Source organism: Homo sapiens, chromosome 13, assembly GCF_000001405.40.
Source record: "Homo sapiens chromosome 13, GRCh38.p14 Primary Assembly".
NCBI classification, from domain to species: Eukaryota; Metazoa; Chordata; class Mammalia; order Primates; family Hominidae; genus Homo; species Homo sapiens.
Genome location: NC_000013.11, coordinates 57,423,831 through 57,568,009, shown reverse-complemented (window position 1 = coordinate 57,568,009; position 144,179 = coordinate 57,423,831). Strand labels below are relative to the sequence as shown.

General features: G+C 34.7%; 1 long non-coding RNA gene across 1 annotated transcript, besides 1 other annotated feature; it reads left to right on the top strand.

Annotated features, from left to right (window-relative positions):
• The first annotated feature begins 47,778 nt into the window (after positions 1-47,778).
• Positions 47,779-110,549, top strand: LOC105370217 (uncharacterized). Its single transcript, XR_941983.1, has 3 exons — positions 47,779-48,124; positions 79,621-79,850; positions 110,220-110,549. It is a non-coding gene; the product is annotated as an uncharacterized LOC105370217 (long non-coding RNA).
• Positions 75,281-75,575: a silencer, noted in NCBI's record as "tiled region #8499; HepG2 Repressive non-DNase unmatched - State 2:TssF, and K562 Repressive DNase unmatched - State 5:Enh". NCBI's record gives its function as "represses a minimal TATA promoter and a strong SV40 promoter by Sharpr-MPRA in HepG2 and K562 cells {active_cell/tissue: HepG2 | K562}" and the evidence as "EXISTENCE:reporter gene assay evidence [ECO:0000049][PMID:27701403]".
• Positions 110,550-144,179: the final 33,630 nt, after the last annotated feature.

Here is a 144,179-nt window from a genome sequence, read left to right as displayed (position 1 = left end):
TGCAGTAACAGAATACGACAGACTGGGTAGTTTATAGAGAAAATAAATTTATTTCTCGCATTTCTAGAGGCTGAGAAGTCCAAGAGCATGGCATCAGCATGTGGTGAGGGTCTTTGTGCTGCATTTTCCCATGGTGGAAGGAATGGTAAATGAGCACATGAGACAGAGAGAAAATGAGGGGCACACTTTTTATTTTTATTTATTTTTTCAAGTTTTATTTTAGATACTGGGGTACATGTGCAGGTTTGTTACATGGATATACTGCACCCTGGTAGTGAGCATAATGCTTAATAGATAGGTTTTTGATCCACATTTTCCTCCTTTCCCCCATCCTCTAATAGTTTACAGTGTCTATTGTTCCCATGTTTATGTCCATGGACACTCAATGTTTAGCTTCCACTTATAAGTGAGAACATGCAGTATTTGGTTTCCTGTTTCTGCATTAATTCGCTTAGGATTATGGCCTCTAGCTTTATCCATGTTGCTGAAAAAGACATTATTTCATTCTTTTTTATGGTTGTGTAGTATTCTGTGGTGCATATGTACCACATTTTCTTTTTCTAATCCACCACTGATAAACATCTAGTTTGATTCCAGGTCTTTGCTATTGTGAAAAGCATGTTGACGAACATACAAGCACATATATCTTTTTGGCATAATAATCTATTTTCCTTGGGGCATATACCCAATTTTGGGATTACTGGGTCAAATGATAGTTCTGTTTTAAATTCTTTGACCTGGTTTTCATAGTAGTGATTATCACATTTGTTTTACTTTTTTCTTTTATAACTAACCTACTCTTGTGATAACTAACCTACTCTAATGATAATGACCTTCACTCATTCATGAGAGTGGAGTCCTCATGGCTTAATTATCTCCTAAAGGCCTGACCTTTTGCAACTGCTTCCGTGACAATTAGTTTCAAAATAAATTTTGGTGGTGACATTTAAAGCATAGCAGTCAGTGGCATCATTCATGGCAACTGCTGGTTAGTCCTTTGCTGATTTATTGCTGAATGAATACATTTGAGCCATAGTAATAAATGTTTTGTTATACAAGTGTAATATTTGATAAAGCCACTTTGAACTCCTTGCCTTGAGTATCTTCCTACATTGTGCTTACTTTCTCTGGGTCCAGCATGCTCTTCCTCCCAAAATCAGAATGGCACACTCCATCACTTGCTTTCAGGTGTTCACTCAACTGTCATCTTCTCAATGAGACTTTTTCTGACCATGCTAATTTCCATAGCTCTCTCTGTTACGATCTATTCCCTTGGTTTTTCTTCATGGCAGTAAATCTAACACCCTTAAGTTTGATGAGATGGGATTAGTAGGCAGATACTAATATCTTTTTAGGCCTGCTGCTCATCCCTGTATAGAGATGATATCTTCTATATGCTTAACTGAGAAAACATTTTCACTTGTCCAATGAGAGTTTCAACTCTGTCCCCTTAAGATTCATAATTACCTTACATAGTCATTTATTATGTTTTGTCAAACGTCATTTCAAGACATTTCTCCACAGTCCTTGCAAACACAACATTGTCCATATTCAGCAGTGCTTCCAAATAATTCATATTTCAACTGTAAGAAAATGACATCTACCAGATGATCAAAAGCATTTTCTCAGCTATTATGACCCTACTGGATAAGGAAAGGCTTGTTACTTCTTATGCTTTTTTATAATGAGGTGCCTACTAGTAATGGTTTTAAAGATCTAACTCTGGCTTTCTACTAGAAAACTGAAAGCCTTCTGAATTTAGAGAAGAGTAATTTGCTATATCTTAGTTTACTATTCTTTAATTGACATGTATTCTAATTTTCCAGATTTTTTTAATACTGCTGCAATCGGCAATGCATACAAACTCTAAGAAGAGGATACAATGCTATTAATTAATAGCTCCTTAATGTTGTTTCTTAAATAATTGATCACAGGCCTGTGGGACTCCTGGATTGTTTACTAAAATGTTTTCTAAGTGTCCCATGCTGCTCAGCTCACTTCCCATTGAAGAAGAGAGAACACTTTGCTCCTAGTGTGTAGCTTTTCCCTTATCTTCCATTTTTGTTCCCCTGGCACCAGCAAATCTGTGAAATCAAAACTCTAACACTTGGAACTTTGGTGCCAATCTACCACTCATTTGGTTGTGACTTTAGTGATATCTTCCTCATGCTTCTTTATTACCATTTAAAGGTATGTTAGTGAACTGTGCATGTGGAGCAATGGGCAGAAAAAACGATTGTCTTGCCTGTTTCAGGTTCGTGGAGGCTCAGACATAGACCTTCAAATTCCTTCAGAGACTCTGGATTTATCACAAGCTTATCAACATACAGATCAAATTAAGGACTAAAACTTATTGTTACCTGAAGCCCACCATCAAGGATGGCTTTTCTCTTTCTCTCTTTATGAATATGTGAACATGCTGTGGTCTCCCTTGCCTTGAAGAGATAGGCCATGAAATGGGCAGTGCTGTTCAATGTGCTTCTGTTTTATTAATCAGAATTAAGTCAATTGTTTTTTAGGGCTTAGCTAAGTTTTGGCAAAATCTGCAGTCATATTTTCTAAAACCAATGTGGAATAAACACATTTTCTCAAAAACAGGGTTAATGTACCATCAAGCAAAATCAATTGTTTCAGCAAACTTGTCACCAACCCCAAAAGGCTTAAGAACTTCCAATTCTATTTGTTATTAATGCCCTAATTAGTAGCTTTTTCATACCTCGCCATATAAGACTTTGGCTCAGAGGCAAGATGCTACTGCAGTCATGCTATTCTGTTGTTATTGCTGAATGTAGTGTGTGTATGTGTATTAAGCAGTTCATGCCTTGCTATAAATAAATACCTGAGACTGGGTAATTTATAAGAAAAGAGGCTTGTCTCATGGTTCTGAAGGCTGTACTCGAAGCATATTGCTGGCATCTGCTTCTGGTGAGGGCCTCAGGAAGCTTCCAAATCATGGTGGAAGCAAAGGAGGAGCCTGTGTATCACATGGTGACAGAAGAAGCAAGGGGGTGGGGAGGTTCCATACACTTCTGAACAACCAGATCTTGCATGAACTCAGAACGAGCAGTCACTCCTTATCATGAGGACAGCACCAAACTACTCATGAAAGATCTGTCCCCGATGACACCAACACCTCCTACCCCACAGCCAACACTGGGGTTTATATCTCAATATGAGATTTGGAGGGGACAAAAATCAAAACCATATCACTCTGTGTGTGTGTGTGTGTGTGTGTGTGAGAGAGAGAGAGAGAGAGAAAGAGAGAGACCCCTTTTCTGTTTTGTAATACTCTTGATTTTTTTCTTCCATGACAATAAATTTTAACAATAGAAAGAATTCCAGGTGGATATGAGAGTTTTCTGTCTCTTGAGTAGCTTCAGTCTTATCAACCCGCAGGAGTCCAATTGGCATTTTTCCCCATACATTGCATGAGTCAAGCCATTCTACACCACCACCACTGGCTGCATAGCCTTCGTTCTATATAACATTTACTTTTATAGGAATATATCTTCCAAAAAAAGCAGGGGAGACAGTTTTTTCATATTTTGATCATCAAGTAGAGATTTGTTTTTCTTTCTCAGAAATACTTGCCTTACCAAATGCTTGTTCAGAGCCAAGGAGCCAAGGAAGCGGAGTCCTCTGTTTTTATCCAGTGTTCTATCTTCCCAACAGGGCCTTTATAACTGCTAAATTAACCTGATCATCACAGTTGCTGATGAATTCCTATCCTGTAAACTTCCTTTTATGGTGACTCCAAATTCTTCCTTTCTGACATTCTTGCTCTTTACTTTCCTAAGTCCTTGCTTTCTATCTTTCCCCCAGTCATAAAAGATCAGTATCTGACTGCATTGGGTACAGCTTCAATGATTGTTCTATCACTTGCCATGCATTTTTTCCAGAGTTCCACCTGAGAAGAGCTGTATTATGATGTCAACTTGGATCTTCCCTGAAGTTCAACTACTGAATTATTTTTAACTAAAGAATATTTTAAATACATAGAAAAAACCCCAGAAAATATAAGATGGGCTGTTGCATACATTTTAAAATTATATGTGTGTCAATGCATGGGCTTCTCTGTGCATCCCCTTCTTTTACTGTTGCCTGAAGAATATTTTCTGATGAGATCACTTTGTTTTCTTCATCCAATTGCTCAGGCAAAGATCACTCTCAAATTTTTTTTTGAATCATCTCTCCTGTACCTTCCAAGCCTCCAAAACAATAATAAGAATGAAATCCCTATAATAATAGCAACTAATCTACTTGATTCACTAATGTATGTCCAGGACATAAACAATGGTGATACTAGATAAATGAATGACAGAATCATGTCTGTTTCTTTCTGGCTTCTCTCACACTTCTCAGTATAATTAAAAATTGTCTAGTTATAAAATATAATCTTTCTGACTGTTTTTGGTAGCTGAATTTTGGATCTGTTAACAAGAAGTGACATTAACTGAGTAGTCATAGTGTCCCAGGCATGGTGCTACCAGTGAACAATTTACCACTATTATCTTACTTAATTATCCCTATTCCATAGGTTAGGTACTGGTTTTATATCCGCCTGCAGAGGTTTAAACTAAATAAATTCCCTTTTTGCCTGGAGACTAGACTGCCTTTGTGGGGCTAACAAATTAACGAAAGGATTAGAAATTATGGTCTAGGAGTCATGCAACTGGAGGCTACAAGGTTCTGACCCATCCCAAATTGCTCCTGGGGATAACATCACTATTGTAAAGCCTAAAATCAGTGCTTGAGATATTTTGCACACCCTGCACTTGAGGGATCTGCTGGCATCACCCAGATTGATAAACTGGCTCATCTGATCCTGTGACGCCCAGCCAGGAAATGATTTATTGCAAAAAGACAGATTTACTCCCTAAAATTTCATCTCTGCTCATCACCTCATCAATTCCTACTCCTATCTAACTGGTCTCCCCCAACACACCAAGGTGTCCTTAAAAACCCTGGTCCCTGAGTACTAAGGAAGGCTGATTTGAGTAATAATAAAGCTCCATTCTTCTGCACACACACACACACACACACACACACACACAAAAAAAAAAAAAAAAAAAAAAGAAAAGAAAAGAGACTTAATGGGTGACTTACCTAAGGTCATAAAGCAGCACACAATTTGAAACTAGCAAGTTCAAATACAATATGATTGACTTTTAGACCTGGGTTCCCACTACACTATTCTACCACCCTAATTTGCATACAGTGTATTATTTTATTTTCATGGAGTCTGTGTGGCATCTTGAGCACTATTTTATAGATAAAGAAATGAAAGTCCAAAAGGTTAAGTAACTTGATAAAATCCAAAACGAATTGATGGTTTGGTTTGTTTTCCTATTTTTTGATTTCTACTCACACTATCTGCTTGGGTTAGTAATGGGACCCTCACAAAGTGGCTAAACATTTTTAGTCACAGGTAAGTGAATTCTGTCAACTCAGTATCACACTTCTGCTCATCTCAGTTCAGGATGATAGGATGATGCAAATTTGCCCTCGTCTGGGTAAGAGGGCACAGAAAAGTAAGACTAGAGGAATTTTACCATTTTGAGTGCAGAACTAATTGCCTAGAAGATAGTTCTTATTTAAGGCTTCACTTAGCGGATAGGAGGTAAGAATACTGATGGAAAGAAGGGCCAAGAAAAAGAAACTGCTGGGATGTGTGCAGAAAATTATTGAAGAGAAGGAGAAACCCCGAGGAACTCAAAGGTAGGTAAGGGAAACTACTCCATCCTAGGGAGCACAGAAATTGCTTTCATTTCAGCTTGATAAAGAATGGTAAGTATATATCAGAATAAAACTCGTCCTAAATAATGGCAAAGTTCCCCTTTCACCCTGCATCACAGAACAAACTTCTCGTTCACTCTATGTTAAAATGATTTTTTTATTGTAAAGTTTTGTACTTTATATGTTTTAAGATCTCTGTTAGGACTCAGAAATAAGGACTGGGTAGATCTTATATCTAAGTAGAAAATCTGGGCTGTAGATCTCTGTGGATACTGAAAAAATGCTAATTGATGGTGGTAATTCAGATTTTGATCATCTTTTGGTGGTTGTAATGTAATCTGGAATTCTATTTCTGATACAGTTCATGCTTCTGGCTGCATATCAAAGGAAGTCTATGAGTAAGAGAGCACTAAATGATTAAAAAGGAAAGAAACTAAGCACTCTAGGCTATAGATAAAATTAAGTATTGCACATACATGAAAAGATTTCCACCCTATAATTTGAGAGTATATTTACCTTTATTTTTTATTTTATGAAATTTAATAAAATAAACTACTTTAAAAAATACTAGTGTTTTGATCAAACTATGTCTACAGAATAAAATATCATGATTCATTAGTAAGTAGATTCCAAATGACTTTTTTATAACAGATTTTTTTTGCACTGCTTGTCATGAAATCAGAAATGATATAGGCAGACAAGAAGATAATGTGCTAAATAATTTTAGTTTATTTTATTTGAATAGAAGATAAGCCTTCTTTAATTCTTTTCAAAATCAAAGAGAAAATAAATATAGATTATGGAGTCCCAGTTTGGTAATACCTCCTCTGTTTGCACATCCTACCAAAAGTATTGGCTAATTATATTTTACATGAAACAACAACATAATTTCCAATGTTTTGACAAGTAGCAAATTGCACATTAGTTAGTTGTAAATAAATTTATTAGAAAGATTTGTCCTTGTTCATAGATTCTCTTTTGAAAGGGTAAATTAATTTAAGGCTCATCATTCTGAAGAAATGTATTATAATATCAAAGGAATAGTTATAAACAACAGACACCAAAGCATACCTACTAAACAGCAGAAGAAATCTGATATTGCAACAAGATGAAAGAAGAAAGTGTATGAGGTCTATGATATCAGCATGGTGCTGTCTGGTAATCAGATTTTCAGTCATGATTCATTTGGCTCGATTATTCTGCTAATAATGTTATCTGTGCTATAATATAAACATAATGCTGGTTTCCACTGAGAAATGTAAATTACAGATTGTTAAGCATTTTTTTTTCTTGAGGATTCTTTCATTGTCAATTAATCGGGGGAAATGTCAGCTTCAAGATGTAGTACTATGGTTTTTGAAGTATATTCACAACAATGAGTAAATGAGGATCCTAATATGTCTACAATGAGATTTGAATAACCTAACTAAAACAGAAAGTTTACCTGGTAGCTGCCAATTTAAGTATGCAATTATTTAGCTTATGCAAAATTCAGTCATAAATATTATCTTCTCTCCGTGAGAGGATGAGTCAAAATTTGTCTGATTTTCCCGAAGGTATTTACTAATTGTTTTCCATTTGCCAGGAATTGAGTTATCTATTTTACATGCATCTTCCCAGTTAATCCTCTAATTACCTTCAGAAGTAGGACTAATGAATCCTATGTTAAGAATGAGGAAACTGTGGCTTTGGGAAGGTAAGTAACTTACCTAACTTCCCAAGAGATAGTACACGTATAAATTTCAAATGGGAAGGAAAGGTGGATAGATGTATTCATTTTCATTGGTTAGGTACCTCAAGAAGGAAACTCTGGCACAGAGATCAGCACATAATAAGTATATTAGGACATACTTGTGAGATCACCACCTATGGAGGAGAAGGGGGAAAAGCAAGACTGTCCAGAAAATAAATTTGGGCTAAAATTCATGCTCAAGAAGGCCTTACTTCACTCCCCAGGGATCTTTGAAGTTAGGGTAGACTTTTAGAACTTCCTAAATTTAGGAGAGGGGATCTGCCCATTATATCCTGGTATTACTTAGCCATTGGATATGGGGTGACCTGGAAAGGGGCATAGCCTGGAGCAAGCAAGGATCTTCAACCGAGGTAATTCCCAAAGAAGACTGGATGTTGAGTGGTCTCTAAAGGCAGAACTCTCCTAGAGGAGGAATAAACTTTCACTCCTGAAAAGGGATTTGAGTCTCATAAAAACTGCTCTTAAGCAGACAGAAATGTCTGCTTAAAACTCTTGTGCTGGTAAAGCTGTAGTTCATATTAGGAATTAATGTGTAAGGATGGGAAAATAATTGTATTAAAATGGACTGATTCTACAGTCATGACTGGAAGATAATTGCCCAGTAGTGTATTCTCTCAAGATTAGACTTTGAAATAAAGACAGTGGCTTTATGTATTAAAAAAGTGAAAGATTGGTATAGGCAGTAAGACCTAATGGAATTCTATCTTTAAAAGTAACCATTGAGCAACTACAACTAACTACAAGTCACTGTATTTCTGCTTTTGTTACTTTCTCATTCACGAAATAATAAATGATAAGAATTGTCTTAGATTACATGTCTGAATGAGTATATATTCATGGATTACATATAACACAAAATATTGACAAATACTTAAATTTAACTTTAATTGCAAACTATTAAAGGAAATAGTATTTTTAAATATGAAGGAAAATTTTTATGATAGTCAAATCATTATTCAATCTAAAGGAAGAAATGTATTTATAATGTATATTATACACACATACACATGCACACCTATATATAACATATATTATATATACAGTAGTTCCTTTTATCCATGGGGGATATGTTCCAAGACCTTCAGCAAATGCCTGAAACAATGGATAGTATTGAATCCTATATATATTATGTTTTTTTAAAACATACTTACCTGTTGTAAAGTTTATAAATTAGGGATAGTAAGAGAGTAATAATAACTAATAATAAAATAGAAAAGCTGTAACAATATACTACAATAAAAATTATGCAAATGTGTTTTCTCTCTCTCAAAATATCTTATTGTAACGTACTAACCTATTTTAAGACAGTGGTTTATCACGGGTGACAAACTGTGGAAGCCAAATTGTGGATTGGGAGAACTATTGTATGTGTGTGTATGGGTGTGTGTGTGTGATTAATTTCAAAGTAATAGTGTGATATTAAGGGATATAAATTTATGTAATATTGATATCTCTGATGTAATCTGTATTCTGGAAATGTCCTTAGATAATAATGACAGGTGACTAACAACAAAAATTATTTTAACTATAATGACTTATAATGGTCACAATAATAAAAAATGGTTCTTCCTGCTTGCTATTTCCAGTTCAAAATATTATATGCCCCCTATAGAAAAACTAAAGAAAACAAATTTACTTATTGTCAAGCGATCATATTTTCAAAGTAGAATACGGGACTTGAAAATTTGAAAATATGTCCAAAAGCAAAGAGGAAATATTGTAAAACAGAGTAATGTTTTATAAATAGAAATTATAGATCACACTCCGGATAATGTAAAGTGTTTAATTTAAAATCTTAATAAATTCTTGCATTAATATATATCATACATATTTTATCTTTGCCCCAGAAACCAGCACAGTGCAATAGAACTTTCTGGCTATTGAAGCTTTAATTTTAATTTAATAATTCACATGTGAATTGTGGCTACTATATTGGAGAACACATTTATAGATCCTTTTCTGTTTAAGATAAATGTAGACACTGTAATTGCAGTGGAAACAGGAGAGTGACTCATGTACTCAAGAAACTATTGACTGAGTAAAGTATTGTGAGTCCTAGATTAGCCATGTTGATCTAAATTACTTCTCTTTTGGTGAGAAGGCTCACCAAGTGCGCTTTACTGTGACAATGCAAGAAATCATGTTATTACTTTTATTGACCACGAGGAGGCACTGATTTGATAACACTCGAGGAACACCGAAAGAAAAACCACTCTGTAAAATAAACATGCCAGGTTAAAGCATCCTGACATTGATCAAGCAAGAATAAAGATAAGTAGAGCTTGTTTGACCATTCACTCTATGTTTCAGTGAATACTGTAAGTGAGCCAGAAATAAAGGCCTTAAATAACATGTGTGTTCAGACAAGCAATCCTCCTACAGTATTTCTGCTTTGAATGCTTCTCATGAACATGATAGGCAGGAAGCCATGGCAACTAGAAAGATGTAAAAGGCATCAGACAGCAAAGCTAAGCCACTCCTCGGCTATGACAATTACTATATTTGCATTTTCCTCATTTACCGAAATTAAAGCCTTTCAAATTCATTTGTGTAGCCTTTTTTTTATTAGTACCTTTAAAAAAAAAAAAAAGAGCACAACCCTGGAACACCGGGGGAAAGAAAAAAGAAAAAAAAAGGCATATACCAATTTGGTCTTACTTTATATTCTGTTTTCACAAATAATTCCTAAAGGAAAAGAAAGCCATTGAACAAATACTATTTTAGTTGATACTAGTTTCTAAAAGTAATGCATATTTTGCACAAAATGCTATTCATAATAATAAACATCAAAATGTCTGTTAACTATAGTTTGGAATTGTTTTAATTCTTTCTTCACATAATTTAACAAATGCTTGAGTGGCCATAAACTCAGACTTATAAAACTAAACCTAGCAAAGAAAATAAATCAAAGATGTAGAATATTATAGAAACGTTTATCTTCTATCTCCAGTCTTTACTTTTCCCCACTCAATTCATAATTCAAAGCAACATATTGACCTACTCAACCCCTATTTTAGATAAGGCTGATTTCTGACACAGTAGAAGCCCAAATTAATTTATTTTGGAAAGATTTTGTTCTATATTATATATTATATTTGAAGATTACTACTATAGTATTCTCAGTTTAGAACAGAAATAAACTAATGGCATACAAATTAAAAACTACAATCTTTGCTCCAAATGTGAAAGGAGCCAGCTGCTGGTGTGAAGATTGTTGACCCTAGCCTTTTCATTCTTCCTTAACTGAAGGAACATTTACCATTGCCCATTGTTAATTAATTATAATTTCCTGTTCTCATCAGAAATAATAGAAATGTGTCTTTGATGAAGAACTTTAATATATGATCCAATACCCTGAAAGTTTTTACCTGAGGAAGAACCCAGATTTTGTCTGTTTCAAGGGTAAATATAGTAGAGTAATTAAAATATGATCTTTGAATTCAGTTTGCCGAGGTCTGCTACCAGCACACTTTGTTTAGTTATACTAGCTTTCCCTGTACATAATGAAGGCTCTAATCTCATCCACTTTATAAGTTTCTAGATGAGAATTCACCTGGATTGTCTGGCACACAGTAAGCCCTTGAGAAGTGTTAGCTGCTGTCTGCATCGTATCCCTGTCATTATATTGTCATCATCCTCATCTTCATCAAAGTAATTTTCAGTCACTTTAGTTCATAAAAAGGGTCTCATTGACTATCTCAGTTATTTTCAGTAAGTTGGCAGTAGAACAATAGAAAGAAATTGATATAAGTACTTTTACAAAAAAGTAACAAAAATTGCGTACTTAAGTTTTCTAAAACATTGTGTTTATTTTTTAATGGAGTAGCATCATGTTAACAACAGAGGTCCTATGAATAGCCTGTGGTACAAACATCTTTCTTATTTTTCTCAGTTAGTTTTGCGTAAGTATTTTTCTCACTCAAATAGATTTTTTCACTCAGTGTTTGAGTTTATCTCAAACACCAAAACAGCCTTTTGGGGAAGTTTGACAAGCTTATATCTAACATTGTTGTCTGCAAACTAGCACCATGCAGGATAAAATGTCCCCTCATAAGAACGATAAAATGTTTTTCCAGAAAATTTGAGAGGTTAATTAAAGAATGTACATTAAAAATATCATTCGGGCTGGGCGTGGAGGCTAAGCCTGTAATCTCAGCACTTTGGGAGGCTGAGGAGGGCGGATCACCTGAGGTCAGGAGTTCGAGACCAGCCTGGCCAACATGGAGAAACCCCGTCTCTACTAGAAATAATAATTAAAAAAAGCCAGGAGTGGTGGTGCGTGATTGTAATTCCAGCTACTCGGGAGGCTTAGGCATGAGAATCACTTGAACCTGGGAGGTGGAGGTTGCAGTGAGCTGAGATGGTGCCACTGCACTCCAGTCTGGGGGACACAGTGAGACTCCCTCTCAAAAAAAAAAAAAAAAAATGCATCATTTGTAAAATCAAGAAAGGCAGTACAGCACCGTAGCTACAAACTCAGGCTCAGGAGCTAGACTGGCTTGGCTCTATTAGCTCTCTTACTTACTGTACCAGTTAGGATAGGGTAAATTTTGCTGTACTAACAAACACATTTCAAATTTTTGTTGGATTATGATAATTCAGTTTCTTCCTCATTCATGCCTCACTTATCTTTTTGTGTTTACAAAGGGCCTCTACTCTACATATTCTTTATTCCTGACCCAGGCTGACGAAAGTTCTGCTTAACACAACAATCATGATCACAGAAGCACGTAAAACAAAGCATGATCATCAACCATGATCACAGAAGCAGGTAAAAGACAACACGATGAATTTTAAACTGGTTCTGAAAGCTTATGCACAGAAGTGACAGATACTTCTTATACTTCATTGGCTAAACAAACATTGCCATATCTGAATTCAAGAAGAAGTTGTGTAATTCTTCTGAAGGAAGATGTCTCAAATATTTATAAAGTAAAATGCAGTCTACCAGTTTGGGTTCTATCTAGCAACAACTAGAATTCTAACAGGTGAATTTTTATCCTTTAATAATCTTATGAGTAATGTGGAAATCATTATAAAACCCAGCTCATAGTTTTGCTGTGAAGACAAAAATAAGACGATGCTTTAAAAAAATTTAAGAGATTTAGGCCGGGTGCGGTGGCTCAGGCCTACAATCCCAGCACTTTGGGAGGCCAAGGCGGGCGGATTATGAGGTCAGGAGATTGAGACCATCCTGGCTAACATGGTGAAACCCTGTCTCAACTAAAAATACAAAAAAATTAGCCGGGCGTGGTGGTGGGCGCCTGTAGTCCCAGCTACTCAGGAGGCTGAGGCAGGAGAATGGTGTGAACAAGGGAGGCGGAGCTTGCAGTGAGCCGAGATCACTCCACTGCACTCCAGCCTGGGCGAGACCCCGTCTCAAAAATAACTAACTAACTAACTAACTAAATAATAATAAAAAATTAAGAGATTTATTGGCACATGACAAGTGGTTAATAAGTAGTTACTGTAATTCAGATCCCATGTGAGAAAAATCATAATTTAAAAATAATGGCTTCTAAAAATAACTAATATCTTAATAGTTATTTCACAAGGAATAACTTACATTCAGAGCATTCTTTTTAAGGTAGAATAGACTGTAGTATTGTCCTCATTCAACAATGAGAAAATTGTTTAAGATTGACTAAATCACTTGTTTAAATCATGACTCAAATATAGCTTTCTGATTCTAGACAAATGAGACATAAAATTTTGAAGGATCTCCAAATATATTGTGGACAAAAACTGAGAAAAGAGCTATCTTCTCAGAAAAGATATGTATATTCTCAAAAATTTGCTTACAATTTCAAAAGTTCACTGACGCCCTAGAATTCAGGGAGGTTAGGAAAAGGGGTTGATTAATGGGTACAAATATACAGTTTGAGAGAAGAAATAAGACCTAGTGTTTTATAGATCAATAGGGTGACTATAGTTTACAATAATCTATTGTATACTTAAAAATAGCTAGAAGAGAATGATTGAAATGTTTTTAGCATAAAGAAAAGATAAATGTTTAAAATAATGGATATATTAATTACAGGGATTTGATCTTTACAAATTATATGAATGTATTAAATTATCACATATATCCTGAAAATATTTACATCAATTATGCATCTATAAAAAAAATTAAAAAGAACCTTTTTTCTAGAGTATATTATTTCTTTTTGGTGGAATCTAGTCCTACAGTCAACTTGTATTTTGGACGATGAAGAAAATAATTGCTCAATGCAGTAGTTTATGCCTGTAATCCTAACTGTTTCATAGGTCAAGGTGGGAGGATCTCTTGAGGCCAGGAGTTATGTGGACAGGTCTGTAGAAGAACATTGAGGTGTCAGACCTGTGTGTGAACCTGTCTTGGATCTTTTAATAAAGCCTGGATCCAGAAGAGCCACCCAGCAGAGCACAGTCAATGTGTAAAATGTTAAGAAACACAAATGCATGTTGTTTCAAGCCAAGAAGTTTTAGAGTGTCTTATTATGCAGCAATATATAATTGAAAGATCTATTAAATATATACAACTTATACAGTATAATCTTATTTATAGGGATTTCTTATTTAAAAAATTATGCCAGGAAATAAAAAGCTTATGTTGATTGTTTAATAAGATAGCTGATTTATTTCATATTGTTGCAATATATGTATTATGGGTGGGGCACATTTTTAAACATATATAAATAATTATTTCCTAGTATTTACAGAGTTAAAAGTGTTTTAAAAAGATACTGGCTACTAAAATAAAACCTGAAAACTATGCATATATATATATATATTTTTTTTTAGACCGAGTAAAAGAATGGCTTTTGTATCTCTTTCATCATTCTAATCAAGTCACTCATTTACTTCAAATTCTTCCATGTCACTTTCACACGAATTCTATGGCGATTTCTGCCTACACTTCCTGTCTCATTTCCTTGTATGTATTCATTTTATTCTAGCAATATTGACTACTTCTAGCTCCTTCCACACTTAGACTTTCACACTTCTGTGCCTGCTATAACTCCCTTTCCTTCCGTTCTTGGCTTTCTTACATTTTCCTACTTATTTTCTGCAAATGTTCTTAGATACAGTCTAGTGAGACAGACACTTTCTTAAGTCAAGAAAAGCAGATTCATTATTCATTACTTACAGATAGGCAACAAAAATAATCAGAATTCTAGGATCCATGGCCCTCCATCCCCTTAAGGCTCAGTAAAGCTGCCCAGGGTGGATGAACTCTCCTCTGCATGAGCTTCATGTCACATGGGAGTGGAGGGACCACAAAAGCACTCTACTCTAGGTTTATATAACCTGGAAGACATTTGGATTGCTGAGCTGAAATGTTACAGAATATCCTGTTCTTGGAGGAAGAAGAACATAGCCTAAATTGATCTGGACATTTCCTCCATACCTCAAGATGTTGCAATTTCAATGCATTGTGACTAAAAATTACAAGAGAAGGAAGAGCTGGGTGAGCCAAGGACATCTAGGGACCTCTATTCCTGCAGTCTTGAAATTGTGCTTAGGCTTAATCCTATCTTTGAAGGCTTCCATGAAATCCCCTATCAAAAATTAATCATTTCATCATCCATACTTGTATTATGGACTTATTGCTGTGTAACAACATTACCACAAATAAAGTGGCTTGAAACAACCCACATTTATTGCCTCACAGTTTCTGTAAGTCTGGAGTTTGGTCATGGCTTAGCTGAGTCTCCTACTTCAGGATCACAATGTGCTGCAATCAAGGTGTTGACCAGAGCTGCATTTGTGTCTAATGCTAGCCTGGGGAAAGATCTGCTTCGAAGCACATGTGGTTGTTGGTAACACTCACTTCCTTGTCAGACTGAGAACCTCACTTTCTTTCTTCTCCAGAGATCACCCTTAGTTACTTGCCCTGTGGCCATTTGTATAAGCCAGCTCACAACAACATGGCAGTTTGCTTTGTCAAAGCCACAAAGGGAGTCTTTCAGCAAGAGAGGCATTACAGTGCTATGTTGCGTTACCACTAAAGTGACAACCATCATTGCTATGGACTGAATGTTTTTGTCCTCCTCAAATTCGTGTGTTGAAATTCCAACCCCTAGTGTGGCTATTTTTGGAGACAGAGCATTTCAGAATATAGTTAATGTTAAATAAGGTCAAAAGAGTGGAACCTAATGCAATAGGATTAATGTTTTTGTAAGAACAGATACCAGAAAGTGCTCTCTCCCACCCTTGCATGTTCTTTTTCTCTTTTCTCTCCCTTTCTCCCACCCCTGCCATCCTACCCCAAGTGCATGAGCTGGTATAAGACCATGTGAGGATATAGTAAAAAGTCAGCTGCCTATAAGCCAGGAAAAGAACCCTCACCAGAATTTGTACTGGACTCTTCAGCCTCCAGAATTGTAAAAAATAAATTTATATAACTTAAGCAACTCCATTTATAGTATTTTGTTATAACAGGCCAAGCAGACAAAGATAATCATCATCTTTGTAATATTATTTGGTTAGAAGCAAGTCACAGGTCCCACTCACACTCAAGGGGAGGGGATTTATACAAGGCATGAATACCAGGAGGTGGAAATCATGGGGGCCATCATGGGGGCCACAATAAGGTCTTGCTACTTGCTACTAGTACTCCGGTTTTTTGTTTGTTTGTTTTCCCAAGCTGGAGTGCAGTGACATAATCATAGCTCACTGCAGCCTTCTACTTCTGGGTTCAGCAATCCCCTGGCCTCAGTCTCCCAAGTATCTGGGACTACAGGTATGCTTCTCCATGCCAGGTTGTTTTTAATTTCTTAGACATGATGTTTTGCTATGTTGCCCATGCTTGTCTCAAACTCCTGATCTCAAGTGATCCTTTCAATTCAGCCTCCAGATTAGCTGGGATTATAGGAACAAGCCATTGTATCAGGCCCACTACTCCTTTTTTACTTTGTGTTAATCTAGTATGCATGCATCCCGCTTCAGGGCCTACAGTAATCATTAGAAGTATTCACATATATTTCCCCTGTATTATACTTCTTGAAACCTGGCAAGTTTGTGTCAAACAGAAGGCCCTGTTTGAAGTTGGTTATGGTCATATGACTTGTTTTGAGCAATGAAGTGTCAGTGGAAGGTATTGTGTTATTTCTGAATGAAGCTTTAAAAGCCAATCAGTGTTTTACCTTGTTCTTTCCCTTTGCTGTGGTGATCATGGAATCATTAACACAAAATGGAGCCTCTCTCAGCCTGGGTCCTTGAGCCACGATGTTGAGAAGAACCTCACTCTCAAATTCTATCGGACACATAGCATCAACAAGGAAAGTATTGGGTAAACTTATGGAATGTTAGAGATGTTTTTTAGTGCAGCATAAATCAGGTTATTCTGATACAGGGTTTTGTACATAATTTTTACTCTCGTGTCTACGGTGCTAGATTCTAAGCTCTGTTGGAATAGAAACCATGCCTGCATTGTTTACCGCATAATAACCAGTTTTAGTAAGTATTTGGCATATAGTGGGCTCTTCACTAGTATTTGTTAAATGAATCATGAAAAATGCATCTGACTCAATTTCACTAATTCTTTCACATATTGTCTCTTTTTTCCTGGAATATAGTAGATATTACATAATTTTTATTGAATTATACAATTTATCTTAATGAACTCAGCACTCTGTTAATCCTTTTCAAACATTAGCATATTGTCCCTTGACTTACATTTCAAAGTCATTTACCTTATAGTTTGTTAAGCAACTCCTTTACATGCTCATACCCAGAACACACTCATTGTTTGAATTCTTAAATGTTTAATTTCTCCTGCTGCCCTCTTCTCTTCTTCTGTACTTTAATTGAAAACATCCGATCAGCTTGATCATGACCTCTAGCTATTTAAGCTCTCCTTTGTTTAACAGTCCATTAATAATTCTTGCCACCAAATCCACCATCACCACTGCTGTGGGTTTACTCTCTTTTCTGTCTGTCATGGACATCTCAGCCAAAAAGCATAGTATCCCTCCCCTGGGTCCTTCTGTTTCTAAACTTTTGTGACTTTTATAAATTTATTATAAATGTGTGTTTCTAAAATGGCCAGCTTTTTTTTTCTCTTCTCCTGATTCTGATATGTAGAATTCAATGGAGGTAACTCTTGAGTGGCATGATTAGCTTCTACATAACCTTATAGGACCTATCTTATTATATTGTGATTGGACGTTACTATGTCACCTCTTACTTTAGACGGACCTTATGAAGGAAGTTTATGTTTTTTATTCATCTATAGGATTTTTTTTGCCATAATCTAACATAGCAGGTAAACATAATCAATCAATAATGATCTATAAATAAATATTAAAAACTAAAGTGAAATAATGTTAAATAAAACCACCAATTTTTTTAGTCCTTCTTTTGATGGCTTTACATGTACAAGTTTAAAAGGTAAATCTAAGCACACTTCTTTAAAGATGCATGATATGCTGTTTTCTTTCAGTGAGTGGAACTATGTAGTGAAGAGAGAACTTTGTAATCAAGTATTCGGAACATGCTATTTAAGGGCATTGCTTCACTTTATTTCTAAGGCTTCATTTTGTTTGGCATAAACCTACATAAGTTTATATATGTAGGTGAATAATAAGGTGAATCTAAGTATGCTTCTTTTTAAAATTTTATTATCAATAAATGAATAAAGAAAATGTGGTATAGCTGGGCATGGTGGCTCATGCTTGTAATACCAGCACTTTGGAAGGCTGAGGAGGGCGAACTTCTTTGAGCTCAGGAGTTCGAAACCAGCCTGGGCAACATGGTGAAACCTCATCTCTACAAAAAATACAAAAATTATCCAGGTATTGGTGGCTCACACCTGTATTCCCAGCTACTCATGAGGCTGAGGCAGGAGAATCGCTTGAGCCCAGGAAGCGGAGGTTGCAGTGAGCTGAGATCACACCACTGCACTCCAGCATGGGTGACAGAATAAGACTCTATCTCAAAAAGAAAAAAGAAAATGAAGAAGAAAATAAAATGTGGTACACACATACAATAGAATATTATTCAACCATAAAAAAGAATAAAATTCTGTCATTTGCAACAACATAGATGGAACTGGAGGACGTTAAGTGAAATAAACCAGGCATAGAAAAACAAATATCACATGTTCTCACTCACATGTGGGATCTATAAAAGTCAGTCTTATGATGGCAGAGAGTAATGATAGTTACTAGAGGCAAGGAAAGGTAGTGCCAGAGGAATAAAACGGGGTTGGTTAATGTATACAAAGGTACAATCGAATGGTAGGAATGAAATCTAGTGTTTGGTAACACAATAGGGTGACTATAGTCAACAATAGTTTATGGTGTATTTCAAAATAACTACATGAGTGAATTTAGAATGTTCCAAGACAAATAAATGATAAATGTGAGGCTATGGATATCCCAATTATCCAGATTTGATCATTACACATTATATACATGTATATAAATATCACATGTACCTGATTAAATATGTATAACTATTATGTACCCCCCAAAATACAAAATACAAATAAATTTGTACTGACATGTTAACTACTATGAAAAGACGTATCTTCAGATGCTTATAATAGTTTGCTAAAGCTGGATGCAAATTTAAGCAGCAGAGGGTGAGCTACTTTTTTTTAAACTTAAGAACATATTATGACGACCTAGGTTAATATGCTTAATTAATGTGAAGTTCAGTTTTCTTTTAAATTAAATAGAAGAAAGTAATATTAAATATGCCATTCAGTTGATGTAAGGATTAAATGAGATAATATGTTTGCACATACTGCTTGCACATACTGTTAAGTCCCATGCAAACGTGAAGTAATATAAACCAACTTTTTAACATTCTGCAGAAACCAACTGCCTCCTGAGTTTAGGTATTATTGTTATTGCCATTGTTCTAAAACCTATGTATTTTCTGCCATGTTTTCTTGTTGCTGAAGGGAAGATGCAAATACTAGATACTTAGAGTGTTTTCCCCCAAAGTTTTGAAGACCTGTGGGTAGAATTCTAAGAAAATATATACAGAAAACAAAATATGACAGGATAATTACATGCCTTCTAATACTGGCTTCAAAAATATGTCAGAAAAATAAGCTTAGGAAAATAAGCCTGTAAGTTCAAAGAGGTGGTTATTTTGATACTATATTTTGAAAAATTGTTTAGGAATAGCTCATTCGTGAGACAACGTAATCCCTCTTATGCTACAAAATCTCTGTTATTCTCTAGCAAAGGTTATAGAATTGTTACACAATGTTCTGTCAAAAGCAGTTTTATTTCTTGGAGCTCCAGAGGACTATTTTTATGTTCCTGATTACTCTAAAACCCATAAAATATAATAACATATTCATTTCTAACTATCCTATATTTTCTAAGTTAGCCAGGATGGTCTTGATCTCCTGACCTCGTGATCTGACTGCCTTGACCACCCAAAGTGCTGGGATTACACGCGTGTAAACCTCTTTTCTTTATAAATTATCCAGTCTCATGCAGTTCTTTATAGCAGTGTGAGAGTGGACTAATACAGTATCTATGGAGTTTTATTGAGAAAATATACATATGTGTATTTACATGTGCTAAAGATGTTGCTTCTAAGCATGTACTGTTCTCGTTTTGCTCTATTGCAGCCTAGCAATTAAAAGTTTTAGAATTTTAGTTTGGATATTATGTGATAAAATGTGGTAAATGTAGAAGGAAGGGAGTCATTTTTTATGTCATGAATGCATTAATTTTTATTTTAAAGAAAAATGTTTCTAATACTTTTGTACAAAAATAACTCCTTAAATTATAGAAGTCACATAAGCTGTCCCTAGTAGATTTTTACTGTATTTGAGACTAAAATGTAGTAAGGGTCTCCTAAAGTAGGTTGTTAAATAGCAAGCTACTTCTGGATTAACTATTGAGAGAGTCAGCACCTTAAAGAATGGGATAATTACGGTTGCAAGTGACTTGAGATATGTAGACTCATTGAGCATTAATAATGACCACTGAGATAATTATTATTTCATATACTACTTCATTAGCTATAATTTGACATATAAATGAGGTATTTGAAAGATGAAAGATGGAAGTGAGTCGTGACACTGAGGTTATGTCAAAATTGAGCCTTCATGCCCTTCATTATTCCATCCTTTCAGGCACTGATCACTCTTCAGGGCCGGCATTCCCTATGCAATTTATACACTACTCTATTTTTTAGATTTATTTTTAAAAGGCCTTGCATGAAGCCACATAAATTTGGTCTCCTTAGAAGCCAGTCAGATTGAGGAGGGTAGTTAAAGGGATAAATGTCATGTGGTAAATTTTAGAAGGCATTGTCCCTGAGAACAAATAATTTTTAAATTTATGGTTATAACCATGCTTTCCTCTGAAGGTTAGCTTTTTTCTCCCTCTCACCTTTGTAAACTCAGTCACAGTTTGCAAATATTTGCTAAGAACTGCTGTTTATGTGCAGAGTTTGGAGGGACCTTTCACCTGATCTACCACCTCAAAAACATTTGCCTTCTTGTTTACTTGACTCAAAAATGTTAAGAAAACTGGAAGGTCTACTTAAATTTCAAAAATCAAATACTAGGGTGAGGAGTGGGGCTCAAGACAATCTGTATTGTTTTTATTGACTAGGGCAAGGCATAGCATGTATATAGATTTACATTGACCATTTTCAAAAACTTTATCCATTTTTCCACCAAATCCAAACTGGCCAGTGTGGGGTTTTTAGAAAGAAATGTATAAACAAAAATCAAAGTAAAACGAAAGAGACTTGTAGGAGCAAGAACCAGCATATTTCAGGCTCTGTATCCTTAATGGGATTTTGAATAAAACTTTAAAAAGTATATGTCTGGACAATGCAAAAGGAGGGAATATGGTATCATAAGCATTTTTTTGAAATAAGCTAATTTCTGTAAGTGAAAAGATTTTAATGTTATTTAAAAAATTAATATTCATTTTCCTTTTTTGAATAAGCAAAATTTATTATTTAGTACCTATACACAACCAAATCCAATGTTGTGAGACATTATTGGGCTCTTATTTTCATTATTGTGTGAACTTGTAAATGTTATATATATATATATCTATCTTTATTATAATTCTTGGAGAATATGTGGTTTTATATAATGTTTGTTGTCCATATATTCTCAGAATTGTATATATTGGACAAATGAACAGACTTGGTGTTTTCCTTAAAGCATAATTATTATTCTGGGTAACAGCTAAATGGTAATAGCTTTTTGCTTTTTAAAAATTCATGTTTATGATGGTGGCTTGCTGAAATATAAAAGTTTTTTATAATATTCACATGACTCTTGCTTTATTTACATATTTCTATTAGATTGTTTTATAAACTATAGTAAAAATTATTAGAGAAAGTTCTAACAGACTCATAAAATTAGACAATACATAATCACATGCATCATTGCATTCTGACTCCCACCACTGCATGGATTAGAAAACTTGGAGTCATAGTGTACTAACTGAACTTAAGTGCATAACCATTGCACTATTTCACTAGAATCTAAGAAGAAAAACAAGAAAGAGGAGACATAGTTAAGGTAGAAATACATTTTTTTGTATTCACTGAATACACTGACTACTTTTTCATTTTCTGTATTGACCAAGTTCCTTTCAATCTTAGGAAACTTGGCAAAACCCTGTCTCTACTAAAAATACAAAATTAGCCAGTCATGGTGGTGCATGCCTGTAGTCCCAGCTACTTGGGAGGCTGAGGCAGGAGAATTGCTTGAACCTGGGAGGTGGAGGTTGCAGTGAGCCGAGATTGTGCCACTGCACTCCAGTCTGGGTGACAGAGTGAGACTCCATCTCAAAAAACAAAAAACAAACAAACAAACAAAAATCTTAGGAATCTTGTTTATTCAGTTCACTAGTTGGATGAGTTTAATCTCTTTCCTGGATCCCAACCCTTTCGGTTTGACAATTCCTTCAAGTCTCAACTTAAATATAACTTTATAGGAGAGCTTTGACTGACATGTCAACCTAAATTAGATTTTTTTAAAACTCTGCCCTAATAGGTTTTCGCTACGTATCTTTTATAGCCAGAATCACCCTTATATTTGTTGAATACATAATTATCACTGTAATTATCAATGCTATTGTGCCTTAAATTTTAAGGGTTTTCATGTATCTTTAAAACAGTAAAGAACTCATGAAAGTTCCAAACACAAACAACAAATGCCAGTAAAATTATATTACTCAGTTTTCTGAGAGATAGTATAAAACCATACGTTTCTTTTTTTATCTGAAAATAGTAGTACATATAGAGTTTTAGAGTTAGAGGCACATCTAATCCTAATTAAGTCTATGTTTAAATATAATTATTTTAAGACTTTGTGTTGTGTCTTAGGTTGTGTTCCCTCAAAGCAGACCCTAAGGCAAGGATTCCTGGGCAAATGGTTTATTAGGGAAGTGTTCCTAGGCATATCCAGTGAAGGAGTGGTGGAAGCAGGACAGAGGTGGAGAAGAAATGTAGGAAGAAGACAAGAGTGCAATCTGAGGCCAAATCTCACAGAGTGTAACTTCAGCCTGATATGTCAGGGAAACTCCAGAGTGTAAATTATGATTCACTGGCTGTCTCAAACAAACTAGTGAGCTGGCCTTTCCTATAACTAACCCATCAATTCCTGGCCCAGGACTGCCAGGATTGTGCATGGAGGGGGATAAACTATTATCCCCTAAGCAATTCTGGCTATTGGGTTCTAACAGACCAATGTCAGCACACTAAACAGTTCCAGCTGTGGGTTATTGGAAGCAAAAGCAAAAGAATAGCAAAGTTCCCAGAAGGAAACCAGTGATGCTACAGTGGATCTGAAAATACCTGGGTAGAGCAACAAAAGTATTCTCTCCAACGAGGTTGACGTAACAGTTCCATTTGCAGTTATAGGTAAGAATCTAAACCATGAGAAAATAGTGATGTGCTCAAAATCATAGCCTCATAAGTACTTGAGCAGATATTGAAACATGAGCCTTCTGACTCCTTTTTTTTCATAATACCTAAAATTGTACCTTTTAGGTATTCGACTAGGTGTCATATGTCCATGCATAGGGACAAAGAACTAGGTTTATTAACGAAGCCCACCATTAAGACCAGAAGTTCTCTACATTAGACTCGAAGACTCAGTTCACTATGCTGGCTATTAAAAATGTAGATCCCTGATCTGTATCTATAGTCTTGAATTCCCCAGGCTGAGAAGATAGTTGCAGAAACCACTTACTATCCCTGTGGGTCTGTGGAGGGCTTCAGACTTACATCCACTTTTTTCTTCAGAATTCCTAGTTTTCACATGGTATCCTAATTCCTGTAGTTCATGCTTTCTGGTCATACATATAGGTCAAGTCAAAGAAGTTTTCAATAACTTGTGAGCTGGAAATTTCAGTAACTTTTTTTTTACTAGGCAAAATTGATATGCATTTTACTTATCCAGTGAGTAAGGAAAATCATCATGTTATTACCAAGATTAATCAAGTCTTTATTCGATCTGGCATTTGTACAAATTTACTTGAATATCAACCCTTACCCAAACACATCAACAAGTTTTAAATTGTGAAGTTTTAAAATGGCTACATTTGACATAGAACATTTTCTGATTATACTGACCCTTTTTTTCATCCCCTGCCCCTAGAAACCTGTAATTTTTATATTTACTATTGGTTCCAAGTTTGAAGTTAAATTTACAGGTTTCATACTATCTCTGATATCATTAGGATATACAGTTTGATTTGTATCTTTCCTTCACAAACCTTCCTGAGTTTGGCTACGACTCATTCATTTCAGTCCTATTATCATCTGCAGAATGAAGCAGGAGTGATTTACAGGGTGACTGCCAGGTTTGTGGCCTTCCTCACAGTTTTCTTGTCCCTGCTATGTGTGTATATATAGATCACATTGACACTTTTTACAAGGCTAGACATTTGTTTATTAACACGTTGTTCAGAATCTCTGTGATGCTTCCACAGTAAGATTGAATTAATTAGAATTTTTCTTTTACCATTGGCATAGAAAAAGGGTATTGGAAATTTGCTGCTGCTTTTTAATGTCCTTAAAATTATTCTCTGTTCGTTTTGGAAGGTGAAACAAAAATGAGTAAGCTAATTGTCAGGTAACTAAATTTACTCATTTTGCTTCTGCAAATCTAATAATTCAATATACTTTGGTTTTATTTACATTTGAAGAATAAGGTCTTCTGACATTTGATAGTTGTAAAATACTGTTGTTTCTAAAGTAGGATTTTAGTTATAACCATTCATTATTTAAGAGATTCATGGAAGTCAAAAGTTATTTGAAAACATCTTTATGTGCATAATTTCTTACTCTACAAAGATATAAAATATGAAATCATAACTTTGGTATGATTTAAAATAATGTGAATAGAAATAATGGTTCTTACCACAGACTTCTTAAATTCTTCATTTCAGATCAGAAAGCAACAGTATTGGATTAATACAAAAATTGAAGTGTTATATTCTCCCTAGATGTTCAAATACAGTTTTAATAATTGCTCCAAATGATTACAAAGAGATTTTTAATTCAAAAGAACAAATTAAAAATGATTAGTAATCATTTCACTTTTCTTCATTAATAAAATGTAAGAGTATATATATAAAATATCTTAGTCTATGGTAGACTAGTTCTACCTAATTTCTAAAAATAAAATGTTCAGTAATAGCAATAAGGTAAGAAGAAATAGTTGAAGTTCTTTGTTAGTTTTTGTTTGTCTTTGTCTTTTAGAGACTGAACTAAAAAAAGGAAAGATAATTACTAAATTTAACTGTATATTTATCTTCTATATGTTCTTTCTTTCTCCTGATCTGTTTTATTTAATGACTTTAAAAATTTTTATTTTTAATTTTAATTTTTAATGAATTAATCAACAAATTAATTTTTTATTTAAAAAATATATATGTCATATACCACATACTGTCTTGTAATATGCACATGTTGTTGAATGGCTAAGTTGGGCTAATTAACATGAGGTAATATGTATTACCTCATATTGATTTTTTGGTGTGTGGCAAGAACATTTAAAATCTAAGCTCTTAGCAGCTTTCAATAGTGTAATACATTATTATTAACTATCATCACCATGGTGTACAATAGACCTCTTGAACTTCACCTATGTAGGTGAAATTTTATATCCTTTAACCAACAACTCCCCAAGCTCCTGAACCCCCAGTTCCTGGTAACCCCCATTCCACTCTCTCTGCTTCCCTGAGTTCAACTTTTAGTTTCACAGAGATAATGGGGTACTTGTCTTTCTCTGCCTAGCTTATTTCACTTAATACAAAGTTCTCCAGGTTCATCCAATTTGGTACAAATGACGGGATTTCCTTCTTTTTTAAGGATGAACAGTATTTCATTGCGTATATATTCCATATTTTCTTTATCCATTACTCGTGCACACAGGTTGATTTCATATCATAGCTATTATGAGTAATGCTTCAATAATTATGAAAGTGCAGATATCTCTTTGACATGCTGATTTCATTTTCTTTGAGTAAACACCCAGTAGTGGGATTGCTGGATAACATAGTAGTTAAATTTTAATATTTTTGAGGCTCCTCCTTGCTATTTTCTATAATGGCTGTACTAATTTATATTCCCATCCACAGTGTGCAAGGCTTCCCTTTCTCTACATCCTTGCCAACACTTTTTTTTTGTCTTTATGATAATAGCCATTCTAACAAGCATAAAGTGATAACTCATTGTGATTTTAATTTGCATTTCTTGGATTAGTGATGTTGAACATTTTTTTGACATACCTTTTGGCCATTTGTATGTCTTCTTCTGAGAATGTCTATTCAGGAACTTTGTTCATGTTTTTAATTGGGTTGTTATATTACTATTGAGTTTTTTGAATTCCTTATATATTTTGGACATTAATTAACTCCTTAACAGATATGTGATTTGCAAATATTTCCCCCATTCCACAGTCTGTGTCTCCATTTTGTTGTTTTCTTTGCTGTGCAGAAGCTTTTTAGTCTATGTAATTCCATTTGTCTATTTTTTGCTTTTGTTGCCCCTGCTTTTGGCATTATCCAAAAAATCATTGCCCAGATCTATGTCATGGAGCCTATTCCCTGTGTTTTCTTCAAGTGGTTTTACAGGTTCCGGTCTTACATTTAAGTCTTTAATCCATTTTGAGTTGGTTGTGGTGTAAGATAAGGGTATAATATTATTCTTCTGCATGTGGATATTTAGTTGTTCCAACACCATTTATTAAGGAGATTGTCTTTTTCCTATTTTGGCACCTTTGTCAAAAATAAATTGGCTGTAAAGGAATGAATTTATTTCTGTGCTTTTTATTCTATTCCATTGGTTTGTCTGCTTTTATGCCAGTACCATGCTGTTTTGATTAAAATCACTTCATAAAATGCTTTGAAATCAGGGAATGTGGTGTCTCCAGCCTTGTTCTTTCTATTTAAGATTGCTTTGGTTACTTGGAATTTTTTGTGGTTCCGTATACATTTTAGAGTTGTTTTTTCTATTTTTTAAAAAATGATATTGAAATATTGATAAGGATTGCATTAACTTTGCAGATTCCTTTGAGTAGCTATAACAGAATGCCACATTCTAGGTAATTTAAAAAGAAAATAAATTTGTTTCTCATAGTTCTAGAGGCTAGGAAGCCAAATATAAAAGTGCCAGTATCTGGCAAGAGCAATCTTGCCATATTATCCCATGATGAAAGGCATCACATGGTGAGAAAGCATGAGAGAGAAGGATGGAAGGGCCTGAACTCATCCTTTCATCAGAAACCCACTCCCACAATACTAATCTACTTTTTTGACAACAGATTTAATTCATTCTTGAAGGTGTCCATCTCCCAATCATCTGAACCTCTTAACACTGATCTACAGGAGATTAATTTTCCAACACCTGAACTTTGGGGGACACATTTAAATCACAGCAGGTAGTATGGATGTTTTGGAATGTTGATTCTTACAAGCCATGAAGATGGGATATCTTTTTATTTATTTGACTCTTCTATTTATTTTCAATATTTTATAGTTTTCAGTGTAGCAACCATCTCCTTGGATAAATTTATTTCTTTTTTTATTTGTAGCTATTGTAATTGGGATCGTTGCTTGATTTTATTTTCAGATTGTTGTTAGTGTAGAGAAACAGTATAGATTTTTGTATGTTTTGCATACATGATTCTATGTCCTGCAATTTTATTGAATTTGTTTTTTAGTTCTAATTATATTTGATGAGATTTTAATGGTTTTTTAAATATAAAATTATGTTGTCTGCAGACACAATTTAATTTTATCTTTTCCAATTTGGATGTCTTCTATTTTTTTATCTTGACTAATTTCTCTGGCTAGGACTTTTAGTACAGATTGAATAGAAGGCAAGAGTGGCATATTTGTCTTGTTCCAGATCTTAGAAAAAAAGCTTTCAGCTGTTCCCCATTCAGCATGATGTTAGCTGTGAGTTTATCATATATGACCTTTATGTCCAATGCCTTTTAAAGGCTTCTCAAAAAACCTGACTTCTAAAGTCACCTCTATATAGCAGCAGTTTTCAAATTTTGTGAACAAAAATCACTTTGGAATCTTCCTAAAAATTTACCAGGCAGTATTCCCCAAGTTCTCATTCAACAGGTGGGAAGAGTCCCAGTGACCTATATAATTAACAATCAGTCAAAGCATTTGTATATAAGTGATCAAAAATGATACTTACTGGAATACTAAGATAGAAGCTGATAAAAATTTAGAATTCTGGGTACTATAATCTGAACATTGAGTTTTTAGCTTTTAGATCCTCTAAAGGAGGGGAAGCTAGGAGATCAGTAGGATATAAATAGAGGTGGCTCTGCCAGTCTTTGGTCTCTGAAGCAGATATCTGGGGATTTCTTCACATATCCACCCATCATAATGTTGTGTGAGCCCTTCAGATTTGCAGTGATGTAGGCAATTTTCAAGGCCTCCTCCTAAATTTTGTCTCAGTTATATCTGTTTCCTTTCTTACTCTTTTGTTGACTAATTCTGGGTTGGCATTTTAGCAGATATGGCAACCAGAATAATGTCCCTCTAAAGGTGTCCATGTCCCAGTCACCTGAACCTGTGACCAAGTTACCTTCCATAGCCAAAAAACAAACAAACAAACAGCAGATGTAATTAAGGTTACAGACCTTGAGATGGTGAGATTAACCCTGGTTATCCACAGAGGTACACTCTATCACAGTATTCTGTGATAAAGAAAAAAAAAACTTTTACCAACAGGGATAGAGCAAAGAGACTGAAGAAGAAAGTACTTGCTGCTTTGAAGGTGGAAGAAAGGGACCACAAGCCAAGAAATGTAAGTGGTCTCTAAAGGCTGGGAATGACCCTTATCTAATAGCCATAAGGAATGGAATGCTGTCAACGACCCAAATGAACAGGAAATAGATTCTCCCCTAAAGCCTCCAGAAAGAAACACAATTCTGCGAACCCCTTGATTTTAGTCTAGATCCTTATCAGACTTCTGACCTACAAAAAGTAGGGAATAAATTTATGGTATTTTCAGCCACCTGGTTTGTGGTAATTTGTACTGCAGCAGTAGAAATATGGAAGGCAAACATATCTGTTTTTCCTTGAAATATGTTTGCGTATTTTTTTTTCTGGACAAATTTTCCAGACTAACTTCTCTTTTCATCTGATTTTACTTGATTATTTGAGGATCTAATAGGCTTTTCACAGCTTATTCCAATTCTAATATAGAATACTATGATACACTTATCTTTCAACTATTAAATGCAAGTTATTCAACAAAGATTCTGGCCACTAAACTGGCAGCTAACAATGATTTTCTATGAAGTAATTTCAGCAATGTATTCACTAAGTTTGTTGGTGATTGTTTTTGGTGCAGGGTTCACAGTTCTGACTGCCACATAAATAAACCATGATGACTTAATTGTACAGCTCCTGTTGTCTTTCACCTTAGCGTACAAACCTATCTTCAGTATGTCGACTGTTGATTTAACATATTCCAGGCTTTGACTAGTGTTCTTATTTTGAAGTCCTCTTTGCACACATTATTTCTTCTTGTATTCCTCTAGTTCTTCACAGAAGTCTTATTATTCTTTGCTGTAAATATTTCCCAATAGAAAAGTCAGAAGGTTAATAATCTTACTCGTACTGTTGCTTAAATATGTGACCATAAATCTCTGTTGAAACTTTTATGTCAGGTTTTAGAGCTCAGCATCATTAAGAAGTTACTTTTCTTAGAAGTAAATAAGACTTTACTTGTAAGATGTTGGAATAATACTATCAATTTTCTCCGGAGACAGATATAAAACAGATGGTAAGGAGGCTTTGTTTGTCCTCACTTATCAAAAATACAAGGCCTATTACTCATGCTATTATAATTATTTTCAAAAACAAGTAAGTTAATCTTTCTATGGTTAAAAAAAGAAAAAGACAGTGGCTTATCACAACTTGTCAGTTTCAGGTATCTGTGTCTGTATTACACTTATCTTTCTCACAACCATAACCCAGACTGAAGGACCCAACTTTGTTTTGGATAAGATGTTCTTGTGATGCAGCTCTGGACAGAATGGTAACTTTTGAAATGTAATTCCATTTCATCCACATTTTCCTGGTCAAATCAAGTCACCTGCCAAGCTATAAGAGCAATGGACTGGGAAAGACCCCTCCCACAGAAAGCACTGAAGGTTTCAAGGCAATAGTTTGGATGTTACAAAGAAAGGAATAAATAATTGGGTACAGCAATACAATCTAGTGTCTTCATAATATGTTAAATATATTTCTATATCATGCCTTGTTTTCCCCTGTCATCTACGGGCAAGGAATGAAGCACTTCTTGCTTTCTGAAATGAATAAACCCTGTGGTAACCCAGTTTATTCTTCTCTCAGATAAGGTATAAGCAAATACTTCTAATCCACTTTTCTAAATTTCTTAAAATCTATAGAGTGGGACTTACAAATATGAAATACAGCATTACATTAATGAATGCCGTTCTTAGCTATTATTAATTATTAAGATTTTCACTGTGTCCACTATGTAGATTGTCTTTGCATTTGTTGTTAATAAAATTCAAATCCCAAGTTTCGAGGACTGCTGATGGGAGTGGGGAAGGATAGAGAGAAAGTTATATCTTCATTTTATAGAGGAAGAAAGATGAGCAACTGAGCAGTGTGCAGGAAATTAAGATATATAGACATTTGGAAAAGCAGAAAACTACTATTTTTGGTTTAATAGGTATGAGAAGCTTGGGGTAAAAATACGTCATTTGGCTCTGAAGTTTAGGGTTTATCCTGAAGTCTAGTTCATTTTCTCCATCAGACTGGGAGGTCTGAAAGAGAAATATGTATATATATGTGTATATATATATATATTTGTGTGTGCATTTGTGTGTGTGTGTGTGTGTGTGCATACGTGTGTGTGTATCAGAAAATCAGAAAGCTGGAAATATTTCCTGATAAGGGTTTTATTTTTCCATTTTGTTTTTCTTTATTGGAACCATGAGGACAAGTACTTATGCTCTCAAAATATCCTTCATGTGCAGCCCAACCAAAATTCTTCTAATTACTACCTCACAAATATAAACAAATATATGCTGCTGTTGGGGCTCAGAAAACAGTACCCCCAAAATGAAGGCCTCAGCAGCAGCCTCAGAAGCAAGCTTTTCTCTGACCTTTACCTGCCCTCCCGTCTCTCACTCCCATTCTTCCCTGAGGCTAGCCACAGAAACTAGAATCTCTCTTCTGCAAGGCGAGTCATAGAAAACAGAATTCTTTCTCCCCAAAGCGAGTCATAAAACCTAAACCATTACTCTAATTTTCTCTCCACCTTTCTGTGTAAAAATTTTCTATAAAGAAATTATCTGATGTACCTTGTATGACTGTAGATCAAAAGACCCCCATTCCAGAGAGGGTACTGCCCCATACCCAGAAGGAAGAAACGCTGCTGAAAGAGGCCAAGAAGAATCCAGGTGGACAGGCCTCGCTGGGTTTCTCACTCAGTTCGTTCGCAACAGATCATACCCTTTCAGTCCAATCATATTTCTACATGGCTGCTTGTACTTTGTTGAACCTAAGCATAAACATGGAAAATTCCCTTTGCATTTTTGGGTCTTCTTTCTGAAGGCTCATGTGATTAGAAGTTAAACATATCTGTATGCCTTTTCTATTATTAATTAATCTTCCTCATGTCAGTAACTTGCAGCAAAACACTAGGCCCTTGGCCCCCACACTGCACAGCTCAGAAATACTTACCAACTTCTTAATTTCTTAAATATATTATCTGTGGATTAATAAGACACATAAATAGCATCGCTGTTACATAATAAGATTATATGATGTAGACTTGTTAAGAATAAATATTTAAAATGTTATAACATTGTTCATTTGCTTGTTTTTGTTTGTATAATTTTTTATGGGAGAACAGTACTATATCAGTCTGGTATATGATTACACTATTTTTTAGTGTGAAAAAAAGCATTAAAGCAAGATGACAATCCTGTCACATAATCTAATTATGAGATAGCTCTTTTTTAACCTAATAAACTTAATATTACATTAATACTCTTCAGTTACTTCCTTTACTTTAAAAAAATTCAAGAAAAGAAAAATGAAAGAGAAAAGGAAATTAAAATGAGTAAATCATACTTAAATTCACATCTTGTGATAAATATTGTAAAGAAGATAAAAAATTATTTTTGTATTTTTGGGGGATAATTCACACTCAAGTTTAAATTACATTCTAGTGACTATAAATTTGAAGCCAAAAACTGAAAATAAGTAAATAGACCAAGTGTGGTGGGCTGATTACTTGAACTCAGGAGTTTGAGACCACCCTGGACAACATGGTGAATCCCCATCTCTACCAAAAATATGAAAAAATAGCCAGGCATGATGGTGTGCGCCTGTGTGATCCCAGCTACTCAGGAGGTTGAAATGGGAGGATCGCTTGAGCCTGCAAGGCAGAGGTTGCAGTGAGCCAAAATTGCACCACTGTACTCCAGCCCAGGTGATAGAGTAAGACCCTGTCTCAAATAAATAAATAAAGTTGAAAATAACTCTCTAAGATTTTATACCATACGGATAATATTGTCCAGGTATTCTTCTTCACTCTGAATATTTCTCTCTTCTTTTATCAACCATATATTTAGTGAGTAGTTGACTATGTGTTTTAATGATGTACAGAGGCGAAAGGTCCTGGTTTGTTCAGAAATCATAAGGAGAAGTGGTTTTAGATATTGATGAAACAAGAGTTGCCATGAGTTGTTAATTTTTTAATATAAGTGACAGATGCATAAAGGTTTATAACAATTTCCTTTCTACATTTGTATATGTTTGAAATTCTACATAATAATCTTAAAGTGGTACAGAACTGAAATAGGCTTTGCAAAGATTATGACAACAAAAGAAGTCTAGCATGGCTGAAGCCATATTCCCTCTCACCCAGCAGGTTGCCTGTCCTCACTCATTCCTGGGTATAGGCCAAGCTAACCATGAGAAGAATTTAGTTTATAATTTAACTTTGAAACAAGGATAATCGTGCCTTCCTAAAACTGACCCCCTCCTTGTTCAGGGATGGAAATTGCCTTTGTAAGACTAATGGAAGGCCACAAGATTAGGATTACGAGAAAGGCCTGAATTCTGCTAAAATGTAGACACAGTTAAATGATAAGCAGCCATTGTTCCCTAGCTTGCTTTTCTATAATCCCTTCCTATTCAGGAGTCATGTGGCCAGAGGTCACAAGATTTGTGACTTCCTCAGTGGCTCCTGTAGAAAACATTACTATTGTAGAACCTGATTTGTCTTTTGAGAGGTTTTCAGACTTTTGCATGCTGGTGACTGACTGACTTCAAGCAGATCTGTGACTCATGACTCAGTTGGTCCTCTGGCCTCCATCCACAGGCTGATTTAGTGTATGAAGACCATTTTCCATATGCCTATGATTTCAATCCCAACCATTCAGCAGCACCCACTTCCTAGACCCCTGCTTACCAAATTATCCATAAAAACCTTTGCTTCTGAGTTCTCAGGGAGGCTGATTTGAGTAATAAACTCCTGTCCTTCCAAGTGGCTAGACTTACATTAAACTCTTTCTCTACTGAAATACCGCTGTCTCAGTGAGTTGGTTTACCTGTGTAGTAAGCAAGAAGAACCTGTCAAGTGATTACAAATTTGAGAACTCACCCAGTATTCCCCTTGCAAGGCACCTGCTGGCAGTTCAGCAGTCTCTCACTGGTACAGCAGACTTCGACAGAGTCCTGGTGGCTGCTCATTTCTCTTGAACAGAGGGCCATCTCTAGGGCTGTCTCTGCTTGTAAGGCACTGTCAACCCATAGTGGTTGTGCCCGCTTACAGTAGAGAACGGGTTCAATTGGTCTAGTGAGTATTCTAAGTGTAACCAACATTCCCTTCCTTCTCCTGATCTGGTTGGTCCCTTTTGCAGGTTCTGGTTGGCCCCACTGTTGGTTGTGTTTCCTCCCCTTTGAAGCTTCTGGTTGGCCCCTTTTGTAGCTTCTGGGTGGCTCCTTTGTGGGTTCTGGTTAGCTCTCCCTAGGTTGTGGGAAGAGTCATGGTTTGGGTAGATTTATCCTCCCTTGAAGCGAGAACAGGATTTTTTTTGTTAGTTTGTTTCTGGATTTTTTGTTGTTATTGTTTGTTTGTTTTTTTGGAAGAACATGCTTTCCTTGTTTGGAATCTGGTTCTGGAAGGCCTCTGGCTTGTCTTTGATGTCTGCATTTCATTGTGTGTATTTCACTGTGTCTGATATGAGAAATCTTAATACAGTTCCCCCCATGCAGCTTGTTGGACAGAACCTTGCAAAATTGGGAGTCTGTTGCCTATGGTTTCATGAAATGAAAAAGGATGATTTTTCTTTTGTAACACAGCTTGGCCCCCACAGCTATGATGCAGTGGGCAGGGTCATCAAAAGCTGCTCCATTCTTCTGGAAGCCACAAAGAGAGGAAACCCAGGAACCTGACAAGCCAGCAAAATAGTAAAAATTTCTTACCACCTAGGCTTATGTCCTCTCTCTGTGCACAAACTAGTTGAGTGGACGGTAAAAATCACTGCCTCCTCTGCAAAGTTTTGATTAATGACAGAAAGAATTTGTGTGACTAGTCTTAGGTTGTAGCAACTCTGATGTACTTTCAGTACTTTGTGCTATGAATGTTCATATTCTTTGACCCTCTTTCCTCTCAGAAATAGCCCATATTTGACTATTATCCTTTGTTTTTGTCTTTCTCCATTGTTCTTTCATAAAGAGGGGTACTATAGAATAGAACACAGGCCTAGGATTCCTATAAGCTCACTATTCAAGCCAGCCCTGCAGATTGGTCAGTTAAGAACTTTGCTGTGGGTCCCTGAAACAAAAATCAGATGAGGCTTCCCTCTTATCTTGCTTTATAACCTTGAGAGTTTGACCTTATGACCATGTAAGAGTATGCTATCTTTTATCTGGAGGGCATGAATTTTGGGGTTTATATCAAAGAGACCAGTCTGAAAGGACTGGGAGTCTGAGGACCATCAGCATATTTTTTGTTTCAAATGTCTTAAGCCCTTAAATGAGTTTTGTCTTTCCAATCCCTATAGGGCTTTTGTCATCTTTTTCTATTCTAAGCCCATTCCTGAAAATGAAGTTTTGGGGATCATGAGGATGCCTCCTCTATGCTTGCTCTAGGAATATTTCCTATTTATATGGTGAAAACTTAGAAAATTAGCATTTGGTCTTTAAAAAAGATTTTGGATTGAGTCACTATTTGAACTAAGTACACCATTAGAAGAAAAAGAATTTTAGAGATCTTTTATTCTAAACAACTGGAAAAATGGTTAAGTTAAAGAAGAACACATAATAATGTCTTGGCTAGCTTTAAATATTATCTTGAGAGTTGAAATCCTTTGCAAAGTCAAAAAACTCCTTTAGATTCCTTCTGGGAAGAGAAATGGCAGGCATCCCAAGCTGTAGCTCAGGAGCTAAGTCTTTCACTGTGGTGGCTTGGGTTTGATTCCTGGCTTTGAGAATGAGTCCTTTCTGGTTTGATATTTGTGTGACTTTTGCCACTTACTGATTCTTTTCCCCTTCCTGGACAACTTCCAATGTCCTATCTTGAATTTTCTATTCCCTGAGCCACCTTTGTGGTAATTCTAGATCTTGCAAAAACTGCTTACTTTGGAGACATCTCTTGCAACCATGGTTAAGTCATAACCTTAGGACTTAACTGGTTTCCTGTGGGAGGTTACCTCTGATAAAGAAGTTTAAAAACCAGAAATATTGTTTGTCTTGGCTAAAATTTGGTAATAAAATATCTGGAAAAATTTCCTTTAAGAGCTCCATTGTTAAAATCAATTTAACTGAAAAGGTTATTTAGGCTATGTATGTACGTATATTGTCTTAAAGCCTCTCCTCTCTTTCTCTGTAAAAACCTAGTCAATTGAATTCTGCCTGTTTCTCTGTTTGCTTCTGTCCATCCTTCCTTCATCTTTTCACTATTGATGCCCACATGAAAGGATCTAAAATAATTTCTAACAGACTGGGACCCCCTGGGGAAAACAGAAAAAGCAGTAAAGACTCTGTTTTGGGAGGAATCTCTGTTTTCCTCATGGAACCCCCAGAGTTCTAAGTGGGCAGATTTCTATGAAAATCTAAAACTCTGCTCTCTATTGCATTGCTTTTCCTGATGTTTTTGACTTTGAGGGGGCATTAGAAATTATATTATGAGAAAATTTTAACCTTGGTGTGTAATAAGTAGGTAAGGGATATGCTTTTAGAAATGGCTAATGGCAGTTGCTTACAGTGAGTGATTATTACTACAGGGCAATACTCTCTTCTTTGTGTGTTTATGTAAGAGAAGTGTGCTCTTGGGCACTTAGAAGGTATGGAATGAGGGATAAGACTCCAGTGGGGGATGGGCGGCTGATTGGCTTTCTGTTGTCCACCAGAATGTCCTTGCAATAAAGTGTACTGTAAAGGCATTTTCATGTCTCATCCCATAGTGTTTCCCTCTTTTGTGATCCAGGATTCAGTATAAAAATAGGATCCTTGATTTTGAGGAATTTCTTCTGTCTTCCATCTGTGCCTGCATATTAGGCCCTAAAAATTGCATGTTTTCCTGGTCCTGTTCTTTAAAGGGTTCCACCCTAAAGCCAGTAATCCAATTAAGAAACATATCTTTAAGGAAATCTCCATGTGTAAGACAGTCTGCTTTTCCTGGCTATCTTAACTGAGCTTTTACTCACACCATTTTTCCTTGGTTTGAGTAAAATATAAATTCTCTATTTCATACCACCTAAGAGTTTTCCCTTTAGAAATGCAAACTTGGAGATGCCTACTGGACAATTGTTTAGGGCAGAGAACAGGTGATCAAGAGAATACTAACCAAAAATGAGGAAGAGATACTTTAGGAAATGATACATGAAGACTTTTATAAATCTACAAAATCTGCTTCTGTCTGTGTCTATGTCTATGTGATATTTCACTATAAAATGTATAGAAGAGCTCTAATTGATTGGATTTAATGAAAAGTAAGTGCTTAAACCAAATATTTTATCAGAAAAATAGAAACTCAAATGCTTTTTACTTCATATGACTTTAGTAGTGTTTTGTAAATAAAGGTGGTTTTAAAATTGGTAAAATAAAATAGAAATTTTCAGAATGTAGACATTTAGTCTGAGTTAAGTCTGACACAGTCTGCTGGATGTTTTAAGGTCATAAACTACTTCTATAACATTTTTGATAATTGTATGAATTGTCTGTTTTAGAGTCATTAGATTTTAGATAAGGCCTGGGGATATGTGCTATTAGGCAAGCCCCTTGGCTATGCTGGGAAGATTCAGACATTGTCTGCAGCTCTGTCCTTTTCCTGTGCTCTATAATCTGATATATGATTAAAATGCCTACTTACCAGGTTTTTCATTAAAAATAAAAATTGCTAAGAGTAAATGTTGTAACATATGTAATTTAGACTATGGGAGAAACAGTTTACATGCAAGTTGTATACAGAAAGTAGAATGTGTATTTGGTAAAAGGTTATAAGAAGGTGTGAAAATATGGTTTTTGTTAAAGGGAAAATGATTTTTAGTTTAGAAGTTTTTAAGAATTGTCTTAAGTTAAAAGAATACTAGGACAAGACTGAAGTTGTAGAAGATTTGCAAATGATTGATCTTTTAAAGGAAGTTCTGCGTATGATCGAGTTGATCAAAATTTGAAGATTTTTTAGTTTTTCTATAAATTAAACATTAAGATAAAAAACACAGTGATTCAAGGCCAGAATCTGGGCCCATGTCTCAGAATAACAGGGTTTCCTCGGAGTACTGATCTGCTCATTGACACAAAATTGTAAAGTGTTATAAACGGCTTATGGAAATCTTAACTTATGATTAAATTGATTAAAATTAGATAGATTTGTTTATAAGATTTTTTTAAAAAATTAGTCTTAATGTCAACAATGCACTAATTTATAGGTGGAATTTGGTTTTCTCTTTTGAGCAAGATTTTTGTGTAATATTGAGAGATAATAAAGATTTTTGTTTGCATTTTGAGTAAACTACAGAAAAAATAGGAAATTAAAAAAAGGAGGGAGAAGAGAAAAATTCAGTTGGCTTCATGCTGTCTTTATTGGTCTTGTTTGGAAACCTGTTTTCCCTCTATCACAGAGTAAAAGGTTTTGCTTTTTTGAAATTTTTGAGTTGTTATTTCAGTTAAATAAATGACCTGTGATCCTATTTTCTGATATCAAGTGTTTAAAACCTTTGATATTTGACAAACCTCCCAAAATCAAAATTTCAAGTTCTAAATTTAGTCCTTTTGACCTCATTAACTTTTTTTTAGATATCAGAACCTCTGAAGTCCAAAAGAGACATATTTGGCTTATTTGGTAAGTTACAATTATACAGCAAGCATTGTCAAGTATGAAACAATGTTTGGCTTTCTTTGAGTGGTATTTGCATGAATTTGTTATTGGTATGTATTCCAGAATTGTGTGAGACTCATAATTCTGATGACTGGGTGCATGTTATCATTAAGAATTATGATTGTTATGTTAAATTGTTGTATGCCACAAAGATGAACAGATTTCCTTGTCAATTGTGTGTTTGACCATGGCTATCTTTTGTCATTCACCATTATTATTTTACTTTAATTCTTTCCAAAAGGCAGTTTTGTGATCAGCTATAGGACTCTCATGGGTGTTCGTGAATGCTGGTTTCTGATAACTTTGTAAATGGTGTCATTGGAATAGGGAAAAAAGCTTCAAAGTTACTCTTGGAGAGCTAATGTGTTCATGAGTATTGAATAGAGAAAGCATTTACTGCATGGACTGAATAGAATATTGAAATAATCTTTATAAATTTTTGCCTGAAACACTACTGATTCATTTTATTTTGCTTTTCAGAGTTAAGAAAACTTTTTTTTGTTTTGAGCAATTTAGAGTTTTTAACAATTGAATAAAGTATACTCTTGTAAACAACATTGAAAAGTTTCTCTTTACCTGATTTATCCAGAATTTGAAAACTATTTGTAAGTACTCTAAATTTATAGCAATATCATTATTTGCATAAGTTCAACGAGGCTTTGACTGGAATGGCATGTTTTCAGATATGAGTAGACTGCTTTAAAGAATTGAGGTTGACATATAGAGCTAATAATAACCAACTGGAAAAATTGGCCTCATTTCTTGTCTATGCAGTCTCTTTGCAGAGCTCTAAGTTACTTTCTGACAGGCCCAGGAGCTCCAAGTTATTTTAGAAACTTGAGAGGAGATGAATTCACCTGATTCATACAGGTATTTTCAGGCACAGATGAATTCTTGGCTGGGCTCAAGAGGCTTTTAAAAGGCCTAATCAGATACCTTATGAAAATATTCCAGCAAAGCCAATTTAGAAAAAAGAGCCTATATGGCAAGTGATTATTCTTGCTGTACTTTATGCAAATAATCTGGCCAAAAATAATGAGACTGTAATTTATTTTTCAAAGACATTGGTCCTACTATGATTTCTCTTTGGTAAAATGGGGAACCAGAGAGAGAAAATATGTTTCAGGAAAAAACTATAGTATACCTCTTATTAGATTCTAGCTTTGTTCATTGTTTTTGATTCTCTACTGATGACCCCATATCTGACTGATTCTCAGTGTCATTCACCTGGATGCCTCAAGATTTTAGGTCAGTTCTATAGGGACTCCGGAAGCTAGTGCTTTCACTCCTAATGTTAGTGCCTATTATTTATCTTATGGTTTGCTGTTGACTGAAGTGCTGTGCTAAAGCTGTGAATACGAGAACTAATGTCTTTGCCATACAAACATTGGGATCTTAGCCAGGCACTTGTTAATAAACACAGACAACTCCAAAGTGGTTTTATTCTTCTCTAGATAGGCCCAACTTCAACCCCAACCATGCCCCTGTCATCAGGTAGAAGTTGGAGTGGTCATCAGCCTTCTACTAGCTTTATAGTTTACACTTTGAAGTATGCTCAAGCCAAAGAGGGGTTAAAGAGGGGTGACTGAAGCTGCATTTGCAAAGAATATGTCAACAGAGAAGTTTAGCATGGTAGACTTCATAATGCTTCTATCCCCACAGGCTGGCTATCTTCATTTATTCCTGGGTGTATGCCAAGTTAACCATGGAAAAAAATTTCCTTTGTAGTTTAACTTTGAAACAAGGATAATAATAATTGCCCCCTAAAAATGATCCCCTCCTTGTTCAGGGACCAAAGCTGTCTTTGTAAGATTAATGTAAGACCACAGATTATGATTATGAGAAGGGCCTGGACTCTGCTAAAAGGTAGGCATAGTTTAATGATAAGCAGCCATTGTTTCCTAGCTTGCTTTTCTATAATCCCTTGTTGCTCAGGAATCATGTGGCCAGAGGTCACAAGATTTGTGACTTCCCCAGTTGCTCCTATAGATAACATTACTATTGTAGAACCTTAGATGGGTCCTTGAAGAGGTTTTTCAGACTTTTTTCATTCTGGCAATAGGCTGACCTCACCCAAACCCATGACTCATGATGCAAACAATCCTATATTTCCCACTCAAAGGCTAACTCAGTGCATGAGAACCATTTTCCACATCCCTGTGATTTTATCCCCAACCAATCAGCAGCATCTATTCTCTAGCCCCTGCCCGCCACATTATCTATAAAATCCTAGCCTCTGAGTTATCAGGGAAGCAGATTTGAGTAATAAATTCCTTTCATGGCACTTGGATGGCTCTGTGATTATGAAACTCTTCCTCCACTGCAATATTGCTGTCCCAGTGAATTGGTTTTATCTGTGCAGTGGGCAAGAAGAACCTATTGGTGGTTATAGAATTTATCTGTTAGCTTTTATTCTGTGCAAAGTCCAAAATTTGTTGGTTAAAGAACAACCACCAGTTATTATTGCTCATGGGTGTAGAGTCAGTCATATGAGTAGCTCTGCTGCTCTTTGGTAAGAAATAATTAAGACATCTGCCAATGCAAAAATTCCTCTGCAAAACATACAGAAAAAAACTTCTTTATCAAACCGGCCTTAAACCAGACAAAATTGTGCATCACAGACAATCCACTAAAAGGACTAAAAAGACAGAATAAAATCTTACTCAGTTACATATTCAGGAAGATGAAATCCATCACATACATGTTCTCATAATAAACTATAGTCCTCACATTTGCATATTGAAGTAAGGGGACTATTTGTCATATATAGTTAGTTGTATACTCATCTCCTAATTAAAATGCTAATGACTTGCCTTTATCCAAAAGTAAAATAAACTTTAACATCTTGATGACAAGAGGTAGCTTTAACAACTTGCAAACCTAGAGCAGAAGTTAAGCTAGTTAGGCTCCCGCCCACCAGGCTCCTATTCACGACTGGCAGATAGCTGCACAGTCTTTGTTCATGATTACATTTCAAAGAGATGGCTTCTAGGTCCTTACAAAAATCATTCCTGGGTTTTAAAACTGGCAAGAGGCTTATTTAACATTTTAAAAGAGATATTTATATAAATATATATATTTCAAAGGACAGAGAAATAATTTACAAAGAAAAGTTTTCTAAGAATTGCTCTAAGAAAAGGGAGGGGTGGTTGGTTTTTTTTGTTTTTGTTTTTGTTTTTTGAGATGGAGTCTGGAGTCTTGCTCTGTCACCCAGGCTGGAGTACAGTGGCATGATCTCGGCTCACTGCAACCTCTGTCTCCTGGGTTCAAGTGATTCTTGTGCCTCAGCCTCCCGAGTAGCTGGGATTACAGGTGCCCACCACCATGCCTAGCTAATTTTTGCATTTGTAGTAGAGACAGGGTTTCACCATGTTGGCCAGGCTGGTCTTGAACTCCTGAACTGAGGCTATCCGCCCACCTTGGCCTCCCAAAATGCTGGGATTACAGGTGTCAGCCACTGAGCCCAGCTGGGAGGGGTATTTTCCTCCCCTTTTTGTCTCATGGTGAATGACATGTTTTTACTTTTGATTTGTATGTATCTTTACAGGATTGAGGCCAGGTTCATCTTGATCTGGAATGGGCTGGCACCTGAGTCTGCCATAACCTGACAGTTATGTGGACTTTGGCTCATCTAGAGAGTCTTCACCCATGTTTAGTGCTTAGCTTGATGTGAGATCCTAACCAGGAATGACATGTGTCACTCTTTATTTATTTGTTTAGCCCAAGGTTTCCACATAGCACTGGTGAGTTTTCAAGAACCAGTAGAAGCATTCAAAACTCCTTGAGGCTTATGTTGAGAACCAGCACAAAACATTTCACCAGCATTTTGTTGGTCAAAGCAAATCATAGTGTCAGTCTTTCTACCTTTTGATACAAAGAGTTCATGGATGCTTGAAATTAAAAAAAATACTGTTTCTTTGTGAGAAAAATCCTAACATATAGAAAATATACAATTTTCAAATACATTCATTGTGGTAGAGAGAGTTCTTAACAGTTACTTCATGTGGTTCTCAGATTTCTTACCTTCCCATGTGATGAGATTGAGATCATTTGCCTAATTCTGGCCAATGGACCACAATAAAGTGACATGTGTTTCTTATTCTCTGAGAGAGTCAAGATGAAGATCTGCCTCCTTCATCATTCTCTTTTCTTACTGTGGCAACTTTGGAGACCACATAGTCCAATTAGCATAAAACTCAGGAAGGCACTTTAGTTACTGTTACTGGTTTATTGCAAGGGATACAAATGAACACACAGGTAAAGAGGTACACAGGGTGAGGTCTATAAGGGTTCCAAAGAGAAACATCGGTCCCATAGTATCTCAGTGTGCCACACTCCTGAAATGTGGTATGTTCTTCAACTCAGAAGCTCCCTGAATAGCTTAGCAGTTTTATGGACGTTTCATTAAGTAGACATGATTGACTAAATCATTGGCCATTGCTGGATTGCTGGAGCTCAATCTCCAGCCTGTTTCCCATTCCCAGAAGTTAAGGGAGTGGGGCTGAAAATGTCAAGCTTGTAATGAAGTCTAGGTCTTTCTGGAGACCAGCCCCCATTCTGCAAGTATCTAAGAGCGAGCCTTCCAAGAGTCACCTCATTACAAGAAATGATTCTTCTATCACCCTTATCGATCAGAAAATTTCAATGGCTCCAGGTGTTCTGTACCAGAAGCCTGGACAAAGACTAAAGGTCTTTATTATACCATAGTGCTTTTTTTTTTTTTTAAAGATTTGCATGAAAATGTTTCTCTAGCAATGTGTTTTTATTTTTTTGGAGATATACATAGCAGTGGAATTGTTAGTTGTATTTGATAATTCTATGTTTAACAATTTAAGGAACTACACAACTATTTTCCAAGGCTGCTATACCATTTCATAATCACAGCAGTAATGCACAATGATCCCAATTTCTTCACATCTTAACCAACACTAGTTAGTGTCTGTAGTGTCTGTCTTTTTGATTATACTAACCTAGTGGTTATGAAGTAGAGTCTTGTTTTTATCTGCATTTCTCTAACAGCTAATGATGTTGAGCATCTTTTCATGAGCTTATTGGCCATTTGCATACTTTTTTGAGGAACATCTATTTGTACGTTTTGCCCATTTTGTGTTGAGTTTTTAGATCTTTTGATTATTGAGTTGTAAAGTTCATTATATATTCTGCATATAAGTCTTTTTGCAGGCTTATGATTTGCAAATATTTTATTTCACTTTGTAGGTTGAGATTTTAGTTTCTCATGGGTATAGATTACAGCAAGAAAGTGTTTACTTTTGGTGAAGTACAATTTATTTGTAATTTTCTTTTGCATATTTTTTTCATATAGTATTAATGAAGCATTGCCCAATCCAAGGTTACAAAGATTTATTCTTATGTTTTCTTCTAGAAATTTCATATTTTTAAATATTAAAACTATGTCTATGATCTATTTTTGTATTAATTTTAGGTTATGGTGTCAGAAAGGAGTCTAATTGCATTTTTGGTATGGATGTATCATGTTGTCTCAATAACATTTGTTAGCATTAGCATTCTTATAAAAATCACTTGTAAAGTATTTGGACTCTCATTCCTAGCCTATATATATATACAGGTTATATACATATTATATATATATACACTCATATAATGAGTGCAACACTGTCTTGATTCATTGTGCCCATATACACATCCATATGAGTGCAACACTCTGTTGATTAGTGTAGATTTTTAGTAAGCTTGAAAATGAAAAGTGTGAGTCCTCAAACTCTTTCATTTTTTCAAGATTTTTTTTGATAAATAGCTTTCTTTGAAATTCTAAATTAATTTTAAGGTCAGTTTGGGAGTTTCTGTAATTTGTGAAATGTGTGCATCAATATGGAAAGTATTGCTTTCTTAACAAAATTAAGTCTTCTGGTCCATTAAAATTGGATTATTTGCCTAATTTATTTAGATATTAATTTTCTTCAACTATATTTTGCAGTTTTCAGTGTATAAGTTTTGTGCTTTTTTTGTTAAATTTATTCTTAAGTAGGTTATTCATTTGATGCTACTGCAAATGAATTGTTTTCTTCATTTTACTTTTGGATCATTCATTTTTAGTGTATAGCAATACCACTGATTTATTTATTTTATATTATTTTCAATTATAGATGGACAAATTATAGTTGTATACATTTATGTGGTATTTGGGGATGTAATAATTTATAATTACAATGCAAAATAATTAAGTCAAAGTAATTAACATATTTATCACCTCAAATTCTTGTCTTTTTAATAATAGGAACATTTAAAATCTAAACAATTTTGAAATGTACAAGACACTATTATCTACTATATTCCTGGAACAAATTTAAAAAGCTACTAGAACCAGTAAAATAATTTGTAAAGTAAATACCATGGATTTTTATATACTGTTCTTGCATCCTGCATACTTTATAAATTCTCTTATTGATTCTAGTAGCATTTTTGTATATTCTATCAGGTTTTCTGTATAGATAGAATGTTTTCTGAAAATAGATATCTTTGATGAAAGCTGTCACTCTTTCATTAAGTATTTTGCTGGGTTTTTTTTTTGGTAGATGACTGTTTATCATGTTAAGGAATTTCCTTCTATTTCTTTCTGAAAAAAATATTTTTATCATAATCAACTATTAAATTGTAAGATGGTTTTTTCTGTAACTATTGAGATGATTATGTTTTTGTGTCATTCATTCTGCTAATATGTAATAAATCTGTTTGAATTATCTCATTGTTATTGAGTCATTTTTAGTAGCTTATGCCTTCCTAGGAATTTATTTACTTACAAAGTTACTTAATTTATTAGCATATGTTTTTTTCTTAATAGTACTCCTTTTTAATTCTTTCTTTTTGTCTTGTAAGGTCAATAATAATGCTCTCTCTGTAATTTCTAATTTCAGTAGTATTAAAGTCCTTTTAAATTTTCTAATTTAGTAAAAAATTGTCAATTTTCTTGAACTTTTCAAAGAAGCAGATTTTGGTTTCATTAATTTTCTTGATTGTTCTTTTATTCTCCATTTCATTTGTTTCTTTTGTAATCTTTATTATTTTCATTTTTTAACTTGTTTTAAGTTTTTATTGCTGTTTTTTTTCCCCTGTGTCTCAAGGTGCAAGACTATGATAATGATTGGACATCTATCTTCTTTTTCAACTGAGGTATTTACAGCTATAAATTTTCCTCTAACTGCGGATTTAACTGCATCTCATGAATTTTGCTCATGTTATATTTTCATTTCAATTCAGCTCAAAATAATTTCTCTTTTCTCTTTGATTTCTTCTTTGACCCAGTGGTCAAAGAAGTATGTTTATTTAATTTCTATATATTTGTCCAAATTTCTTTCTGCTACTGATTTCTAATTTCATTGCATACAAAGTACAATTCTTTCAAATTTATTGAGGTTCAATTATGGTCTAGAATATTGTCCATCAGAGAATATTTCATGTGCATTTCCGATGACAATACATTTAGCTTTCTTGAGGTAGAATGTTCTGTGGATGTTTGTTAGGTCTGGTTTTACAGTGTTCCTCAAGGATTCTATTCCCTTGTTTCTCTTCTCCCTAGTTGTTCTAGGCATTATTAAAAGTGAGGCACTGGATGTCTCCACTAGTATAACTGAATTGTTCATTTCTTTCCCCTTTATTTCCTCCAAGTATTTTTGTTACATATTTTAAGCCTCTCTTTTTTGGTGTATTTATATTTATGCTTTTTATGTCTTTCTGATGGATTTATATTTTATTATACAATGCCACTAATTATTTCTCTTAACATTTTTGGTTTTAAAGTCTATTTTGTCTAACATTAGTATAGCTACTTCAGTTTTCTTGTGATTGCTATTTGCATGATCTATCTTTTTTGTTTGTTTTTTATCCTTTTACTTCCGATCTGCCTTTTTTCATCTGACACCTACAACCCAGAGAAAGCATATAGTTGAGTTTTGTTTTTTTTTAATCCAGTCTGATCATTTTTGTTTTTAATCAACTTACTTAATCCAATCACATTTAATTTTATTATTAGTATAGATTTAACTCTACCATTGTCTTTTTGTGTTTTAATTGTCTCATATCTTATTTGTTCCTCTAGTCCTCCTTTATCACTTTCTCTTGCATTAACTAAATGTTTTCTAATGTAACATTTTAATTATTTTAGTATGTTTTCTTTCTGTTGCATTATATCTTTAGTGGTTGCCATAGGACTTACCCTATTGTCTTAATTTATCAGAATTTACTTCAGATTTATACTAAATCTAATGAGATTATAAAAATGTTACTCCTGCATAGTTCTACTTTCTTCTTTTTGTGCTATTATTGTTACACATAGTCCATTTATGTGTGTTATAAACCCTATAATACATTGTTTTAGATATCAGTTTTATAATTTGATGTCTTTTAAAGAAGCTTAGAGAAGAAAGGAGAGCAAGTATATATTTATAGTGTCTGTTACATTAAACTTATAATTTTCCATTTCTGTATCTTTTCCTTTCTTCCTGAGGATTTAGTTACCATCTGGTATCATTTCCTTACTCCAAAACAGCTTTATTTCTGCATGCTTCCTTTGAGCTCTTAGCACTAAATATGTTACATTCCTGCATGTTATAGGCCAAACACTATACTAATGTACACATTGTTTTATAAATTGTATCTTAAATAAAGATAAAGAAGGCAAAGTAATATTCATTTATACAACCTTGTATAATTACATATAATATACATATATAATTCCCTGTAAATACTTTTGCTTGTGTTCTTTGTTTTATTTGATGTAGGTTTGAACTTTTACCAGTGTTTTCATGCATTCTGCTCAAAGAACTTCCTTCAGGATTTTTTATAAGGTGGGTCTTCTAGCAATGAATTCTCTTAGTTTTTGCTTTTGGAAATGTGTTTACTTCACCTTCATTTTTGCAACATACTTCTCCTGGATATAGGATTCTTGACTTCTTGACATTATTGTTTGTAATGAGAGATCAGCTGTTAATCTTATTGTGGGTTCATTGTAAGCGATGAGTTGTTTTCCTTTGCTGCTTTCAATATTTTCTCTTTGTTTTTTAGCTTAGCAATATATTTATCATGATGTGTCTGAATGTGTCTCTTTGATTTTATTCTACTTAAAGTTAATTGAGCATCTGACATGTGTAGTTTAATCTTTTTCATCCATTTTGAAAAGAATTCAGCCATTATGCTTTAAAGTATTTTTGTCTGATTCTTTTCTCTCTTCAGTCCTTCTTACACTCCCATTACAAGTATGTTAATGTCCTAATGGTTTCTTACATTTCTTTGAGGCTGTGTTTATTTTTCCTTATTCATTTTTCTCTTTGTTCTTTAATATGTGATCACTATTGATATCTTCAAGTTTATTAATTTGCAGGACAGTTCTCTGGGTGGCCTTGGACTGACCTAATTTTCTCCTAACCCCTGTCTCCTCCTTGCTTACAATTCTACAAAATAACCATAGAATGTGCTGGGAATGCAATACCCTGAGACAGGGAGGAACTGTTTGAAACAGCCTGGGCCTTGTTCCTGTTCCCTCCTGGAGAACATAACATTTTGAGATAGATAGGAACTACAGGGACACCGGCGGCTTTGTTCCTCTTTCCTCTGGAAGCCAAGATGTTCTTCAAAACTTTTCCCAGTGAGTTTCATGGCCAATGGGATATATATACAACCGCAGGTGGGATGCCTTTTGGGGTCCCTTGGCTGTGATCCAAGTGGAGCATGTGAATCAACATTCTATCTACCCTGGGAAGCCGTCTTGATACTTGAGGGACCAACTCACAGTGGATCTTAGGCTTCTTTGTCCCTTGCTGCATATCTGTAAGTAATGAATCTATTTCATATAACTTTGTATTTGAGCGTGTTCTGTCTCACTCAAATAAGTGGGTAACAAGTCCATGGTGAATCTGCTTCACAAAATACTTTCTTCTGCCATTTCAAGTCTTCTGTTGAGCAACTGTAGTGTATTTCGCCTCAATTATTATACTTTCTAACTCCAGAATTTCCGTTTTTTCAATAATTTTTCATCTCTTTATTATTTTCTATTTGATGAGAAATTGTCATTATGCCTTTCTTTAGTTTTTGAAACATAGTTTTCTCCAGATTTTTTAAACATATATATAGTTACTACTTTGTAGTTTTGGTCTCTAAAGCCAACATTTAGGTTACCTCAAATGCAAACAATATTGTCTGCTCTTTGATTCCTGTCTATGGGCAACACTATCTTGTTTCTTTGCATGTCTCATGTATTTTTATTGAAAAAGAGACACTTTTTATTATGTATTTTAGCAACTCATGATATTGATATCCTTCACTCTATTGGATATCAATATCATGAGTTGGATAATATATTGTAGCAACTCTGGACACTTAGTCCTACTCCATGCTCCAGATCTTGGTGGTGGTAGTGTTATATGTATTTTTGATTGTTTATTTGTTTCAGAACTTGGCTGGACTAAGAACAACCTGGGGTTGTCTGCCTCACTTACACTGGGGACTAGATAGAGAGAAGGCAAGGCAAGTCTTCTCATATGTACCTTCTTGGTATCTTTTGCAACATCAAACTGAGGAGGATGATCACCTCTGATCTTCCCTGCCTGGGGTGAAACTGTACCCGTAGACCGAAAGCTAGAGGAAGAGAAACCTTACTTTCTTGACAGGATCTACACAAAGTAGAGTTTCTTTTATACTCATCTAGTGGGGGAAATGGGACTGGGTGATTGCTCAAATACTATAGATTCACACTGCCCTTCTCAATATTTATTACACCTTCTTAAATACATTTTTATCCATTTCCTGTATGTTATTAGGACACTTCACATAAATTTCGAATGGTTATTTTAATAAAATGTTTATCAGTAAATGGTTGCTCAGCTTGGAAAAGGGCCTGCCAACCTCGTATCAATGCTATTCTGAATGTTCTCCTACTTTACTTTCTTATATATTTATATATTATATATAATATATATGTATACAATTCAAAGGTGTCTATACTATCATTATAATTTCTTTTTCTCACTATTCTAAGTTTGCTAACTGCTATTTAAACTGCTCCTTAAATGTTATTAGTTGCTCCATGGCTTATTTAAGTTTGCTAGTCTCTGGCAAATTAATATTTTAATATAGGAAATATTACTGATTTGTAGAGTTGGTATTTAATCCACTCATTATTCATATGAATTTTAGAAATTTTTATTATAGTCAATATCTTTTGGTCTTTGGCTAGGTTTTCTATACACTTTCTTTCCTTCCTTTTTTTTTTATTTTTATTTTTTGAGACAGAATCTCGCTCTGTTGCTCAGGATGGAATGCAGTGGTGCGGTCTTGGCTTACTGCAACCTCCGCCTCCTGGGTTCAAGCGATTGTCCTGCCTCAGCCCCCTGAGTAGCTAGGACTACAGGCATGCACCATCACACCTGGCTAATTTTTGTATTTTTAGTAGAAAATAAATACAATTTATTTATTGTATTCACCATGCTGGACAGGCTGGTTGCGTACTCTTGACCTCAGGTAATTCACCAGCCTTGGTCTCCCAAAGTGCTGGTATTGCTGGTATTACAGGTGTGAGCCACCGTGCCCAGCCCACTTTCCTTCCTTTTTTGGCTTTCTTTCTTGCTTGCTTGCTTGCTCAAATTATACAAATATATAGAAAAACGATATTGTTATTTATTAAAAATATTTGGTAAAAAGTTTACATTGTCACTTGCAATATATGTCTATTTTATAAGTAATAGAAAACTCAATAAATAGAATATTATCACAACTACATATGTTAATCATTTCTAGATGTGAATGTCATATGGGAAATAAGTTTTTTAAACTTCTTTAAGAGTGTTCATATTTTAATCTATTTGAAATTAAGAAATAAGCTCCTCCAAGTCTACCTTCAGGGATCACTGACCCTCTCAGGATGTGAATGACAATTTTTAAGGAAAAAAACCATAATTTTCCTAAAGAAAAGCAAATTGTAATTAATTAAAATGGCTAAGTTATTTGACAACTTGAAAAAGAATTTCAATTAAATTGACAAATTTTTCAGCAATATTAATTTAAAATTAAATGTAATTACTGATACATAGAAATAGAAATTTTGCCTTTGGTGACATTTTAACACAGACTGTTTATGTACTCATTACAGACATACAATTTAACAAATGAGAATATCTGAAGCATAGAATATTAAAAAACCTAAAGTACAGTAATAAATAAGACTGTGTCCTCAATGGTCACCTCTTTCACAGACTAACCCAGAAATCTCAGTATTCCAACAAAATAGGTGTAATAGGTGTTTGTTCCTTGTTTATTTGAAAGCCTACAAAACTACTGTTTTGTAAGCCTGTGTTCCTCAAAATTACTATTTTATAAGCCTGTGTTTCTACTTGTGGTTATCTTTCCATGTTATTGTTTTAGTTCCTTTGTCTTTCATGACCCTGCTGCCCTATAGATTGGAGCCCTGTCTGTGCATCATAGAAAAAAGCATGAAGAATCATACTGGGCAGGTCTGATATCACACAAAATGTGACATATTCTATTTGTTTGTAGTCATACCTATATTCAAAAGAGGCTGGGATGTGAGTTCTAGCTGTGTGTCCTGCAGGAAAAGAAAACAGATTTGGGGAACAGTCATTCAGTTGACCACAATATGCCACCCAGTGGCCTGACCTGCAGAAGGGAAATTCCTAAGTTATTCAGAAAATATTTCTAATATTTTACTTAGGAATTTGCAATCCACCAGAGACCGAAAGACAATCACAATGTTCCATTTCTGTGTTTTATGTGCTCCTGAATGCTTTACATTAAAATCATTTTCTCATTTTTTTGGTAATTAATAATGAGGGGGACATAAAAATAGACAATGTGATAGCTGGAAGGCATGTTTCCTCATTTTGCAGATGTTAACAAGAAGACTTTGAGAGATAAAGTGACTTGATCACATCACAAAACTAATTAGTGGAAGATTGTAATTTTTGAAAAAATTCCTAACTGATGATAAGCAGTGAAACAATATAAGATAATGAATAGAAAATCAGATTAGTTGAAGGAAACATGGATTTTACACTGGATCTACCATAAACTTGGGGTTTGAGTGAGAATTCTTTAAGTTTCTTTTCAGATCACTCATTTTACAAACTCTGAACATAATAGTTCACTTTATGAACCACAAAAATTAAGGCAGAAAGGATTAACGGAAAGTAAAACGTATTTATGTTCTCAAAAGATACCTTCTCATATCCACCCAGTTTATTCTGAACTTTTTCTCTGTGTTGATGTCTCCTGAAAGTTGAAAGTATGTTTTAAATGTGCTTCATTCCTCAGTTCTTCCATCACATTTCTCATTGTGAGTGGCCCGGATAACTCTATTCATTGCTCCTGTGATTTGGCAATGCTCAGGCTGTTGCTTTATGAAGTTGCTCCTAGAGGTGAACACTATATTGAGCAGAAGTTAATTTTAAAGCTTCTTTCTAAATGTATCAAAGATAAGCTTCTATTAAGTAACTTTTCTATTCTAAAGGTTGAATTTAAAGACAAGAAACATTTAAAATATTACATAGGAAAATATAGGCATTTAAGTTAAAATGAAACACAAGCTAAAAAACGGACACTGAAGGGATTTTACTATAAAATGTATTCAATAATGATATTTTTCTGATAGTTTTTGTACTGTTTCACATTTAGATTTTAGTATTGGCTATTTGTTCTGGCTTTGAGTAAAATCACATGGGATTAATATCTCCCTGATCTCAGGCTTATGCTTTAAAACTTAAAATTGTATTACCTCATTATTCTTGACTGGTATAATTATAAAAGTGGTTAGCAAGATTAAAATATAATCACACAATATCCCAAATAAAGGGATATTAAAATTTGCCTATTGAAGAACTATCTGGCCTCTCATGTTTATTGCAGATATGGGATATGAGTTCTAGCTCATATTCACATATTCACATAAGTAAATGGATCAAGAAAATGTGGTGTGTATACACGATGGAATATTATTTTGCCATCAAAATGAATGAAATTCTGTCATTTGCAATAACATGGATGGAACTGGAGGATATTATGTTAAGTGTAATAAACCAGGCACAGAAAGACAAGTGTTGCATCTTCTCATATGTGGGAACTAAAAAAAGAAATTGATCTCATGGAGGCAGTGAATAGCATGATGGTTACCAGAGGGTTGGAAGGGTAAAGTGGGTTTCACTAATTGGTAGAAAAATACATTTGCATAGCAATAATAAGATCTAGTGTTTGGTAACACAATAGCGCATCTATAGTTAACAATCATTTATTGTAAATTTCAAAATAACTGGAATAATAGGTTTGGAATATTGCCAACACAAAGAAATGATAAGTGTTTGAACTGATGGTTAGTTCAGTTATCAGATTTGATCATTATACATTGTATGCTTGTGTCACACGTACCCCATAAATATGTACAACTGTATTAATAAATGTTTTAATTGTGGAAAATACAATTATACTGTTCATAAAACTATCCAGTGATTTTTCTACATTGGAAATTCACCAGTTGACACTATGAACAAGACATTGCTTATATTTCTTTTAGTTCTATCTCTATATTTTTTCAATTATTCATCCTTTTAAAATCCATTAATCACCTTATCACCTCCCTACTGCAACTTCTCTTTCATATATATCAGATCTTGCAATTTTAAATCAATATTGAAATTGCTGGCTCAGTATTACATTAATTCATTATCATAAATTATGAGTTTCACATATAAACATTTAGGTCCCACATTTTTCTATGCTCTGGTAAAATGTAAGATGAATGAAATATAATTCTTGGTGACTCAGTTTAAGATTAAAATAGACATTTAAACAGATATTTGCAATATAATGTGGTAAGTGCTATGAAAGAAACATTTATCCCTAACTACAAAAATCTGAGGCTGTCACTTGAACAATAGCTTCCCGGATGGATTGTGAGTATCTCCAGGAGAAATTAATTGATCAGGCAGACAGAAAATAAAGTTCTGTATATCAGAGAGAGGGAGCAACTAAAGCACAGGTACTAGCAGTAAATAATACATATGAGTAGGAAACTTACAAGCAATTTAGTAGAAGTGGAATCCCCAAGGTACAGTGATATGTTGGAGCTGGTTCCCACCAGTTCACAAGATCTTATTGTGTGCATCTCTTCCCAACACTGTCTCCAAGGACAGTAACTTATTAGGCTGGATATTGGCCATGATGAGAGTATTTACATCATGGAAATTGGCAAATACTACAAATCAAGGTTTCCCTCCCTCCCTCCCAACCCGCCTCCTTCCTTCCTTCCTTTTTTCTTTCTTTTTTTTCAATTCCTTCTTCTTCTCCTTTCCTTCCTCTTGGAGAATTGGTTTACAAAAACATTTTAAAAAACATCATTGCTTTAGTAGTAAAATATTTCTAATAAAATTATACACTAAAATGTGTGCAAAAACATACGGAACTATAATTAAGCCACTGTGAGGATGGGCCTGAAAATCTCTATTACTCATAAGTATATGTGATATTCCTATGATCTAAGGATTGGAAAACATTGATAAACAGGATGAAAGGCCACTAGGGAATCAGAGTGTAAAATGAATCTGATGGATTTGTAATGGGAATGAAAATGATGACCAGGAAACCAGTTATTCTTCATGGTTTATATTTTTTTTTTAAAAAAAGAAGCTTTCCTCTTTTCTGGGAGCTTTCAAATTAATTGCTTGAAAAGGTTTGGAAAAGAAAAGGAACACTGCAAAATCAGATGCAGTGCCCAGGTGTTCTCATGGAGAATTTTAGAGGTTGACGAAAAGTAAATAATGTGTCTGAAGGAGAGTAACTTTTATTTTTCCCTAGGTCCTGCAAAGGGCTTTGGCATAGCATGGGGAATGGAAGCACTTATCTTCTTTATTGTATTATAATGGCAATTAGTGGATACTATTGTCAAAATCTGCAATGATTATATTTAATAGAAGGAGAATTTAGAAGAGAGGCATAGAACACCTTTAAATTATGGATACAGAAACTATCTGAGTGAACTATACAATGTATTGCTTAGGCAATGGGGCAAGACTATGCTTAAGTCAGGTTGGTAAAGAGTTATCAACACTTTATAAACTATTGAGATAATGTCTATCAGTAGAACATTGCATTGTCTCACCACTTAACTTTCACAACTTTGTCTTCTTTGAACTATTTAATTTCTTATTATGATCTTGAGTGCTTGGCAGCTAGATGTATATAAAATGACATAATGGACTTTTTATGGGCTATTCAACTAGTGATCTTTGAACTCATATTGCTAAGTAGTCTGCAGAAAATAAGCCATTTTAGCACAATTTTTAAAGCAATCTGCATTTCAAACCACCCTGATAGCGTATTTTTTGGTTCTAGTAAGATATTACACATTGTTAAACTTTAAAATATGATATGAGACTCTGTCAAGTTTAGAAAGGAGCAATTATATTCCTTTCAGGTCACCAATCATAAATTTCATGATTGAATTCTGGTATATTACCTTTCCCACACTCATTTTGGTTGTACTCTGGAAGTCTGGAAGATTCAATTTAAGTAAACTGTTAATATAAGTATAGTCTACATGAATTATTTTAAATATTAAAGCCATAGTTTCAAGAACCCTTGTATAGGTAAGCATGAGGATGTGAAGTACCAGCTGACAACTGTATTTGTCCTTAAAAATACCAAGTTTCTGAGTGTCTGTAGTAGTAGAGATGGAGATCCTATGTAGTTTGGAAAACTCTATCTCTTGGTCATCCTCTTTCAGTAAAGGGGGAAAATGAGCCAGAATGATATAACCCTAAACTCCTAGTATCTTGTAAATATCCAGAACTGGACTGGGACAAATCATGTTAAGAGCTGTAAAAGTTCTGAGATCTTCCCTACTTGCAAGCTAACAAATTGTCCTGCCACTTTTTCATAAATGCTGGCAGAAAACACAGGGATCCTGCGTCAGAGACAAAAGACTTTATTACTCAGCACACCCAGCAGTATGAGCTTCAAGTTTTGCATCAGTTCCTATTGCACACTGTGATGAACAGACCTTAAGGTGGCCTCTTCTTTCCACAAAGGTTTCTATTTCCTGATGTTTATGTATTTGTGTAATCCCCTTCATTTGGGTATTGGTGACAATTATGACTTACTTGTAACAAATACGATATGGCAAAAACTATGTGATAGCACTTTTATTGTTAGATTATCATATGCATGAGCAATCAGATGTCACTATTATGATTCTATTTCATTAAGTGACACTCTATCTTAGCAGTTTGGAGATTCTTCCAGTAGGCTTGACCAAAAAACAAAACAAAACAAAACAAAACAAAGCAAAACAAAACAAAGCAAAGCAAAACAAAAGGCTTGTTGGAGAATCCATATTTCAAGGAACTGCTTGTGGCCTTTAGAAACTCTTGGTACCCGCTAAATTCCAGCCAACTGCTTATAAAACCTGAGGTTCTCAGTCATACAACTACAAACAACTGCCAATAACCTGAATGAGCTTGATAACAGATTTTTCCTCAGTTAGGCCTGAGAGGAGTGGGGACAATAAAAGCATGTTGTTTTAAACAACTATATTTATGGTCATTTGTTACATGACATAGAAAACACTCTCAAGTCCCATGGGAGCAATGAAGCGGCAGACCCAAGTAGATGCTGCACACATCCTGGGTTTGTGTTGTGGCTGAAGAACTCAGACTAGGAAATTTTAATTTTATATACAGGACCATTAGAAAAATTTGCCCAAACTTTATCACTGGAGGGAAACATTAGCTTGATTATCCCAGACAGTAAACAAATTTTCTTTCTGGCTGTGAGGAAGATACTATCTTAATCCTCTAAGGCTGTTTACTATGCAAATATTCTTGCAAAAACAGTCTAGAAAAACTGCTGTCACAAGTTGCATAGAAATGCCATGGAGAGTAGTTGCCCATAGGGCAGAATTTCTTCCAGTACTCTAGGAGAATTTCCATACAGTTAGCTTTATACAGTTGGTATGGAAGAGACACTGTTAAATCATATCCATGCCAAAAGTTCCAACTGGGGCTAAAAAAATGGTAGACAAATATCTGAACACATATTAGAAAATCATATGAGGTTACCTATGGTTTATCCTTTATAAAACTTTATTTACAGTCACTGTTACTAATATCATACTTAGGTAATATCATACTTTGGTGTAGAGCAAATCTGGGAGTGTACATGAACTTAAAAAATTCATACAAATACAAAGGAAGAAATAAGCCACACACAGAAAGACAAAAAAATACTTCCTGATCTTACTTATATGTACAATCTAGAAAATGTTAAACTTACAGTAACAGATGATAAAATGGTAGTTACCAAGACCTGAGGAGTGGGAGAAAAGGGGAGATATTGCTCAAAAAGTACAAATTTTTAGTTATAAGATGAATAAGGTCTGGAGATCGAATGGACTGCACGGTCACTAATAATGTATTTTATACTTGAAATTTGCTAAGAGAGTAGATCCCCATATACGCATACACAAAAGGTAGCAATGTGAGGTGATGGTATGTTAACTAGCTCAATCGTGGTAATAATTTCACAATGTATATGTATATCAAAATGTGTTGTATACCTTCCATATATATCATTTTGATTTGTCAATCATACCTCAACAAAGCTGAAAAAAAGATAAAGGACAAATTTTCTGCTTTAACTGCTTTAAATATAAAGAAGACATAAATATCATTTCTTTTTTATTACTCAAAATACTGGTATTTTAGGATAAATAAACTTAAGAATCTGAAAATACTACCTAACATTAATACAATTTAATTGATTAATTTCAAATAATACATTTGATACTATAGTTTTTTTAGTTTTTAATATTTGTAATACAGAGAATAGTGGTTTCATACATGCATGACAGGTGAACTTAAATTCTAGGGTGTTTGATTTTGAAGGCTGAAACATCAGATAAATGAGCATTTGTTGATTGAGGAGTATTAGCTCAAGATACAGCATTTAACATCCCAACAAGGGTCTCAGGAGATGATGTGAATTCTATGTAAATTACTTTTAAAAGGATGAAAAAAGTGATGGTCAAAATAAGTGAGTGCTTAAGAATGATATCACTCAACTTTTACACCAAGAAGACATTTTGAAAACATGATTATCTGGAAACTGAAGGAAGTTGCTTTATTAAAAAGTTAGAATTGTTTTCCTAGTTTCTGAATTTGAGCCACTATTTGATTCAGAACTCACTTGTTAAAGAGGATGGTAGGTCCTTTGGGAGAAAGATTCTGCAACAGCATGGGAAATGTTAAAGATAACGATTCACCTACTTTTTGCCCAGCCATTTTAGTCAAGTTAATGTACACTGGGAAAAGAGAGATATCCAAACATTTTGAGTTCTTGTGAACACTGACATCCAGAGACTAGAAGCATCAGTATGTCTCCTCTTTAAATGTGTTGCATATGTAGGTTAATTAATACCTAGATCACTGGATAATATGCAGCTCATATTAATTCCACAGACCAAACCAAATCTGCTAAGGTAAAGATAGATATACTTGATTGCTAGTGCAACCTTCACAATAAGTTCTTGGTCTATGAGGTAATAACTATTATGGTGGGAAGCCCAAATAGGAGCCCCTGAAACTGCAGTTCCCATCCTAAATAAGATAATCAGCAAAAGTATCACATTCTAGGAGAGGAAGGTAGAAACTTGCATCACTCTTAAACTAGCACCATTTGAAGTGTTGATTTCTTTCAATTGTCCATTTAATTCACCAATATTTCCTTAACAGAAACCTGGAGGGATTCTAGAGGATGACCTCGCACTACCACAAACTCAGTTAGTAGCACCCCCAGTGCAGTTGCAATGGTCAGACATGGTACTTGTGCTAGAGCTGAGTTACATGGCCAAAATTCATGACAGCCATCAATAATAGCAAATATGCTATTTTTATCCATATTAAAAAGAGGCTTATAAACAGTGTTTATTAATTTGAGTGGATGTGGTATTTATTTACAGTTTTTTTCAGGTCTATGTTCACTCTTGTGTTCTTTAATATGACACTTCCAAATATTTGGAATTTTGCTATTTTTGGTATATTGGTATTTGCCCACATATGTAGATTGCCCAAAAAATAAAAGGTAAAAAATGCCATCCATTGCATAGAGGACATCTTGCTAATGGAATGGGATGAACAAAAGTACCTAACAATTTGAAGGCTTTGGTAAGACACATATTCCAGGGAGTGGAAGACAAATTCTATGAATTTTTAGGGACTATGTTATCAGTAAAATTTTTAAGGGCCTATTGACCAGAGGTTTTCCAGGATATCCACCCCATCTAAAGTAAAAGCATTCTGCATTTCTTTGCAAGCAATCCTGCAACTTGGACCAAAGAACCTGACAATTCTTATCTTATTAGGTCTATTAGTGAAGTTTATGGCAAGTGTCTGTGGGAAAAATCACAAAGCAATTACTGAGGAATCTAAATCAAGGTCATTTGATTTGTAGCAGAAATATACACCTATTGAAAAACAACTCTAGTGAGCCCAGGAAAGAAGTAGCTGAATATGGAAAACGTGATATGTGTCTGGAACTGTCCATAATAAGCTGGGTTCTAAAAGATGCTCTAACTGATATAATTGGTCAAGTTCAGCAAAAATCCACCATCAGTGTGAAGTAGTATAACCAGAATTAAGTATGACCAGGAAAAAGGATGCAAACAAACTTATTGAATGGGTAGCACAGAACCCATGCCATCAACAACTTAAGCATCATTGCCGCTTGCTCAGCACACATCTAAGGCTGTATTTGGAATTCCATACATTGAGCTGATGAAGCAGAAAAAAAGCCTGAGCTGGATTCCTGGATAGTTTCTCTCAGCAAGTTAATATAAGCCAAAAATGGATAGCAGCTACACTAAAAAGCCTAATTCAAGGGTGGCCTTGAAAAACTTTATAAGAGAAGTTCTCCCAGTGGGTAGACTTTCAGGCAGTACACGTGGTCTTCCAATTTGTTTGGGAGTAGTTTGAAGTTAGAATATATACTGCCTTGTGAACATGAATAATCACCTGATCTACTACTCAGGGACCTAGGTTGAGAAAAATTGGAAGCCTGGGGACAAAGAAGCTTTACATAGAAGCCTGTGAATGGACACATAGGAGTGGGGAGAAAGTGTAAAGGTTTTTGTATCATATTAACACCCACCAGAAAGCATTCATCACAAAAGGTGACACTAAACCACCAATTAAGCAAAACTATTTTGTCACCTGTTTATTTCAGCAAGTCTCTTTCATCAGCCACCCAGTCCTGGAACCTTAGGTCTGCCACCATGACCACTCCATTAATATGGTCAGGGTGGCAGAGATGTCATTTCAATGGCCTGATAATATGGGCTCCCACTTAAAGCTAATCAAGCTATTGCAGTGCTGAGTGCTCAACCTGTCAGCAGTAGAAATGCTAAGTCTGCAACGTGGCACAAACCACTGAGGAGACAAACAAGCCACTCTGCTAAGTTGACAACATAAATCTCCTTCCACCCTTCAGGCTAGAGTTCACTCAGACAAGAATAGAGACATATTATGGACATGGATTTGGTTTATCTGCCCACAGGACCTCAACCAACACCACTGCAGGAGAGGGCTTATAGCGTATTTGATCTAATGGTATGGGATGACAAAAAATATTGCTTCCAACAATGATATGATTTTGTCTGAAAGGATATATGTGAATGAGCCATGACTCCAGGTCAACTTATTAAGTCACGTGACCTAGAAGCTGTTGTTCTGATAGAAAATTGGAATGGTATTCTGATGGCAAAGCTGAACTGGCAACTCAGAAGTGAGACCTTAAGAGGACTGGAAACCATCTTCCAAGATGCAATATACACTTTGAAGTGAAGATATTTATATGAGTCTATGTCATCTTTAGGGGAAATTTATAGAGAAGACATCCACATGGAAAAAGACAAGCCAAAGTGACCATAATTTCCAATAGTCTCTGGAAGAATACAGACAGATGTTGCTTAAAGATGGGGATGCATTCTGATAAATATATCTTAAGACAATTTTGTCATCATGCAAACATTATAGAGTACACTCACACAAACTTAGGTGGTGTAGTCTCCTACACACATAAGCTATTTAGTATAGCTTCTTACTTCTGAACTACAAACTTGTACAGCATGTTACTGTGCTGAATACTGTAGGTAACTGTAACACAATGGTAAGCATTTGCATATCTAATCATATCTAGGTATAAAAAATGTTCATAAACATACAGTATGCACATATAATCCCATAAGATTATAATCTTATGGGACCACCGTTGTATATGCAGTTTGTCGTTGACCAAAACATCATTATGTAGCACATGAATGTATTTACTTCCTATCCCGGAACATCTAGGCTCTACGGGATTAGAAATTTTAGTTCTCAATGGGGGAAACACTCCAGCAAGGGAAACAGCAAGTCATATTGAAATCTAGGAGACTAATCCTGTTTGGTGAGGAATTCAGCTTCAGGCTAAAATCTGGTATGATTTTTCAGACAGGCAATTAAATAGTCTGCCTATTAGGTGTCATGTGAGAAATCTGTCCCATCCACTGTAGATGTAGTGCAAGGCCACAGCCTTCCAGTGTTCTGGAGGGAGTGCTGCCAAGGACCCAGACCCCCTCCCCAGGCCAGTCATGCTTATATACATATCTGCATACCTAGGCCAGGCACCACCATTGTAAGGGCTCTTTATTAGGTGGCCTGAGCTGAGGCTTTTTTGCTTTACCTCCTCATCAGGAGCTCTTGACTAAGATATTTCTCCACTCTGACTCAATTCCCCTATCTGTGCTGATCCACCTGACTCTCACTGGGTTCTGTTCCATAGGGGAAAATGGAACATTGAGAAGCCAGTGCTTATTTTGTCTCTTGCTTACACAGTCAGAGCAAGTAACCAAATACTTGATGGTTACTTTAGTTTGACTCATTGTTCTAATTGAGCATCCTGACTCTTGGGTCAAGACTTCATATAAGGGACCAGAAGGCAATAAAAGGAGTCACCAATCTGTCATGGATAATTGACCCAGATCATCAGCAGGAGGTGGGCCTACTGGGCACCTAGATAACTCACTGCATGTCTTTTCATACACCTTTGCCCAATTCTGAAATTGGGCAAACTGAAATTCTGAAATTGATAAGTGAATTAATCCTCCAAGGTGACCCCTTGGAGATGAAGGTCTGTGTCATGCTAACAGGAAATACTACAAGACTGGCAATAGGTGCTAGCTGATGGGGAGCAGACTCCGGAATAGATAAGAGTGAAAGAAGACAAATATCTGTTGCCACATCGAGGCATTGGGGACTGTACTTTTCTTACTAACCTCCCACTTCTAAGATTCTCTTAGCTCCCCTGGGGTGAAGGAAAAAAAAAGATTCTCCATGAAGACAGGCCAATCTGATACCTGGAAGAACTGCCATCAAAATGCATATGAAATGGATCCAACATTACAAAGGGTGAACTGTAGTGGACACTATCATGTACCCTAAATTCCAGTTAAAGGAAGGAGTGAGAGTCCTGATGGGATTGGTGTTGGAAGGTGGTCCTCTACTCTCAGCTCCTTTAGGGAGTGCCTCTCCTATGGAGAGTTGGCTCTTTCAAGTCACACTGACACCACAACAGCCCATATTCAGTGATTGATCTAGGAACAATATAAGCGTCTGACTGTTTTGGTCCCAAATAGGAAAATTCTGATGGTTCATTCTAGATCTGAAGATGACTATAGATTTGCTCTCAAGACTTATCCCTCTGCATAATCCAGCTTCTTTCCCCTACATTCTGTAGTCATTGATTCCAAGCACACTCACTGAGTCTGCACAGCAAACTCCAATGTGTGCCTGATACCTGACTACCCACCTGTGCCATTACTTATTTAGAAATATGAAAAGTCTGATGACTCATAGGCTGAGAGTGTAATCTACCTTAGTCTAGTTATATTTTCCAAATTCACTTAAATGTCAAATATTGAAATACTTAGATATAAGATTGATAGTGGAATTGCATTTACACTTAATACTATAACAAAATGTTTCATGTGTTTGCTTCTGAAAAAATTTGCGCTATGACTATATGAGAACATATATGAACCAATCTGAAAATAGAATTAAATATATTTCCTTGGATTATATATTTGTATAATACTCAAAGTTTCTAGTTTATCTTTTCATAAATGGCAGTTATACTTGTTTATTGAAATGATGAGTTCCAGAAATTTGCTGCAGAACAAATTAATTGCAAATGAAACATGCTTTTGCATTATTAAAATGTTATTCCACTCGGGACCAAGTTTTGCCTGTGGAAAAAAATAAACTTATACTTTACATTTTTTGGTAAATCAAATAAATACAAATTTTAGGAGATGCCGGCATGGCAACACACTTGTATTGTCACACACACAAACAACAGTGAAAATGAAAACACTTATAACTGCCTTATTTGTGTCATTTTAATGATGAAACAGCCTGCAGTTCAGATATTCACAAAATAATCATAATTATATGTAATATATAACATATTTATGTATTAAATATAATTAATCATATAAATATAATTATATTATAATTAGAAAGTATAATTATAATCATGTTATAATTACAATTCATCATAATATGAGTCTTGGCTAATATACAAATTCCCAGGTCTCAAGTTATAGACCTACTGGGAATCTGTGTCTTTAATAAGAAACCAAGGTAATTCTTACGTGGAGAAGAGGTTTCTCATTTCCCCATGGCTCCTTGCTATGACAGTCTAGAATTCCACTACTTCCATTCTCCCTTAAGATGATGTTAGTCCCAGTGCTGGGGCCTGAGTAGAAAGGTGACTCAAGGATAATGCCAAATTGTTCTTTTTTCTGTCCCCAAACTGAATTACCCACCATAGTTCACCAGTGTAAATGTGCTATATGTGCAGTAGCCTTTCCTGAAATTGGAGAATTAAAAAGAGAATTATAATTTAGGGGGAAAAGTCTTCAAAATATGTTCCAAACAGACTGCTAAAAATTGGTTCCTCACTATTACCCTTTATTCCTCAGGGTAAACTTATCAGAGGTGAGGTGAAGGAATGTGTAAATAAAACTTGTACATTTGCCTACTAATAATAGTGCCTTATTTAAGAATTTGCTTTCCAAATGCAACAAAAGCAAAGATAAATAGATGTGACTTAACTAAACTAAAAAGCTTCTGCACAGCAAAAGAAACAATCAGCAGAGTTAACAGACAAGCCACAGAATGGGAGAAAACCTTCACAATCTAGAAATTCGACAAAGGACTAATATCTAGAATCTACAAGGAACTCAAACAAATTAGAAAGAAAAAAAAACAATTCCATCAAAAATTGGGCTAAGGACATAAATAGACAATTCTCAAAAAAAGATATACAAATGGCCAAAAATCATACAGAAAAATGCTCAACATCACTAATTGTCAGGGGCAAGTCAAAACCACAATGCCATACCACCTCACTCCTGTAAGAATGACCATAATCAAAAAAAAAATTAAAAATAGATGTTGGTGTGCATGTGGAGAAAAGGGAACACTTTTACATTGTTGGTGGGAATGTAAACTAGTACAACCACCATGGAATCTCCATGTGGAGATTCCTTAAAGAACTAAAAGTAGATCTACCATTTGATCCAGCAATCCCACTACTAGGTATCTACCCAGAGGAAAAGATGTTACTGTGTGAAAAAGATACTTGCATACACATGTTTATAGCAGCACAATTTGCAATTGCAAAAATATGGAACCAGCCCAAATGCCCATTAATCAATGAGTGGATAAAGAAAATGTGATATATATATATATATATATATATATATATATATATATATATATATATATATTCCATTATATATATATTCCATTATATATATATTCCATTTTATATATATTCCATTTTTTATATATATTCCATTTTATATAGATATCTTCCATTTATATATATATATATATAAAATGGAATAATAGGCATAAAAAGGAATGAAATAATGGCATTCGCAGCAACCTGGATGGAATTGGAGACCATTATTCTAATTATTCTAAGTTAACTAACTCAGGAATGGAAATCCAAACATCGTATGGTCTCACTCATAACAGGGACCTAAGGTATGAAGACGCAAGGGTATAAGAATGATACGATGGACTTTGGGGACTTGGGGGAAAGGGTGGGAGGGGAGTGAGAGATAAAAGACTACACACTGTGTACAATGTACACTGCTTGGGTGATGGGTACATCAAATCTCAGAAATCACTGCTAAAGAACTTATTCATGTAACCAAACATCACCTGTTCCTGCAAAACCAACTGAAATAAAAAATGCATTAAAAAAAAGTTCAAAGTATTTGACATAAAGGTTATATGTCATAAATATTTCAGGATAAAAATATCATTTTAAATAGAATTATATTTAGTAAATTTTTATATATTCAAATTTAAAAACAACTACTCAATTTAAAGCAGCTCTATTTATTTTGAATATTAATCACCTCATTACACATATGTAAACCAGTTTTTAAGATACACATGCTAATGAAACCACACAGGCAAGAAATACTTAGGAAATTATAAATATGTATAAAATGAACAATTACTTATTTTTTGCCTCTAGCATGGTTTGATACGGCCTCTTCAGATTAAGGAAGTACAGATTTCCAATAACTAGCAAAGGCCTGGGTCCTGGAGGAGAGTTACTTGGAAGCTTTAGTCATAAATTTTTTAATATTTAAAATAAAAATAAGAATCAGGACCAGAATTGGAAGTATAGCAGAAGCATCCAACTCATTCATTACCTTTAAGTTGAATTATTAAAACAATAGATATCATTGTGATTGCAATTAAACAAAATTAGCAGCTTCCAATGCAAGTCACAGACATGAAGATGTTGCTAATAGTCTCTTTGCTGTACTCTATAGTCTATCATCTGTTTTATAATTAAAGTGAATTAAACCTTAAAAAAATAAAAAATGTGCTCTCCCATCTTTTCATTGCTTTCTGTCTCTACTTGCTAGAGAAACTCCCCTCTTCAATCTTCCATATTTTGATTTTTTCTCCCTAAGTTGAAAAACTTTAGGAGTTTGTCTGGACATCTACTTCATTCACTTTTGCCTACCAAGATTATTAACATACACTACAGTCTATAACAGTATGTGACTCCATCTCTGTGCTATTCAAAGCTTGTAGTGTGTAGAGTAGAAAGGTACTTACACATAGACAGAGAATGTTTATCCAATTGACTAATCATTATCTTACATGCAGCTTGTATATTTGAAGTCCTACATAAGGGTTGCAAACTAAATTTAGCTTTTTGTTTTGTTTTGTTTAGTTATGACCATACAATTAAAACAAACACATGAATAATAGTTGTCAATCTTTTTCAGCAATAAAACGATGGAAAATTTTCTAAGAAAATGGAAATATCTTCACTCTCATTGTACAGCCATAGTGTTTGGCACACTGATGGGCACCTATTAGGAATTTGGCTGGTGAAGAAAATAATGCAGACTACACAATAAATAAGATGAATGGAGCAAAGAGATTAGAGAAGTAGAGAACAACTTCAAAAAGTCAATTTGAAGACATAATCAAGTATAGAAAATAAGAAATTTTCCTAGATGAGGGCATTTATAATCTGCAGATAGAAAGAACACGCTGTAATTATGACAAAGAATCAACATAGGCATGCTTCCAGGTGAAATTCACAATTAAGAAATAATCTTATGGCCAGTAAGACATAAATTGCAGGTCACCACTAAGGGGAATAAATCAAGTTAATTTAATTCTTCCACAACAATATTCAAAGGCTTTGTAACATCTACCAATATCTGAGGAGAAATATAAGTGTTACTCTAGAAATTTACACCCATCCAAGTTTAATGAAAGCAGAAAAACAATGAAAATGCAAGGTATACACAAAAGGACTCCAAAGTTATAACAGCTAAGAGCTCTTCTTGAGGATGGAGGAAAGAAAATACTACTTGATAATCAAATATATACAACATAAAATTTAAAAAGTAAACAAAGAAGTTGGAATAAAGGAAGATATTACATGAAAGAATAGTGGGAACCATTTGTTTAGTTAAACATAGATGTAAAGCTAAACATCTGCAGACTGAAAGAACACACTGTTATTATGACAAAGAATAATCATATTCTCTGTGGTGCCTTGTAATTATTTAATTGAATGAAAGTGTTCTAAGTTTAAAAGAAAAAATACATTAAGAAAAAAATTATAGCAAAAACATAATGCACCAGAAAAGTGCAAGAACATTTTAGTAAAAATAAGGGATTAGAGATAGATTTCATGGCAGTAGGAAAGAGAATGCTTTTATCATTTTTTATTGGGTGTTAAAAGGTATGATTTCATCTTTAAAGAAATATATCAGTAAGAATAGTCAATATATTTTCTTATTTTAAATAAAGAACTTTGTTTCACCTAAACATATTTAGCTGAATAGTTGAGTATCATACTTAATGATGAACCCCTCGAAATAGTTTGATTACTGTCGGGAAAAATCCAAGCATATTGATGATCTTGAATAGTACTTAACATTGTTCTGGAAGTACTGACAAACACAATAAGACGTTTTTTAAAAAAAGAAAACACACCTTAAAGGAGGAAGAAAAAATATTATTTAAGGGTATTATACCTTGAGACACCAATAGACTCAGCTGAGAAACTACTAAAAAGAGGAACAAAATTCAGAAATTTGATCGATTTTTAACATGAACTTACAAAAAATTAACACCAGTTAAAATCAAGTAAAATAAAATATAAGAAAACATCATTCAGAATAAAAATTTAAAAAAAAATGGAATATAAAGATAAAACCTAATAAGAAACATATAGTATCTAAAGGAAAAAAATCAACTGAGAGGTAAAAAGTGCTTTAATAAATAAAGCCGTATCTTTTCTTAAGTGAAAAATAACCAAAATGTTAAGGACTCCAATGGTTGCTAATAGTGTTTCCAGTTCTCCCCAAATTAACAAATAAAAGCAATAAGTGAAGCTAACTGACAAAATATATATTATTCTTACTATGCACAAAAATTCTGATGTTAATTTAGAAGAATAATCGTGATTTTTTAGCCAATAAAAGTGGAACACTGGTACATTAGTTTCTCATTGCTGCTGCAAAAAATTACCACTAAGTTAGGGGCTAAAACAATACAAACTTATTAGCTCACCATTCTGCAGGTCACAAGATCAACATATATCTCTCTGGAATGGCTATGTTCTGAAGTTTGTGTCTTTCCCCAATTCATATGTTGAAAACCCAGTCACCAATGTGGTGGTAGGAGGAGGTGGGGCCTTAGGGGTGATAATTAGATTGTAAAGACCAAACTCTCACAAATGGGCTTAGTGCCCTTATAAAATAGGTCCCAAGAGTTGTTAGTCCCACTTACCATGTGAAATGCAATGAGAAGTTACCTATGAATCAGGAAACAGGCCCTCACCAGAGACCAAATCTGCTAGTACCTTGATCGTGTACTTCCCAATCTCTAGAACTATAGGAATAAATTTCTATTGTGTACAAGCCAACCAGTTTATGGTACTTTGTTATTGAAGCACAAATGGACAAAAAACAAGGCTTAAAGTCAAGGTATCAGCTTGGGTACATTCCTTTCTGAAGGCTCTAGATGGAAATCTGTTTTCTTGCCTTTTCCAGTTTCCAGAGGCTCTCTGCTTTCCTTGGATTATGGTCCCTTCCCTCCATCTTTAAAAAGCCAGCAATAGCTGGTTGGCTCTTCTAACATCACATTATGCTGAACCTCTCCTCTGTCCCCTTCTTCCACATTTAAGGACCCTGGTGCTTACACTGACCCAACTAGAAAGTTCAGGAAAATCTCTCTTTTTAAAATCCAGCTGATCTGCAATATTAATTTTAGGTTCAAGCTTAATTCCCCTTTGCCATGTAGCCTAACATATTTACAAGTTCCATGAATTAAAGCATGCATATCCTTGGGAGCACATTATTCTATTTTCCATAACTAAGTAATTTCATTCACTGTTTCTTCATGTTTCCCCTCTATTAACTTCCCCACCCCTGCCCCCAGTTTTCCTTAGTAAGGTCAAAAAGATCATGTGTAAAACTTCATAAACTATGAAGCACTAAGATAACATATAATCAATATTCTGATTGTAGAATTGACATATTCATTTATTCCACATCAGTGATAATCACTTCCATTTGCATTACTCCTGTAGCATATGCCAACAAGTGTATCAAGCATAGCAGCCAGAAAATAAACAACTAAATATGTTTATTTTGTGGTCAGATGAATAAAAAGCGGTGTCCTAATTTGCTAGGACAATATCTCATTAAACTATACTAAACTTCCTTTCAATCAAATGAGTTACAGAAAATAAATTCAAAGTTTTTTCAAATGTAATACCATGCAACTCTATCCCATTAAATAAATACACTGATCTTTGGTATATAACTGATCAATATTAATATGCAGAAATCATATTTCTCAATATATTAAGCATACCTTCTTAAAAATTAACACAGTGCAATTATTTGTAAAATAGTAAGTCAATTGGATAAATAAGTCAATAAAAATTAAGATCCAACACATGTTAAAGCTTAAAGTTAAGAAATTTTGCATTTATGCACTTTTTATCAATAATGTGTGATAGAGAATCTTACCTAACTATATTTACATATGTCCCACAGAGATTGGTTTAATGCCTTTACATTTTAAATAAAATGATTTCAATGGTTTAATTTCACTTCAATTCTGTTGTGTGAAAGTTATCATCTGCACATTACTCTGAAATTGATATCCTTTTCCAAAGTTAGAATGCCAGAAATATACAGACTGACTAAAGTCCTTTCTTTTTTCCAAAGAATATGTAGAAAGATGTAATCACCCTGATTGTTCATCTAGCCTGCTGTTTTGACCTGCTGTCAGGTTATTCAGTAATATTAACTTACTGACACAAAGCAAGCATTTTGAAAAACAGTATGTCATATTTCTGAATGAACTCATAAAATTACATTTCTCAATTCCCCCCCCACAGAAAACAGTGAAGTTATGTTGACGATAAAATGAAAAACTGCCTGAAGATCAATTTCATATTTTAGTCACTGCTTATCAAAATTCTTTTTATAACCATATAATTAGTTTTGAAGATTCCCTTGTTACATATTTCATCACTGAAGTAAAATATTGCAAAAGAGTAAAGTCTTAAAGAAAAATATTAAGAAAGAATGCAAGGAAATAAAGGAGGAAGAAAGGAAGGACAGAAGGAAGTGATGAAGGAGAGAGAAAGAAAGGGAGGAAGAAAGACGCAAACTTTTAAACTTCCTATTGCTCTAATGCTTCGTGATAAGAGTACAAGTCTCTCAAGTTTTAGAGCAGGCAATATTTCTCAAATCTCTAAAATCAAATTTTAGAAATTATTTCCTTTGGTGTGCTAAATGTTACCCAATTCCCTCAAAAAAATCAACGAGTGGAACACATACTTGTGTATCTCTATCTCTGGTTGATTTAAAAGTACTAAAAGAAATAATCCTTTTTTAAAAAACTACTTTCTTTATGGTCAGACAAAATTAACTTACATAAAACCATTGAAAAATCAATGGGATTTTAAAAGAATTCCAAGCACCAAATTGTGTGTTTCATGCTTTAACTGCTACCAAATTCAGAAAAGAGATAAATTCCTTTAGAATGGTTTATTCAAATACATTTTTTACACAAAAAAGTGAGGTTTGTCTGACATTTCTAAAAATTTGGTAGCACTTGAGTTGGTAAAGAGGAGACAGAAATGTTTTCCATGTATATGAAATGAGAAAGGCCATTCCCCTCTGGCAAAATGACAGTACAGCGCTAAACTAATTTCTTTATGATGTACCCCAATATCTTAAAATTAAATAACTGATTGAGTTTCTGGTAGGAATTGGAAGCTTTGTGTGTGTGTGTGTGTGTGTGTGTGTGTGTGTGTGTGTGTGTGTGTGTGTGTGTGTGTGTGATGGAGATCTGCAGCCATTCTCACCTTTAGTATGCCTTATGGCATCTTTCATTCAAATTCAGGTAGAATTTCATTATAGTAAATGTCCCTTAAGGGGACAGAGGTTATATAAGATCTATTGTTTTGGTTCTATATGGAATTATTTCTGTGACTTGTTGTAATATTGCTTTTTGATTCTGTGCAATAAATAATAATATATAACAAATATTTTCTTAGCCTTTTTCCATGCCACAATATCTGTGAGGAAAAAGGATCCGACTTATGCTGCTTAGGATGTAATTTTAAAATAATGTATCAGCAACTGCAAATGTATTAAATCAGCAACAATAAAATTAACATAGATAATTAGAAAATTACTTGGGTTTGCGTTCATCCTTGCTCATCTCAAAGGCAAAGCATCTAAAGCAAAAGAAAATTAATTTATTTTAATAATTGCCCCAGGAGGGACAGAGTCCTGCTGCCATTTACTGAAGAAAATGTATGGAAGAGGAAGGCTAAATGGCATCTATTCCCCTTTCTATAGTATAAGAAAGGAAATTTTCAATGAAGATGAATCAAATAAAAATAAGCTCTTAAATTTGTCTATTGTCCTTTGTAAATCATTTTTATTCAAGTACCTGCTTAAAAACTTGAAATTACAATAGTATATGACAAGAAGATTTTCTTCTTGGCTATAAACCTCATTTTGCAGTTTGCTTTTGCACTTTTAACAAAAGTTCTACAAACATAAAATAAACCTCAGTACCACTGATTAGATAAAATACCATTATGATGAGTATATACAAAAACAAACTAAGTCAAGTCAAAAAATAGAAATATGTTTGAACTTAGTGAAATTTTACAAAATTAATAGAGCTAGTATTAATAGTATTACTCTGGGGCAGTATTACTACCAGAGTACTACTCTAGCTAGTGTTAACCTATCCAAAAATTATATTTACAGTAAAATAATTTTCAAGAATCTTGGTCTCAGCTTTAAAACTGGAATTATGATATACACAATGCATTGTTAGAAAAAAGAAATTACTTTCTCTCTATTTAACCTGTTCACAAAAGTTACCCTTGAAGAAATAGTTTTAATTCACATTTTTTTAAAGTAAAGGGTAAATAAATGTCAGTGTAAAAGAAACCTCTTTGCAAAGCTTAATGAAGAAAAATAGGGATTTTTATGGCTGCAAAGTGTTCTATGGTGTATATGTATCACATTTTCTTTTTCCAGTCTACCAGTGAGGGGCAATTAGGTTGACTGCATGTCTTTGCTATTGTGAATAGTGCTGCAATGAACATACAGATGCATGTGTCTATGACAGAACCGAACATACAGATGCATGTGTCTATGACAGAACCATTTATATTCCTTCGGGGTGTATACCCAGTACTGGGACTGCTGGGTCACAAGGTATTTCTGTTTTTAGGTTTTCGAGGAATCGCCACACCTCTTTTTGTTGTTGTCAGGAACTGTTCTAGGAATATAGTGGTCAGTAGGGCAGACAAAGCCCCTACCCTCAAAGAGCTTTCAGAATGTAATGCAATGAGCCAGGCTCAGTGGCTCTCCTGTAATCCCAGCACTTTGGGAGGCCGAGGTGGGCAGATCACCTGAGGTCAGGAGTTCGAGAACAGCCTGGCTAACATGGCAAAACCCTGTCTCTACTAAAAATACAAAAAAAATTAGACGGGCATGGTGGCATGTGCCTGTAGTCCCAGCTACTCGGGAGGCTGAGGCAGGAGAATTGCTTGAACCTGGGAGGCGGAGGTTGCAGTGAGCCGAGATTGTGCCACTGCACTCCAGCTTGGGGGACAGAGCAAGACTCTGTCTCAGAAAAAAAAAAAAAATGTCATGCAATGAGAAATGTAGGCAGAAACCTGTGCTCACATTTTGCTTCTTTAGGTTACGCTGTTAATGGAATTAATGGATCAAAGGATATAGGATCATGTCACTAAATTGTTCCCCAGTAAGGATATAGCAATTTACATTCCCAGCAGCAGTCTGTGTTTTATCATTTTCTTAAATCTTTGAAAATTATTTTACTTTGTTTTAATCACTGAATTAAACATTTTTCTCTTGTCTTGCTAAAAAAAAAATAAATAAAAAAAATAAAATTCTCAATAAGCTAGGTATTGAAGAAACATACCTCAAGATAATAAGAGCCATCTAGACAAACCCACAGCCAACATCCTCCTGAATGGGGAAAAGCTGGCAGCATTCCCCTTGGAAACTGACACAAGACAAAGATGCCCACTCTCACCACTCCTATTCAAAGTAGTATTGGAAGTCCTGGCCAGAGCATTCCGGCAAGAAAAAGAAATAAAGGGCATCCAAATAAGAAGAGAGGAAGTTAAACTATTCCTGTTTGCAGATGACATAATTCTGTATCTAGAAAATCCCACAGTCTTGGCTCAAGAGCTTCTTAAGCTGATAAACCACTTCAGCAAAGTCTCAGGAAGAAAATCTAGAACTTAAAGTATATTAAAAAAAATTTGAATGGTTACCTATGGAAAGACATCTGGTAAGTGGCAAAGCCAGGACTCCAAAGCAAGAATTCTCAATATATAGCAGCCGTGTATTTACTTATGTGTTAATTTTGTGATAAGTTCAGTTCTGTAACCTGCTAAATAAGAGATGAAAGTAAAATTGTTCTAATTTCTGCCAATAAAATATTAAGACTTTTATAATGTGTTATTTATCTCTAAGGGGCTGTGCATAGAATGTATCTTTATTGTTTACTATTCTAATTTACAAATTCGATGAATTTTTTTGGGGGGGCGGGGAAGGGAGTCTCGCTCTGTCGCCCAGGATGGAGTGCAGTAGCGCCATCTCGGCTCACTGCAAGCTCTCCCGCCCGGGTTCACGCCATTTTCCTGCCTCAGCCTCTCTGAGTAGCTGGGGCTACAAGCGCCCGCCACCACTCCCAGCTAATTTTTTGTATTTTTAGTAGAGACGGGGTTTCACTGTGTTAGCCAGGATGGTCTGGATCTCCTGACCTCGTGATCCGCCCGCCTCGGCCTCCCAAAGTGCTGGGATTACAAGCGTGAGCCACAGGGCCTGGACACAAATTGGATGAATTTAAAGTAATTTTTGATTATCACATTCAAATATACTGTTATTATAAGAAAAAACAAGTAAAACCTCAAAATAATTAATGCCATTAAATACTCATCAGTTGATAAACGATTTCAAAATATTCTCTTATTGCTTTACTAAATTTACTTTTCTGACCCAGTATCAAACACGTTTAAAAGAAAAATTATATTTTCCTGTCTTTTTCCCAAACAGTAATGGGATCAGACAAAAATAACTTAGCTACACATACCAATAAATATATTACTGAAATTCAAGATGATGAGCAAACTAAACAGTTGTCTTTTTATTTTATTTTATTTTATTATACTTTAAGTTCTAGGGTACATGTGCACAACGTGCAGGCTTGTTACATATATATACATGTGCCACGTTGGTGTGCTGCACCCATTAACTCATCATTTACATGAGGTATGTCTCCTAATGCTTTCCCTCCCCACTTCCCCCACCCCACAACAGGCCCCAGTGTGTGATATTCCCCTTCCTGTGTCCAAGTGTTCTCATTGTTCAATTCCCACCTATGAGTGAGAACATGCAGTGTTTGGTTTTTTGTTCTTGAGATAGTTTGCTGAGAATGATGGTTTCCAGCTTCATCCATGTCCCTACAAAGGACATGAATTCATCCTTTTTTATGGCTGCATAGTATTCCATGGTGTATATGTGCCACATTTTCTTAATCCAGTCTATCATTGATGGACATTTGTGTTGGTTTCAAGTTTTTGCTATTGTGAACAGTGCCGCAATAAACATATGTGTGCATGTGCCTTTAGAGCAGCATGATTTATAATTCTTTGGGTATATACCCAGTAATGGGATGGCTGGGTCAAATGGTATTTCTAGTTCTAGATCCCTAAGGAATCGTCACACTGTCTTCCACAATGTTGAACTAGTTTACAGTCCCACCAACAGTGTAAAGTGTTCCTATTTCTCCACATCCTCTCTAGCACCTGTTGGTTCCTGACTTATTAATGATCGCCATTCTAACTGGTGTGAGATGGTATCTCATTGTGGTTTTGATTTGCATTTCTCTGATGGCCAGTGATGATGAGCATTTTTTCACGTGTCTGTTGGCTGCATAAATGTCTTCTTTTGAGAAGTGTCTGATCATATCCTTCACCCACTTGTTGATGGGGTTGTTTGTTTTTTTCTTGTAAATTTGTTTGAGTTCATTGTAGATTCTGGATATTAGCCCTTTGTCAGATGAGTAGATTGCAAAAATTTTCTCCCATTCTGTAGGTTGCCTGTTCACTCTGATGGTAGTTTCTTTTGCTGTGCAGAAGCTCTTTAGTTTAATTAGATCCCATTTGTCAATTTTGGCTTTTGTTGCCATTGCTTTTGGTGTTTTAGACATGAAGTCCTTGCCCATGCCTATGTCCTGAATGGTACTGCCTGGGTTTTCTTCTAGGGTTTTTATGGTTTTAGGTCTAACATTTAAGTCTTTAATCCATTTTGAATTAATTTTTGTATAAGGTGTAAGGAAGGGATCCAGTTTCAGCTTTCTACATATGACTAGCCAGTTTTCCCAGCACCATTTATTAAATAGGGAATCCTTTCCTCATTTCTTGTTTTTGTCAGGTTTGTCAAAGATCAGATGGTTGTAGATGTGTGGTATTATTTCTGAGGGCTCTGTTCTGTTCCATTGGTCTATATCTCTGTTTTGGTACCAGTACCATGCTGTTTCGGTTACTGTAGCCTTGTAGTATAGTTTGAAGTTAGGTAGCATGATGCCTCCAGCTTTGTTCTTTTGGCTTAGGATTGTCTTGGCAATGCAGGCTCTTTTTTGGTTCCATATGAACTTTAAAGTAGTTTAAAGTTCCGCATTTCCAAGACAATCCTAAGCCAAAAGAACAAGCCCATCAGGGCCCGGTGTGCGATGTTCCCCTCTCTGTGTCCATGTATTCTCACAGTTCAACTCCCACTTAGGAGTGAGAACATACGGTGTTTGGTTTTCGGTTCCTGTGTCAGTTTGCTGAGAATGATGCCTTCCAAGTTCATCCACGTTCCTGCAAAGGACAGGAACTCATCCTTTTTTATGGCTGCCTAGTAATTCCATGGTGTATACGTTCCACAGTTTTCTTATCAATACTCTGCTTCAATATTTAGGCTTTGTTGGAGCCACCAAACCAAAGCTATAAACTCTGTCATAACCTGCCCAATTTCAACCACTTCTCCACCTTATAAGACCCATGAAAAGATGTTCAACATCGTTAGCCTTCAGGTACATGAACATAAAAACCACAATGAGATTTCAAAGCACATTCATTAGGACACTTAAAATATAAAATAGTTATAATACTAAATGCTGATAAGGATGTGGAGAAACTTCAAATCTTTTAAAAATTGCTGATGGAATGATATAGCCATTGCTGAAAATATTTTGAAAGTTTCTTATAAAACTAACCATACTACCCAGAAATGGCACTCATGGCATTTATCTCAGAGACTTCTGTTCATATAAATACCTGTACACTGATATTCGTAGCAACTTTATTTTTAATATCAAAATCTGGGAACAGTCTCATTCTTCAACAGGTGAATAATTAAACAAACTGTGGCACATACATATAGTAGGATTCCACTCATCAGTACAAAGAAGGGAGCTATTCACAACTGCAAAAGTCTAACAGTCATGACAACAAGTGTAGGAACTCTCTGTACTACCTTTGCAACTTGTCTCTAAATCTAGAATGATCCCAGAATAGCAAAATTATTTGAGTGAACACAAATTAAAATATGTCTAGAGTTCTTAAGTGTTTTTTAATTGTAATATCATAAATGTTTTAAGCTGAAAAACACAGTGGAAGTTGGCTAAGATTCTGCTTTTTGTAAGTGAGAAAACTGAGATACAAAGTGATGAAACAGAAAGCTGCAAAGTCACTGTTAATATTTTAATTCGTGGTAACTACCAATTATAGTATTCTAGGTGATAAATTTATTTAAAGATTATTTTAGAACAATTTTTATCTTTGGAAACCAGGATTTATTTATAATTTTAATTATTTAGTTTTTTTCTGGTTTCCTACTTATTAATTTGGTCAAAAATATTTACTGAACACCACATTATATGCCAGCTCTTCTCTGGGCACTGAGGATACGATATCTGACTCAGCATTTTGTAAGCAAATGAGGGCTGGAAAATAGTTGTATTAAATACACAAAACATATAATTGTCACATTATTTACATAAGGAAATAACTAATACTTCTTACAAACAGTTAAGGTATCAACATTTTTCTCCAATAAAGGTGGTTTAAATAAAATGTTAGAAAATCTCATAACTTAATACAAATGATTTACCTAAGGATTTCAGAACCAAAACTGACAGGTGAAAAATAGCCTTAAGATGTCCATCAGTGAAATAATATAATTTAAGTATAAAAAAAGGAATGAACTGTTGGTACACACAACTTGGATGGTTCTCAAGGGCATTACACTAGTGAACAAAGTCCATCTGAAAATATTATATAATGTATTATTCCATTTATACAATATTCTCAATATGACAAAATTATAAAGATTGAAAGCAAATTAGTCAGACATTAGTTGGCAGGAGGAATGGGTGTGCCTATAAAGGTATAGCACGAGGGATCCTTGTGGTGATGGAACACTTCTGTATCTTGACTGTGCTTGAATTCACATGAATCTATACATGTGATAAAAGTGCATAGAATTATACACACACACACACGAGTTTTTATAAGAACTAGTGGAATCTGAATAATGTCTGTAGATAGCACCAATGTCAATTTCTGGTTTTAATATTGCACTACAGTTATCTAGATGGTACCATTAGGACAGATGGATGAAAGGTGCATGTAACCTTTCTGTCTTATTTTTACAAATTCCTGTGAACTTATTTTGTTTCAAAATAAAAAAAACAAAAACAAAAACAAAAACAAAAACAAAAACAAACCAAAAAAATGAAAAACATACACAGTCCAGGCCACACAACCCTATAAACAATCTCCCATTATGTCTATCTGAAGCACTGCTAAGGCTCTATTTATGTGCTGTTCTTTTTTCTCATATAAATCAAATAAATTTACCATTGCTTAATCAGAATGTTATTCTGATGATCTTCTGAGTAGTTAACAACAGATACAGGAAGTATTTATTGAGTCTCTACTGTGTGCAAGGAACTGCAATGCAAAGATAAAATTTAAAAAAAAAGACACTTCTACTTTCATGAAGCTTAGAGTCAAGGAGGAAGAGAAAGTGAAAAATGGATAAATCTACAAATAAATGAATAATTACAAAATATGTTAAGTATCATGAAATAAACAAATACAATATTTTTATTTAGAACAAGGGTTGGCAAACTCCTGTTATATTAAATAAAATTTTATTAGAACACAGCCACATTCATTAGTTTCCATATTGTCTATGGCCACTTTCATGCTATGAAAATAGAATTGAGTAATTGAAACAGAGATGTATGCCGCAAAAAGCCTGAAATTTTTACTAAGGATAAAGTTATTTTGAGTCTCAAGCAAGGCCTCAGTGCTCTTTTTCTTCTTCTTTTAGCCAGATAATCTCTGTGAAAGCCAGATAGAATTTTTTTTAAATGATTTTTTTACGATTTTCTTAATTCTCACATAACACATCAAGATTTAGGTCTAGTGGTCTATTATATTGTAGAGTTTCTTCTAATTATAGCCAGACTATGAACTTTACTGCCGTATGGCAGGTAGTAGGAGGGTGTGAGAGGACAGTAATTTTTAAACGGTAGGTAGACACTCATTGGTAGATCTTAAAATCAGTTTTCTGGTCACGACTAACATTTTAAAAAAGTGAAATTGACTAGGTTATAAAAGCAGAGTGCTATGTACAAAGTAAAAGAAAGATTGCTTATAATATTTTGTTTGTTTTCAGTTTGACATGCACACACACTTTTCTGGTTTACCGTTTATGGATACAAGTTTGAAAAAGTTGGAAAGTCTTTGTTTAATGAGATATGAAGCCTGCAGCTCAAAGTATTGTGGACCAATAAAAGTGACAAAATTAAGGGTTATAATCAGTGTTCCTAACTCACTCATTCAGGCCACAGGTTGGGAGAGGGAAGAGTGGTAGGGAATATTTAATGCAGAAGGACTTTGACACCTCTTCTTTGGATTCTGTAAGGAGATCCCTTTGAAGACTTCCCCATGCAAACATCCAAGGTCATATGCCAGGGAAGGCTGAAAGCCTCTACATGTATTCTGAACACATTCACTTCTACAATGGTGTGGACTATTGTATTGCAGTGTAGTTTGGATTGGGAGGTGAGTCTAAACCAACATTCTTGTTTTCCGAAGGCCCACTCGTGACATATGAACTTACATGATGCAGAGGGAATGTTTGGGATAATTAGGAAACTGATAGGATGACTGAGTTAAAAGCAATTAGCCCATCGTGTGCAGCTACTTTGAGACTGAAAATAAATGATCACAATGTAATTATAACATCCCTTTTCCTGTCCTACAAAGCCAGATGAGAATAGTAATCTCGGAAATGACCAGTGTAAGTTGTAGGCAAGCCATGCCTATGTGAAGACCATTGTGTTTTCAGAGGCTATTAGATGAGTCAAGGACCCTACCTGATTTCTGCTGTAATGAGATTGTGTAATACGTACTCTGTGAAGCATCCAGGTTTCGTGGGCTCTAATGCATATAGAGTCTTGGAAGAAATCTTTGAGGAAAAGAATTTAAAATTGTAAATTGTTGCAAGGGGTTTATGCAGATGAGGGTCCCACATGTTTTCTTCATGCTAAAGCCACCTTTGCAATTATTTCTAAAATACACACTGAGGAATACTTAGAAATAATGAGGCATGGATAGAGATCTAAAATACTGAGACAGTACCTGAGGTGAGCTAGTAAAAATTACCCAAAAAGAGGGTTTATTTTTCAGGCTAAACTTAACAGAGTTGACAGGATCTTATATTTTGTTTTATTTTCCTTGTACTTTATGCAGCAACAGCTTTAGAGATCAGAAGTTTTAGTAAGAAAAACATAAACCACATTTTATTTTTACATTTTTGGTATATGTAAATTTGGAAACATAGCCTATGGTATAATTAGTAAATCATAAATATTCAAGTATGCTTTGTGGACGATGGTCCAGAGCAAGAAGTGTATAGAATTGGTTGCCAATTCTATTCAATCAATATTACCCTTATCCCTTCTCTCTTTCCTATTCTTTTTGATATTAATTATTTTATTTTAACTATTTTATTGTATCCTATTGATTTGTAGACATCTACCACTATAGAGTCTGAAGTTGGCAGATACTTTCCAAGTCATCCTAGCAGCTGGGACAAAAGCTTATGACATATGGTCCTACACTGGCAAATAGGCATGAGAAATTTGATAAAGACCTTCTAGGAAAATAAAAAGACCTATTGTCAGGTGCCAACTCTCAATGTAATGCCTAAACGTGTGAAAGTCATCATGCAGTCTTAAGGGAACACACAGCTAAATTCCAAGTAAGTATGCTGAGAACTGCAGGACCGAAAAAAAAAAAAAGTATTAAGAATCTGGGTAATTGTCACAATCTGTAATGGAATAAACAAACTATTGTATTTTAAACATTTGGATATGTAAGTTTTAATTTTTTCATAGTTTTAGTTATTTTTACTTAGATATTCTCTTTCTTATGGTGGTAAGAAACACATAACATGAAATGTGTTTTCAACAACACTCTGTTACCCTCTTAACAAATTTTTAATTGTACATATGGTATAGTTAACAGTAAGAACAATGTTGGACAACAGATCTCTGGAACTTTTTCATCTTTCATGACAAACTTTTTATGATTGTTATATCATTCTGGTGAATTAACTCTTTTATCAATATATAACATTCTTCCTTGTCCCTTGGGACAGACAGTTTTTGACTTAAATTCTACTTTGTGTAACATAGGTTTAGCTTCCCCTGCTGTATTTTGATTACCACTGCTTAGATTATCACTATCAGCCTATGTGTGTCCTTAAATCTAAAGTGAGTGTCTTGTACAAAACATAGATGGATCTTTCAAAAAATTCATTTAGTCTCTTTTTGTCTTTCGAATGGGGAGTGTAATCCACTTAAAGTGATTAATGATAGCGAAGGACTTTGCCATTTTGTTGATGGCAAAAACATCTGTTTTGTAATTCTGTTCTCTCTCTGTTAGCATTACATATTCTGGTATATTCTAGCATGCATGCTGTTAAGAACACTTAACCAGAGGTATACCCTTTAACAAATAATCAAGTGTACAATACAATATTGATAACTATGGGCGTGGTGTCATATGACAGATATTTAGAACTTGTTTTGAATGACAAAAACTTTATACTTATGAAATAGCAACTCCTTAGGGGGAACCCTTATCCTTAGCCTCTGGCACCCAACATTGTACTTTCTGCTCCTATGAGTTTCACTGTTTTAGTTATGTCATATAAGTAGAGCAGTATTTGTCCTTCTGTGACTGGCTTATTCACTTAGTGTAATGTCTTTAGGATTAATTCTATTGTATCACATTGTAGATTTTCATCTTTTATAATTATGTATGTCATATTATTCAGCCATATATATGGATAGATATATCACATTTTCTTTATCTAATCACTCATTAATGAATATTTAGTTTCTTTCCACATGTTGGCTAAATATTGCTGCAATGAAGATGGAAGTGCAAATATTTCTTAGAAATATTAATTTGGTTTTCTTTATTTGTATACTCAGGAGAGTAATTACTGGATCACATGACACTTCAACTTTTAATTTTTTGAGAGATCTCCCTACTCTTTTCCATAGTGACTGAACCATTTTACATTCCCCTGAACAGTGTACAAGAGCTCAAATTTTTCCATATTTGCCAACATTTATTTTTTTATAGTTAATAGATGTTTTGTTAGGATCATAGGAATAATGACATCAAATTATGGTTTTATTGTTCATTTCTCTGAAGATGAATGTTCTCATAGACCTATTGGCTATTTGTATGCTTGCAGAAATGTCTCTTCAAGTCATTTACTCTTTTATTTAATACTTTTTATTTTGCCAATTAAATTTTTTTTTAATATTTCTCGGTTTTATTGTTGTCTGCTATTCAGTTGAAGTACTTTACATATTTTGACTATTAATCCCTTATCAGATATATAGGTTTGCAAATATTATCTCCCTTTCCATAGATTGCCTTTTTATTCTTTTGATTGTTTCCTTTGCTGTGCAAAAGTTTTTTCAATTTGATGTAGTTTAAATTGTTTATTTTTGGTCTGGTGACCTGTGCTTTTGATGTCATAGCCATGAAATTCCTGCCAAGACCAATTTCAAGAAATTTTCTCCAATGTTCTCTTAGAGGAGTTTTACAGTTTCAGATTATACATTTAAGTTTTTAATTCATTTTTTTTTTTTTTTTTTTTTGCTTCCTAGCAATGTTTTATTTATTTATTTTTTTTTTCTTTTTTAATTATTATTATTATTATACTTTAAGTTTTAGGGTACATGTGCACATTGTGCAGGTTAGTTACATATGTATACATGTGCCATGCTGGTGCGCTGCACCCACTAACGTGTCATCTAGCATTAGGTATATCTCCCAATGCTATCCCTCCCCCCTCCCCCGACCCCACCACAGTCCCCAGAGTGTGATATTCCCCTTCCTGTGTCCATGTGATCTCATTGTTCAATTCCCACCTATGAGTGAGAATATGCGGTGTTTGGTTTTTTGTTCTTGCGATAGTTTACTGAGAATGATGGTTTTTAATTCATTTTAAGTTGATTTTTGTGATTGGTGTCAGATGACAGCAATTTCAGTCTTTTGCATGTTGATATTCAGTTTTCCCAATGCCATTTATTGAAGAGACTGTACTTTCCACATTATGTATTATTGGCACTTCTACCAAATTATCAGTTGCCTGTATATGCATAAGTTTATTTCTGGAATTTTTATTTTGTTCCACTGGTCTGTATGTCTGTCTTTATGCCAGTACAATACCGTTTTGATTAATGTAACTTTGTAATACCTTTTGAAATAAAGAAACGTGAGGCCTCCTGATTTGTTTTTCTTTTTCAAGATTGTTTTGGCTATTCAAGGTCCTTTGTGGTTCTATATACATTTTAATACTTTTAAATTTGTGTAAAAAATGTCATTGGGATTTTGTTGAAGATTGCATGGAATCTGTAAATTGCTTTGGGTATTACATACTTTTTAAACAATAACAAGTCTTCCAATCCATGAACAGAGGATGTCTTTCCATTTATTCATGCCTTATTTCATTTCTTTTATCACCTTTTATAGTTTATAGTATACAAATCTTTCACCTTCTTACTTAAGTTTATTCCAAGGCATTTTATTCTTTGGATGTTATTTTAAGTGAGATTTTTTAATTTTTTTTTTCAGATTGTTAGTCTTTAGTGTATTGAAATGCAGTTGACTTTTAAATGTTAATTTCCATCCTTAAATTTTGCCAAATTTTATTAGATCTAACAAGTTTTTCTGATGGCACCTTTAGAGTTTTCTACATATCATTCATGTCGTCTACAAACAGATACTTTTACTTCTTTCTTTCCTAATTGGATGCTGCTTTTCTCTTTTTCTTACCTAATTGCTCTGGCCAGAACTTCCAGTACTATGTCAAATAGAAGTGGTGGAAGTGAGAATCCTGGAATTGTTCTGGATGTTAAAGGAAAAGCTTCCAGTTTTTCACCATTGAGTATGATGTTAGCTGTGAGCTTGTGGTATACAGTCTTTATTATGTCAAAGTAATTTTTCTTAATTCTAGTCTGTTGAGTGATTTTATCATTAATATGTGTTTAATTTTGTCAAAAGCTTTTTCAGCATCTATTGAGATGATCATGTGATTTTTATCCTTCTTTCTGTTAATGTGGTCTATCACATTGACTGATTGTTGCATGTTGAATCACCCTTGAATCTCAAAGATGAATCCCACTTTGTCATGGTGTATGATTTATTAATGTACAATTGACTTTGGTTTGTTAGTATTTTGTTGATAATTTTTGCTTATATAAAGAGATATTGGCCTGTATTTTTTTCTTTGTTGTAGCGTTTTTGTCTGGCTTTAATGTCAAGGTGATGCTGGCTTTCTTGGCCCTAAAAATGAGTTGGGAAGTGCTCCCTCCTCTTCTATTTTGTGGAAGAGTTTGAGAAAAAATTCTGTTAATAGTTTTTCTATTCTCTATTTTGTTTACTTCTGTGATTTTCTTCTTTCTGACAACTTTGGGCTCAGTTTGTTTTTCCTTGTTTTAACTAACTCTTTCAGGTATGGAGTTAGGTTGTTTGAAATTTATCTTTAATGTAGGCATTTATTGTTATGAACTTTGTACTGCTTTTGCTGTATCTCGCTAATTTTGGCATTTTTATCTCAAGGTGTTTTCTAAAGTTCTTTTTTATTTCTCCTTTTACCTAGTGGTTGTTCAAGAGTGTTTTATTTAATTTTCACATATTTATAAGTTCATCAGTTTTTAAATCTTCTATTGAGTTCTAATTTCATCTCATGAGGCTGAAAAATATGTTTGATATAATTAAATTTTACATTTTTTAAGACTTGTTTTGTGACCTGTCATGTGATTTCTCCTGGAAAATGTTCTGTGTGCTCTTGAGAAGAATGTGCGTTCTGCTGTTGTTGGCAGAATGTTCTGTGCATTTATGTTAGGTCCACAAGGTCTACAGTGTTTTTCAAGTCTGCTCTTTCTTCACTGATTTTCTGTCTGGGTGTTCTAGCTATTATTGAAACTGCAGTACTGAAGTCTCCTAGTATTATTTCGTTGTTATCCTTTTCTCTCTTTAGTTCTGTCAATATTTGCTGTATATATTTTGTTGCCCTGATGTTGGGTACATATATACTTACAGCTTTTACATCTTGACTGATAAAATGACACTTTTATCATTATGTAGTATAATTATTTAGCTCTTGTGATAGTGTTTGACTTAAAGTCTATTTTACCTGGTATAAGTATAGCCACATCTGTGCTTTTCTTTTCCTTGACATATTGTTTTTATTTTTACTTTATTTATATTTATATATGCATATATATATATTTATTATACTTTAAGTTCTACGGTACATGTGCACAACTTGCAGGTTTGTTACATATGTATACATGTGCCGTGTTGGTGTGCTGCACCCATTAACTCATCGTTTACATTAGGTATATCTCCTAATGCTATCCCTCCCTCTCCCCCCACCTCACAACAGGCCCCAGTGTGTGATGTTCCCCTTCCTATGTCCAAGTGTTCTCATTGTTCAATTCCCACCTATGAGTGAGAACATGCAGTGTTTGGTTTTTTGTCCTTGCCATAGTTTGCTGAGAATGATGGTTTCCAGCTTCAACCATGTCCATACAAAGGACATGAACTCATCATTTTTTATGGCTGCAGAGAATTCCCTGGTGTATATGTGCCACATTTTCTTAATCCAGTCTATCATTGTTGGACATTTGGGTTGGTTCCAAGTCGTTGCTATTGTGAGTAGTGCCGCAATAAACATACATGTGCATGTGTCTTTATAGCAGCATGATTTATATTCCTTTGGGTTCAACATACACAAATCAATAAATGTAATTCAGCATATAAACAGAACCAAAGACAAAAACCACATGATTATCTCAGTAGATGCAGAAAAAGCCTTTGACAAAATTAAACAGCCCTTTATGCTAAAAACTCTCAATAAATTAGGTATTGATGGGACGTATCTCAAAATAATAAGAGCTATTTATGACAAACCCACAGCCAATATCATACTGAATGGGCAAAAACTGGAAACATGCCCTTTGAAAACTGGCACAAGACAGGGATGCCCTCTCTCACCACTCCTATTCAACATAGTATTAGAAGTTCTGGCCAGGGCAATCAGGCAGAAGAAAGAAATAAAGGGTATTGAATTAGGAAAAGAGGAAGTCAAATTGTCCCTGTTTGCAGATGACATGATTGTATACCTGGAAAACCCCATCGTCTCAGCCCAAAATCTCCTTAAGCTGATAAGCAACTTCAGCGAAGTCTCAGGATACAAAATCAATGTGCAAAAATCACAAGCATTCTTATACACCAATAACAGACAAACAGGGAGCCAAATCATGAGTGAACTCCCATTCACAATTGCTTCAAGGAGAATAAAATACCTAGGAATCCAACTTACAAGGGATGTGAAGGACCTCTTCAAGGGGAACTACAAACCACTGCTCAACGAAATAAAAGAGGACACAAACAAATGGAAGAACATTCCATGGTTATGGATAGGAAGAATCAATATTGTGAAAATGGCCATACTGCCCAAGGTAATTTATAGATTCAATGCCATCCCCATCAAGCTACCAAGGACTTTCTTCACAGAATTGGAAAAAACTACTTTAAAGTTCATATGGAACCAAAAAAGAGCCCGCATTGCCAAGTCAATCCTAAGCCAAAAGAACAAAGCTGGAGGCATCACTCTACTTGACTTCAAACTGTACTACAAGGCTACAGTAATCAAAACAACATGGTACTGGTACCAAAACAGAGATATAGACCAATGGAACAGAACAGAGCCCTCAGAAATAATACCACACATCTACAACCATCTGATCTTTGACAAACCTGACAAAAACAAGAAATGGGGAAAGGATTCCCCATTGACAAAAACAAGAAATGGGGAAAGGATTCCCTATTTAACAAATGGTGCTGTGAAAACTGGCTAGTCATATGCAGAAAGCTGAAACTGGATCCCTTCCTTACACCTTATATAAAAATTAATTCAAGATGGATTAAAGACTTAAATGTTAGACCTAAAACCATAAAAACCCTAGAAGAAAACCTAGGCAATACCATTCAGGACATAGGCATGGGCAAGGACTTCATGTCTAAAACACCAAAAGCAATGGCAACAAAAGCCATAATTGACAAATGGGATCTAATTAAACTAAAGAGCTTCTGCACAGCAAAAGAAACTACCATCAGAGTGAACAGGCAACCTACAGAATGGGAGAAAATTTTTGCAATGTATTCATCTGACAAAGGGCTAATATCCAGAATCCACAATGAACTCAAACAAATTTATAAGAAAAAAACAAACTACCCCATCAAAAAGTGGGTGAAGGATATGATCAGACACTTCTCAAAAGAAGACATTTATGCAGCCAACAGACACATGAAAAAATGCTCATCATCACTGGCCATCAGAGAAATGCAAATCAAAACCACAATGAGATATCATCTCACACCAGTTAGAATGGTGATCATTAATAATTCAGGAACCAACAGGTTCTAGAGAGGATGTGGAGAAATAGGAACATTTTTACACTGTTGGTGGGACTGTAAACTAGTTCAACCATTGTGGAAGACAGTGTGGCGATTCCTTAGGGATCTAGAACTAGAAATACCATTTGACCCAGCCATCCCATTCCTGGGTATATACCCAAAGGAATATAAATCATCTGTGCTCTTTTGATTGTCATTTGCTTGGAAAGTTTTTTCTATTAATTCACTTTCAGCCTATGTGCAAATGTTAAGTCTCATAAAAAATATTGCTGTTTCTTTTTTTAAAAAAATCTATTTAGCTATTTTCTGTCTTTTGATGGGGGAGTTTATATTATATTTGAGGTACTTATTGATTGAAAGGGCTTTCCATTACCATTATGTTGTTTCCTACCTTTCTTACAGCTTTTTGAAAAAATCTCTTCACCTTTCTTGATGTCTTTTTATTTAATTGAATTTTTCCACCAAAATGTTTTGATTCCTTTTTCTTTTCTGTATCTTCTATAGGTATTTTCTTCTTGGTCATCATGGGGCTTACATATAACATCCTATTTTTAAAACAGTCCATTTTCATCTGATAACAACTTACTTTAAGGCACATATAAAAACTTTACACTTTTCTTCCCCCTCCCCACTTTATATTATTGTTGCCACAATTTAGATTTTTTGTATTTTTAATCCATTAACATATTTTTATATAGTTATTTAGTACATTGGTCTTTCAACTTTTATTCTAGAATTAAAAGTGATTTATAACAATTTATTGCTACAGGGCGAATATATTAATAGGCATATATTTACTGTAATGAGCCTTTAAAAACGTAACTAAAACCATCAAACCATCAAAACAGTGTAATTTAAAGTACACTGTTGTTTAGGATGAGGTTAGATTTTAAAATTGAGTTTATTTCAAGCTTTTTTAAATAAAGTATTAAAGAAATAATGGTACATATGGAACTTGGTTTGGATTTAAAAAAATATAAAGGTGGGAAATGTAGTACTGAATAGTGGTGGTGATGATAATGATAGTGAACTGTTTTGTAACACTTATTTTGTGACAAGCACTTTGTAATATTAAAGCATTTATTCTCATGACAAAAAGTAATTTAAATGCCACCATTACAATATTACAGTATTCTGTGTTTGTCTAGGTTTACACTTACCAGAAATTTGTATACTTTCATATGCTTTTGCATTGCTGTATAACCTCCTTTTGTTTCAACTTGAAGAACTCCCATTCATTACCTTTTCTTTTGAGGCACGTCTAATGGTAACAAAGTCCTTTGGCCTTTTTTGCTTTATAATAATGTCTTTATCTGTACTTAATTTTTAAAGGATGGTTTTGCTTTGTGGTTGACAGGTTTTCTTTACTTTTTTTTTTTTCACTTTGAATTTATCACCCTATTTCCTACTGCCTTCTAGCATGCAAGGGTTCTGCTGAGAAATTCTGTGATAATCTTGTGAAGCTTCCCTTGTATATGACAAGAAACTTTATAGGGAACATGTGCAGAACATGTGGTTTTGTTACATAGGTATGCATGTGCCATGGTGGTTTGCTGCACCCATCAACCCGTCACCTACATTAGATATTTCTCCTAATGTTATCCCTCCCCTAGCCCCCCACGCCTTGACAGGCCCCAGTGTGTGATGTTCACCTCCCTATGTCCATGTGTTCCCATTGTTCAACTCCTACTTATGAGTGAGAACATGTGGTGTTTGGTTTTCTGTTCTTGTGATAGTTTGCTGAGAATGATGGTCTCCAGCTTCATCTGTGTCCCTGCAAAGGACATAAACTCATCCTTTTTCATGGCTGCATAGTATTCCATGGTGTATATGTGCCACATTTTCTTAATCCAGTCTATTATTGATGGAGATTTGGGTTGGTTATAAGTCTTTGCTATTGTGAATAGTGCCACAATAAATATATGTGTGCATGTGTCTTTATAGTAGAGTAATTTATAATCCTTTGGGTATATACTCAGTAATGGGATTGCTGGATCAAATGATATTTCTATTTCTAGATCCTTGAGAAATCGCCACACTGACTTCCACAATGGTTGAACTAATTTACACTCCCACCAACAGTGTAAAAGCATTCCTATTTCTCCACATCCTCTCCAGCATCTGTTGTTTCCTGACTTTTTAATGATCGCCATCCTAACTGGCATGAGATGGTATCTCATTGTGGTTTTGATTTGCATTTCTCTGATGACCAGTGATGATGAGCATTTTTTCATGTGTCTGTTGGCTGCATAAATGTCTTCTTTTGAGAAGTGTCTGCTCATATCCTTCACCCACTTGTTGATGGGGTTGTTTTTTTCTTGTAAATTTGTTTGAGTTCTTTGTAGATTCTGGATATTAGCCCTTTGTCAGATGAGTAGATTGCAAAAATTTTCTCCCATTCTGTAGGTTGCCTGTTCACTCTGATGGTAGTTTCTTTTGCTGTGCAGAAGCTCTTTAGTTTAATTAGATCCCATTTGTCAATTTTGGCTTTTGTTGCCACTGCTTTTGGTGTTTTAGACATGAAGTCCTTTCCCATGCCTGCGTCCTGAATGGTATTGCCCAGGTTTTCTGCTAGGATTTTTATGGCCCTAGGTCTTAGTGGTTTAAGTCTTTGATCCATATTGAGTTGATTTTTGTATAAGGTGTAAGGAAGGGGTCCAGGTTCAGTTTTCTGCATATGGCTAGCCAGTTTTCCCAACAACATTTATTAAATAGGGAATCTTTTCACCATTTCTGGTTTGTGTCAGGTTTGTCAAAGATCAGATGGTTGTAGATGTGTGGTGTTATTTCTGCGGCCTCTGTTCTGTTCCATTGGTCTATATGTCTGTTTTGGTACCAACACCATGCTGTTTTGGTTACTGTAGCTTTTAATATAGTTTGAAGTCAGGTAGCATGATGCCTCCAGCTTTTTTCTTCTTGACCAGGATTGTCTGGGCATTGCAGGCTCTTTTTTGGTTCCATATGAAGTTTAAGGTAGTTTTTTCTAATTCTGTGAAGAAAGTCAATGGTAGCTTGATGGGGACAGCACTGAATCTGTAAATTACTCTGGGCAGTATGGCCATTTTCACGATATTGATTCTCCTTATCCCTGAGCATGGAATGTTTTTCCATTTGTTTGTGTCCTCTATTATTTCGTTGAGCAGTGGTTTGTAGTTCTTCTTGAAGAGGTTCTTCTCATTCCCTGTAAGTTGTATTCCTAGGTATTTTATTCTCTTAGTAGCAATTGTGAATGCGAGTTCACTCATGATTTGGCTCTCTGTTTGTCTGTTATTGGTGTATAGGAGCGCTTGTGATTTTTGCACATCGATTTTGTATCCTGAGACTTTGCTGAAGTTGCTTATCAGCTTAAGGAGATTTTGGGCTGAGACGATGGGGTTTTCTAGGTATACAATCATGTCATCTGCAAACAGAGACAATTTGACTTCCTCTCTTCCCATCTGAATACGCTTTCTTTCTTTCTCTTGCCTGATTACCCTGGCCAGAACTTCCGATACTATGTTGAATAGGAGTGGTGAGAGAGGGCTTCCTTGTCTTGTGCTGGTTTTCAAAGGGAATGTTTCCAGCTTTTACCCATTCAGTATGATATTGGATGTGGTTTTGTCATAAGTAGCTCTTATTATTTTGAGATACATTCCATTGGTACCCAGTTTATTGAGAGTTTTTAGTATGAAGGGGTGTTGAATTTCGTAAAAGGCCTTTTCTGCATCTATTGAGGTAATCATATGGTTTCTGTCATTGGTTCTGTTTATGTAATGGATTACATTTATTGATTTGCATATGTTGAACCTGCCTTGCATCCCAGGTATGAAGCACACTTGATCTTGGTGGATAAGCTTTTTGATGTGCTGCTAGATTTGGTTTGCCAGTATTTTGTTGAGGACTTTTGCACCTGTGTTCATAAGGGATATTTGCCTGAAATTTTCTTTTTTTTGTTGTGTCTCTGCCAGGTTTTGGTATCAGGATGATGCTGTTCTCTTTCTCTTGTTCATCTTGGATTTTCTTTTTGTGTATACTAGCCGACTTAATGGTGGTCCATAGTTTTTTGGTTTCTTCACTCTTTCTTTTCTTTTTCTCATTGCTTCTTTTTGAGTCCATGAATTCTTTCCTCTGTTTGGTCAACTCTGCTACTGCTGAACCACTTTATATCTTTAAGGTCCTAGGCTCAAAATATCTTTATGATTTCATGTTTTTGGTTGAAGTTATCATTTTTACATGCATTGTTTTCCTGAGCTCATCAATTGTCTTTATAATCATTATTTCGAATTTGTTGTCAGGTAATTTATATACCTCTGTTTTTAAGGATTGGTTTTGAGAGATTTATTTTTCCCTTGGATTGGGCCATTTTATATATATATATTTTTAACTGATCCTTATAAGTTTGTTTTGAAATCTGGGAGTGGTGGTCTATGCCTGTAGTCCCAACTTCTCAAGAGACTGAGGCAACAGGATCACCTGAGCCTAAGGGTTTGAGTCCAGCCTGGGCAACTTAGCTCCATCTCTGAAAATGTTGATATGCACACATTTGAAAAAAATATCTCTTCTCCCAGTCTTTATGGACTGGGTTTGTACAGGAGAAGACCTTTTACTAATTAGCCTAGCTACAAATCCCAAGGTCTTCTTAAAACTTTTCTGTGGGTATGTCTTCTTTGGTCTTGTGCATATATATTTTAATTAAAATAATTTTTTCTAGGAACTTGTAATTTCTTACTCCCTCTGATGTAAGTCTGCTCTTCCATGTAAACTTGGAAGCAGCAGTATGCCAACCAGCTCTTTTAAAATATTTTTTCTCAATAGCCCCTTGGAATCTAGTATATGCCAAGTTCCCGTAAGTGTCTTGGGTTGAGCTACATGGAAACTGATCTCTTAGGAAGCCCCCAAAATACTGGCCTTTTGAACATTTGCTACACCCTTCTTTTTCCCCCTGAAGGAGAAGTCACCACACTGTAAAAGCTTCTGTCTGCTGTACTGAAGATTCTATGGAGCAGTAACATGCTGAACAACTTTATTTGTCGTTGTTGTTCTCAGTGTTCTCCAGGCATCTAAAGAATGCTAGGTTATGTCAGTGCTTTGCAACAGGTTGAACAGAAGACAGTACCTTGTACAGCCCCCTCAAAAGTTCAGAACATTGGATGCATATTCTAACCTTCCACTATTCTTCCCCAGGAAAAAGCCAGGACCTGAGTTCCTCTGAATTGTGCATCTTTTTTTTCTGTGAAAGTGACTATAGCCAGAGGGTGCCACAAATTTTTCTTCTGTTTTGATACAACTAGTTAATGTTTGTTTTTGATGCAGAAGCCTCTTATCTGGTTTTTGGATGTCTCACAAAGGAAACTGGTCTATGGATTGTTGTTGAATGTGTGTCTTCATGAAAAGAAAGAGGGCCTGGAGCTTCCTATTTTAACCATCTCGCTGATGTAACTCGAAGTATCCCTTATAGCTGAAATAGTACTATCTGGTACAGAGACTTCAGTAAATTGGAAAACCAAATATCTCCAGAATAGGTTATAGTTTTATATAAAGACAAGAAATACAATAAAGTGTTGAAGCACGAGGTTAAACAAAAAATATTTTGATACTGAGATAGCTTGACTGGAAACTCTTCTCACAATTTTTTTTTTCATTTTGAACTTCCTGATGAATGCAGATAAATCTTTGGAGATTTAGCAACATGAGAAAAAAAATGTTTACCAGCTTCATAATCTCCAAGTAAATAATGTCATAGCATGTTAATTTAAAGTAAAAATGCAAATATGTTGTTCAAGTAGATAGCTTATTTTCCCCAGATAATGTACTTTGAAAAGATATTTTAGCTCAGCTGTATTTTAAGAATTTGTCTACGTGGGGAGATAATGCTCTTTCATAGATGCAACTGGTATGCTATCTGTTTTCATGCATTTTATGAAGTATCTTCTACCTTTGTTATCCTTCTTGGTCTTAAACTATCCTTTCATTGATTGTTCTATTATATTAGCACATCATAATCTTTTTATACACTAGGTTCATGATAAAATTTCTTGCCTGCACCAAATCTATATTATTCTGATTCTCTTTAGAATTCTTTTTTTTTACAGTGTCTATCTACATTTTTCCTTTAAACAAGCAACAAAACATTTAACACAGTACCTAAAACATTGTTAAGATGAAATAAATGCTAGAAAATTATTACTATTATTCTTTAAAACCCTATGTCTCAAACTGAAATCTCTTTTTCAGTCAGGTAACTCTGATTGTCTCAAAAACAGACCATACTGTCATTTCTGTAACATCTTTACAGGCTTTTCTCAAGCATATACCCTGTGAATCCTTTGAGTTCACCTCAAACTCCATCTCCTTCGTGAAGCTCCCCATTTTTATTCTGCCCATCAATGAACTTTACTTCCTCTGAATTGTATCATTCATAATGTGCTTCATGGACTTGAGGTATTATATAAAGTACCACATCAGATGTTATTATTCTTATTTCAACTATATTTTCTGATTCTATAGTGTAAAGATAATGTCTCATGCTTCTGTGACCCTCTCACATAAATCTATTCATAATTTAAAACACCTACATCAACTTATACAGACCATTCATTCATTTAATAAATATGTCATTCTTTTGTGTTAGGCAATGAATTGACAAACCACTACTTCTATAGTACTTAAAATTTTCCAGGGACTGTTTTAAGTGTTTTGTGTTTATTAGCTCACTTTACCCTTATAAAAACTTTATCAAATAGGTGCTATTTTTATTTTACCCAAATGTAAAGTTACAGAGAGCAAAACTGAGGTAATGACAGATTATATGACTTCTCTGCATTGTACACACAGAAAATATATTGTAGAGCCAGGGGTTAAGTTCGAGTAGGAGGTCTCTGCTCTTATTACTATTCTGTACTCTATCCTCAGGTGCTAAAAAATATTCATTTCATAAACTTATCTTTTCCCTCAAGGTGCTAATAATTCTATAAGGAGAGAGCCTTACATAACCAAGTAAGTGCAATACAAGTTCTTAAGTGGTAGTATAACAGTCTGTTTAAAGAACAGGAGGGAGTAATCAATTTTACATGTAGTGGTGTGGGTGGAGCAATGCATCTTGTAGGTAATCTGATAGTTGGGCTGAGACTTGAAAGGTGATTTAGTTACTTGGCAGTTTTATAAAGGCACATAGAAAAAGATGCAGCATGTTGTGTTTGGGAAAATTTCATGTCATTGGTATGTGGAGATAGTTCCTAGCCAATATTTATTCTCTATTTCTTATTCACTTTACAGCACGGATTTTGTTTGTAAGGGCAATGTAGTCAGCCTCCCTTTTGGCTGCTTTTGTCCATATGATTAATTTCTAGTGAATGAAGTGTAAAATAAAGGGTTGTGTAGGGCTCTGATAATACCTTAGAGCAATCAATGTCTAACTTAAAGCTTAAAAAAAAAAGAAAGATATATTTCTTTTTGGTTTAAGACACTGGTTGGGGATTCTTGTTATATGAAGTGGAACAAAATTCTAATTGATGTAGTGTGACTGAAACATATAGGGAAGGAGGAGTCCTTGTTTAGGAGAGAGATAATAACATGTATTGCACCCTGTGTTAAGGAATTTGTACCTTGTACATAACCAAAGTTTTTAATCCTGGCAACATTGTAATCATCAATGAAATTAAAACAAAAACATATACCTTCAAGGTCCCACTCCAAACCAATTAAATTAATCTCTAGGGAAGGAATTTTCAACCCTGGCTACCTATTTAAATTGTGATGCTCAGGACACACCCATACTTAGTATGTCGGAATCTCTGGAGGGTGGTGGGGGCATTCAGACATCACCGTTTCTAAAATTTTCCACAAGTTATTAAACTGTTCAGCCATGGGTGAGAGACACTGCTGTAAGCAATAGGTTTAAAGAGTCTCATAAGAATTTTAAGCAAGTTGAAGAGATTTAGTTTATGTCTTATCATTCTGGCTGCAGTGTAGAGGATTGACTGATTAAGAAAAAACATGTTTTAGAATGAAAAGTACTTCTTTTCCCTAAATTGTTCAAAAGAGGTTTCCTTAGAGTAATAAAATCTAAAAATTCTATCTTAGTATGAGTTGGTGAATTTTCCCAGGCATGAAGTGATTTATCTACATATATATATATATATATATATATATAAATTTTATTGTAAGTTGGCAAGTTATAATTGTATATATTTACAAAGTGCAAAGTGATATGATGTAATTTTTGAAAGACACTAGACAAGAAATCAAGGTAACCTAGGCTTATCTCAACCATATCAATTGGGGTGCTCATGACTGCAGCTAATGGCAAAACCTATTTAACAATGACTAACCAGTAAAGGTATTCATTATTTTATATTACAAATTCCATGGGTATGGTGCTTCAAGATTCAGTTTATTCATTCAATTAATGTTGCTGTTAAATCCATCCCTCTCACTCTTCTACCATTCATGGTGTAAGGCTAATGATTTGTTGTAGATCCAGGTGTTAGATGTAGATGGTGCTATCTGGGTGGAGAAAAAGAGAATAGCATGTCTTTTTGTTCTTTATTAAGAGAGTGGACAATTTCAGAGAAAGCCTTCTAGTCAATTTTCTCTAACATCTCATTGGTCATAATTACATTACATGACCATTCTTTAAGCAATCACACTCAAAAGGATGGATTGACACAATTGCCTGTTCTTGATTCTGTCTGCTGTCTGTGGATCTTATTGAAATTTGAGCTTAAAGTCAAGTCAAATTGTAGAAGACCCTCTAGAAAGGAATCTTTGCCATGATTGCTATATGGTTCATTTGGCCCTACCAAGTTTTGTGTTGAAATTTGATCCTCAGGTTGGAGGTGGGGCTTGGTAAAAGGAGTTTGTATCATGGATGTGGATTTGTCGTGAATGGTTTGGTAAGTTCTCGCCCATGAGAACTAGTTGTTGAAAAGAGCCTGGCACCTCTTATTCTATCATTACTTTCTCCATGTGACCCGCACACACCAGTTCCTCTTCACCTTCCACCATGAATGGAAGCAGACTGAGTCCTGCAACAGAAGCAGATGCTGGAGCCATGTTTCTTGTACAGCCTGCAGAGCCATGAAGCAAATAAAACCCTTTTCTTATAAATTGCCCAGCCTCAGGTTCCCCTTTATAATAACATAAACAGACTAAGACAAATATCTATGATAAAATATACAAGCAGAAAAAATCCCAACTACAGGAGATTTAAAACATAGAAAGACAATCATAACTGAAACTGTGAATGCCTCAAAAGCAACGAGTGCATGGAGCCTCTTTATCTAGAGTCAGCCAGATGGAGAGCATGTGGAGATAGAAAGCTGAGTGGCAGGGCTTCCAGTCCTAATGTTGTCAGCACAGTGTGGTAAAAGAGCACATAAGGGAGTCTATAAAGACCTACATTGACTCGGTTATTAATTATGCTGTGATCCTGAGCAAGTCACTTAACCTTTCTTGATCTCAGTTTCTTCAACATTATGATTATAATACTTTCCAGATTTCTTCATGTGATTTATTTGAAAACACATGAGGAAATTGGGTACTTACACAGTTTATCATCTGCAAATTACAATTATTATACAAGATTTTATGCATGTTTTATAGATAGATACCATAATAATAAGTACTTATAAGTAAAGGTTTATAACATCAGAATAGACTCAAACTTTTATCTTTTATGTAAGTTACATTGTTATTTTAACTTGAAAAGGAGAGAAATAGCATTTATGGATTGTCTGCTATGTGGTATAGCACTAGAAACTCCAGGTATGCCATTAGAAACTTTGCTTATTTCAAGTCTATGAAATGGATCTCTAATTTATGAAGTAATTTATTATCCTTTTTTTTAGAGATGATAGGAAAACTGAAACTCAAGTAAAGTTGCATAATTTGCTTAATATTACACAGATAATAAGTGGCAAAAGTTGGATTTAAACATAGCACTGACAAATTACATAGTTCATGTTCTTTTCATTTCTTTTTTTTTAAATGTGTGTGTTGGGGGAGATATCTTACTACTTTAACTTACTGCTCTTATACTTTTATATATTTACATTTTTTGTACAAGAAACTTTTTTAGAATGCTAAACATGGTGCTTAATATTAATAACACAAAGCCATCATTTCTTTTCTTATACCAGTATCTATACTATTTCCAGGTAAATATACAGCTCTAACACTCAGAAGAAGGGAAGGGAAGTTTGTAGGAACAGAAGAAGATAATTTTGAAACCTCAGTTTGCAGAAGAGGAGGGCAAGTTCAGTTAATGCAGCACACAATATTGGACAACACATATACGGATAGACAGAATCAATCCAGGCAGAGATAGGCAATACCAGGACATGAGGAGTAGGAAGGTTACAAGAAAAATTTTACCATTTTTCTTCTGTGCCCATCCCTTCTTCACCTCATATCCTTCCTACTCTTTGCTCTGATTTGCATGGTATGGAGATAATAAAGGGGTATAATTCTGTCAAAGCAGGCATGCCTTATGTGGACTGTGGAGACCAGAAGATTCTCAATGCATAGAACCATCTGTTATTCATGATGTGATTCCTCATCACCTGGCATAGTATCCAGCCCACAGGAGATGGAGAAGAAATAGTTGTTGAAATAAATCATTATTTCCTAATACTAGTGGTTCACATATAAATAAGCAGGTTGTGTATTAAATATAGAAATTGTGCAAAGAGTGTGTTATGACTACTGGGATTGAACAGAAACTAGTTAGTGGCTTCATGCTGAATCAGCATTTAGTAAATATATAATACGATCATTTCTCAGCTCTGGATTTGGGCTGATGCAAGATTACAATGATGAGTCAGAAAGACAAAATTGAACATCAGTAGGAGGAAGGGAAAGCAATAAATCTGAGATATCCAACATAGGCAAATAATTTCCATATGTGAGGCAAAAATTTTGTAAAGAGAGTCCTAAGATTATAGCAATAAGTGAGAAATTTCAAAATTTACAAGTGTGAAAGCTAAATTGTTGTAATAGCTTTGAATCTGGAAGCAATAAGAGAAAATAGACAAAATTTGATCCAGGTTTAGTTATTGGTAGGCCATAGTATTTTTTCTTGGTGTGATGATGTTTGTGTGAGAGCTTCTTGGAAAATATCTTAGAACCCTTTCTGTAAGACACAATTTTATCAACATTAAAGCAGACCTCTTTCTTTGGATTTTTGACATTTTCCATAGTTAGGAATTTTTTAAAAAATGTTAACATCAATTTAGTTCTTACTTCCTATAATATTTATAGGACATGAGCATTTAATGTTGTACATTTTCTTAAATGATTCATATTATTTAAAGAAAACAGTTTACACTTAGACCCTAAGTAAATGTTTGATTAACCCTTTTGGGCCCCAGTTTTTTCATCTAAAAATTAATGTTTTGACCTCAATTCTCTTAGGATTTGAAGCCTCTCTACAGTTGATAAAAGTAATGCATAATTGGATCATGATGCCCTAAGGTGTTCTGTTAAGTAATCCTTGTTGATTAAACTAGGTTGTTCTTTAACCCTAAATCCTAATCACACTAGAAATTATGTGAGTCTTGGCATAGAAAATGTTACAGGGGAACCACTATCCTAAATTTATATTTGCATAAAAAGCAGCCTTCTGTAAAAGACTCACATTAACAGAGAATAGAATTCAGATGCCATTTTTAAATTCAAAATTAATAAAAGATTCAGCAAAATGGGTAAAGAAGATTGAGCTCTGGCTCTATTTCCATAAGTTCATCTCTGACTTTTAGCTTAAGGTACAGCAACAAAACAGCAAATACTAAAGTAAATGAATTACTTACATCTTGAAGACAATGCAGCAGTTCTAGCAATTGTAGATGATTTGACAGTGTTGTGAGACCTCCTGTTGTCTGAGCATGAGCAGGCAGCTCCTGGTGAACACCTATAACCAGGAACTATAGATAGTTAGGGACATCAAGAGGACAGTTGTAGTTCTTCAGAGTGCACGTAGGTCCCACTACATAAGTTAGAGTACCTAGAACAAATAAAAATGTGGGATTTTGTTTCATAAACAGAAAAAAGTGTTTTCCTTTCTCTAGCAGTCTCTTGCTCTTTTGGGACTTCTCTCTCTCTCTCTTTTTAATTTGCAATTTGATGTGGTGTTCCTTTAGGCACAGGATACTACTCAGTGGGTGAGTGTAGACTCTCACAAGTGTCTGAGGCTCCCCCCTGACACTGTGTGGCGGGCCTTTCTGAGACTCATGTGGAAACACATGTGATTTGAAGCTCCTAGCTCCCAGCACATCCTCAATTGTCCCATTACAAAACTTACAAAACACAAATTCAAAGGTAAAAGTATTAAGAATCCCAAGACAGTAATCACAGGACATTAAAGCCCAAATATGAGGCCATCTCTCTATTTGGAGCCCTGTGTGACTGCACTTGTGGCATGCCCAATGAGGCCAGTTCTGCACACACACCCACAGTTGACAAATCCTAAGTGAGACAAAAAAGAACAGGAAGAAATGTCATTTGTAACATGGTCACCTGTAACATGGTCACCTGTAGAACGGCTTCATAAACATGCCTGCAATACTCATCTGGGGAATCCCAAAACATTTTGGAGGATTTTGATACGGCAGGAATGGAACTTCTAAAAATGAATTACTGTGTTCTGGTTACCACTGGGAAATAACTCAAGAACTTCAAAATTGTGCTTGGAAACAAATAAAATATAAATTGAAGCTAAGGTCAGAATTTATTTATCTGAAGAAACAACACTGATATCCAAAAATTAAAAAAATATTATTACTAAATAAAGATATTTGTTATCTTAGAAAGTATTTGATATTCAAAAATTTCACAAAGTGTATTGCGGTTTTTTTCTGCTGGATCACTTTTCTCCTAAACAGTATTGATATGGTTTGTCTCTGTGTCCCCACCCAAATCTCATCTCGAATTGTAATCCTCATGTGTCCCGGGAGGGAAGTGATTGGATTATGGGGGTGGTTTCCTCCATGCTGTTCTCGTGATAGTAACTGAATCTCACGAGATCTGATGATTTTGAAAGTGGTGGTTTTTCCTGTGCTCTCTCTTATTCTCCCCTGAGGTCTTGTGAAGAAGGTTCCTGCTTCCCCTTCCGCCATGATTGTAAGTTTCCTGAGGCCTCCCCAGCCATATGGAATTGTGAGTCAATTAAACATCTTTCCTTCATAAATTACCTAGTATCAGGGAAGTTTTTTATAGCACTGTGAAAACAAACTATTACAGCATAAAAATTGGAAACGACATGAGAAATCTTAGAGTGGGGTTTAGAAAGTAATGCTACATTTTAAATGTCTCCCCTTATCACCAACTAAAATGTTAAATATTTCTATAGTTATTACTGTTATTTTAATGAAATGAAAGGGGAAGTAAAGAATAAGTAGTAAGTTTTACATTTTTTTTTTTTTTTTGAGACAGAGTCTCGCTCTGTTGCCCAGGCTGGAGTGTGGTGGCACAATCTCGGCTCACTGCAAGCTCTGCCTCCTGGGTTCGTGCCATACTCCTGCCTCACCCTCCCAAGTAGCTGGGACAACAGGCGCCTGCCACTATGCCCGGCTAAATTTTTGTATTTTTAGTAGAGACGGGGTTTTACCATGTTAGTAAAAGTCCTGGGATTACAGGCGTGAGCCACCGTGCCTGTCCAGTTTTACATTTTTATATTATTTAAATTTTACTGCATTTAAGATAACATTTTGTTTACAATTCAGCTACTTTTTCCCCATTCTTTAAGAGTGTGTGTGTGTGTGTGTGTGTGTGTGTGTGTACTTACACAGTTGGCCCTCCATATCTGCAGGTTCCACATTTGTTGATTCAACCAACCATGGATCAAAAATATTTGGAAAAAATTTGCATCTGTTCTGAACACATACAGACTTTTTTTTTAACTTATCATTCCTTAAGCAATACACTGTAACACCTATTTAAATAGTATTTACACTGCTTTAGGTATTATAAGTAATCTATTATAATTTAAAGTATACAAGAAGATGTGCACAGGTTATATGCAAATACTATGCCATTTTATATTAGCAACTTGAGCATTCTTGGATTTTGATAACTGCAGAAGTTCCTGGAAACGATTCCCGACAGATACAGAGGGATGACTGTAAATATATGTGTGTATGCATATTTATTTATTTGTTTTATATCTTAAATCATTTTCAACAATCTCTTTAGTTCATTCATTTGAGGCACTATTTTCATGTCTGTGTGTATGTGGTAAATATCCTCCCTTTAAATTATCATTGTAAAATTGATTATTTCTGTTTTTTGTATTAAAGAGAAAAAATTTTTCAAATACTTACAATTTTTAAAGAATCAGCTCATATACAAATTTGAATTGTATTAATCTTTTTTTTGTACATTATCTGGCTAATGCTCATTTTAATTAAGATGTGCACAATACAAGATCAGATGAGGATATAAAAAAAGAAATGTTAGTACTTGCTTTCTTCTAAAATAGGGTGTTAAAAGAGATGGTGAATAACAAATATCTATTATGTTGCTGTTGATCAAACTGTTTAATTTAGAAACTGTTTTGTCAGACTACTTAGAACTTTTCCATGCTATTAGCCTAATAACTTTTATCCTTTTTAAACTTTCAAAATTTCTCATAGCAAGCAGCTTACTTTGGATGGCTTCTTTGCATTTCCAATTAATAATTATTAATTTAATTAATAACTCTTTTTTAAGAAGAATCAAGTATTAAATTGCAAACAAATCATTTAAAAAAATAAAGATACATGACATACAAGTACTACTTCTATGTAATAAGACAAAAAAAGAAAAGGAAAATTGGAGGCAAGGATGCTTTACTCTTGGGCTGTATTAGTTTTACATTGCTTCATAACATATTACTACAAATTTAGCTGCTTAAAACAGTACCTATTTATTCTCTGTCAGTTCTGTAGTTCAGAAATTCAGACATGGCATGACTACTAACTCTTCTGCTTAATTTCTTACAAGGCTGAAATTAAGGTGTCAATGCTGTGTTCTCATCTGGAGCTCAAAGTCGTCTTCCAAACTCAGGTGAATGTGGCAGACTTAATTTCCTTGCTGTGTAGACAGAGGTGCCTGTTTCCTTTCTGGATGTCAGCTGTGGGCCTTATAAGGTCCTTGAGGCTGCTCCACATTCCTTGCCATGTGACCCTCTTCATCTTCACAGCCAAGAAGAGAGAGCTTGTCATGTCAAATCTCTCTTATGCTTCAAATCTAACTTCTAGAAGGTCCCAGTTCCTCTTAAAAGTTCACCTAAGTCAAATCCATCCAGGATTTTAAAGTGAATTATCTTGAGAACTTAATCGCCTTGGCAAAAATCCCTTCACAGCAGCATCTACATTAGTGTATGATTCAATAGCCAGTAGAAGGTAAATTATACCAGGTGTAGGCGATTTGGGGGTTATCTTAGGATTCTATCTATCACAAGGACTCTGAAAAATATGCACAGATTTTATGCATTTTAAGGCATTTCTTGTCTGTGCCCAACCTTTCCTTCTTTTTTTATATACCACAAATCTCTATGCAAACTAATGCTATCCAAACTAGTTTAATTGCCTGTAAAAAGCCTTATGTTTTTCTACATTTGCCTTTTGCACATTCAATTTAATCTGCCAAAAGAACCTGATTTTCTTTTGTCTTGGTCTTTTCATCTTCTGTTTTTCATAAGGCATAAGTTCAAATTCTGACAAATCTATAATTTATTCCCTTAACATTTCCACCTAAAATGGTTATTTTTCTATTTAATTTATCTATGCGCATCACTCACTTTTAGATTTTTGCCAATATAGGTCAAGTATTTCAGAAGCAGTGTACTTTACTTTTCTAAGATAAAGAAAGGATTTGGAGGTCACTCTAGTGCTATATATTGTACATAAGTGTTATTTAATAAGAGGAAAGTTTTCAGTAGAGGATTAAAGGGACTCAAGTTAGCTTAAGTAAGGCATTAAAATACCTTCTTGTTATGACATTTTTCTTTGTTCTGATTCAAAAATACGTGACTTTTAAATATTAATTAACAACTATTTACTCATCTGTTTAGTATTTACATCTTAATTATCAAGCAAAACCGTAGCAATTATGCATATCATTAAATACATAGAAGATTAATATTTTGGGTTTAGTACTCTTTTTTGTCACTATAATGAATTGCTCACATTTAAGTTTCTCTGCTTATTGGACATAGTATATACTGGAGAGGTCTCTTTGGAGTTAGATCTAGGATTATATCATGGTTTAACATGTGACCTGGGCAAGTGATACAAAATGTATGAGACTCCATTCATTTGTAAAAGGGAGATAATAAATATATCTCAAAGGATTACTTTGAAGATTTGTGTGATATTTTCAAAGTGTGTGGAACAAGTAAGCAATAATTGTTTTCTTGTTTTCTTTCCTCCTTTTCACATTCCCATTAACTTGTAAAGATATGCATTTCACATTGAGTATTGAAACTTCTATGTGGCAATATGGGAAAATATTACATGTTACCCTACTCCAAATAATATTGAAATGTGACATAGAAAAACGTATTCTGAAAGAATATAAAAGCAACAAAACAGTCTATTCTAAATCCCCTAAAAGAGATGTAATCTGATTGAAGGTACTAGTACACTAAACAAATAACACAGTAGAAGACTAACAAACCAAAAATCCAAACTGAGGTGAGGGGTTTGGCTAACTGTAGCATCTTGTTCTTGAAGATTTATGTTTGAAGATATGCTTAAAATTGCAGTTTCTGCTTTAGTAAAAAACAAGGGAGAAAATACTGACTTAGAATAGTTTACACTGGTACATGTTTATTTCCTTTTCAATACTTTAAATATGTTGTAGTAATATAAACATGCTTGTTCTGTGAGTATAGATACTCTTCTCCACATGATAGTTTATTTTTTCTTGTAAGTTTATTCATTTTAATATGATATAAACAATCAGATTTTGTATGCTTGGTTAATGTGAGTCACCCTCTGAAAGACAGATTTGTTTTTACAGAGTAATGAATTTAGGTATTCAAGATTGCAAGACTGAATTCCAAACCCTTTTGTAGACTTCATTTTGGCCTAATGATGGAACACAGAAGTGTACAAGTGAGAATGAAGGGACAAAATTTGTTTTTTTATTCTATCATATGATCACTATATCCAAAAATGACGATATAAGTTTGGTGCTTTCTACAGAGGCGGAGTAAGGCACTTCTTTATACAGTTTAAAGCATTTTTTAAAAGTTACCTACTGTGTTTTAAAACTTAAGTACATTTAAAGTTTTTGTTAAGGTATTTTAAAGTATGATTAATCATTAAAGTGCTAGCAAGATAACCAGAGTTATGTACTATTTTGCCTGTAGGAGGAAACCATCTTTCTCTTCTGATCTGTTTGTTCTATAAGAAGTACTTTATAAGAGCACAGAAAGAGAGATTGTAGAAAAATCTTGAAAAATTGTTAGAAATGAATAATAATGTGTACAAAAAATGATTAATGATTAATGAATGCTGGGATTCTAAAAAGAGCTCTGGGAACAACACGGTGAACAAGAGGAACAGGACAAAGGACATAAGTAGGATAAGAAAAATGCCTACAGGGATGTGAAGAGGCTTCAACATCCATGTCTTTCTCAACACAAAGATAGAGACAAACCATGAGCTATACATTTTAAACTAAGTTTAAAGTTTTTATTGAAGTCAACAAAGTATGTATGGAATGCATATTATATATTAGAAACTATGCTAATTTATGTCAATTAAAAATGAATAAAACAGTATCCCAGTATTCTAGTGGTTTACAATAGGGATAAAATTTATATGGTGATTAAAAATTACAGTTCAGGGTTATAAGGCATAATAAAATGTGATAATAGTAGCAAGGTCAGCGTACTAGGAGATCATGAAGCAGGAGCTAAAACCTACCCTCTGGGGCAGACAAGTAAAGATTCACAAAATATTAAAACCACAGCTTAAATTTGAAAATAACTTGGAGTTCACAAACTAGATAAGGCAAGAAGGACAGATTACCTGGGAGGGTAATCTGGCTTCAACATCTGTTATCGCCTCAGGAGCTGACTCTGGTCCAAATGACCTGGCTGCTACTATCTCCCTGTTTGATCTGACCACTTCATGTGCATCCATCTTGAACTTGACACATCAGTCAAACAGTGTGACCTTTCTTAATTAAGGCATACTATTCTTTGACTACATTGTCTAAATTTTTAGACTATATTATCCTAAATTTTGGTTTTTATGCCTTAGTAGAAATGCTTAGTTCCTTCATAATAGTAGATTAATTCATGCAGAAATTATTCATTAAATCACAGAATCCATAAACAGACAAAATATATTTAAAATGTAAGCTTACCAATTCTCACTCTTCCTGTTTTGCAGAACTTACATTGCTTTATAGCATATCTGGTTTTCATTTCTAAATGACTGTGTGACCACTACAATTTTTTTTAATGTCAGGAGATATTTCTACACATTTATAAGTTTAAGTAATGTAGTGCCATTTATCAGGAAAACTATAGAGCCATGATGCGTATCAGTTACTTAAAAATATATTGATTCCAATTTGTAAAGAGATTGACAAAACCAAATGCCTTTGTCCTACCAGCAGTTACAACTGCTTATGTGCCACTTGCATTTTATTTACAAAATTGAGATTACATATATGTAGCAGAAATACTTAAGGTAAATTTCTCCTTTCTCCTCCTTGGACTTTCCGTAAATAGGTGCATAGTATTTCTTTGTAGTTTTCTGAAACTATATGAATTATAAACTTGATAAATAGTTCATTTGCATATGTCTATCTCTCATAAATTGTAGGCAGTGTCGATTCTTTTACAACTTTGTAGGTGCCTCTTATTGCTTCACTATTCATTTAAAGGAATTTTTTATAAAGAGAGAGATTACATTTAGAATACAATTGCCCTACTTGAATAAATACATGGAAAATACGTTTATTTCTGAACCAAGTATAACAGTTATTTTGAAGTATTTTGCTACTCTGAAAAGTTGATAAAATCTTAAAATTAAAAGTTATTTGTGCACAATAGATTTCTGATTATTTTCCTTCAAATGAAACCAAAATAACAACTGGAAAAGATAGGTCAATAGTTTTTATTCAGAAAAAAGAGACTATTATAATTAAGGTTAATAGGTATCAAATAGAGCTCATTTTGTGCCAGGCAATTTTCTAAGAATTTTACATTAAGACACACATGCAATATTTGGATCCTCTTTTCACAGAAGAGACACAGAGGCATAGATAATTAATGAACTCATAGATTTTGCACAACTAATAACAAACAGGGGCTCTTGAACTCAGGCAGTCTGCTTCTAGACCCCAAGTTCTTAATCACTGTACTTTCATACCTCTTAGGTATAATCAGATCTGCTTTTGTGGAAGAAGTACATTCTACTCCTATCTATAATTTTCAACCATGAATCAGGAAATGTCCCCGTTCAGAACATACAAGCAACATTACTAAAGCAACTACCCTTGGCAGAAATTTGTCTTACAGCCTATAAATGATAAAAAGAGTTATTATATTTACCAAAAAGATCTTGGAAATCTTTTAGTGCAATTCTTGACCTAGGCTTTTTGATACGGAAGCAGGTAATACTATTAAAGAATCTGAAAATATTTGTAAATACATTATAGGTTACCAACATGTTAAATATGGCATTTACTAGTACTAATTAGTTCTGTGTTAGCACTTTGTGATGTCGTGCTCCCTGAGCCCTGGACTATCTCAAGTGAAAGGTGGCTAGTTCCATTAGATTTTGCTGGTGAACTGTGAGTGTACATTATTATATTTTTCTATGTATTGTACTTTAAATAAAATAAACTTTATAAAAGTAATTATTTATATTTTTCCTTTGTGTTTATTGCAAATGTTTATAAATTTTATCCCTCTGCTAATTTTCTTATTATTTTTTCAAACCTGTACTCTCCAAGCATCTGTCTGAATATTTACTTAAGCCAAGGCAACACTAGCAGCTTTTGAGAAGTCTCATATGTGATATAGAATAAACACTATTGTGTAATGGAAAGACAGGATTTGGAGAATATAATCCTGGTCTATGATTTATTAGCTAGTGGTCTTGGACAAGTTATCTTACCTCTCGAAGCCTCAGGTTTTCACCAATAGAAGTGGAATTAACAATTATTTTCAATATTTTTCTCAATAAGAAAAGGTATTTAAAGCCTGGCACAGTTTAATCAATTATAATATCAATTCTCTCCTGCACAGTTCATATTTCTAAGGAATCATTTTCATTTTTATAAATAACTTCCACCCTTTATCAATACAAATCAGGCTTAAAGAATTTCAGGGCTCCAAGGCAAAAGAAAACCTAGAAATTATTTATCTTGGCTTATTTCATATTCAGAGAGTGGTAATTGTTAGAACATTAAGTCAAAATCTTCCCCTCTCTCCAATTTGTATCCCTGGATCCAATATGTGACCTCTGGGGCCAAGACAAAACAGATAAAATCATTTCCAATTATATCTAACCTGCCTTTACTGTTAATGTTTCAAATAGAAATTTTAAGAACTTGAAATCTATATTTTATTTTAATAGTAATAGTGTTCCATAATATGCAAAAATAATAAAAACTACAATTTATGCATGTTTCTCTGTAAAAGCTCATTGCAAATATTGTTATTAATGCCATGAATGAATATCATTGATAGTCATTTTTTGAGAACAAGTGCCTTACTAACATGGGTGAAAGAGAGATTTAGTGACTAATAAGTCAAGGATTAGTAGTACACAACCAAAATAGGAAATGAGTTATTTGATCGATCTTGGAATTTTCCCTTTTCCTCCCACTCCATCTTTATGCTGATGGTGAACGTGCAGCTTACACTACAAAAGAAAGTGCGGACTTGATAAAGGAGTCTTAGTATTATCACTTAAAAAGAAATTGTTATCTTCTTAAAGAGAATACAGAGATCTTTGTAGAAATTGTAAGAATTCTTTTCCCATACTTCCATTTGTTTGATTCCTTCATTTTCATGACTGACAGGAAGCTGTTTACCTTGTCACTGTTGTTGTTAAGATCTTGTATTAAGAACAAAACTGGAGGCATCACGCTACCTGACTTCAAACTATACTACAAGGCATACAGTAATCAAAACAGCATGGTACTGGTACCAAAACAGAGATATAGACCAATGGAACAGAACAGAGCCCTCAGAAATAATACCACACATCTACAACCATCTGATCTTTGACAAACCTGACAAAAACAAGAAATAGGGAAAGGATTCCCTATTTAACAAATGGTGCTGGGAAAACTGGCTAGCCATATGTAGAAAGCTGAAACTGGATCCCTTCTTTACATCTTATGAAAAAATTAATTCAAGATTGATAAAAAACTTAAATGTTAGATCTAAAACCATAAAAACCCTGGAAGAAAACTTAGGCAATACCATTCAGGACATAGGCATGGGCAAGGACTTCATGTCTAAAACACCAAAAGCAATGGCAACAAAAGCCAAAATTGACAAATGGGATCTAATTAAACTAAAGAACTTTTGCACAGCAAAAGAAACTACCATCAGAGTGAACAGGCAACCCACAGAATGGGAGAAAATTTTTGCAATCTACTCATCTGACAAAGGGCTAATGTCCAGAATTTACAAAGAACTCAAACAAATTTACAAGAAAAGAACAAACAACCCCATCAACAAGTGGGCGAAGGAGATGATCAGACAATTCTCAAAAGAAGACATTTATGCAGCCAACAGACACATGAAAAAATGCTCATCATCACTGGCCATCAGAGAAATGCAAATCAAAACCCCAATGAGATACCATCTCACACCAGTTAGAATGGTGATCATTAATATTCAGGGAACAACAGGTGCTGGAGAGGATGTGGAGAAATAGGAACACTTTTACACTGTTGGTGGGACTGTAAACTAGTTCAACCGTTGTGGAAGACAGTGTGGCGATTCCTCAGGGATCTAGAACTAGGAATACCATTTGACCCAGCCATCCCATTACTGGGTATATACCCAAAGGATTATAAATCACGCTGTTATAAAGGCACACATGCACACGTATGTTTACTGAGGCACTATTCACAATAGCAAAGACTTGGAACCAACCCAAATGTCCATCAATGATAGACTGGATTAAGAAAATGTGGCACATATACACCGTGGAATACTATGCAGCCATAAAAAGGATGAGTTCATGTCCTTTGTAGGGACATGGATGAAGCTGGAAACCATCATTCTCAGCAAACTATCGCAAGGACAAAAAACCAAACACTGCATGTTCTCACTCATAGGTGGGAATTGAACAATGAGAACACTTGGACACAGGAATGGAACATCACACACTGGGTCCTGTTGTGGGGTGGGGGTAGTGGGGAGGGATAGCATTAGGATATATACCTAATGTAAATGATAAGTTAATGGGTGTAGCACACCAACATGGCACATGTATACATATGTAACTAGCCTGCACATTGTGCACATGTACCCTAGAACTTAAAGTATAATTTAAAAAAAAAAAAAAAGGAACAAAGGATTCCCACTATGCAGATGTAAGGAAATAGTACACTGGAAGATTCACATTAGATCAGGCTTATCTGGATCCTGTGGCTGATTTGAAGCCATCAGGACTTGGCTGTCTCAGTTTCTTGGCTCTGTTTTACCCTGTGCCCCATCATGCAGGTGGGGGGATGTTGCAGTGAGTTATTAACAGCTCCAGGTTTTCACTCTGTCCTCTCAAGCAATAAACTAAAATATGTCTTTTTATTGCAATTGGCAGAGTGCTATGAAATAGGTCACATGGGGTCCTCGGCAGCAGCTTCTTGCCCTGGTTAAGGGATAGGGGATAAAATGTTCCGATTAGGTTTTTGGGTCACATGCCTACTTCCCAAGGCCAAGGGTGGGATCATTTCACGCAAACTACCTGGCCTGAGAATGAGTTAGAATGTTTCTTTCCTCAAGGAAAATGAGAGTGCTCTTATCAGATCATGAAGGAATTAAGGTAAGGAGTAGGAAAAATGTCCATTACAACTACCTTTATTGAGTCGTTAATAAGAGCATGATGCTTGGAGAACATATAAAACTTGCTTAAAGTCACACCACCAGCAATTGCTAGAATCCTCTTCCCTCATCCCTTCTCCTTGCTCTTCAGTCCAATGTTGCCTGTACAGCCGCCCCACCACTTGTGATGAAGTTCTTTTTTTTTAATTAAGTTTTTTCAAATGCTCAGATACCACAAAAATGTGAACATAGAAAATAAATAATCAGACTTCCACTTACAAGTAGAGTTTAGTAGCCAGCAAAAGAAAATCACTTCCAAAGCAACAACTAGGAAAAACCAAAGATGAATTAAAAATTAGTGTGTTTTAAAACACTGGAAGTGAAGAATACCAGATGAATGAAAATAGAGAGAAAAATGCCCTTTTAAAAGTAAGCTTGAGAATGTCAGACATTTTCTGTCCTTTGAGTCATTGGGTTGCAGGCTGAGCATCAGGCTTTGTCTAGGTAAAGATAGTTTGTGGTGGAGAAATCCTATAAATTTGTGATGGCTATAGGGGCTGATGTGCTGGATTATAATCTAGAGGAATTTCAGGTTTATGCTGTTTTTTTTTTTTTTCTCTGTTCTTTTCTAAGTGCTGAGATGATGATATGGAAGGCTGGAGGATTCAGCTGGACAATGAAACTGAGTTCTCCCAGTCCGATGGTGTTTAGGAGACACAGTTCCATGAAGGACAGGACCTAAAACAAACATAAAAACACATCTTGTCCTGGAGACATTAGAAAAGATAAGTGGGCTAAATGTACCTAAAACTGAAACCTAGACCTGATCTTGATCAATGTCTGATTGGATTGAGGTGATAGCTGCTCTGTCATCTAACAGGGAAGAAAGAAAATCCTCTGAGGAGGGTCATCTGAGGAGGGCATCATCTTCAGTTTTCACGTTTCTTTTGTGTACAATGTCCAGCAAAGAATCTTATATTTGAATATATAACTTTATATATTATAAAAGATTATATTTGATATTGTACAATAAATACAATATTATATAATTATATAAGTAAAATATAATATAGTATAGAACATATATAATGTATATAATTGAAAGAATTAAGACAATGTTGTTTTCTTCCTTCTTCATTGACTAACTTTTCTAAGTTTCTTTCCTTGATTCCATCCTCCTGTCTTCTCAACCACTGAATATTGAAGTGCCAAACTCCCAACTTTCACTCCTCTAACCTGTCTGCTTTATTCTTCACACTCACTCTTTTGGTGATCTCATCCATTCCCATGGCATTACATACCATCCATAAATTAATCATGTTCAAGTTTACATGTGTGTATATGTGTGTATACACATACACATATATATCTGTGAACTCCACACTTGCATAGTAATGGTCTACTCAAGTTTACCATTTAGATAGCTACAGGCAAATCAACTTAATGCTTTCCTAACTAGACTCCCAATTTCCAGGCAAAACTTGTTTTTCCTACAGTTTTTATTTCGGGAAATGCAATTCCCATTTTTCAGATACCAAGATAAAAAACCTTGGAGTCAGCATTCACACATTTCTTTCTCTTACACCAAACCTAATCTAACATCAAATCCTATTTTTATATGCTAAAAATATGGTCACTTATTTCATCCGCCCTGTTCAAACCATAATTATCTCTCATTTAGAGGCTTGTTATAGCTGCAACTGGACTGCCAGGTTACAACCTTGTTTTCCAAAAGGCTATTCTTGACATAGGGCCCAGAATGAGAAATTTTCCACAATGCTGCTTTAAATCCCACAGTAACTTCCCATCTTACTCAAAGGGAAGCTAACATCCTCACTATGCTCCACAAAGCCCTATACAATCTGTTTCTCTGTTACCTCTCTGAACTCATTGACTGTGATTGCCTCAACCATTTGCTACAGACCATGTCTATGTGCTTTGACACTTGCTGCTGCCTGTGTCTGAAACACTCATCTCACAAAAACCAGTATGGACATCTCCCCCATGTCTTTCAGGTTGTTAATCAAATGCTATATAAATGAAGCCTTTTATTATCATCATATATAAAAATGACACTCCCTATTTTATACTCTATTACTCCTTTGTGCTATTTCCTCCTAAAACCAAACGCCACCTCTCTCGCTCTCTCTTTCTCCCTATTTTTCTCTCTCTCCCTCTCACACACACACACAGATACACACACACTCTCACACAGATTTTACTTATGTATTTGTCTGTTGTTTTTTTACCATTACTAAAACATGACCACAGCAAGTGCAGGAAATTTTTGTTCTCCTTTATCTATTGCTATATGCCAATCACTCAGAACATGGACTGGCCACATAGTAGGTACTAAAAAAAAATAGTTGAATAAACAAATATGAATGTGATTAACATTTCCTTAGCAAGCTTTGTTTATATAATCTGATTTTCTCTTTATTGAAAAAATGTTCATAATCTTGAGTTATTCAGTAACAACTTGAAGAGTATTGAATTTATTTCAGGGTAAAATAAAGACATTATTTAAATCATACTTTTGAATTGTTTGTATAATGTACCTTTGGGAAGAAAACACTCAATACTTCTCCATGAATGTATAAAATACATGCAGAATTAACTTAGGTAGGTGGTAGCAGGAAGCCAGATATCTTTGTATTAAAAATTACTGATCCTTTCATTGAATCTTACAGAGTTAGACTAGGAAGAAAATGGAAAGAACATCTGATATCCATTATTAGATACTCAATTAACAATCGTGAGAAACAGCAATTCTCATTCACATTTCTGTTAGTATCCTGACAGTGGTCCTGTCTGACAATGCAGCCATGGGGAGACTTGTTTTGATCAAGTCTGTTGCTTTTTCTTTCAAAGTGAACTAGATAATGCACCTGTGTAACTTCACTTCTTAATCGGATCAGCAGGATCCCATTGAAACGGAGTGTAATGCTTCTATAAGTCGAGGTTTCCATGAAATAACTGTTCTAATCCCTTTTCTTCTTCAAAAGAAGAAACTAGATATACTCATTTTATGTCCCCTAAAGTTAGTAAAGCAGAGCAAAACTTTGAACAATATCACTTGCTGTCCTTGTATTAGACCTGGCACACACAATTTTACCAGTAAAATAATCTTTCAAAAAAATGTGCTACATTCAACTCCAAATCACAGAATTGTATAGAAAAAATTTTTAGTCTAAACTATGTTCTTAAAACCTCACTAATAATTTTGGGTTGCAATTGCTTTGAAAATAATATGCTGGCAGTAAGGCTAGCCTCTGGACTAAATAATTAACGAAGCAAAATTTATCCCTTTTTTTTCCTGGCTAACTTCTGTTTTTGTACATCTCTTTCCAAAATGTTCATGTTTCTTTTTCCTTTTTCTCCCTGTATTAAAATTAGATGATTCTAAATCAATAATTTTAAGTTAACCATTTACACACATTTGGGATATTTTCATCATTATTGTGTTTTACAATAGCATAATATGCTCTTTGTTATGCTACATTAACTATGGAGGCCATGGCAGAAAATAACAAAGTATTTTGGGGGTGAGGAAACTCTAAGGCATCTTCCTGATGTTGGTGATAGAGGAGAAAGTTTCAGAAAACAACAACAACAACAACAAACTACTATATTCAACCACTTTTATCCTCATGCAGAGTCATAGGTATACCTGCCCCTTAATTAGGAAATGATTATAGTTTATAACTTCTTACTTGCCTTGTACATTTTTTTTTTTTTTTTGAGACAAGAGTCTCACTCTCACCCAGGCTGGAGTGCAATGGCATGATCTCAGCTCACTGCAACCTTCACTTTTTGAGTTCAGGAGATTCTCCTGCCTCAGGCTCCCAAGTAGCTGGGATTACAGGCATGTGCCACCACGCCCAGCTAATTTTTGTAGTTTTAGTAGAGACAGGGTTTCACCATGCTGTCAAGGCTGATCTCGAACTCCTGACCTCATGATCCGCCCGCCCACCTCAGCCTCCCAAAGTGCTGGGATTACAGGCATGAGCCACCGCAGCTGGCCAGATCTTGTTTTATATATTAGTCATCAGGAAAAGTGTTAAGGATTTTGGAAAACTTAGGAAAACTTGAGTGGAAAAGAAAGACATCTGAACATTCAACTAAGATCACAACACCCAAAAGGAGATTAAGATTCTTATTTTGTGTATAAGGGACATATTAATTTAAGTGAAAGATAAAGCTCTTACAGCATATTCTAACTTCCCAAAGCTTTAATTTCCAGAATATTCATTACTCTTTCATCAGTTTTCAACCTTCATTAATGATTAATACAATCATCTTTGTTCTTTTGCACATGACCAACTGAATTAACTTAAAAATACTCTGGATCCTTCACAAGTCAATCTTTGGCACAAAGTAACTGACCTCCTTCAACATAATTGTTATAATTTCTGGTTTGTGTATCTCAATTCCTATAGATGCCATACATCTGTATCTTTATAGTTACATGTTAAAAACAATGATAAAAAAATTTTAGTATTTTAGTAAGTAAAATTATCATTTTACAAAGGCAAAGATTCAGCTACAGACATTTGCTGAAACACTTTATTACCAGGATGCATTAAACGACTTCTTTCTAATTTGTGTACATTTCCAAGTTGCTTATATGTGTTTGCACCACACCAAAATACATATTTCAGTAAAAAATAAATCAGTTCATGTCACTGTCAATATTAATAAATTATTAGCAAATGTTTATGTAAAATATTTGTTTGCAGCACTTGTCATTGGGCATCTACTCTGCACTAGAAACTACGTTATGTATTGAGGCTAACAGGATGACCTGAAGAAATATGGTAACACTAGAGCCAGGCTCGTGACTAGTGATAAGTTAATAAGTGAGGAAAAATTTTACTTGTATTTTTTTCTGTTTTTGTATTTTGCCTTGAATATCATATTTTAAGAGAAAAGTAAAGGGGTGAACAGCTAAGAGGTTTAGTAATCATATATACTGTATTGGTAATATGTGTTGGATACATAATAAAATAACAGATCCCTTCTAGAAAATAACTTCAAATCTCGTTGATTCCACAATGTTTAACATAAAAATGGGTAAGACACTGAACTACATATAAATATGAGGTTTATCCAGCTTTTGCCTTCAAATAATGTATAGATCAGTAAGTAAAATACCATGATTATATAAACAGTATAAGAATTGATGTGACAAATAGCCTTAGGTATAAAAATCAAGGCTTTAGTTAAAAGCCCTCAATTATTTTATAGAATCTGAGTTAGAATAAGGATATAGATGTTAAGACATTAGAAATGTCATTAATATTTATACTTGATTACTATCAAACTGACCTTTAAGTTAAAAAAGAAAGATCTATACTTAATCAAAATATGAGAGGAATTTTATCTAAGATTAAAGTGAACAGTCACCCTACTTTAACCTTCTCTTAAACATGAAGCCCAGTTAAGGCAACAATATATCTTTATGGATACTGGAAAACTTTGTCCCTGTTTTGAACAAAATATTACATTTCCTTTAAAATATCCATTTTTGGTCACTGCATCTTATTTACTGTTGTAAAAAAAGTTTTCAAAAATAAGCATGATTGTCTCCTGAGGCCTCCCCAGCCATAAGGAACTATGAGTCAATTAAGCCTCTTTTCTTTATAAATTACTCAGTTTTTGGTATTTCTTCATAGCAGCAATGGTTTTGTCCACATACAAAAAAGGAGGTTTATTTTAGAATTTGGAAAGTACAGTATAATGAGGCAAATCAAAGTCACACATAATCTCATTACCCAGACTTTACACATATCTGTTAGAATTGTTTTACTTACAGGTGACAGATATATGATCTGAATCAGCATAAGCACAGAAAAAAATATGTGAAAATTGTGTAGGGTTTTACAGCAAGAAAGTCAGAAAATGCAGGAACTCAGCAACAGTCGAAGTCAGACACTCAAATGCAAAGAGGCCTCTCCCTATCTTTCATCCTCCTTTCCTCACATGGCTTCAGTCTGTGTCCCCTCCTGTAACTGGACAAACTCTTCTGTGATTCACAGAGCTGGAAACATTACTTTTTAGATTCAGTCACAAGAAATAAATGATTGCATCAAATCCAACAATGCCAAGAATGGGGGCTGAACTGTTTTAGATTTCAAATGCACATAGTTGGAACAATTGTCTGTATCTAAGTCAGTGTCACGGTACTGTTCTTACTTGGAGAGGCTGATGGTAACAGTGTACTTAGAGGAAAAGAACTTAGAAAAAGGTGCTGAAGGGAAAAACCTGTAAGTTCCCTCCACAAACATTCTTAACGTCTTGAAGTTTTGTCTTTTCTGCTATAAGTCATGTTTTTTGTTTGTTTTTGTTTTATAGTTGAAACTCAGAAGTGATCTAGTTAATAAAAGGAAGTAATAGGATGGTATACAGAGGAAGTCTTATTTGCTCATGCCTCCAAATTTTCTAGCACACTAATGTTTTAAAGATATCAGGAACAAAGTTTCTTGTTTGTTTTTTTTATAGAGTTTATCACAGTTGTCAAAGGCTTAACAATATCAGGACAACTGATTAAAAAGTTGAAAATCATAAAGAACTGTTTCACTTTTATAGAAGTAGTGATTGGTATTAAGGTTTCAAAAATACTATACTTTCATATTAAGAAGTCTGGGAAAGCTAAAAATGCTAAGGAAAAAAATTATAAAGATGTATCCCTGTATTAAAAAAAGTGAATGTGTTTCAGGATTTTTATTTCAAAGGAGATAAGATTTCAATTTTCAAGACTGCAAGGGATCTACTCACTATAATGCTAGATAAAATGCCAGGAAACATTTAACTTTTTTTTTTTAATTAGTGTGCTATTGTTTCTTTGGTGCTTTAATTACAGGATTTCATAGCATTTAAGCAGACTGGACCTTTCTCTGATTTTTCCATATATACCATTACTTCTAGCATGTAATTTTGTACAATGATTTCTCAGAAACATATATGGCATATCAGCAGAAATGCCTGTAGATGCATTTCTGTTATTCTTTTTCTGTTGATGTATACGCACACACATGTACCACATATATACATATATGCATGTACATGTATATTCCCACAAATGTTTTTAAAAACTCATTTAAATGTATATACTCATATTATGTTCTTACTTGTTTCCCCTCCAAAATTCATATGTTAAAGTCCTCATCCCCAGTATCTCAGGATGTATTTGGAGATAAAGTCTTTACAGAGGAAATGATTTTAAAATAAGTTCAGTAGAGTGGGCTCTAATTCAATATGAGTGGTGTCTTTATAAGAATAGGAAATCTGAACACAAACATGCACAATGGGAAGAAAGTAGGAAGACACAGGGAGACGATGGCCATCTTTAAGCCAAGAGAAGAAGCTGGGAACAAATACTTCCTTTATGACCCTCAGAAGGAACCAACCCTGTCAGCACCTTGATCTCTGACTTGTAGTCTCCAGAAGTGTCAGAAAATAAATTTCAGTTTTTTAAGCTTCCCAGTCTTTTATACTTTCTATTATGCTAAGATGTAGGCAGCCCTAGAAAACCAATACAAATCACATACCTAATTTATATTTATTTCTTTTTTTTTAAAATCAATTGAACAACTTGTCTGTCAGATGTATTTAATTGAATAATTTGTTCCTGGATATTTGTACTAAAACATACTAAAATAAAAAGTCAGAACATCATATTAGTTAACAGGAAATTGTTCTGATATATGAAGTAAAAGAGAATTGGAAGCATTATTTCCAAGTCAATCAGATCACACAAATTTGGCCAAATATGAATCCAACATATCATGACACACTCCTCTCATGGCTTTGCACTGCATTTTTCATTTCATCTTGTTAGCATTCAGTGTTTTGGGTATGCCATCACTCTCAATAGCATTCAATATTTTGGGTGTGCACGCCAAGAGATGACACAAAATGGAAGTCGGTTATTATGGCTGACTTGAACATCTTTGAAACCAAGAGGAGACTGAATGTTATTATACCAGATGGATGAAATCAGAGTAGGTTTGAAGTATTCACAATAATAGGCTGCAGTGTATCTTGAAATAAATGTCTATTGATCAAAATGAAATAAAAATTGCCTCAAAATTAAACCACTAAAACGATTAAATTTGCATTTGTCCCACAGGTTTTATTACAATTGAGAAATCTGAGCTGCAGGGACAATTTTTCAATTGAAGAATCAAGAATCAATCAAAGAATTGTACCTATAAGGATAATTTGTTCAATTGTTTTTTTTTGGTCATATGCCTTTTTACTGTAAATTCTCTATTGTTACCAGTTATTTTTTGCTGGTCCCAAAAGAGGAATTAAACAATAATACCGCCAGTTTTTCCTACCTTTTTATTACTGACCATGGAACCTTGAATTATGTGAGTTATGTAGTCAAAAATAACTTAAAATCTCTTTGGAAGTTATATTGATCACATGACACTTGAGAAGCAAGCTTGGCTTTATCTCAAATCAGACTCAGAGAAAGACTCTGTCACAGATAATTTTATAGATAATTCCCTTATGAGAGTTCCAATTTCTGTTCCTTCATATAACTATCATGACGTATGTCTTGTAATAAACAAGTAGACTTACCAACTAAAGCGGCAAGATAGAAAGTTTTTCATGATGGCCTTTTCCAGCACCATTATGTAATGGCTTCCTGACAATCGAATTTCAGATAAAATGTGTAAAGTGCTTATGTTAGAATTATCCTAGACTTATTTACTCCAATTGTGAGTTTTTGCCTAGGCTCTGTAGCTACCCCGTTGCCTCTTTTTTCAATCTCAAAACGCAACTCCTCCCAGGTCCTCATGAATTATTTGACCTCTCAGTCAGTATCCTTCCACTGAACTTTCTTTTTGCTTAGAACAGCCATGTTGGATATCTGTTGCTAGCAAGTAAGAATGCTGACTTAATATTAGGTTGGTGCAAAAGTAATTGCGGTTTTCCCATTAAAAGTAAAGAAAGGTAAAATTGCAATTACTTTTGCATCAACCTAATAGTCGACTGCTGAAGCTGCATTTCTGGAGGTTGGGGGACTGTTAAATGTGCCAAGTTTTGGACAGTCTGCTGTGGATTAAGACTTTGCACAGAATATGAATACCTTGGAAACAGGCCATAGAACTTCTACAAGGTTTCAGGGAGATTAAAAGGGGATATGGGAGGATACCAAGGAGAGACATTATCTGCTTCACAATTTTGTCTAAAATGACCTTAAGTACATAAACCAAGCAGAAATATTAAAGCAAATTGAGCACAAGGGGCAGAAAAAGCTGGAAAAAATCAGAAACAGATGGTTCTGTGAAGAAATCCCCCAACTGAGGTCATGTACCTGAGTTCAACAGACCACTGGGCAAATGACCAAATGCCAGGCAGATTGCACTGTCCTTGATAATTAAGGCTAATTAAATTGTCCTTTCATATAAGTCCAATGTTGGAGCATTTAGTATATGTTATAGATAAATCTTATTTTATTGAGAACATTTATGTAACAAATATTTACTGATCACATACTATGTGAAAATTATAGTATTTTCCCTTAAGTATTGGTTTATCAATAGCTTAGGGTAAATTTGAATTGAAAAATTATAGATTTTCTTGACCTCTGAGTATTACTAGAGATTTTTAATTCTAACACATACATATACATATACAAAGATATTGACCAAGGTAATATTTGCTATTCAGGTGTATTTTTTAAAGGTTTCTCTACATTTACAACTTAGAAACTAAATTACAGAGAATTGTATGTTCTTAAATTAACCATAGCCTCATTTGCCCATAAACACAAAATTAACCTTCTTCTAAATATTCGGTGTTTTCTTGTCTTATATACACCCGTATTTACTCCACTACATTGTTTGAGATCGCTTTTGACAGTCTGCATTCAAAATAATGGGATTAAGGTTTGTACTTTTTCACCCACAAATGCGTGTTTCCTGTCTTGTATTCATAGATAAATTTCTTGAAATGATTGTTTTCGTATGCAAATTAAGTGCAATGTGTTTGCATCTCAGAAGACTGACTGATTTTCATACATTGTGTTTTATCTTTGTGGGAAATAAAATAAAACTTCATTAAAGTATTTTCATGCTGAGCTTTATTAGAGATGGATTTCCCCATTTCAGGGGCATATGCATTTCTACTTCATATATGTAGCTCATATAAAAAGCTGATTATAAGAACACACTCTGGATATGCCGCATTTTTACTATAAGAACGGGAAGCTATTTTAAGAATTTGCTTATTTTTGTTTCGTTTGAGAAAATAAAAACTGCTTGTATTACTTATTTAAATTATTTATATCAATTGTCTTATGCATTAAATATAGATTGATGTTTGCTGGCACATTCAATAAATATTCAAGAAATGTTTATACATTTACTTTTAAAATAACGACTTAACTATCTTCTCTTTTTGGGCCCTTCACATCTTTGTTCTTTTGCGGAATAGTTTGACACAAGGAATCTATTAAAGTAACTCAAATAGAAAAACCTGATAAAAACTCACATATATAAAAAACACTTGGGCATATACAAGCTTTGCTTTAACTCATACAAACACACGCACATGCACATAAATAGTATTTTTCAATATAGCCAACATGCATTTATGAAATTTTGATACATGCGTTTGCTTAAGAAGACTATATTTTTTCAGCCTTTTAATGTCTTCATTCTATTCTTTTAGTAAAAGGCTTCAGATATGTTTGAGCTTTTTCTTAGGTGCACATTCAGTATCTATCACTCAGCTGCTACTTCTGCCCATCTTACACTGAAACTGAATGTCCTCTGGAGTAATGGTTGGCTATTCTACTTGATAGTGGTTGAACATCATCATTAATCAGGCAATGCTTGCTACCCACAGGGCACACAGTAACTGCTGTGATACATTTTTTAAGGTGGTGCTCAGAAAACATAGAGGTGTGCTTCTAAATTATAAAGTGATAATTTATAAAGTTATAAATTAGCTCAAATGTTCACAAGAAAATATTTATTTTCTTGATGAATAAGGATTTTCATGAATGATTATCTGGATGAATAATTACTCTGATGAATGATTTCTCACAACTAAGCTTTTGGTGGTGACTACTCTCTGTTAACTAATTTATTTCTCAAAAATGACAAGAGAAAAGTATTTTATTATACAATTAAATCCTCCTAGTTCTTTCTTAAGATTGGTAAGTGAATGGAACACTTGTTCATGATTATAATAGTTTTGATGATTTTAAAATGTAAAATAGTTGATTCAATCGTTTTAAAAGCAAGGTATAAGTATTTTAGAATATAATAATCTCTAATAGAAATAATGGAATTAAATACATATCGCTGATTGGATTACATTGTTTATTACCACCTTGCTATTCCTGAAGAGGAAAGATGAAAGAACTGTAGTAGATTAAGAGCCTTCTTATTTGAATCTTTTATAGCAACTGTATATACACGTACATATCCTCTCCCCACACCAACACCACAATTACAACCCCACACACAGAGTTACTGCTCCTGAAGTTTACATAGATTCTACAGAATTACAAGTTAAATCTACAGGCAAAATACTTTCTGCTTGGTGCTATTTCTGTGTAGTATGACAGGACAAATCATAAAATGTTATGACATATCCTATTTATTCTCCTCAAACTGGGGAATCAATAAAGGTGAAGAAAAAGATTATTTATTATCTAATCTCAAATTTTACCAAAGTATTATGTAAATGTCACATAACCTGGTCTTCTAGATCTGGGCATAGCATTCAGATTTTTTTTAAGATCCCAGAGCAAGCCATTTATTATAACATGACTATTTTAAGAATGGTCAGCTAATTATGTCTTTAGAAAATGCAGTCTAGGCATTATCAAACAAATCTTAAATGCATGCATAATTGATTTTAAAGAGCAAATTGATTATCAAAAGGGGAAGTTAAAATATACTACATTGTTATTAAATGTGATTGTTTTTGTAACTGTTCTGAAACAAGGCCACATAGAAATCTCCATTTTTGTGCTCTTCTGGAGTATTTTTTTTCTGTTTTCTCCGTATAAATTCAGATAAAACTTTGGCAATAAATAAGAATCTTTTCTCACAAAAGCCAGGTTTTGCAAACAGCTTACATCTGTATAAGGAGGAATATTTTGCATATGAGATGTACATTCTTCTTTGTTCTCATTTGTAGTGAGTTGTCAAGTAAGGCTGTAATACAATTTTGAGTATTACCTCTGTGATTACGATCAAGTATGTGAAAACATCTTCAAGATAGGATGCCCATGACAATAACTGTTTCAGGTGAAGAACTGAGAAAATTATATAGATAGTGTAAGCAAAATCCAGGTATCTCAGTTGCATGTTAATTTCTCTTAGACTCATTTGGTGTCTGAATTATTTGTAAGATTACAATTTTCTTACTATATATGGACAGGATTGATCTAGACTTGCTTTCATTCCTCTTTATTAATAACATTTTTACTAAATTATATTTTCTCTTTTTAACAATAAAAAATTGTGTTTATGAAAATAATAAATTAATAACACTATTAAAAACCAAGTAATTAAGTTAAATATGTGACTGCTGTTTAGCAACCCTATGCAAGTTCCAGACTTTTCTGAGAAAAGGCTAAGAAGTTTATATTATTACCAGAAATTTGTAGTCCAGTGATGTGGACAAATGGACTACATTGAAGCCATTTAATTCATTAAATTTGAGACCAGAGCCAGATTAAACCTAAGCATCAAAAGGTGGAAGTCAAACATATTAAATCAATATATTATGTAGCCTTATGCAGTGTGGTTCCAAGCCATTAAAAATCTGTTAAAAACTGAAATATAAATTATTCACTAAACAAGAAAGTTTAACTAATAGTCCACAACACATTCAAATTCAAGATCTTATGTTCTGCACCCTGCAATAGATCCTGTTGCATTTTGCTCATACAAACCTTAGCAAAAATGTGTAGATTGCAAGTATTTTTAAATATAACAGTATGCTTAAGATTTTTCCAGGTTAGTGCACTTTAAAGATTTAAATAATTACTTAAAATTAATAATTCCTCTATTTGAGAGGCCAATGCTACTAGAGCAAAACATACAATTACTAAGTGCTTCTTTTTGACCCGATGGACTAAGAAAGACCTCTGCCCCATTGGTCCACTTTATTTTCAAATATATACTTCTGTATCTTGTTTAGAATTGAGAAGAATTAAAAAACACCTAAATTGGAGCTTGCAGTGAGCCAAGATCGCACCACTGCACTCCAGCCTGGGCGACAGAGCGAGACTCCATCTTAAAAAAAAATTAAAAAAAACCAAAAAAACAAAAAACAAACAAAAAAAAAGCCTAAATTATGAGATGAGTATTTTCCATATTGTCAGAAATAAAGTCATAAATGAAAAAAAATAGAAGAACCTGATGATTAAATTGAAGGATATAAATCTAACTCAATGATTATTTTAGGGGTTTTTATCCTTTTTGTTCACGGATGTATCCTCTGCACGCAGAAACGCTTCTGTAACATTGTAGAGGTTAAATAAATATTTGCTAAATGAGACCACTTTGATCTAATAGTAACTATATAAATAGATCTGCTAGCCTTCTCAATATTTTAATCAAACCCTACCTTGTTGTCTGTACACACACAGTTTCCTTCTTTGACCTCTATTTACCATCCAAACTACCATCAAGAACTACAACATAAACCAAATCACAATAACTTGGCTTGAAAGAGCCATCTATCCCCTTTCATATCCTATATAGATAAAAGTGTACCTATTCCTGGAATTCACAGTGGTAAATATCTTAATAAATGGGTAAAAATACTATTAAGAGTGTCCACATGATTATTGGTAAAGGACTTACCAGCATCATGGGAAAGTGAATTCTTTGGGAAATCTGAGTTAATTATTTAAACATGTTACAAGAAGTAAAGAAAGTTTAAGAGAAACTTTTGTAAGAAAACAAGACCCATAAAGTCTTATTGCTTCAAATCTCAAACCTGAATCTGATCAAATGTCTATATCCAACCAGCATTTTTTTTAACTTAGGAAATTCAAAACAAAAGAACAAGAATACCATCGGAATATCTTAAGCAAAATCCAGACTTTAGAATACACTTTGGGAAACTAACCTAAGTTTATCAATCAATAAGTTGCAATAAAGAGAAAAGAGAGAAATAGAAAGAAAGTTTATATATTAAAATCAATATCAACCAATTTCGGGGTTTAAGGAAAAATTTATTGTGTTAAATTTGTCCATTTCTGTTTCCTGTTTACTAACACTTCTTTAAGTGCTTAGAAATTAAAAAATTCTAAAGGTAGTTTTGAGTTTATAATCCTAGAAATATATTGTTGATTTCAGATTTTTTTTTTACTCCAAAAAGACTTGAGATACACTAACATCCAGATATTCTGGGATATATAGCAATATGGATCTCTAGGTTACTTCCAGTTTTCTTGGTTCAGTGTTTAACAAAGATATAAGTAATTTTATCTCTGAGAATAAACCCAAAATTTTATTGATAGTGCACTGTTTACTTGTCTGAGCCAACTAGTAAACTACATATATCAAATGTAGGCTGAATTTAAATCTAGCTCACTATAAATAAAAACTTTAGCATAATTTTGCTAAGAAATAAATATTCCTTTTCTAATTTTCACATCATAACCATGAAAAATTATTATATCTCATGAATGACAGATAACTGACAGGTAGGGTGCCCTTGTTAGATATAAACTACAATGAATCAGATGGCATCTGTCGTATTCATCAAAACGTGTGTCACTTTGATGATGTCTGATTTATTTTCTTTTGTAAGGTGAATAGCCTGACATGAACAAATTTTGATTTAATATGTGAAATGAGTCAAAAGAGAGCACAGTATATAATTTATTAATGGTATTCATTTTTATTATGTTTAAACTTGGGTTCCTATTTTCTTTTAACACTGTAATAAAAAAATAATTGTTTTAGTTCTCACGATTAAAATAGCTATGCTATGCAAAAATAGTTAACAGAAAATTACGACAAAAAAATTCAACAGTAACTCAATTATTGTATTGCTCAAGGCTCATAAATACCAATTTATGTTGAAATTTATTTGTAAACATGAACCTAATATATAAAACCCATTCTGGGCTATTTTAAAGGCACATTAGAAGACATTTTTAGAATTAAGCTAACTAAAATAATATGTGAAATAAAAACAAAGTAGGCCATATTTGAAATTCAGTACCTTAAATATTTCAAATTCACTAACAATTACAGACAAATTCAACTCAATCTTCAATTTTCCAGAGTTAATTGAAGTTTAGATACGGCTTTTAGGATGGCAACTTTAATTTTCTTTCATTCTTTGGTATTTCACAAGTTGGCCATTGCAAAGTAAAATTATTATATTAAAATACTGTATATTCAAGGTTTTCAGCATTTTTCTATTGCAAATATGAATACAAAAGGAGATGGAAGAAATCCAAGGCCACATGAAAATCCTAACTAGGCTTTTCTTGTACTTTTGGCTTTCTTTCTGAGCTGTTATTTTGGATTACACTCATTTTGCTTTTTCTTTTAATTGCTAGGGGGAAAACTGCTATAAGAAAAAAAAACCTTTTGTTATTACATATTAGAACATAAAATTTATTTCACATGGGCTGGGCATGGTGGCTCACGCCGGTAATCCCAGTATTTTGGGAGGCTGAGGTTGGCAGATCACGAGGTCAAGAGATCGAGACCATCCTCACCAACATGGTGAAACCCCATCTCTACTAAAAATAACAAAAATTAGCTGGACGTGGTGGCACGTGCCTATAGTACCAGCTACTTGGGAGGCTGAGGCAGCAGAATCACTTGAACCCAGGAGGTGGAGGTTGCAGTGAGCCGAGATCGCGCCACTGCACTCCAGCCTGGTGACAGAGCGAGACTTCGTCTCAAACAAACAAACAAAGAGACAAAAAAAGGTCTTTCTAATGATGTCAACTTTAAAAGCAAATTTATGTTATTTTGATTAGAGATGTACTGAACACTAACGAAAGAAATGCGATGGTAATTGGAATAAAAAGTTCATTTATTAATAACTGATACTTTTTTCAGACTTATCAACAGAATCTGTCATAGTAATTAAAATTCTGTTTTAAAACCTTCATTTTGTAGTATTTCCACAGAACTGTAGATACTTGAAAGAGAAGAGACCATTGGATTCATCTAAAAAATGCTGTCCAATGGAAATGTAATGTTAGTCACAAAGGCAAGTCACATATATCAATAAACTTTCTATAGCTACCTTAAAGTGAACATGTGCAATTAACTTTAAGAATATATTTCATGTAACTCAACAGCTAAAAATATTTTTATTTCAAAATATAATCAATGCAAAAACACTAAGATATTTTGTATTTTTTTGTTGTTGTTGTTCTACGTCTTTCAAATCCATGGTATATTTTATAGTACATCTCCATTTGGAATAAGTATTTCCCAGTGCTGATAGCTACATGTTTCTATTGCCCACCATATTGGATGGCAAAGATCTACAGCATCTCATTACCTTGATATTCAGATGTGAGAATACTTTTTTGAAGTGAGTCAGACAAAAGAAGGCTATAAATGTCATATATTTTGATAAGCACTGTTGACAATTCATATCCACCCATTTCACAGCCATAGATTCAACCAACCTTGGATCAGAAATATTTGAAAAATAAAAGCAATAAAAAATAACAATACAACAATAAAAATATTTTTTAAATACAGTATAATAACTTTTATATAGTATTTACATTGTATTAGGTATTATAAGTAATCTAGTTTGTTTAAATTATACATAAATATTTGCATAGGGTATATGCAGATACAGTTTTCCTTTGAACAACATGGGTTTGAACTGGGTCAGTCCACATATACATAGATTTTTTTAAAATATAAGTTACATTGAGTATATCTTCCTCTCCTGCTTCCCCCTCCACCTCCACCTCTTGCATCTCTTCCTTCTCTGCTACCCTTGAGACAAGAAGTCCAACCCCTCTTCTTCCTCCTCCTCCTCATCACTGTGAAGGCAATAAGGATGAAGAACTTTATGATGATCTATTTTCACTTAATGAATAGCAAACATATTTTTTCTTATTTATGATTTTCTTAATAACATTTTCTTTTCTCTAACTTACTTTATTGTAAGATGTTTATATTATTGCAAGGCTTCCAGTCAAAAGTAGGCTATTTGTAGTTAAGTTTTGAGGGAGTGAAAAGTTATACACAGATTTCTGACTGTGAGAAGGGGGTGAAGTCCTAGAATCCATCCTCTCTCGATGCCAAGCGACAACTCTACTGGTCTCCATAGAGGCAACAAGGTTACTGGAGACAAGTATAAACATTAGAGCCTACAGTGGCTGAGTCGATGTATTAGTTAGCATTAACTTTGGCATGTTATCTTTCCTCTTATTTGCTCACTTTACCCAACAATAAAATGAGAATAATACTAATACTTATTTCACGGAGTAGTGAATCCAAGTATATAATATTTTTAATACAATGTCTGGTACATAGGATAATTATTGTAGGTATTCTTGTTTTACTCGACTTGCTATCTTTATGTAGATCATTTAACCTATATCACTTACTTTTATGGTTAAAAAATCAGTTTGGAGTAATTATTCATTGTAGAATGCATTGCTACACAATAAGCGTTTCTTGGATGAATATGTGATGGTCAAGTAAAAGGTGTGCATTTTCTTTTGAATATACTCTTTGTAAGTCTGAGTCTCTCACCTTCTCAGAACTATTAAAATCCAAAATCACCAACTAAAATTTTGGCTATCTCTTCGATATATTTAATATTAAATGATATAGTATCACAAGATGCTACATATTTTAATACCAAGTGTATTAGTCAGGATTCTCTAAAGGGAACCAATAGGATAGGTGTATATATAAAGGGGAGTTTATTAAGGAGTACTGACTCACATTATCACAAGGTGAGGTCCCACAATAGGCCATCTACAAGCTGAGGAGCAGGGAAGCCAGTCCAAGTCCCAAAGCTGAAGAGCTTATAGTCTGATGTTCAAGGGCAGGAAGCATCTAGCACAGGAGAAGATGTAGGCTGGGAGACTAAGCCAGTCTAGTCCTTCCTTGTTCCTCTGCCAGCTTTTATTCTGGCCTCAATGGCAGCTAATGAGATTGTGCTCACCCAGATTGAGGGTGGGTGTGCCTTTCCCAGTCCACTGACTCAAATGTTAATCTCCATTGGCAACACCCTCACAGACACACTCAGCAACAATATTTCGCATCCTTCAATCCAATCAAGTTGACACTCAGTGTGAACCATCACACCAAGCTATCCATTTTTTTTCCTTCCATAGTATTTAAATCAAGTTTCTGAATATTGTCATGTAATTTTTTGGTTTTCACTGGACAAAGTGCTTCATCCTTGTTTATCCTCCACTCCATTTTACTTTATGTATGTATGTATGTATGTATGTATGTATGTATGTATTTATTTATTTATTTAGAGACAGTTTCACTCTCGCCCCCCAGGCTAGAGTGCAAAGGCACGATATCAGTTAACTGCAACCTCCACCTCTCAGGTTAAAGAGATTGTCCTGCCTCAGTGTCCCGAGTAGCTGGGATTACAGGCGCCCACCACCACACCCAGCTAATTTTTTGTATTTTTAGTAGAGACAGTGTTTCACCATGTTGGCCAGGCTAGTCTCAAACTCCTGACCTCAGGGGATCCACCTGCCTTGGCCTCCCTCTCCACTTCTTTTTAATCTTTATTTGTCATGCCACTTGATTCCCATAGTCATTGTGGGCTTTTTTTTTCTCTCTGAACTTCTAATCTATCTACATTTCTTTGCTACTGAAGCAGTTTAAACTGAATGGCACTTTGATGCAGTTCAACAGAATTACATAAGGAAGGCTATCACCCATGTGTCCCATGGTGTCATGAGTCTTTGCCTGCAGATCAAAGTAACAGTGAACATTTATGCATTTATTGAAGCATTAGCCAGATATTTTCGGTGGATGACTAAGGTGATCTTAGAAGAAAAAGTCAAAATTAATAATATTCAAGTAGAAGTTCCAAAATAAAATTTACCTGAAAACTTCAGAATCTTCTTTATTTTTTGAGAGAGAATTTGAGTGTAGAATTGGACTTTGCCAAAATTTATTTTAGAAAGATGATATTTGTCTATTGTAAATAAAAGTGGGGAAGTGAAAATAGGAGGGGAAAATATGAAAATGGTACATGTAGACATAACAATACAGTTTTGCATTCCTAGAGAGTTTATAAATAACTCATTTCTAAATGTATCAGTATACAGAAAATATATTGTCTAAATTCATTCTTTTTTGGTCTTTCGTGATGATAAGCCCAGATTTTTCTTGCCTACTATTTTAAAAGTGATTTACTAATAAGTTCATTTTTTTTGGTAATTGCTTAATTATAGCATTATTGTATTTTTAGTGCTCATAAATGCAATCAAATCTTTTTGCATTTGTGTTCCATTTACAAAATTTCCAGAGTACATACAAAGTACATATTAGTGAACTGAACTGCTTAGGCTATACAATTTCAATTAGCTGAAATCAGCCACCAAATGGTGGATAAGCTTATTGGAAAAATATATACGATGCTAAATTTTTGAAATAAAGGTGTTTTAAAATGACTTTCCTTCACTTTCAAAAAGTTGTGAATGGCAAAAGAGAATAAAAATGCCTAATGCATCAGAACTTATTAAGAAGTATAAGGAAACTATCATAGTTAGGCCACTAGCCTTCCTTGGTATTATTTTTAACTAATTAAAGAAGAGTATTACTTCAGTGATTCTTTGTGATCCTGTTTTGAGTCTTAAATTTTATTAAATTTATTTATACTTTTATTATCATAATGAAGCTTGCAAAAACAGAAAGTCTCATTTTTCATTGATTAAGTCCCAATAACTCGTCCAAAGTTAAGCTTTAATAACACGTAAATGCTGCTGAAGAGTAAGATAATTCATTTTGTAACTGATTATTGTTAATGTCTAGTACAGAAATTACTGAATAAGGCAAGAACAAACCAGCAATCCCTAGAGGACCCACAGGCCCTCTGAAGGAAGTGGGCTGCTCCTGCAGGAACTGGGAGACACCCCAAATACTGTGAGTGCCCCAGCTGTGGAAGTGGGAAAGGGAGACCCTCCTCTTCCTAACACACACCGGCACTGGCGAAGCTAAAGGTCTGTTTGTGGGAGAAGTTACTGACTTTACCTGGACCTGAGAAAATTTAGAGTGGAGTGTAATACAGGGGTAGAGGAAGCTGCAGAAAGGCCCTGGGAGCTCACTGGGTTCCCAAGCAGCGCATTCCTGCCTAGCACCACAGGGATCCATCAGGAGGGTGGCCAGAGAAGCAGGAGGTAAAACTCCACAGGGAGAAGGAAATCTCTAGCTGAACTTTGTATCAGTTTGAACAGGGCAAGAAGCCTCCTGGCCAGAACCTCAAGGATGGTGCAAATCTGCTGTGCAGACTCCACAGGCAGGGGAAGAACCAAGCCCTTTTCTTTCGCAGCTGGGAGGTGGGAGGTGGGCAGCCTCAGGCAAGTTTTCAAGCCTGTCTTGCCCTCCACCTAGAAATAGACTCAAGGCTATTGTGGTGGGGACATGGTGGGAGTGAGACTGGCTCTTTGGTATGCATGGGAGCTGAGTGAGGCCTGTGACTGCTGGATTTACCCCACTTCTATGACAACTTGATGACTCAGCAGAGGCAGCCATAATCCTCCTAGGTACACAACTCCAGTGACCTGGAAATCTCACACCCATCCCTCACAGCAGCTGCAGAAAGACCCACCCAAGGAGAGTCTGAGCTCAAACACGCCTAGCCCTGGCCCCACCTGATGGTCCTTCCCTCTCCACCCTGGTGGTGGAAACAAAAGGCATATAATCTTGTGAGTTCTAGGGCCCCATCCACAGCCGGTCCCTCTCCATACTACTACAGCTTTCTGGAAAGCACCACCTGGCGAGAGGCCAACCAGCACAAAAATAGAGCATTAAACCACCAAAGCTAAGGACGCTTACAGAGTCCATTGCACCCCCCACCACCTCCATCAGAATAAGCACTAGTATCCACAGCTGAGAGACCCATAGACGGTTCACATCACAGGACTCTATGCAGACAACTCCCAGAACCAATCCAGAGCCGGGTAGACTCACTGGGTGGCTAGACTCAGAAGAGAGACAACTGGAACAGGAATTAAAAGAAATTTAAAAAATGTGTAAGCAAAAACTCAGTTGTATGTAAGAAAAACCAACTCCCCCTGAGGAAGAGAAAGAGCTGAAGTCCTTTAACAATTGCCTGTTTTTCTGCGGCGAGTGAGCCTTATCTCTCCCTTTCCCAGGCATTGTGAAGACTGTTTCTCTAGCTGTGCAGCTGCAAGGTCACTAAACAGATAATCTCAAGTCATAAAACATGTTGTTGTTTGAAAAGTAAGAAATAATGTAATGCATGTCTTAATTGAATAACTGTCTTTGTTTCTTGCTTCTGTACTACGCTTCCCCCTGCACAAATCTCCCCCCACCCCACAAAATGCTAAAAAGGTAGCTTGACTCTTGTTCGGGGCTCAGTCCTTTGGATGTTAATCCGACTGGGTTGGTGCACCTAAATAATTAAATAATTCCTCCTCAACCCCTCAGTCTCTCTGATTCCTTAATTATCCCGCTGCACAACAATCACTGCAATTCAGCTCACAAGAAGCCACATACATAGGAAATGAAGGAGAGTATACTACATCAAGGGAACACCTCATGGGACAAAAGAATCTGAACGACAGCCTTCAGCCCTAGATCTTCCCTCTGACAGAGCCTACCCAAATGAGAAGAACCAGAAAACCACCCCTGGTAATATGACAAAACAAGGCTCTTTAACACCCCGCCCCCAAAATCACACTAGTTCACTGGCAGTGAGTGGATCCAAAACAAGAAGTAATCCCTGATTTACAGGAGATTAGTTATTAAGCTTATCAGGGAGGGACCAGAGAAAGGCAAAGCCCAGTGCAAGGAAATCCATAAAACGATAAAGAAGTGAAGGGAGAAATATTCAAGGAAATAGATAGCTTAAAGAAAAAAATCAATAAAAAATTCAGGAAACTTTGGACACACTTTTAGAAATGGGAAATGCTATGGAAAGTCTCACCAGTAGAATTGAACGAGTAGAAGAAAGAAATTCAGAGCTTGAAGACAAGGTCTTCTAATTAAACCAATCCAACAAAGATAAAGAACAAAGAATAAGAAAATATGAATAAAGCCTCTAAGAAGTCTGGGATTATGTTAAATGACTAAACCTAAGAATAATCGGTGTTCCTGAGGAAGAAGAGACTTCTAAAAGCTTGGAAAACATATTTGGGGGACTATTCGAAGAAAACTTCCCTGACTTTGCTAGAGATCTAGATATCCAAATACAAGACGCACAAGGAACACCTGGGAAATTCATCACAAAAAGATCATCACCTAGGCACACTGTCCTCAGGTTATCCAAAGTTAAGATGAAGGAAAGAATCTTAAGAGCTGTGAAACAGAAGCACCAGGTAACCTATAAAGGAAAACCTATCAGATTAACAGCAGATTTCTCCACAGAAACCCTACAAACTAGAAAAGATTGGGGCCGTATCTTCAGCCTACTCAAATAAAACAATTATCAGCCACAAATTTTGTATCCAGCAAAACTAAGCCTCATATATGAAAGAAAGATACAGTTGTTTTCAGACAAACAAATGCTGAGAAAATTCACCATTATCAACCCATCACTACAAAAACTGCTAAAAGGAGCTCTAAATCTTAAAACAAATCCTGGAAACACATCAAAACAGAACCCCTTTAAAGCATAAATTACACAAGAGCTATAAAACAAAAATACAAGTTAAAAAGCGAAAACAAAAAACAAAACAAAGTACACAGCATGATGAATGCAATAGTACCTCACATCTCAATACTAATATTAAATGTAAATGGCCAAAATGCTCCGCTTATAAGATACACAACCACAGAATGGAAAAAAACTCACAAACTACCTATCTGCTGCCTTTAGGAGACTCACCTAACACATAAGGACTCACATAAAGTTAAAGTAAAGGGGTGGTAAAAGACATTTCATGCAAATGGACTCCTAAAGTGAATAGGGGTAACTACTCTTATATCAGAAAAAACAAACTTTAAAATAACAACAGTTAAAAGAGACAGAAGGATATTACGTAATGGTAAAAGGCCTTGTTCAACTAGAAAATATCACAATCTTAAACATATATGCACCTAACACTGGAGCTACCAAATTTATAAAACAATTACTAATAGACCTAATAAATGAGATAAACAGCAACACAATAATAGTCAGGGACTTCAATACTCCACTGACAGCACTAGACAGGTCATCAAGACAGAAAGTCAACAAATAAACAATGGATTTAAACTATACCTAGGAACAAATGGACTTAACAAATATATACAGAACATTTCATCCAACAACTGCAAAATACACATTCTATTCAACAGCACATGGAACTTTCATCAAGACAGACCAAATGATAGGCCATTAAACGAGCCTCAATAAATTCAAGAAAACTGAAAGTATATCAAGCACTCTCTCAGAGCACAGTGGAATAAAACTAGAAATCAACTCCAAAAGGAACCATCAAAACCATGCAAATACATGGAAATTAAATAACCTGCTTCTGAATGAACATTGGGTCAAAAATGAAATCAGGATGGAAATTTAAAAAATATTCAAACTGAATGACAATAATGACACAACCTATCAAAACCTCTGGGATACAGCAAAGGCATAAGAATGATACAATGGGTTTTGGGGACTTAAGGGGAAGAGTGGGAGCGGCGAGAGGGATAAAAGACTGCAAATATGGTGCAGTGTATAGTGCTCGGGTGACGGGTGCACCAAAATCTCACAAATCACCACTAAAGAACTTACTCATGTAATCAAAAACCACTGTATCCCAATAACTGATGGAAAAATAAAAAAACATAAAAAATAAATTACTGAATAAGTAATTGAAGTCTCAGTTTATGACAACTATTGTGTTGTTGAAATTTACATGTCAACAAGCGAATAACAAGATAATGTATTTTTTAAACTTTAGACAATATGACTGATTTCTGAAACTCACAGTTTAATCTGCATGAACATATATTACTGTACTTATTTATTTTTTTGGACACAAGGTCTCACTCTGTCGCCCAAGGTAGAGTGTGTGCAGTGGCATGATTTCAGATCACTGCAGCATCTACCTCCTGGGCTCAAGCAATTCTCCCACCTTACCCTCCTGAGTAACTGGGACTAACAGGTTTCCATCTCCATGCCTGGTTAATTTTTGTAATTTTTTTTGTGTAGAGATGAAGTTTCACCATGTTGCCCAGGCGAGTCTCGAACTCTTGAGCTTAAGCAATCTGGCCACCTCAGCCTCCTAAAATACTAGGATAACAGGTGTGAGCCACCATACCAGGCTGGAAATTTTTGGAGTAATCTGCACTTGAAAAATATTTATTAGTATTTTAATGATTATGTCAATAATTGCAATCATCAAGATCAAGCTAATTATATTAACATAACTTATAAATTCAGTTAATATTTAACATATTACTGGTTGAGTATTCCTTATTCAGAATGCTTGGCGTAGAAATGTTTCAGATTTTGGAATTTTTCAGATTTTTTGAATATTTGTGTGTAAACAATGAGATGTTGGTGCTGGAACTCAAGTGTCAACATAAAATTTATTTATGTTTTATATACACTTTATACACATAAGCAGATGATAATTGTATACAATATTTTAAATAATTTTATACATGAAACAAACTTTGTGTACCTTGAATCATCAGAAAACAAAAGCGTCAGGTGAGGAATTTCCACTTGTGGTGACATGTTGGTGCTCCAAAAAATTTGTGTTTTGTATTTTTGGATTAGGTTGCTTAACCTGAGTCTATCTAATGTTTTTTGTTATCAATATTATACCTATAGAGGGAGTTTTTTTTTCTAACAAAACAAACATGCAAGCTAGTCACCTAATTACATAATTTTCAGACTGCATCCGGTGCATGATGAATCCTTACTAATTTCAGCTTAAAGTTTAACTTACCATTTCACATTATATTCCAAACTGAAATACACTACTACTGTTTTGAAATATTTATTTATTTATTTATTCAACTTTTACTTTAGATTCAGGAGGTACATGTGTAGGTGTGTTACCTGGGTATATTGTACAATGCTGTGATTTGAGGTACAAATCATCCTGTCACCCAGGTAATGAGCATAGTACCAATCAGTTAGTCTTTCAACCCTTGCCTTATCCCTCTCTGACTCCTCTAGCAGTTCCCAGTGTCTATAGTTTCCATCTTTATTCTATGACTACCCAATATTTGGGTTCCACTTATAAATGAGAGCATGCAGTCTTTGGTTTTCTATTCTTGCATTAATTCACTTAGGATAATGACCTCCAGCTGCATCCATGATGGTGCAAATAACATTATTTTGTTCTTTTTTATGGCTGTATAGTATTCCATGATTGTATATGTAACATATTTTCTTTATCTAATCCAGTATTAATGGGCCCCTAGATTGATTTTTTGTCTTTGCTCCTGTGAATAGCATGAATATGAACATATGAGTGCATGTTTCCTTTTGGTGTAATGATCTATTTTCTTTTGGTTACATACCTAGTAATAGGATTGCTGGGTCGAATGGTAGTTCTAAGTTTTTTGAGAAATCTTCAAACTGCTTTCCACAGTGACTGAACAAATTTACATTTCCACCAACAGTGTATAAACATTCCCGTTTATCTGCAGCCTTCCCAGAATCTGCCATTTTTTGACTTTCATGGTAGCCATTGTGACTAGTGTGAGATGGTATCTCATTGTGGTTTTGCTTTACATTTCTCTGATGATTAGCAATGTTGAGCATTTAAAAAAATATGTTTGTTAGACACTTGTGTGTCTTCTTTTAAGAAGCGTCTGTTCATATTTTTTGTGCATTTATTAATGGAGTTATTTGTTTTTTGCTTGTTCAATTGTTTAAATTACTTAATGATCCTGGATATTAAACCACTGTCAAATGCATAGTTTGCAAATACTTTCTCCCATTCTGTAGGCTGTCTGTTTACTCTGTTAATAGTTTGTTTTTCTGTGCAGAACCTGTTAATTTTTATTAGGTCCCATTTATCAATTTTTGTTTTTGTTGCAACTGCTTTTGAGGACTTAGCCAAAACTTCTTTTCCAAGTCTGATGTCTAGAATGGTGTTTCCTAGATATTCTTTTAGAATTCTTATAGTTTGAGGTCTTACATTTTAATATTTATATCATCTTGAGTTCAGTTTTGTATGTGTTGAAAAGTAGGGCTCCAGCTTCATTTTCTGCGTATGGCTATTCAGCTATCCCAGCACCATTTATTAATCCCCACTGATTATTTTTGTAAATTTTGTTAAAGATTAGATAGCTGTAGGTATGTGGTTTTACTTCTGGGTTCTCTATGCTGTTCCATTGATCTAGGTGTCTATTTTGTGCAAGAACCATGCTGTTTTGGTTACTGTCACTTATATTATACTTTGAAGTTGGATAATATGATAACTCTGGCTTTGTTCTCTTTACTTAGGATTGCTTTGGCTACTTGAGCTCTTTTGATTCCACATAAATTTTAGCATAGCTTTTTTCCAATTGTGTGAAAAATGACATTAGAAGTTTGATGTGAATAGAATTGAATCTGTAAATTGCTGGGTAGTATGACTATTTTAATGATAATTATTCTTCCAACCCATGATCAAGGAACATTTTTCCATCCACGTCATCTACAATTTCTTTTAGCAGTGTTTTGTAGCTTATCTTGTAAAGATTTTTCACCTCTTCGGTTAGATGTACTCCTAGATAGTCTATTTTTTTTGTATGGCTATTGTAAATGGAGTGCATTCTTTATTTTTCTCTCAGCTTGAAAGTTATTGGTGTATAGATATGCTACTGATTTCTGTACATTTATTTTGTATCCTGAAACCTTGCTAAAATTATCAGTTCTAATAGCTTTCTGGCATAGTCCTTAAGGTTTTCTAAGTATAGAATCATATTGCCATTGAAGAGAGATAGTTTGATTTCTTATTTTCCTATCTGGATGTCTTTTAATTCTTTCTCTTGCCTTATTATTATGGCTAGCACTTCCAGTACTATTTTGAATAGATGTAGTGAGAATGGGTATCCTTGTCTTGTTCCAGATATCAAGGGGAATGCTTCTAGTTCTTGCTCATTCAGTGTAATGTTGACCGTGGGTCTGACATATATGATTCTTCTTATCTTACGGTATGTTCCTTCAGTACCTGGTTTGTTGAGGGTTTCTATCATGAAGGAACGCTGGATCTTATTGAAAGCTTTTTCTGCTTCTATTGAGATGAACATATGATTTTTGCCTTTGATTCTCTTCATGTGGTGAATCACATTTATTGATTTGCATATGTTGAACCAAACTTGCTTTCCAAGAATGAAGCCTATGTGATCATGGTGATTTAACTTTTTGATGTTTTGTTAAATTCAGTTTGCTCGAATTTTGTTAAAGATTTTTGCATCTATGCTTATCAGGGATCAGGGATATTGGCCTGTAGTTTTCTATTTTTGTTTTTTTCTATGCCAAGTTTTGGTATAAGGGTGATGCTGGCTTCATAGAATGAGTTAAAGAGTAGTCCCTCCTCCTGAATTTTTTGGAACAGTTTCAGTAGAATTGGTACTACGTCTCCATTTTACATCTCGTAGAATTCAGCAGTGAATCCATCATGTTTGGGCGTTTTTTTGGTTGGTAGATTTTTTATTACGAATTCAAATTTGAAACTCAGCATTGATCTGTTCGGTGTTTCATTTCCTTCTGGAGTCAATCTTGGGAAATTATATGTTTCTAATAATTTATCAATTTCCACTGATTTTCTAGTTTTTGTGCAGAGTGGTGTGCATAATAGTCTCTGAGAATCATTTGTATTTCTGTGGAATCAGTTGTGATGTGACCTTTGTCATTTCTGATTGTGCTACTTGGATCTTCTCTTTTTTTCTTTGTTAATCTAGCTAATGTTCTATTGATCTTGTTTATCCTTTCAAAGACTCAACATTTGGTTTTGTTGATTCTTTGTATAAATTTCTGGATCTCACTTTTCTTCAGTTCCACTTTGAGTTTATAGTTCCCCCCCCTTTTTTTTTAACTGCTCACTTTAGGCTTAGTTTGTTCTTGTTTTTCTAGTTCCTCTGGCTGTGATATTAGAGTATTAATTTGAAATCTTTCTAACTTTATGAGGAAGGCATTTAGTGCTGTAAACTTTCCTCTTAACACTGCTTTTGCTGCATCCCAGAAATTTTAGCATGTTGTGTCTCTGTACATTTATTTCAAAGAATTTTAAAAATTTCTGCCTTGATTTTGTTGTTTACCCCAAAGTCATTCAGGTGCAACTTGTTTAATTTCTATGTCATTCCGTGGTTTGAAGAGATCTTGTGGTATGGACTTCTGTTTTTATTCCATTGTGGTCTGGGAGAATGGTTGGCATGCTTTTGATTTTTTTTAATGTATTGAGACTTGCTTTATGGCCAAGCATGTGGTTAATCTTTTTTTAAATAATTATTTTATTGTTTTGTTTATTTTTAAGTTGCAGGGTACATGTGCAGGATGTGCATGTTTGTTACATAGGTAAACTTGTGCCATGGTGGTTTGTTGCACTGATCAATCCATCATCTAGGTATTTAGCCCAGCATGCATTAGCTCTTTTCCCTAATGCTCTCACTTCCAGCCCTCCTCTGACAGGCCCCATTAAGTGTTATTCCCCTCCCTGTGTCCATGTGTTCTCATTGTTCAACTCCCACTTATAAGTGAGAACATGTGGTGTTCTGTTCCTGTGTTAGTTTGCTGAGAATAATGGCTTTCAGCTTCATCCATGTCCCTGCAAAGGATATGATCTCATTCCTTTTTATGGCTGTATAGTATTCCATGTTGTATATGTACCACAGTTTCTTTATCCAGTCTATCACTGATAAGCGTTTGGGTTGATTCCATATCTTTGCTATTGTGAATAGTGCTGTAATAAACATACACATACATGTATCATTATAATAGAATGATTTTTATTACTTTAGGTATATACCCAGTAATAAGATTGTTAGGTCAAATGGTATTTCTGGTTCTAAGTCTTTGAGGAATTGCTGCACTGTCTTCCACAATTGAACTAATTTACACCCCCACCAATGGTGCAAAAGTGTTCCTATTTCTCTGCAACCTCGCCAGCAACTGTTGATTCTTGACTTTTTAATGATTGCCCTTCTGACTGGCGTGGGATGATATCTCATTGTGATTTTGGTTTATATTTCTCTAATGATCGGAGATGCTGAGATTTTTTTCATATGTTTGTTGGCCCCATATATGTCTCTTTTTGAGAAGTGTCTGCTCACATCCTTTGTCCATTTCTTGATGGGGTTGTTTGTTTGGTCCTTGTAAATTTGCTTAAGGGCTTTGTAGATCCTGGGTATTAGCCGTTTTTTAGACAGATAGACTGCAAAAATTTTCTCCCATTGTGTAGGTTGTCTGTTTGCTCTGATGATAGTTTCATTTGCTGTGCAGAAGCTCTTCAGTTTAATTAGATCCCATTTGTCAATTTTTGCTTTTGTTGCAATTGCTTTTGGCAATTTCATCATAAAGTCTTTGCCTATGCCTATGTCCTGAATGGTATTGCCTAGATTTTCTTTTAGGGTTTTTATAGTTTTGGGTTTTACATGTAAGTCTTTAATCCATCTTGAGGTAATTTTTGTGTAAGGTGTAAGGAAGGGTCCAGGTTTTATTTTCTGCGTATGGCTAGCCAGTTCTCCCAGCACCAATTATTACATAGGGAATCCTTACCCCATTGCTTGTTTTTGTTGGGTTTGTTGAAGATCAGATGGTTGTAGACGTGGAGTTTTATTTCTGAGTTCTTGATTCTGTTCCTTTGGTCTATGTCCCTGTTTTTGTACCAGAATCATACAGTTTTGGTTACTATAGCCTTGTAGTACAGTTTGAAGTCAGGAGTGTGATGCCTCCAGCATTGTTCTTTTTCTTAGGATTGTTTTGGCTATGCAAGTTCTTTTTTGATTCCATATCAATTTTAAAATTGCTTTTTCTAATTCTGTGAAGACTATCAGTGGTAGTGTAATAAGAGTAACATTGATTCTATAAATTGCTTTGGATAGTATGGCCATTTGCACAACAGTGATCCTTCTTATCCATGAGCATGGAATGTTTTCCCATCTGCTTATATCCTCTCTGATTTCCTTGAGCAGTGATTTGTAGTTATCCTTGAAAAGGTCCTTCACTTCCCTTGTTAGCTGTATTCCTAGGTATTTATTTCTCTTTGGGGCAGTTGTGAATGGGAGTTCATTCATGATTTGGCTTTCTACATGTCTGTTGTTGATGTTTAAGAATGCTTGTGATTTCAGCACATTGTTTGTATCCTGACACTTTGCTGAAGTTGCTTATCAGCGTAACAAACTCTTGGGCTGAGTCGAAGGGGTTTTCTAGATATAGGATCATGTCATCTGCAAAGACAATTTGACTTCCTCTCTTCCTATTTGAATACCCTTTATTTCCTTCTCTTGGCATGTGGCTAATCTTGAAGTATGTTCTGTGAGCAAGTAAGAGGAATGTATATCCTTTGCTTGATGAATGGAGTATTCTTTATACGTCTAGTAGGTCCAATTGGTCAAGTGTTGAGTTTATTCTAAAATTTCTTCTTAGTTTTATGTCTTGGTGATCTGTCTAATGCTCTCAGTGGGGTGTTGAAGTCCCCACTATTATTGTGTGGCTAAGTGTTCTCTTATCTCTAAAAGTACTTGTTTTATGAATCTGGGTGCTCCAAGGTCAGGTGCAGATATATTTAGAATACTTAAGTCCTCTTGTTGAATACTTTATTATTATTTAATGCCCTTTTTAATCTTGTTTACTGCTGTTGGTATTAAGTTTGTTTAATCTGATATAAGAATGATGGCCCTTACTCTTTTTTGTTTTTCGTTTGCATGGTAGATTTTTCTCTATCCCTTTGCTTTGAGCCTATAGGTGTTTTTATGTGTAAGATGGATCTCTTGAAGGTAGCAGATGAATGAGTCTTGTTTTTTTATACAACTTGTCACTCTGTGCCTTTTAAATTTAGGCCATTTACATTCAAGGTTAATACTGATATGTGAGGTTTCGATGCTATCATAAAGTTGTTAGCTACTTGTTTTGTAGTTTCTATTGTGTCATTGCTTTATAGGGTATGCAAGATATGTACTTATGTATGTTTTTGTGGTATCAGGTATCATTCTTTTGTTTTCATGTATGAAACACCTTTTAGGATCTCTTCTAAGGCTATTCTTATAGTAATAAATTCCCTAAGCATTTGCTCATCTGGAAAGTATTTTATTTCTCTTTCATTTATGAAGCTTTGTTTGGTGGAAAATGAAATACTTGTTTAAAAGTTATTTTCTTTAAGAATGCTGAAAATAAGCCCCCAATTCTTCCTGGATTGTAAGGTTTCTACTAAGAAGTCTGCTGATGGGGTCCTCTTTGTATGTGATCTGACTTTCTCTAGTTGCCTTTAAGATATTTTTGCCATTGATCTTGGACAGTCTTTTGACTATACGCCTTAGTGATGTCTCAAAGATGTGCTCTGGATTTCTAGTACTTGAATATCTAACTTTCAAGTAAGATTATGGAAGTTTTCTGAAATTAGTCCCTCAAACATGTTTTCCAGGTTGTTTGTTCGTTCTCCTTCTCTTTCAGGAATGCCAATAATTCGTAGGTTTGGTCACTTTATATAATTCCACATTTCTTGCAGACTTTGTTAATTTTTAAAAATTCTTTTTTCTTTATTTTTGGCTGACTGGTTTGGTTCAAAAGACAAGTCTTCAATCTCTCAAATTTTTTCTTATGCATGGTCCAGTCTGTTGATAAGACTTTCAACTAGATTTTGAAATTTCTAAGATGAGTTTTTCAATTCCAGAAGCTCTGATTGATTTCTTCTTATGATATGCATCTCTTCCTTCATTTTCTGGATTTCTTTAGAAATTTATTTGTGTTTATTTTCAACTTTGTCTTGGATCTCATTGAGCGTCCTTACAATCCATGTTTTGAATTCTTTATATTTCATTTCTGAGTTCAGATCAATGCTGGAGGGCTAATGCAATCCTTTGGTAGTATCACTACACTCAGATTTTTCATGGTGCAAGAATTGTCACCACTGGTTCTTTCTCATCTGGAAACACTGGCATTTCTAATTTTTGTAGTTATTTTCATGAAGGTAGAGTTTTTAAAATGTCTTTCTTTCTCTGTAATATTTTTGAATTTTTCCCCTTTCCATTTTTCCCCATCCCTAGAAGGTGCAACTCTAGAGAATGCTGAGTAGGGTCTTTTTGCTTTTTTTCTATAGCTCTATATCACTTATTTTGGGAGGTTTTCTATTGGGCTGTGCAGTTTGACCTATAAGCCCATTGATGGACCTTATAGGTAAGAGACGGCTGAGGCCAATGTAACCGGGTATAAAGCATGAACCTTGTTTACTGGCAGAAACTTTCTGTTGCCTCAGGTAATGGGCTGATTCATGGAATATATAGTGGTTTGAGTGCCCTACTCAGCTCCAAGGGGCCAGGCTAGGCCAGTTCACCTACAGGTCTCTTGATGGCAGGCACAAACATCAGTGCCAAGGAAGAACCCAATCGGCAGCCACCAAGTGCCCAAAGGTGTGCCTACGCATGGAGCTGAAAAACCACCTCAGCTCCAAGTTCTCTGGACAGGAATGGGAGATGGCCCAAACTTCTAATTCAGAGAGAGGGCACTCCAGATGCCTGGAGATCTGCCTGGTCCTGGAGCAAAGAAAGCCTTGCTGCACCAAGATCTATGGCCAGGAAGAATGCGGCAGCTCAGGCTGATGAACCAGATAAGTGGGTATTCCAAATGCCTGGGGATCTGCATGAAGCAGAGATGGCCAATCAGCACAGAGATCTTTTTATCAATCAACATCATCACAGGGTCCATTTGCTAACATTCTCCTCTCTAAGATATGTCTTTCATGATTCCAGTAGATTCACAATTTTCTTCTTGAATTAAAGCCCACAGGGTTAATCTTTATATACTATCTTGCTGTTTCCAAGTATTTGAAACATGTTGAAAGCCTTTAATCCACCATTTATCCAAGATTATTAAAAACAATACAAAACAAAAGATTATTAAAAGCAAAACAAAATTCTACTAATGTTTAGTATTCTGCCTTGTAGGAAATGCAATTAGTAATCCATAGTGATTAAAATACAATTATTTTATAGGAGGACAATCAGAGTTTTGTTATTCTTATATGGCACCTTTGAGCATGAGTAAACATGATTTCTAATTTTTTTTTTTTTTGAGACGGAGTCTCGCTCTGTCACCCAGGCTGGAGTGCAGTGGCACAATCTCAGCTCACTGCAAGCTCCGCCTCCCGGGTTCACGCCATTCTCCTGCTTCAGCCTCCTGAGCAGCTGGGACTACAGGCACCCGCCACCACGCCCGGCTAATTTTTTGTATTTTTAGTAGAGACGGGGTTTCACCATGTTAGCCAGGATGGTCTCGATCTCCTGACCTCGTGATCTGCCCGCCTCTGCCTCCCAAAGTGCTGGGATTACAGACGTGAGCCACCGAGCCTTGCCGATTTCTAATTTTTAAGATTATTAGTTACCAATTAATGTTTCCTCATAGTGGATGTCTTCTTGTTTTTTCTTTAAAAGTTCCCTTTAAAATTAATAAATGGACTTGTAGTTGGCTACACACAGTTCTGCAATGTTAACAAAGATAGTTTCCTAGTGAGCACACTGAGGAGATAATTTTGCCCTTTGTACTTTGTGTCTATTAAACATTTATTTTAGGCTAGATGTGGAGCAATCCCAGCTACGTGAGAGGCTGAGCCAGGAGGATTGTTTGAGCCCTGGAGTTTGAGATTAGCCTGGGCAACATAGTGAAACCTTGTATCAAAATAAACAAACAAAAACAATTTTAAAAAATATTTTCCCTTAATAGTTTAACTAAACTCCTTTATTTAATACAATGAAATAAATACATGCCCTTTTTTTTTTCTCCAAGTATCCATGATAATTTGTCAAAAATATGTTGAGGCATATAGTTAGCCTTAACAGATAATCCCACAAAACATTTTTGGAGACTATTTTCTCAAAATTATGTATTCTGTCGTATTAAGGGGAATGTTATTAGCAAATGTTTGTCTGGAGAACTATGCGGTAGGCAACGGTTTCATGCCAATGTTGTATGGATTTTAAATATACCAAAAGTAACTATAGACGCCAACCAAAATAAGTTGAGTAAGATACCAGTTTAATTGAAAACTACAGATGACTTCTAAGTACAGATTGGATATTGTTTCCCCTTTGAAGTGGCTACTGATTTGTTTGCTTGCAATAATCGTCTGCAGTCACATTTGAGAGTTAAATTGAGAGTTGAGGGACTGCCTCCTCACAAGTAATTCAACTTGTCTCAAAATGTCTCTTCATTTTACATTTTATATTTACTTGATATTTCTTCGGCCACCTACATGGGTTAGCTAAAAGAGCAAACTATTAACAACCAAGTCTCTTCTTGGTGCCATTTACA